The sequence below is a fragment of the Drosophila montana genome, unplaced genomic scaffold (genome assembly GCF_035044405.1).
Source record: "Drosophila montana isolate Dmon_TW-CO22-7 unplaced genomic scaffold, ASM3504440v1 contig_2481_1, whole genome shotgun sequence".
NCBI lineage: Eukaryota > Metazoa > Arthropoda > Insecta > Diptera > Drosophilidae > Drosophila > Drosophila montana.
In genome coordinates, this window is record NW_026997351.1 from 1,020,170 (window position 1) to 1,162,613 (window position 142,444).

A 142,444-nucleotide genomic window follows, 5' to 3' on the forward strand; every position below is an offset into this window, starting at 1 on the left:
GGGCAGCGGCTGAGTGCCAAGTGCGGGTGCTGCTTGATAGCTGATGGGTTCCGGGTGCTTTGCTGCTGGCTGCGCTATCTTAAATCACAACTGGCTCTGCCCGCTGCCCGCTGCCCGCTGCCGGCTGCCACCTCACTTTCATTATCTGCAAAGGGTTTTAAGCTGCCTCTCAACGCGGCAGCCTCTTTAGGTTCTTTTGGTTTTTACCTGTGCCAGTTGTTGCTCAATTTTGCTGACTTATTGTTGGCAATTTGTTTGCGCTGGCCTAAGCCCAGGTCCGCTGTCAGTTTGCGTTCAAATATTCGGCTACAACAATAACAAGCCTACCCATATCCAGAGTGCATGCCATGCCCACATTTTTGTGGTCTCACAACTTTGCTGGGCAATTCATTTCAACCGAAACTGAACTGATTCAAAAAGAAACTATTTCGTATAATGCATATTCCAAATGCAGTCTGTATATATAGAGGTAATAATATATTTATTACAGCTTAGATCTAGCTTACTTTTGAATACATTTATGTATTCCATTAGATCGAATAATCTAATGCCTGGAAAAAAGATTTAAAATAAACAGCAAACACGATATGTATGCAGATTCCAGATTCCGTGCCAAGCTTAAACTTATCCTAGACGATTTTTTCGAAATGTATTTATTTTGGACATGCCAAGCCATTTGCTCAAGTTTTAAACATCCCCTTTCCCCTCATTTTCCGTCCATGGAATGGAACCGCAAGACTCCAATTATTTATTGCATATTAAATATACTTTGAAATACTTCAGATGAAAAACCAAAATTTTCAATTAAAGCCCATTTTACACTCATGTGTTTGACAATAAAAATCGAAATGTGCTTTCATTCTTTTATAATGTCGAGCTCATACTCCTGACCCTTATTTGACGCCCATTTCCAAGCTGAATTTGTTGTTCTGTTTGGGCTAAGTGTGAAACATGTCTCAAATATATTTTCCCATAGATCTTTGATCTAAACAAAAAAGTCTCTTAAAACCGTTTTCCACTTATTTTCACCCGCTGCGGGTGCAAATTTTCAAAACCCCGAGAGAGAGAGAGATGCGCAAGATAATATCCAGTTTCACATTTAATTTCTACTTAGATAGCAAAAATCTAGCTAATTCCCAGTTTATTATTATTATTAAAATAATTATAAATATTATTGTTATTGTTACAATAACAATAATTATTAGTATTAGTGATGTGTGGTCTCTGGAGGCGCTCTGGTTTTTTTCCGCGGTAACCACAGCAGCAACAACTACGAAGGAGCACGCATCAACGCACTTCAAGGCAGGACACAGACGTTGACGAAGAAGAAGAAGAGCTGTGGCTGCGGCTATGGCCCAGGCAATAGTACGGATTCGGGCGGGACGGGTCGGGGCGGGGCGCGTCGTGAGCAGTGGTGCGAGTGTCAGTGTCGTGTGTCAAGTGTCGACGCTGACGACGCAAGTGTCAAGCATCTGAGACGGAGACTTGAACCAGGAGCCAAATCTCTCCCAGGCGCTGACGTTGCAGGTCACCGCCCATTGCTAGGGACACTGTGGGGGAGGTGGTGTGGGGGTCGGTTGTGAGGGGGCATGGCATTTCGGGGACTGGGGACTATGTGCTAGGGCTAGGGCAGCTGCCTGACCATGGCAACCATGGCAAGTGGCACGCACACGAGCGCAAATAATCATAATAAAGAAGCAGAAGAAGGAGAAGAAGAAGAGGCAGAGAAAGGTCCTGGACGACGTCGCTGTGGCCATAGGAAAATCTTATTTCACGCTGTAAACCACAAGGGAACGTGCCAAACACCGCAAGCAATAAATGAGATGATAGCGATGAGCAGAAAAATTGCGAGACTCGGCAGCAGGCAGGACATGCGGACAGGGCCGGACAGGGCCCGACAGGGCGGACAGGCGAAACATGGTGACATTGTAATAATTATGCCAAAGATTATCCTTAGACCCGCACACGCACACGCACACGCCGCAGAAGGAGGCGACACACACTCTGAGCGAGCGAGAAAGAGAGAGAACGAGAGCGAGCGAGCTGGTGTGAGGGCGACGACTGTGCCGCAGGATATGGCAACACGATGAGCGCAGGACACAGCGCTGGCGACGTTGGCAGCCGCGAGCGAGCCGCGTTAAGTAGATGAGCTTCAATTTGTGTGCCTCCTGCCCGGCCTGTTAGTCCTTCCGTCCTTAGTACTGCGACCTTCCGTTCGTGCGTGCGAGTGCTTCTGCATGTGTGCGTGCGTGTGTGTGTGTGTGTGTGTGTGTGTGTGTGTTTTCGCTGTTGCCAAAGGTCCTGTCCTGTCGCCAACGCCTGTTGATGTTGATGGCCTCCGTGCACGGCGGATATCCTGTAACCAGATTTGCTCTATGTGATTAAGTAAGTCATTGAGATGGTCTTGGTGCCGATAAGCCAGCCCAACACAGGCCAGCACAGCCCAAACCCGAACCCAAGCCCACGACCAAGCCCACAGCAGGCATTCGACCCACGCGACCTCCTCTCCTCGCCCAGCTCGTGTTGCTGTCGCGCTCGTTGATTGTTGTTGTTGTTGCGCTTTATGATGCCCTCGGTTTTTATCGCCTTTGCATCTTAAAGTTAACAAACAAATGGCAAACAAAATATATAAATATAAAAATAATAATAATACAAATAAAACAGAAAATGGCTCTAAACAAAAAAAAAAAAAAATTAAAAATAAATAAAAAATTGGAATTTCAAATAAATTTTCAGCCGCTTTTTCTAGTTCAGCTAATTAACGAGCCCGAAAAACGGGTGCTGCACAGTGTGGCAAATTTGCATTTACTTCAACGTAATTTAATTTGTTTCAAATAAATTAAAGTTAACTTTCCTTTTTCAATTTAGACTCCAACGATTTTTATCTATTAAAAACGTAATATTTGAAAGACGAAATATATCTAAAATCGAATCAAATAATGTCTCAATTTTTCAATTTACAGCCTTAATTTACAAAAGATTTAATGTGTTTAAAAATTCAACTCTTTCAACTTTCGAGAGTTCTGACTTTTTCTTTTTAGAGCTAAAGGTTTGAATTGAAACAAAATACCTAAAATATTTCATAAAACTTTCATTTTTTCAAAACTTTGTTTTTCAATTTAAAGCTAAAGATTTGAATCTTAATATTGAAGAAAATATGTCATAAAAAAGTTTAGATTTTGAGTTAAGACTCAATATGTAAAATAATTATAGGTAAAAATGTAATTTTTTAACTTTAAATATTCAACAATTCATTTTTTGATCAATGAACAGTTAAACAAAATCAATGAACAATTTTTGTTCATAGATAAATAAATATTGTTCCACTGTGCGACCTGTGGCCTGACTGCCAAACTAATTTCGCTTCATTGTGGGCGTGGCAGACAGCACTCGTGACAAAAAGATGGACAGCCCCAGTAAACAAATGGCAGGCATCCTGATAGACAGACAGCCAGCCAGATGGCAGCTGCTGGCTGAGAGCTGGCAATAGCGAGAGGCATGGCGTGGGGCGAGGGGCGAGGGGCGACGGAGGACTGGCGACAGTTAGTTAGTTAGTTGGAGTGTCGGCGGTTATGCCATAGGGCGGCCATGGAGCCGCCAGAAAATCGTGCATAGTTTGTTTGTTAGCCTGTGCGGCTATTGTTGGTTTTAGATCCAACCATCTGGCAGCCAAAACTGTTGGCGACTTGACTGACGCGGACACGAAACAAAACTGACACTTCGAGCGACACCCAGAAGCGACACGACGGCCCAAACAGACAATAGATAACAACAAAGCATTCCACATTTATACATATACATACATACATATATTTAATGTGCAGTGCACGGCGTGGAAAAACTTCAACAACAACAACAATTCAAAAGAAAACGGAAAATCTCATCAAAAATCAACGAGCAAGTCGCGTCACAAGTCACACAAAATTGTCATAGAAAATAACAACAACAACAACAACAACAACAACGAACTCCCAGGAAAAATCCAACATATTTTCAATATTGAAATTTCCAAATTGAATTTCTTACTTCAGTTCGAGCGCCTAATTAACTGCAGGCAAAGCAATTTGCCCGAAATTGTAAAAAGAAAGGAAAACAAACAAAATTTAGACACCAAATTCTTAGGGGGGAACAGCATTTCCTAGTGGAACACAGGTGATGGAGCCTAAATTGTATTTACCAGTGTTGGGTAAGTCTGGAGAAACTTTTCTATTAAAGAACTGCGCTTTGAGAAGTTATGAGTAGATCATTTTTTTCTATGTTAAATGCAAATTATTATAAGCAACCTTTCTCCTATCTCAGATGATTGACATTATCTATGTATATAATATATGTATATTTATATACATCTTCTTCTCAGAAGAGTAATTAATCTTAATGAAATATGAAGTCTTCTTGCCTCGACTGTCATTAGAACCTTACTAAAATTTCGTTGTGCAAGGCAACTATCGATAGCAATAGCCAAATATTGATTTATCGATAACCATATGCAATATCGAAATTTCTGTATTTGAAAATCCTTATTTTCTGATAGTTAAAAAGTTAATATTTTATACAGTACTTTTTGTCTCCCGTAGTCCCGAAATGCCTGAACTGCTTAGAATGAATCAGATTTTTTCGATACCAAATTTCATCGTTTGACAATCGATATGTTTGACTGCAAACATTTTGAATACGATAAATGTTCCTTGTTTCTGCTGCATTAGCTACCGATAGCAAGACATATCCTTATTGAAATGTCTGGATTGGCTCAATAGAATTAATCCGATTTTGTAGCTGCAATTAAATATGGGAAAAACACATTATTTGACAATCGAAATGTTTGAGTGCTGACATTTTGAATTCGATAAATGTTTCTTCCCTCTTCCGCATGGAACGCTTCGAGCTGATCTCAGCGATTGGCGTTGCGTAATTTGAGCCGCTTGCTTTTGCCTTATTTCACAGTTCGCTTTGTGTGTTGGCCATGTGACTTAATTACAGAGTACACACCACTTGCCGTTGACTCTGCCAGTGGTTGCGGCTGTGGCAATGGCAATGGCAGTGGCAGTCGCGGTGGCAGTGGCAGTGGCAGTGGCAGTGGCAGTGGCAGTGGCCTTGCTGCTGGCAGTAGCATTTGTAGCTGGTGTTGAGTGCATATGAGCTGCCTGGACTGGCATCGGCAGCGGCAACGACACCGTAATTGGTAGAGGGATCGGGAGAGGGACAGGGACAGGGACCGGGACCGGGACCCGGTAGCTGTTGTACTTGTAGCCACCAACTCAGTTTTGCGACGTTCCCCTCCAGCTTGTGGTGCCCCGTGCTGTCGTTGTCGTCGTGCGCCTCCGATTAGATGTGGCCGTAAGATACGCGCACGTTTATTAGATTCCATTAACTGATTGCGAATGCATATGCTGTGTGCCCGTGTGTGTGTGTGTGTGTGTGTGTGTGTGTGTGCTGCCTTTGTATGCATGCAAAAAGCATGCCACGCCCCTTTGAGCAATCGAGCATGGCACCACCATTGCCATGCCACTGGCCAGCCACAAAACCGGACTATCCGAATCTATTCAATTAAAATGCATAGCTCATAAATCTCATAAAATATTGCATTTTAATACACAATTTATTTGCGCCTTTTTGCAGCCATTTCTTTGTCACACACGTCTAATTTGTCGTACTTAGCCAAGATTTCAATCACAAGCAGCCGCGCGTTGAATACACTCAATAAACATTCGAGCTACTCGTGTGTTGCCAGCTTTCTAAAAATGCAAATTTGCATTTCCATTTAAATATAAATCGTTTATGATGTGCACTAAAAATCAATTGGGAATTAAAGTACTAAGGGAAAAATTAAATAAAATAAAATTCTATATATACATATATGTATGTACATACCTGCATGTATATAAATGTATTAAAACTCTTAATAACTTTAGCAGCATGAATGGTTTTGTTATTAAGTAATAAAGTAATTACACTGTAATCCCATGCAAGCCAATACACACACACACATACATATACATACATATATATATAGCTGTTTATATATATGCTGCCTATACATGCACATAATAGAATATGTATGTATGTATGCACATTTGTGTGTGTGCGTATTAACATCACATGCCACATGTAAATACATTGCAATATGTACAGCGTGCACATAATCCATAACCATATGCAAAGGGGCGTATACTTGTGGTTGATGTTTTATTTTTGAGCCCCTTTTAAGGGCAGTTTTTTTTTTTTTTTTAGCAATATGTATAAATAGCAAAGACTTCTATATATACAACACTTTTTTTCCTTATCGACTGACTGGCTGGTTGAGAGCTAGGTAGCTAAAATTTGTACTGCCACTTTCCTTTGGTTCGAAAGTGAGCACACGACTTTCAGTGTAGAAAACGCTGGTTCAAACTTGAGAATGAGAAACATCAAACATTAATCATATCATAGCCATATAAATGTGCTTTGCGAAGGTGATGTCATAAACCTTTGTGACTTGAGTGTCTAAGCGTCGAACTGTCAAATGGCAGCACGCTGGTTCAAAATCAGCTGCATTTATCATATGCTGTACTTAACGTTCTATGTTTATTAATTAAAAATATTACCATTATAAATACTAAGAAAATTATAAATAAAAAACTAATCTAGGGTAAAAAAAATAAATATACTAAAAACTTAACTGGACACTGAAGATAAAAATAAAAAATCATATAAATTGCATGCAAATTGAACTAAATGCAACGCTTAAATGTAAAAAATGATTTAAGAAAATTCAAATTTTCATCTATTTTCATTTGCGTTGACGTTTATTCGATAAAGGATCCTTGCCTCTTCCGCATCAGCTCTCGCTAGGAAATAATATCGTTATAGACATGTCTGCATTGTCTAGATTTCTGCATAGAATGAATCAGATTTTGTAGCTACAATTGACAATATCCAGATTTCATCATTTGATAATCGATATATTTTGTCTGCAGACATTTTGAATTTGATAAGCGTTCCTAAACTCTTCCGCAATAGTTTTCGATAGCAAGAGTCGTCGTTATCGAAATGTCTGGATTAACTGTATTTCTGCATAGAATTAAGCAGAATCTGTAAAAAATGGTTTAAGAAATTTCTAATATTTTTTCATTTGCATTGGCTAAATGTAAAAATGGTTTGAATAAATTAGAAATTTTTCTTTATTTGCTTTAACTGTAATGGTTTGAATAATATATAATAATAATAATTATAATTTTTGTTTACTTAGATAAACTAATCAAAGAGTTAAGGATTAACTAACTATAGTGAATGCCAGCAATTGCTGCTAGGGCCTTGCGCTGAATAATATTAGGTAAAATGTAGGAAAAATTTAGGAAAAATGTAGGAAGTATTAATACTTAGCCACTTTTAAATTTTGTTCGCTAATGCATAAGCTTATTGTTTCTATTTTTTATTAATTTAACATTTTCTTAACTTATATAATATATTTATATTTACTTTATTATAATTACTGTTATTCAATTTCTATACAAATTTCAGTTTGCTTGCTTAGTTTATTTAAATATTGTTGAGATTTTTTTTTTTTAAGTTTTATAAGTTTTATAAGTTAGCATATCTAGCAAATTATACTTATTGAAGAATCGAATTTGTTGGTTGAGTAAATTAATTATTAATTAGATCTTTTGGATCTATCTATCGGTATATAGATCAGCTTAAATAAATTAAATATTATTATAATAAATCCATACACCAGTAGATCAGATTATATTGACTGGAGCATTCTTTGATAATAAAGGTTTTTATAAATAAAATATTAATTATAACTTTTAGATATCTCTATCTGTATTTATACCAGATTAACTTGATTGAAGAATTCCTTTCTAATGTAGTTTAAATAAATTAAGAATCAGATAGATCTGTATCAGTATATATATATATTAAATTATCTTGATGGGAGCATTCCTTGTTAATGTTCGTTAAATATATTAAATATTAATTATAGCTATTCGATCAGATCTGGTATATAGATCAGATTAACTTGATTGAAGAATTCCTTTTTAATGTAGTTTAAAAAAATCAAGAATCAGATTTAACTATCAGTATATATATATTAAATTATCTTGATGGGAGCATTCCTTGTCAATGTTCGTTAAATATATTAAATATTAATTATAGCTATTCGATCTTTCCATCGGTATATAGATCAGATATACTGGTATATAGATCAGATTATCTTGATTGAAGAATTCCTTTCTAATGTAGGTAAAATCAATTGAATATTAATTTGTATTTATAATTATTTTGCATGCGCTGCAAGCCAGAAATTGATTTAGATACACTTCTTAGTTAATCAATTGCCATTCCATCATGCAGGTTGGTTGTAAATCTATCCTATTTAAACCTTAATCAAATGAGGCAAATGCGAAATGTAGATCTTTATGCTATCATGTGAGAGTAAGCAATTTAAAATTAAATAATATTGACGGCAACTGTTTACATTGACGGCAAGTAAAAAACAAAAACAAAAAAAAAAAACAAACAGAAATGGGGTTAAAAAAAAATGAAAACAAAGAAATATGCCGAATGAAGTTGATGTGCATATGCTTAAAAATTCAAATATTTACAGAAACAGCAGACGCGTAAAATTATTATTATTTTTATTATTATTGTAAATGGGCCAGCGACAGCAGCAATAATATCTACATATAAAAAAAAAATAAGTAGAAAAGACATCAACCAACATCAACTGCAGAAAAAACAAAAATAATTGCCACAACAAAGAGTGTAAGCACATACATATATTAAATATGCAGCAGCAAAAACAAGAATTAAATAATAATAAAAATAAAAGCAGCGCAAATACATGCAACATGCATGTGCAACATGCACATGCAACACAAATACATGCATATATGCGAATATGTGGACAGGAATGCGTGTGTGTGTGCGTGTGTTGTGTGTGTGTTGCCAAAGTTGTTGCCATTGTTATTTTTTTTTTTTTATGTTACTATTGTTGTTGTTGTTGTTGTCATCACCATCAGCGCGTTGCCATTGTCGCCAGCTCTCGTTAATTCAAATATTTATTTATGGCAATAATGACAAAATGCATTTCGCCCATCAGCACGAAGTAATAAAAAACACACAGGCTAACAAAAAACCTACAGTCTAGACTGTTCGAATTGCAGATACCCTGCATAACTGAGCCTAAAAAGAAAACAGAATTTAAATATGAAAACTTAATGACAACAAAAAAATTGATTGATTTTTTTTTATAATAATTTCTTGACCAAAAATGAATTTTAATACAATTACTTATCTCGCTTTTTTAGATTAGTCAAAATAAAAATTTATAAAGTAAAATTTAAAGGGGAATTTGTTATCGATTTTATAGTATGCAGAGTATATGTATAATATATGTATATATATTATTTAAAATTTAACTTCTAATATAATATAATTCTTATATATATCTAATTTAATATTAATAATAATTTAATAATTTAATATACATATTTATTTTTCATTTAAAACGAATTTATATGATTTGCAATTAATTGCACTCCTGGCCAAAATATAGTTTGCCTTATGAAAAAATCAATTTAGATCAAATTATGTTAAACTTTCGGCTGCGCATAGATGAGAGCTGGATGGTTGGCCGCTTTGTTTTTGAGGTCTAATGGGCTGTAATCGGAAGACCAGTGGCCAAAATGTGCGACACGCTCGTCGCGCAGTTCAATGAACGAAACCGGAACGAAACCGGAGCGAAGCGCAGCTCCGACCAACTATTAGAGTGCGGAGAATGAGTACGAGCATAATGCATATTAGTACGAGCCGAATGAATGGGCCAAGTTAAACGCTGAGAGATTGGCAACTGCAGCGGCAGCATTGTTGGCCGTTTGGCTGTGCAGCAGCATCAAGCAACATCAAAGAGGAGGCAACACACGACTGACATAATCGAGACAACAACGATGCCGGACAGGAGTGCTTCGAATTCGAGTTGTTGCCGATTGGAGCTGCCGCCGTTGCCGCCGCCGTTGCCGCTGTTGCAGCACCAATGCAATTTCATTTTAAAAGAAAAATTAACGCGAATTGTTAAAAACAAAAAAAATAACCAGCAAGCAGAAGGAGACAGAGCGATAGATGCGAGACGGGGCGAGCGCGAGCATGCTGCATGTGGCAGGGGCAGGGCTGCAAAACAGGAGTGCGCATAGTGCAGCCAGCAACAACAACAACAACAACAAATAATTGGTAATCTTGCAGATATAATGATAATCACAACAACAACAACTACAACAACAGAAGCAGACTCCGGAGACGGAGTCGGAGCCGCTGCCCCAGCCAGATCGAAATGTTAACGTGCGCTGAATGTCCTCATTGAAGTGAAGGTAAAAATGGCAACGGCAGCCGCTGCAGTCGCGACGTGCCCCGGCCACAGCTTGCAGCTTGGCCATTGGGGATTGGGGATTGGGGTATCTCGGGTATTGGGGACCGGCAACTTTCAACTGGCAACTGGCAACTGGCGACTGGGGTCTTGGCTCTGGTCCGTCCACTCGACCTGCTCTCGACCGCGCCGCTACGTGAGCAGCACGCGGCGTGATTACGGGCGGTTGCGGTTGCAGTTCAGGCTGCGGCCGCCTCGCAATGAAATAACGCAAGCAATTTCAAAGCAACTACAACAACAACAACAACAACAGCAACAGCAACAAAAACAAGACGCAAGAGATACCCTGTATGGCGACACATTCAGTATATCTAACGTCTGTGTCGATCTCCATCTCCAAGTTGAACAGAAAAAGTAATATATATGTATATTATACAAATAATAATAGATATATAATATATTAATAAGATATATACATATAATAATAATAGATATATTATGCAACTATATTTTTTTTTTCTGGACATTTTCAACTATCAAAGATATTTTACCACAGTTGAAGTTCTACACTTATCAAAACAATCATTAAATCTATCGCTTTTTCATTTTATTTAATTTTCTACTATTCATAAAATGTTTATGTAAATATTTATTTTATTATAATTTATATTGACATATGTATATGCGTATATTTATATGTTAACATGAATTTAAAATTGCAAAGCTACTGTCAGACAGACTTCAGGCTGAGAATTTGAATTTCAGAATTTCAGAGCCGTATACCATGTATATATATATATATATTATATATTAACATATAAATATATAATATATATATATATATATATATATATATATATATATATATATATATATATAAAACAAAATCTTATCAATATTTAACCCCTATATCATATAGCTCATAGTGAGAAAATTGGCTGAACAAAAGACTTGCAGAATAATCATTATGTGGCTTAGCAGAGAATTATATACCTATATATATATGTATTGTATGGTATTTATAGGGTATTGAATATTCGGCAATTTCTTTCTTTCTTTTATATAAAGCTGGCTCTTAGCTGGAAAATGTCTTAGCCAAACTTAAAAATTTTGCTAAGCAGTTGTTCTAAATTTTGAGGTTGAACAGATATACCCTATATATATATATATATTTATACATATATATATATATATATATATATATATATATGCTGATTACACTTACACTTCGAGATACATGCATAAGATTCATTTAATATTAGTAGGCATCACTTTATATGTGAAGCATACAAGTGTAATTATTAAGGCGTTGCACAATATACCCCATTTATGGCATGTTACGGGGCATAACAACAACAACAACAGCAGCAATGGCAGCGGCAGCGGCAATTGCAACTTGTGGATAGAAGAAGTGCAATTCAAATGGCAACTGTAGCAGCGGCCTCAGCAGAGACAGGGACAGAGGCGGCAGCAGAGGCAGAGGCAGCGGCAGCGGCAGCGGCAGCCATAAACATAATTTCATATCTGAAAACGCAGCAGCATATAAACTACTATGCTCGGTATACTACACACACACACACACACAAACATACACACAGAGACAGTTGAGTGGGGCTAAGCGGCGGTTGGGCGGGTGGGGGGTCGTTCGCGAAATCAAAATAAAACGATGGGCGTTTATCGTTATGCGAACTGAATAACTTCTGGAAGTTTGTTTTCTCCGCTCTGCTGCCGGCTGCTGCTGGCTGCTGGCTGGACCTCAACCTGTATCTGAACCTGGTTGGCCCTTGCATTGACTATAAGCGATTCACTGCCAGCCTCCACTTGCCTACAACTCCTCCTTCTCTTGCACCTCCTCCCGCAACCCCTCAACCCGCAGCCCACCCCACCCCTCTGGCAGCTGATGCTTTTGGTAGTTTTGCAATTCAAACGTGCCACCGAAACGTAAAGTTTCTTCAATGTTTCGTTGGCTTTAGTTTTGGTCTTGGGTTTTGGTTTAGTTTTCGTGTTTGCTTTGCTTTCTGCTGCTTCTTCTTTCCCTTTTTCCTTTTTAATATAAGTATATATTTGTATACCCTTGCATTGGACAATGCGATAATTTTTCAAGAGATGTGTAACGCGTGGAAGAAGATGTCGCCGACCAGTCGATATAGACAGATATGCCCGTCCGTCTAGAGTTTTAGCTATCTGGGGAAGGGTAGTATATGTATCTTATGACCATCGTACAACTAAATCATATATCTCTATAAAAGGAATCGTGTGAAGAGCCATTTTTGTAGAGAAAACTTTGTTGTTACAAATTTTATTTTTCTTCTAACATAGTATATGCATGACCGTATCAAATGGGTCGACTAAATAAATCGTATCTGCATTTGCAAGGGTATTCAAAGTTCGTCATGCCGCAGATAGACATACATACGTTTTTATATTTTTCTTGTTTGCCTGCCTGGCTCGCTGCTCTTCAAAATTATTTCCTGTGTGCGCGCCTCTTTTCATTCTGGCTGGCTGACTAGCTGGCTGGATGGTTGCCTGTCTGCTGCTTCTTCTGCCCATTCAATACTCTCGCATAGAAGGATCCATCATCCGATGCATAAAGTACACATATATTTAGTAATATACATATGTACATACATATAGTCATGATCAGTATCAACAGTATGAAAGTATGAAGGGCTGCAATATAATAATTTACACAGCCAATGAGTTGATCCCGTTACATTTTTTGACTGAAGCTGCAAAAGTAGTCCAATTGTGCCGTCGCAATTGCTTTTGATCCCGTTAACTTAGCTGCAGGCGAAAGCTCTTCGGCAAGCAGCCGTCAGCGCAGGAGCTTTCGAAAAGTTACATTCTCCGAGTGCAATTGCCGCCCTAGTGTAGGCGAGCGCCTAATGAGGCTGTTTAGTGTGTGCGCGTCTGTCCTACTGATCGTTCGTGTCCTCCGCGCGTGTGTGTGAAAAGTCTTTTAATTAACTCCTTACATTATGTTCAGGTGTTAAATGCAGTTCGCGCTGTGTGAGTCTCTTGCACTTACACCCTTTACCCCCCCTTCACCCTTAATAATCGGTAAAATACGCGTCGTTTAATTTTTGACGCAGAGCTTTTTCACTCTGCACAAATTGGCGCCATTTGAACGGAATACACATGCATAGCGAATGAGAGTGTGAGAGGCCGAATGAAAGAGAGCAAGAGAGCATTATGCAGCAGGTGAGCGTGCTCTCATATTTATGAGCTTACATAAATTACAATACAGCTCGCTATTCATTTCTCCTTTTGTACTCTTATTTGTCATTAATTGTCATTTTATGCGCAGTAAAACGCATAACTGCTTTGTCTCTGCAAGGGTATTTTATCTTCGGCGTGCCATAGATAGCTTGTCTTACTTCTTTATCTCATAAGTTTTCAGCGTGCTCCTGCTACCCATGATAACATATCGATTCGGGCTAGCTTTGAGGGCTTTGTGGCTTGTAAACAGTTGCTGACAAAAGTATTTGGAAGTACTCGGCTGTAAGGCGTACATTCGTATGCTTAAGCTAATGCCATAGCTTGTAATTCTCAAATGGTTTAAGCCTCAAGTTGGGAAAGTTGAAAGCTAAAATACTGCCAAGTGGCGAACATATAATACCCTGAAAGCAAAGTAGATAGTAAAAATGTTAAGTAGTTATTAGTAATCAAAACAAACAAGTCAAAAGAATTAAACGGAAATGATCGACTGCCAGATGCCCTGTAATCTGCTTATAAAACATAAAAAAAAAGACTCTTTATGAAAATTTAATGTAGATTTTAGATAGATTAGATAGAATATGCTGAATTTGACAAGGCTAATAACTATATTATACTTAGAATATAGTATGCGTAGCTCTTCCATTAACTGACTGACTGAAGCTTAAGGCTAAGCTTTAGCATTATCAAAGTATTCTCTTCAGCTATAAATTCCTATCTCGAAGGTAACTATAGGAAACGATTTCTTAAACGCTTGAGAATTGATTGCCGCTGGAAGCTTTCTCTCTGGCCATGGCTCGAGTGCTGCATGTTGCGGCTTTTATACAATGTGTTGACTGTTATTAACGTTGGGGAACAAGACTTTACAGTCTTTAGTTGGAGTTGGGATTTTTATGCAGCAGCAGGCCATTAGGAGAACCTTTTTCATAGCTCTCTGGCCTCTCGTCAGCCGTTAACGTTTTGGCTAATTAGCTTTTGGTCTTTTTGTGCGTGCACCGTTTGGACTGGTTGCAAGTATGTATTGTTGCAGCTTTTCCGTTTGTCGTTTGCCATTTGCCATTTGCTGTTTGCCGTTGACCGTTTTTCACATTTGCTATTTGTCGCCGTCGCCGCTGTCGTCGTCGTCGTCTCTAATGAATTTTCAATTGTTAGTGCCGTTTTATGAGGTGTCCCGCCGCGCACTTTGTTGCGCAACGCCAGCTAGCCGGGAATGCTTCCGAACAGCTTCTGTTTCGCTGTTAATGTCGACTGCAAATCTAATTACAAATCACAAATGGCCAAAACGCTCGAAATGGCTCATAAAAACGGCGACCAGTCGAGCGCATTACGCAAAACGCTGCCCCAAACCCGACCATCCAATATCGTAAGCCACACACAGAACGTGGAACATTAGCGGAAAATTGAAAACCCACAGGCGATCGTCAGCCCCATAAAATCAATCCAAACTAAACTCTCATTTTATTCAGCACCGTACTAAATCATACACTTGCTGACGGCTGACTGTTTTATTTCCCTTAGAAGTGAAATATCGAAAACTATTAAATTACAATAGATATACTCTATTTTTAAAACTTGGCAATTAAATATATATCTGTGTTTCAATATATCAATATATCAATATATCAATATATCAATATATCAATATATCAATATATCAATATATCAATATATCAATATATCAATATAGCAATATATCAATATATCAATATATCAATATATCAATATATCAATATATCAATATATCAATATATCAATATATCAATATATCAATATATCAATATATCAATATATCAATATATCAATATATCAATATATCAATATATCAATATATCAATATATCAATATATCAATATATCAATATATCAATATATCAATATATCAATATATCAATATATCAATATATCAATATATCAATATATCAATATATCAATATATCAATATATGAATATATCAATATATCAATATATCAATATATCAATATATCAATATATCAATATATCAATATATCAATATATCAATATATCAATATATCAATATATCAATATATCAATATATCAATATATCAATATATCAATATTTCGAACATTTCACATTTCCTTATACCTAAAAATGCTAAACATATATTTCACAAATAGTTTTCAAAGAATATTTTTCAAAAGACTTTAAAGCTGTCCATAAAATTGTTGTAGTATTTCAGCTAAACACTGGCATATCGATTTTTTTTAATAAAAACTTATTTAAAAAAATTGTTTCGAAGAAAACTTTAAAAATATGCAACATACGTACCTATTAGAAAGTAGAGAGATTCTCGGTGTACTTTGATAACTTCTTCTTATGAATCTAAGCTGATATAAACAACAATAATAGATTTGCATTCTAACTGATATATTTCTGGCAAAATGTTGAGAAAAGTTTTTGAAAAACTTTTAGTCACTATTTTTCAAGAATTTAAAAGAGAAATTTTATAGGCAAAAGTGTTTCTCAAATTTTGCCTGCACAAGCGCCACTTGCATTAAGAAAGATTAAGTAGATAACAACTTCTTTAAGTATCATATTAATAACTGAAAGCAAGAAAAACAAGCTACCAAATATGTTTTCAATATTTGTTCAACCGGTTTTGAAGTTCCCTTGAAAGCCATCAATACAATTGTCGAGCCTATTGAAATATTTCGAAAACTTTTATGTTGTTTGTTTTATTTTAATTTTATTTGCTTAGTTTATTCGAAATCGTGTGCCCGAGACTGCCAAACTTGCAGCAGATAATTAACATGAAACCTAACTTTTCATATAGATTGTTTAAATGTTGAGTTCTGTTTGTCAATTAAACAATTCTTGAGCACTTTTGATTGGTTGATTTGCAACAATTAAGTTTCAAATATATTTAGAGCGTAGATTTCCCAGTTAAACACAAAGCAAATGTACCTCAAAGCCAGTTTTTTATGGCGTTGCACACATTGTTGGTATTCAGCTGTTGCTGTTGCTGTTGTTGTTGTTGTTGGCAGCGTCTGTTTGTTACGCATACGACGCATTGGTTGCGTCGACAGCATCAAATCAGAGAAATGGCGCCAGCAAAGTCGAGAGTCGAGAGGCGGCGCACGTGACCGTCGCGACGTGCCAGATGTGGTCAAGTTGAAATGCAAATTGGAACTTCCGTTAAATTGATGCAGCTGGCATTCTCATGACGAGTAGCCGTCCACGGCCAATCATTGCATTCGAGTGCAACAAAAAGCTGTCGGCAATGGCTGCCACATCTTCAACCTTTGCAACCGATGCTCGATGCGCTAGCTGTTGCACGCTGAGTGCTGGCAGTCAATCAGACGCTGCAGCCAGCTGGCAGCTGGCTGGCAGCTCGTCAGCTTCCAGACCAGGCCAGGCCAGGCCAGGCCGGGCCAGACCTTAGCTGGCTGATGAATTATGAGACTCGGCTGCGCAGCCTCGCTTTGCCGTTTCGACAAATGAGCTGAAACTGAAACCGCAGCCAATGCCAAAAACTGAGTAAAACTGTCTGCTGGCAGTTTGATTTTCTAAATTGATTTATGTGTCGGCAACGCTCGCTAAGATTTTTAATGGCACGTTACGCTTTTAATGCCTTTTAATGTTAGTTCATTTCGCCTGGTTCGCTTAGTTCTTTTCTGGTTCCTTTTTTTCCTTCATTTTTCGAGTCCTTGCGTTCTCGGCTGTTCTGCAACTTTTTGCATACGCGTTCTTTACTTGATTTATGAAAAAAGTTGCAGCTAATAAATGTCACATAAACGTGTGTGTGTGTGTGTGTGTGTGCGGCTTCTATGTGCCCAACCTATTCAAGCTGCAGCCACACACACCCTCCTCTGCATGCCCCAAATGTTGACAGCTCCTTATCACATTCGTTAGCTGGTTAGAAAATTTTCTAATTACAAAACTAACATTTACAATGTAACTTAGAGACAAGCACAGTAACAACAACGTGTACGTGTGTGTGCGTGTGCGTGTGTGTGTGTGTGTGTGTGTGCAAACAAAGCAGCAGTTGGCAGCACTGTGCATATAAAATGGGCTGCACTGCGTGTGTGTGTGTGTGAGTGTGTGTGTCGAAAGCAGTGGCAGGACTTTGATGCAACAAGTTGCATACACAATTAGCACACACACACACAGACACATGCACGCGCACACGCACACATGAGCAACATGAGCCGAGCTCTCCTGCTCGTGCTCGTCCTTTCGCTTGCTCTGCTTCGCCTTTGCCAGCGCCTGCATCTGCTCCTGCCGTCTCGCTGTGCATCTCTGAGGTTGCTGCTGTGGCAGCGCCAGGAAGCGTCTGTTCAACTTTCAAGTGCTGTTCGACGATACTCATAAAATTCCCTCCAGGTAATTTAAGCGTTTGTGTCTCTCTCTCTCTCTCTCTCTCTCTTTCTCTCTCTGTGTGTGTGTGCATCTCGGTGTGTGTCTATATTGTTATTGTGGCACTGGACCTGAAACTGGGCCTGGCTACGCATAACAGCAGAAAGTTGTGTCCTCCTGTTGTCCCACGCCCACCTGCCTCCTGACCATGTTGCACTTTTGGCAACTTAAAAGCTATGCACTCGCCACAAGCCAGACATAGACGAATTTTCAAGGCATTTGAGAATAAACATAACTTTGGAAATCTTTTATAAATTTAATAAAATGTTTTGATATTTCTTTAATATTTTAACAACATTTTTTTTTCCTCAGCATAATTAAACAGCTCTTAAAATGTATTTAAAATATTCGTTTAATTTTATACAAAATGTGACAGCTGTGTTTGCTTCAGCTTTTAATATTAGTCTTAAACAAACCCAATAAAAAATTGTTGCTGGCTCGGTTCACGGCGTGAACCAGCTCCTCGCCTTTAGTTGCGGTTCTTTAAGCTCGTTCTTTGCGTTCCTTCTGGTTCATTTATATTCTGTTTATTTTTCTCTTTGTACTGTGAATATTGCAATACGTAAATTTTAGAATGATTGAAATATGATTCAAAATGATTTGGAAAAACAACATGTTTATGCACAATTGGGCCAATAATTATGATTGAAGACCATTCTGAAGACGCGTGAGATGGTGCAGTTTTGGAATGCTATCAAGTCCAGCAAATTCTGATCTATGTTTCCAAGTTAGGTTTATGTTTATGAAGTTTCTTAAAAATTGTGATTTTTAGTGCTTAAAATATTTCAAAATATTATTTGCTAACTTAAATGAAATGTAAGATGGAAAGCGTATTCAAAGTACGTTGAGCGGCAGTTGTTGGTAGTTTTAGTGCTTTGGCAAGCGTAGAGTAGATTCTAGTCAAACTCATTGTTGTTGCAGTTGTTGCAGTTGTTGTTGTTGCTGTAGGTAACGTTGACGTTGCTTTGATTTGCTGCATTTAATGAGCGTTGCTTTTGCGCCTGCAAGTATGCAGTTAAATTTTGTCAAATGCATTAAAACGTTATTAAGCTCTGCCCCCGGCACGTGTGCCTGCCTGTGTATGCGTGCGTGTGTGTGGCATGCATGTGTTTTAAATATTTAATTATATTTAGCTGCCTTAAGTACTTACAGTTTTGCGCTCTTAGTGACAAGGGCACAGACAACGTCACTTGAACAAATAAACCACAAATTATAGTCGCAATTGTGTGTGTGCCGGCGTGTGTGCGTGTGTCACAGTGGTTGCAGTCGTATGTACAACGTTGCGTATGATTAACATTTGCGCTTGGACAGTTCGAAACTGGCCGTCGGCAAATGCTTTGGCAATTTGTTGTTGCTCCTCCTGCGCTTATCTAATTTCTTACGCAAGAATACTTTTAATATGCCAAGACAAATTGGAAATTAACCAAACCCATCGAAGCCCAGCCAAATATATTAGACAAGGATGGCTGCCCGTTAACCAGAAAGAGATAGCCAGCTGCCAGGCAGCCAGCCAGTCAGGCAGTTCGCGTCGCAGTTGGTTTCGCATAGTTTCCCAGTCAAGTGCTCAAACAAATATATTTCCATAAATAATTTTCATAAAAACTTGTTAAAGTTCAAGGCAAGTACGAGTAAATAAATAAATGCCAGCACAAACAACAACACGGCAAGCAGATACAAAAAATATATAAAAAAAAAGAAAAGGAAAAAGGGAAAAGGAAAGGAATATACTTAAGCCCGCTCGCAATATTCGCGTGTTATTTGTTGCAGCTACATGTGGTAAAACGCGGATGTGCGTCCATGGCCAACCATGCGACTTTATGCCCTGCAGCACAAAGTAAACACACTTTTTTTTTGCCAGCATCTTCATCGCAATGAGCTACAATCAGAATGGCGGGCACATCGCTTAGCTAAGACGAATATGTTATCATTTTAACTCTAAAAGAGATCCAACAACTGAGAAGATTTTTTCACTAATATTGATAGATTTAATAGACATTCTCTTGGTACTTAAGTATGTGATTACATAAATGTCAACTTAAGCAAGCGCAGCCAGTGAAACGTTTAAGAAAATCACACAAAAGAGAATTGCAGAGAGCTAATGGCAACTCTAATGTTCTAGCGAGAAAGAGAGCGCGCGAGAAGAAAGGTAGCGAGAAAGGGCGCAAGCGGGATAAACAGAATGAGGTATTACGGTATTAAGGTATAAAGGTAGTTCATATTTAGGAAAATACTTTGACATTTTTTGATAGTCTTCAAATAATTCCTATTAAGAAAAATACTTAGCAAAATATTTAAATATTTCCTAAATATTATATTGTTCAGAGATATATTTTTAGGCTCGCCTTGTGTTTTTTTTTTCTATATAGTTTGAATACTTTTTGAAGAATTTTCCTATCTGATTAATCAACATAACCAAGTCTTGCATACATAAATGAAATTTCCACAAAAATAAATCTCTATCGGAACGATTTTGGAATGCTTTACTCAACTTTATTTTAGATGTCTCCTAACTGGGCCTTTTCAAATCTTTCGCAATTTCTGTTCCATTGCAGCGTATGTTTGCTTCGCGCTGTCATTGTTTCCTTTGGGTGCTGTCGACCAGCGGATTGCAATTGCTCTCCCCGCGACATAGTATACCCCTCGCCCCCGCCACCATCTACCCCTTAGCTGAGTGCCCGTATTCATACTCGCACGAGCATTCGTATTTCAGCTTCCTTTCGCATTCCGTTTGCTTCGTTTGGTGCGGTGCGCACATTTTTCTTCTGATTTCAGTTTTTTCTTACTTTTTTTTTACTTTTTCTTACTTTTTTGTACTTTTTTTTTTGCATCGTTCTGTTCGGCAACTTTTCGTGGCCATAAACACGTACGCGTTGCCAGGCAGTACGGGCAGCTGCTTTTATCTCTTCCCTCCCGAACACACACACACACATGTGTGTGTACTCCCAGCAGAGATCGTTGTTGTTGGAAAAACTCAATTTAGCTTTTTGCAACCTTACAAAAAAAAAATAGGGTAGAAAAGAGAGAGAAGCGCAAAGCGAAAGAGCAGCGGAAGATGAAAAAAGTTACTTTTTTTCCTCGTGTCATTTTTCTGAGTTTCTGTGCGCAACGAAAAATCCACTTGGCCAACACACACACAACCCAACACCACACACACAACCACACACGCACACACTCACAGTTATAACAACACAAACTACAAAATGGCTGTCAACGTTGCTAACATAACCAAAAATGCCGAGCAGCGAGAAGCGAACACCGAGCACTGCCAAAATGACTTTCTGGCAACGCTGGACGTGCCTCACTTGCCGCTTATTAGAAATCAAATCCCATAAAAGCCACACTGAGCCCAGGAGCAGACCAACAGCAACAGCAGCAGCCGCAGCCGCAGCCATGGAACGTTTAATGGCACAGAAAAACTAACCCAACCAAAACTGACTGCTCCCAGCGCCACCCCGCCCTTTGGATCAATACCACAAGGATTAGGAGCTGCTGAAATGGGGGCGTGTCATAAATATAAATACTGTTAGTCATACTGTAACATACACTAATATCTGTACATATACGGCTGACTGACTGATCAGCGCACAGCCCAAAACCCGCCAGATTTAGTTTCACTCGTAAATGTGGAAAATAGATGGAACACGTTTGAAGCGACTTTTTTGAATACCATTCAGCTTTGCCCTCATTTTCAAAGTTCCTTTTGAAAACTCATTTGAAATCCACTTTCCCGGTGACCTAGGCTTTATGGTGAAGAGTTTTATTTTCCTCAGATCGGTTTCAAACTCTTTTATTTTGTTAAATGTGCGCATTATATGGGTGGCAAGCTGTTAATTGCAACTATTCGTTTGTCTTTCCATCTCATTTTCAGACATCTATATACAATGTTATATGAAACGTAACTCACTGATTGCGGAAATCAAATCCGATTCGTGCTCGTGCTCAATCGAGCTTCAAAGAAGTTAGGAGCTTCAAGGTTGAGTTTAAAATTTATTGATATGAACTTGGACACGGCTGTGCAAGTTCTCTTATACACAGACCAAGTTAACTGCAAAATGTGTAAATGTATGCATGGATGTATGTTATCTTTTAGTAAATGTTAGACGATCAATTCATCCCACCCACAATTAAATAAATGTGATTCTCGGGTAGGTAATGCCCTATTCTGTGATTCTCATGAATTAAAGTAAACCCACAAATTTCCATGCTCCGATTATAAAAAATTATAATAGGCATGTGTTTGCATAGGCATGTGTTATGAATGCATGTATGTCTGTATGTATGTATGCATACAGGTATATATGTATGTATATATAAGTGTATATAAAAATATATGTACGTATGTATGTGTGTATGTGCGTATGTGCGTGCGTATGTATGAATGTATGTTTGTATGTATATAAATATGTATGTATGTATGTATGTATGTATGTATGTATGTATGTTTGTATATATAGAAATATGTTTGTATGTCTGCATGTTCGTATCATATGTAGACAAAGTTGAATTCCCGCTGCGCTAAACATGTGAAAGCAACGTACTTTTAAATGCTGCCTTACTCCTCGATTCTCATGAAGTCAAGTAAGCCCGGCAGGTTTCTTACTTTTAGTAAGTTTTGTTTTTTTTTTGTTGTGACGAATTGTGTTATATTCATATACAGGAATGCATTTCTGGTTTTGGTAATGTTTGTATGCATGTATGTATGTACATATGTATGTATTTATGTATGTATGTATGTATGTGTGTATGTACATATGTATGTGTGTATATATGTATGAATTCGATTAGACCCACAGATTTCTAGGCGCCGCTTATAAGTGGAATATTTACAAGTTGTGTTGCCTTTCTGTTGTTTCAATGCATATTGAAATGATTGTGTTTAAAACTTGATGTTTAGCTGTTTTTTCAACTGTAATAATACGAATCTCCTTATTCGATGCAGGATATTTGTGTTGCCTATCAAGCCGTAATACAAACTATGAATATTCTCCTGTGTATCAATATAATTGTGAATTTGATCATCAATTAGGTGCAAATTGTGTATTGAAATGATTGTGTTTAAAACTTGATGTTTAGCTGTTTTTTCAACTGTAATAATACGAATCTCCTTATTCGATGCAGGATATTTGTGTTGCCTATCAGGCCGTAATACAAACTATGAATATTCTCCTGTGTATCAATATAATTGTGAATTTGATCATCAATTAGGTGCAAATTGTGAGTTTTGGTTAACCTTTAATGGACTGTCTCAGTCTGTGCCAAGGACAAAACTGAGAAGTATTTATTGTGATTTTATGGGTCGAGTGGGACTGGCGGGCGGAAAGGGCGGGGAAGCTTTGGACTTAACATATTGTCGTTCTTGCACGAATACTATCTATGACGCACACGCAAATTGACGATGGAGAACAAAGTCGAAGGCGCTGCCAGTTGTGGCTCTAGCCTTGCAACGACTTTCGCAATGACTTGCACAATGCCAATGCTTGTAAATCTGAAATATTGTCTTTGGCAGCGTGGCTCGAATCAGTGAGCAAATGGCCACGGCCCGGGGGCAGCTGTTGTGTCAGGGGAAGAGGGGGCCGGGCGGCGCCAATGCGGGGGATGAGCTTGAGTGGACAATGAGCTGACACTGCACAGAGTTGCGATATAAAACCGAAATCGACAGAAGCACACACACTCACACGCACGCACACACACACACAGATAGATAGACAGGCGAAGGGACGAAAGTTGACTCGCCTGTGGTTTGTGTATGTGCGCGTGTGCTTCTGTATGTGTGTGTGTGTGTGTGTGTGTGCCTTTGTGTGCGTGTGTGTGGATTCCAAATCTGCCCCCGGGGCGGCAACCAGAGCAAAGCAGAGGAACAGTTACCATAGCTATAGACATGGGCATAGCCATAGCTGTGGACGCACAGGACATGGGACAAACAGGACAACAGAGGACACGGACACAGCCATTGCCATGGCTGGGCGGCTGATATTTTGTCATTTGTGTCACGTTCGCCATTCATGATGATTTCGTTCGTGCTGTTCGCTTTCCCTCTCTCTCTCTCTTTCTCTATCTCTCTCCCTCTCTCTCGCTCTCTCTCTAGCGAATGCGCCTTCTGCCAGCGCCGCATAGCTTGCGCTCTCGCTCTGCCCTTGTAACTGTATTTGTAGCTGTAGCTGTAGCTGTATCTGTATCTGTATCTGTAGCTGTATCTGTGGCTGGCATTTGTGCGCCATTTTGCCGTTTTTATTTATGGAATGCAGCTACTCTACGCCCGTGTGTCTCCTGTTGCCTGTCTCCGGTCTCCGGTCTCTGGTCTCTGGTCTTCGTTCGCCAGTCGCCAGTCGCCAGTCGTCGCTCCTTGGATCTGATGCCCGTCTCCCGTCAGCCCGCATGCCCGCCTGCCCTTACCCGCTGCGCCGCATCTATGTGTATGTTATCCTTTGCCAGCCTTACATTCATTTTCCCCATTTCGACTGCCACAATAATTCTCACGTAGCCAGTTTCAGCTTCAGCTCCGTCTCCATTTCCATTTCCATCTCTATTCCCAACTCCATGGTCCGCTCCAGACCCATCTTCAGCTCTGTGTAAATGTATCCACTTTCAGCATTTTTTTGTGCAAGCATAAATTTGCAGCATTTTTCCTTGTTCAACAAGAAAAACAACTAAAAGTGCTGTAGTTGACAGTGCCCGACTAGAAGATACCCTAAGCCCCACCCCGAGTTACCTTCACAAACATTCCAGCCTCCGCCTGTGTAAAACAACAAGCTGCAGCTGGGCATATATATAGAATTAAATGTGTGCATATACGTAATCTCAAGGCTCTAGCATTAAGAATAAGTTATTTTTTTTGATTGTTGGTGGGAATGGGGGCAGGTATATATAAATATTCCTAATCTACGTATACGAGAGTCTCTAAATTAAATTTGTTGTATATCGCTCTAAAAGCTTTTGGGTTATGTTTAACAGAACAAGTCCCGAAAGCAATTCAACGTTATGAAAATGTGGCGAAATATCTGAGAAAACGACTAACTCGTTTCAAATTTCAAGTTTTTAGCTTTTGTAGTTCGCGAGTCATGAATCGACTCAGCTTCTCCTCCCGATCAAGAATAGATATATATACTTTATGAGGTCGAAGATACATCCTTTTGTTTGTTACATACAATTGCTCAAAAACATGATACCCTTTCTAGCCATTTTCAATGGGCTCTGGGTATAAAAAAATAGAAATATCAAAGTAAAAAGAATAAAGAATAATAACAAAATCCATGGAACAAAACTTACCTACATTGTGGGGTAGCAGAGGCCTGAGGTGGCAGCGGGAGATAAGCGCAGATAGCGTCAAGCAATTTTCTATGCCGGTTGGCAAGGGTCGCTCAACAAATTTGCGGAGAATTCGCACAAAATTCCATTCAACAAAATAGAGAACCAAATCAAGTAAAGGCTAACACCATTCGAAATACTTATATGCGGCCTGTTATGTATATTTATAGGTAAAGCCCTGGATAACCAAACTGTTAGTCAAACAATTTATTTACCAAAAAGAAACACTTGTTAACCAACACTGGCCAAAAACATTTTCTGCTCATTTTTAATTAAAGGTCAATAGACTGAAGATATTTGGTAGAGCATGTTGGGTGGTATTCAAAATAAGAAATCATTCGAATCTGTGCAAACTACTCAACCTAGAACCTACCTAATCTAGATTGGTTGACATAGCTCCTATAATCGCAGAGAAATATTTGAATAATATTTTCGTAAAATGGATATTTCTGTATGTTGTGTGGAGGAATATGCATATGTTTCAAATGTAAAGTATTTCAGCTTTTAAAGCAACCAAATTTGAGGCGTTGATATAGACGCAGAGATCGCCTCAATTCGCCATTCCGATCAAATATATACATATATGCCTTATGGGGTCAGATATGCCTTCTTCTGTCTGTTTATGTTTCAATCTTTAAAAAAATATATTAAATATTTGACTAAACGACACAGATGTTAAAGAAATGACCTTAAATGTATTTCTTGCCTAATAAAAATAAACAAAACTAAATTAAAAAAAAATAATAGAAATAATTTTAAAAAATAAATAAATAGAGATTAAAACTTAATTAATTGTATGTAAAATTATAGATACAATCCACAAAGGATTTCTATATATTTTTTTTTTAATAATAACATTTATTTTTTAAACAGTCAGACAATATATAATATTACTTGAAACACATTTCATAGCAGCCCCTGATCAAAAATTAATTTCAAGTTTGTTAGACTTAGAATTAGTTAGAATTTGATATCCATTTTCATTTTGATTTTGATTTTCATTTCGATTTTGAATTTTGTTTTCATGTCATTTGAACTTCTTTGGCCGCCCTCTCAATTGGTTGGTTTGCGGTTTCAGGCATCGTTTGGTTTTGCGCTGGAATAGGTAAAGCTCAGTTTTTAACTGGCAACGTTGTCAAGTCCATGAGGGATTTCCATTTTATTAGCACACCAAAAACTCATGAAACAGGCAAAGGACGTGCATAGTTCACAGTTTCCATACCCAAATAGAGAGACACGCCCTCGCCCCCTCCTGCCCGTAACCCCCATCGCACCCGTGGCCATCCCTTCCATATCTAATCCACTTTCCGGTTGGCCGTATTGCGAGCCAATGCAGTGCACGGGAAATGTATTTGACAAAATATTTCAGTTATTTACTTTTGTTCAACATAACGACGGCAGCCAACTTTTAGGCTAACAAGCAGACAGCCGGAAAACCAAACATAAATCTTGTTACATTTATGTGGCTCTAACACCTTTTTTTTTCTCCTTTTTTTTTTGTTTTTTGTTAACATCCTTCTTCATTTTTTATTTAACTTTTATTTTTTGTTTTGTTTTTGGTAATCGCTGCTGTTCTGTTGGCAGTTGTTGTTGCTTTTGTTGCTGTTGCTGTTGCTGTTGTTGTTGTTGTTGTTGTTTGCTGTCGCGCTCAGTGTTTCCGACGAAAAGTGAACAACATGTGGAGGGACGCGCTTCGGGTCCGTCGGGGCTAACAACGGCTCTGCCAAAAACCAAATGAAACTTTATGCATATTCAACTTTTTACATTATTCCTTGTGGTCGACGCAAAGTTGCAACTACAAAGACAACAACAACAACAAACGACGACAACAACAATAACTGTAGCTGGTCAACAAGAAAATGCTTAACGAGAGAGACCTCACTGACAAAATACACATTAGTTATATATGTATGCTTCACTTAACAACATTTTGTTCTTTTTAATTTTATTAAATCAAAATATCAATTATTTATAAATTGCTTAGTTTTTTATAAATGTTTACAAGCGCATTTGAGTCAACTTTTACAAGACTGGAGGACTAGCTCAAAGACAGGTCAGCGGCTAAGTCGGCGAGTGCTTAAAGTTCGACTCACTTCAGATTCGTGATATTCTGACAATGTTTGCTTATTTAAGTCTTGTAGTTGAACTTAAAATGGAGTCTAAAGTTGGTCACGAAATAATTAAATGCATTGAAGTAGACGTTGCCGAAGTTCAATATATGTTCCTGATCAGCAGCACCAGGCTATCCGATATGCTAATATCTGTCAGTCTAGTATCTCAGGTTTGGAGTTATGCTCAAAATAGTTTCATTATGTTGCTGCAGGCAGATCGGATCTGTCTATTATATAGTATTTGCTGCAGGCAGTATATCTATCAGATCGGCCCTGTCTATTATGTAGCTGCCATAGGAACGATCGTTCGTTTATATATATTTTTAGTATGATGATTAGATATGCTACTATATCATATACTTTTATAATCGGTTGAAAATTTAATGTTTGTATAGAAAACTTTGCTCTTTTGCTTCTAATCTTTAAACAAACTCTGCAATTGTGAACTTTGCCATTATTCTTGTCGTATCAAATCCAGCTACTAAACATTATATGGCGCCTATAGGAACTATCAGTCGCAACTAAAGCTGTATTATGAAAGCTCTGCTATTTAACATTCTTAATCTTTGAATCTTTCTTCTTATTGTCAACTTAGTTAAAATGTGGTTTCTAAAACGTTTTTGAGCCTTGCTTGAATTGGGTTTTACATTTATTTCGCATATGCTAGCATATTTGGCTGCTAAATAGTTGAATTATGAATCAATCCAGAACTGCAATGTTCTGATAACAGTTTGTATTAAGCCCCTAACTTGTAACTGGCCAAATCGCTGGTGTGTGGAGCATTGTGACAAATTTAAATCAAAACTGAAGTATCTTTTGCTTATGAAGCAAATCCTAGAGGGGGCGGGCCGATAAGTGTGTCGGCAATAACAATCGCAACATGTGAGCGGGCGATAGAGGGGCTGTAAAATTGTTATAAGGGAGAGGTGAGGGGGGGGGGGCTACAATTGCGCACATGGAGACAATTTATGCGCAAAATGTTCACAGTTTAATTTAACAATGCATTTTGCATGCTTCAGTCAGCAGATGCACAGATACAGACACAGCTACAGACACAGACACAGATGCAGATGCAGATGCTGATACAGATGCAAATGCAGATGCAGATACAAATGGCACTTACTGTTACATTTGCCAAGAAAATGCAAAATGCAGTCGCCGAAGATAACACCGAAAACTGAAGTCTCGAGCTATAAGCCAAAGCTGCAGCTGAAGCTCAAGACGGAGGCACTCAAATCAAAGCCAAAAACTGGACCATAAATAACTGTGTGTGTGTGCGTGCGTGTGCGTGTGTGTGCAGCCATGTCAAAAATATGTGAGAGCCAAGTTGAAAGGACGACCGCACTGCAACTTAGGAAATTTAAATTTGAATTGTTGACGCAACTAAATAAATGCGAAGTCGCCATGATTCACAAATACTCTTTCCTCTCTCCTCACTCTGTATTTCTCCCCGTCCCTCTCTCTCTTTCTCTGTGCCTGTCAAACAATGGAAATTTCGGGAACGCTACGAAACGTAACGAAATCAAAAATCTGAGCTTAAAACTTCCGAAAATTTAAACTGGGAATAAGCCTAGCAAACGAATTGTTAGCGGAAGGGGTATGTGTGTGTGTGTGTGTGTGGGTGGGTCCAAGGGGTGGGACGGGGAGTTGAGGGTGTTTGTGGCAACTAGTTTACTCCATGGATATATGTCGCATGGCGAGGGCAAGGGGGCCCAGGGGCCATGCATGTCACAAAACTTGGAATGAATGACATTACGTGAAGTTGACAACATGTCAAAATGGAGAAAAGATACCGTAAATGGACAGGACAGGATGGGCAAGCAGTGCGGAGGTGGAGCGAGGGGGGCTGGTTAGGAATGGGGGATTGGGTGGGGGAGGGCTGGAAAATGGTTGGAAAAGTTACCTACGGCGACGAACAGCAAGTTGCAAACAAGTGACATTTATGTTGCCAAAACAAATAACAAAGCGTTGCGGAAAGCAAAATGTGTTGGACTGCGGCAGAGGAATGAGGGCGTGCGGGGGGTGGGGGGGGTGCTGCTTGAGGTTGACAGTAGGAGGTTGCGGATGCGGCTGTGTGGGTGTGTGTGTGTGGCCTGGGCGGGGAAGCAGTCTCTCCCTGGTTAAATCAGAAGTCGCAAATATTAGAATAAAGACTGTGCCATGTGCGAGCGAGACGCAAACAGAGACAAGACACATGTGCAGCTGTTGCAGCCAAAGCAATGCAATGCCAGCACACACACACACACACACACACATGCACACACACACTGGCTGAGCTTGTGCAGCTCGCACACGAAGCTAAAGAACGGAGCTCAACTCTCAGGAAAAAGTATTTTTCCGCAACAAACAAGCAAAAGTGACACACAACAGCAGCTTATTGTTGTCGTTGTTGTTGTTGTTGTTGCTCTTGTTGTTGCCCTTCTTTCTGTTGTTGTTGTTGTTGTTGTTGCAACCTTTATGGCGCCAAGCATTCGAAGCAAGGCGTGGCACTTGAGCACCGCCCACACAACGACAACGCTCGCAAATGTTAGCTTGGTTTTGATTTGCTTGCAATACCCCGCAATCACAGCCAGTTAAGCGGGCATATACATTCTTGTGTGTATGAAGTGCACGAGTGCTGCAAGTGCATTCATGACTACGTACAACTTCAAAGATATTCATACATATATACCATATATACCATTATGCATATGTATTTATATATATAAGTATATACTATATATATATGTATATATATACTATATAACACTTATCATCCAGCCCAATGCAAATTGGAGCTCGAAAGCTGTATTTTTTACTGTAGTTAAGATGTTTTGATAAACATAAGCAATTTCCATCCGCACATGTGAAATATGAGTGAAAAACGGTTGCTTAAAACTATTTTGTTAACCACAAGATCGGATTTAGGCCCATTTTTACGGATATATATGAAAATTCGCACACATGTTTCACAAAATTTATGGATAATACTTGCTGATAACATAAAGTATCTGTTTCTGATAGATATGGGATATGGAATCCCAGTTCGTGAAAGCCCATTTCCTATTTCCCAGTTCTCTATATAAATTAAACGTGTAAATGCTTATGTGAACCATTGCCTAGGTTTTAGCACTTTATAGGGTATACCAGAGTCGGTCAGATTTGTTCTGTTACGTGTTCGTTTTCCGTTTGTTGCTGTAGTCGTAGTCGCTTTTGTCTCCGTTGTTGTTGTTGCTCGTTTTGCGTCGCATCGTTAGCCGTTTGCTCCGTTACCTCCCCTTTCAAGGGGGCCATTGTGGGTGGCTGGTGGAGGCGGGGGAGGGGTGTAGAATCTGCATGTCCTCCTGGGGCTGGGCTGGGGGCGGCGCGCGTGTGTTTGCATATCTGAGCGCTGCGATCGCCAAGTGTCGTCGCAGTCGCAGTCGCAGTCGTAGTCGTAGTCCTGCGCCTGCCAAGGGGCGGCCGTTTGCCGTGCTGTTTGCTCGGTCCGTGGCTGCGATATGAGGCGTGGGCCGAGGGGCGGAAGGGCGGAGGGCGGCGCCAGGCACTTGACTCTTGGTCGGTCCTTTGTGTTTGCCTTGTGCTCGCGTCGCCAAAACCAAAAGTTTATGGCACGTCGCGGCTTTTGTTTCTCTGCTCCTCTTCTTCTTCTTCCAGTTGTTGCTGTTGTTGTTGTTGTTGTTGTTGGCATCGATGCCCGGCTCAGAGCCCCCGCAGTGGGCGTGGTGGCTGTGGCCTTATCATGCATTTGGCCAACATTTTCTTGCCACTTGTTTGTTTGCTCCAGCGATTTTTGATAACTGACATTTGTTGGCGTTCGGCTACACGGCCACACGGCGACACTGCTACAAACAACTGTAGCTAAAAGGTGAAGCAGCAGCAGCTAAAGGGGCCAAAAGCTAATTTTCTACTTCTGGCCAAATGATAGGAATGTGCAGCATGCAGATTGCCAGCCCGATATCAGCAATTGGAGCAGCTGCGCTCAACTTTTGCCCAGATTAGACCTTAGGTCACAACAATTTTCTCACAACTTTTGTTTGCGCTGCGTGCAAAGCCAACCAAAAAAAAAAAAAAAGAAAGAATTTAAAAAGCGAAAATGATGAAGCTTATTAGACGGTCTATAGAGTGCTTACTAAGTATATAACTCTCTAAGTTCGATTTATAAAAATTTAAATATAAATTAATTATAATATTTGGTCGTAAGCTTAACTGAACTGGAGCTGCAAACAATTTCAGATTCAACCTTTAAGCAAAAACACATTAATAAGTAAATTCAACAAAATAAAATGTGCATTAAAGTCTTTAATCTGAAGGACTTAACGCTAGTGCTCCTTGGAATTAGTTAGATGCATGTATTGCAGATATTCCAATGATATTAAAAGAAGCTAAAATACGATTTAGCTGCAAGTAATTTGCAACAGCCTTTAAATTGTATAAATCATTTAAATGTTCTTATGCATTTTAAGTCGAAATCCTAAGCTTACTTTAAATATTTCTTGCATACTCTCTTTTGCTTACGATTTGATATGGCTTAAGCTAATTTTTTAAAGATAATGCCCAGAATTCTTTGAAGCATTTTTGACGAGTTCGAAAATGTGCTAAAAGCTTTTGATTGCAATTTCTTGCTTTTTGTTCGATCGACTTCAAACTCATTTTCAAACTTGTATGTAAAAAAAATGTTATATGAAACGGTATTCACTCGATTCCAACAGTTTCAAATGAGGCTTCAACGTAGTTGAGAAAGATTCAAAGCTATCCACTGACAGAAAACGTGGTGGAAAAGTGATGCGTTAAACTTTGGAGCTTGAAACTTGGCACTAAGCATCCGCTATGCATGTTCTTTCTTCCGAAACCAAGCGCAGACCAAGCTTACATAACTTTTCTGCGCCTGAAAATAAGAGAGTTAGGCATAGCCCTACTCTGCGATTCTCATGAATTCAAGTAGGACGGACTTACATGCTTCGACTACAAGTGTGTTGCCATTAAAAACTTTTGTTTGTATGTAATACATGCATATGTTGTGCGAGCGTGTGCGAGTATGTATATTGAATAAAGGCTGGCAGTGCAATCGAAAGTAGAGTGTGATCGCATATCGATAACACTTTCGATGCTCGGCGAATTGTTGACAGCAACAAAAACAACAACAACAACAATTTAGCATTAACAGGTGACAGCTGTCAGGTGCAGAAATCGTGACACGTGCTGCGTGAGACGTGAGCACGCCGCGGCTGGCGGCTGGCGGCTGACGGCGGCGGGACTGGGGGCGCGATTTGGCCAACTGCAACGGGCAAGGACATTGACAACTGAAACTTCAGACAAATGAGAGCGCGCGGTCTAAACACCAATACGGCAGCACACACACACACACACACATTGACAGGCACACAAGCGCACACACATACACAGAGCGGCAGACAGACGTGTTCAATGTGGCGCAGGACCAGGACAGGCAGAGGCAGCCAAGCACTTCACAGCTTAACACCCTAATGTGCAATATTTTTGACTCCCGCACACACACACACACACACACAGACACGAGTAAATGTATAAAAAGGAAATACAAGAGGCTGGCAAGTCGCTCCCGCTTCCGCTCACGTTCCATGACGCCCCCCCTCCCCCGTGCCCCCTTTCCACACTAGTGCTCAACCAGCTGTCGAAGTCGAAGGCGCGACTGCGTTGCCAGCAGCAGCATCCGCATCCGTATCAGCGGCAGCCGCCAAGCGCCACTCAGCAAGCCGCGCTGCCCCTCTCTGGGCCCCGGCAGCAGCAGCACAGCAGCAGCAGCAAACGACAATGGCGCTCACACGTACACACACACACTCGCGCGCACACACACAGCAAGTGGGCGCCACCCACTGCCCAACAACAAAGCTCATTCGTTCGCTCGCTCGCACTCACGCTCTGTCGCGCTATCGCTGGCTCGCTCACACACTCACTCTCGCTCTCGGGAGTGTCAAAGCAGCTGCTGCTGCTTCTTCTTCCCTATTTGAAGTTTGGCATTTTTTTGGTGCACTTTTTCGTGTATTTTTTGCTTGTTAAATTTTTGTTATTTTTTTTTTTGCTCATTTTTTATTGCGCTTGATCTTTGGCTTATTACCATGTCACGTTGAATGCGAAATGCGAACGCTGCCGGAATACCAAATGTACACACACACACACACGCAAATACGTTTGTGTTGGGTTTCCTTTTTTTCAGCTTTTTTGTTTTTTGTTTTTTTTGTTTTGCTCCAATGCGTTAAAACGCCAAAGGGGCGTTGAATTTTTCTGCTTTGCTGCTGCTGCTGCTGCCTTTGACAACGCTAACGACAAGACTTTGGCAGCGGCAGCAATGCCTCTTCTTCATCATGCTGTTGTTGTTGCTGTGCCTAAACTTGCGCTTTAAAAAAAAAGCTACCTTGTCTTCTTGCCAATGCAAAGTTTGCTCAAGTGCAGAGCAAAAATAATAATAAAAAAAAAAAATTAAATAAATAAATGTAAGAAAAGTTGCGACCAACAGTTGACAGTCCAAAAGCATTTGACATTTTACCTTGGCAAGGCAACAACTCGCACACACACAGAGAGACAACCAACACAAACACACACGCACACACACAAATGCAGACATGCACACAGACAGAGAGACAGAGCGGCGAACATGAATGTGACTGTAACAACACGAGCAAAAGCGCCAAATGTCACTTTGAAAAATGCCATTGGTTCGACAAACTTTCTGCCCCAACCAGCAACAACAACAATAACAATCGACTGCTGCTAGTGCCTGCAGAGAGGATGCGCAGCAGCAGCACAGGCAGCAGCGGCAGCAGCAACGATAGCAGCGACTGCGACGATATTCGAACGCTTCTGCCATGAAACCGAAACCGAAACCAGTTGCTTAGCAACGCCCCCTTCTAACCGCAAACGACGACGTCGACAGCAGCAGCGGCAGCGGCAACGGCAACGGCAACGGCAACTGTCGCCGTAGCCGATGACTGCGACAAATGTCAGCAACAGACTCCATTGCTATTTTTGCAGCAGCAATGTGTTACAGCTAGTTGTCTCGCTCTGGCGCATGCAGCTGCATGCGCAGGGGAAATTGTTTGCCATTGAGCAGAGTGCGCGTGTATGCGTGCGTCTGTGTGAGTGAGCGCGCATGCGATTCGTACACGACCATCGCTAAGGGGTAGGGCAGACGCTGGCAGCAGCAGCAGCAGCAGCAGCAACGATAGCAGCAGCAGCAACAGCAGCATCAGGTATCGGACTCGTATACCGGTTCAGTTTGTGTTTGGCTGTGTTTCGCCTTCGCATTGCCATTCGCTCGCGCTCGCTCTGCCGCCGTCGTCGTTGTCGTCACCGTCGCTGTCGACGCAGCGAGTTTTCGGTGTTCGCCTCGTTGCTATTGCTGCCCGTTGCTGCCGTCGCCGTTTTCAGTTTTTGTTTGACGTTCGCGTGGTGCGCTCGCATGTTGCGGCCCGTTATCGTTATCGACATCGATACGTTACCGTTTACCGTTACCGTTGCCGTTGCCGTTCTTTCGTTCGAAAGACGTTGCCAAAAACAAAAGCCGTTAACCGACACACAAAAACAAACAAATTTTTGAAGAACAGCTGTTCTCTCAATTGCTGCTGGTCCCGTCGCGTTCCGCGCGTCCTTATTTTTGGTTTTAACACTTAGCTGCGTCGCGATACGATTCGATGCGATTCGATTTTTTTTCGAGCACACAAGAAGTTGTTGCCAAAGTTTTTTTCAAGTGAGTTACTTGCCAAGGAATACAACAACAACAACATCAACAACAACAACGCCCAGCTCCTTCCCTGAGAAAGAAAGTGCCAAGTGGATTACTAGCAAGAAGAAGAAGAAGAAGAAGCTTAACAACACATACAAATCATAAATAACAACAACAACAACAACAATAACAACAACAACAAAATCAGCTGCCAGCTGTCGCGTGTTTTGCCGCCGGCATAAAACACAACAACACACGTGCTCCACACATCTCGCTCGGTCTCTCTTCATACCGCTCTTGGCCGTTCTCTCGCCCCACCGCCCCGCACTCGCACTTGCACTCACTCTGCCTGAGTGGGTGCGCTTGTGTGCGTGTGTGCGTGTGTGTGCGCACGCGTTCGTCGCGCTTGTGCGTGTGGCATTATCATCGTGACCATTATCATCTCGCCCCCCAGCTTCGATATATTCGATAACAAAATTCTCACCGAGGCATCCAAAGCGCCCCTCAGGGCTGTCGCGCTGGCGTCATTTCTGGGCGACGGTTTTGCCGCCCTCGGTAGCCGAGCACCACCCGTCAAGGATCTAATGGCATTTGGTGCGGTCCTGCACACAAATCAGCACAATATAGGTGAGTCCAACAGTTTGGGGCCAGCGTGGGTTAAGCTGCGCAAAATATCGGCTAAGCCATGGGTTAAAGTCTGACGAAAAGATCAGTATCAAAGTTTTCAGCAAAAAGTTTGTTTCCTTCGCTCAGCTTGGTCAGCATGGGTTAAATTAGCGAGAAATTTGTATTATGTATATTATTTCGTAATATATATAATTTTTCTCTATAAGTGTACTTATTTCAAATCATATGAGAGATCCCTTGTTACGAAATACTCAACCACTGAGAAAGATATTCGATGAATTGCCAGGATCCAAAACATCTGAAATGATCAAGCTTTTGAAGTATAAAGGGCAAAACTGTAGAACTGAGCAGCTTACGAAATATCCTACAGCAAAAGTTATTGCCAAGTAGTTCATTTCAAAATCCTGCACATTACAGATCCTACACTAGACCATCTTTTTGCGATTATCGGAGTATTGTACTGCCAGCGGCAAAAGGCATACGAGGGGCAACTGAGAATGTCTATAGACTTCATCCCAAGAACCAGTTACTTGATCTTACTTTCAGATCAGATTATGCTTAATGAAAGAGAATTAATTTAATCTTATAGATATCTTAAGAGGAAAATTCTCTAACCATATTCCGCATGGCTAAAATATAAATCATTATAGGCTCAAGGAGTTTCGGATGTAACTCTTTAATTCTTTCAATTTCGCGTGCATAAATAGTTGCTTCTGCAAGGGGCCCAGGCAATGGGCGCACATGGGTTAAGAATTGTGATTTGGCCGGACAGAAAAGTTTTGCTCGTCAATTCCTTACTTTTTGCCCCTACTTTTTTTTATTTATTTGCTTTTTTTTTTGGCGCACTGTTTTGGGCCAAGCATGAAGCAAAGTTTTGCACTTTTGAACTTGCTGCAGGGTCGTATCACACACTACCGAGCCGCTAACTCGCAACCCCCAGCCCCAGCCCCCAGCTGGCGCTGCGCTCCTGTTGCTGTCTTCTTCCTGTGCGCCCATTTTGTGCGCCTTGTTGTTGGCCGGGCAAAAAGTTTGCTGCGACTTGTCAAAAGTTTTCTTGTTGTTGCAAGCTGTTGTTGTTGTTCTTGTTGTTGTTGTTGCAAGTTGTTGTTGCCGCTGTAGTTTGTTTGACTGTGTTGCTTTTTGTTTTATTTCATTTGCTCTCATGTCAAATTTTCACTTTTGCTGACTGTTTAATGTCAGCCAAAAACTTTGAATTTTGTTGCCCAGTTGACGGCTGCTTCTGTTCCTTTTGCTTTCGCCCCCAAATGGCCAACAAATTGCGTCAACAAATTTGTAAGCCTGCTGATTTGTGCATGCACACCGCCAAATGGGACTCAAAGCGGCCCATAAAACTGCCGACTTGCAGCTTGGTGCTTGCAACTAGCTGCTGCAGCTTGCAGCTTGCCAACTTGCCAACTTGCCAAGCTGCCAACTGACGACTCATAAATTGTGGGCTCCGCTCGGACAGGCGTTGCAAGTGTGGCGGCAGGGAGATGGGGAGGCGTGCCCCCCTTTCGGAAGGGGCAACAGAAGTCAAAAGTCAAAGCTGTCAACGGGCACAGACGGGGCCACAAGATGGGGCACGGCCATGGGGCATACACATAGAACAAAGCGCAGCCAAAAGTCATAAAACATTTGCAACCTTTTTTCTTTTTTGTTGTTGTTTTGTTGTATCTGCTGGTTGCATCTTTTCAATTTTGTTGTTGCCGTTGCACAGCAGCAGCAGCAGCAGCAGCAGCAACAAAAGCGCAGCAACGCCTTTAACAAAGTTCGCCTGCTGTTCATCAACATTTATGACTGTCCTGAGTTGCAGCTGATGATGATGATGATTCTGATGATGCTGATGATGAAGAATGTTGGGCCTAGCTGTCTGACTGACTAACTGCCTGGAAGCCTCAGGCTGCCACAGGCCGCAGGCAACAATATTTGCAGCCTCATATTGCTGCTGCTGCTGCTGTGCTGCTGCCGCCTCCGCCTGATCTTGCAGTCGACGTCAATGCGGTTCCAAGTACGTCAACATTTTTTATGCGCCATTTTCTTCATCATTTTTACGGTCAACAGTTGCTCAAATCGCTTTACGAGCCACCGGCAACAGCAGCCGCTACGGCAGCAACTGTTGCTGCTAGAATAGACAAAAAGTTGGCAGTCTTGTGTCGATTCTATGGCTTTTTAGCTCAGCTGCATTGATTTATTGAGCAAAAAGCGTAGCGGCAGCAGCTGCCGCGTTTAGCCTGAAGAATTGCGCATTTCGTGTATGTGCCCCCACAGTCGATGTTAGATGTCCAAATGGGCGTGGCACCGACTATAAATTAACCAGCATAATGAGCCGTTGAGATGCAAAAACTGAATGCCAGAAAAGCCCTCAGCCTCAATTTTTGCCACTGGGTGGTCACACAATTTGTGGGCAGTTAGTTGGGCAAACAGAAAGAACAAAGGCAAAAAAAGGTAAATTGTTAACTCTCATCTGGTGCTTAAGGGCCTTTACAGAACATATCTGCAGGTGGATTATGGCTGACTTTTAGGCACATTTGGCAAGCACTTTAAAGTGGCAAAGCCCAAAAGTATAAATTATGTTGCAGGCGGTAAAGTTGTTGAAGAGACACGCGACAATAACTAATACAAACTTCCTGCAATTCTCAAGCACTTTAAGCACTCAGCTGTTTAAATAGTTAGTTGCCTTAATAAAAAACCCACAAATTATAAATTACGATACAGGTTGTTAAGTTGTTCGACGGACAGACGTGACAATAAAGAAAACAGACAACACTTTTTACAATTCTCAAGCAGTTCTAGCACAGAGCTCTCTGAAATAGTTCCGGAAAGCTACTCGCTCATGTTTGGTTTACTAAATGACAGTCACATATTACTAATAATATTCAAAGTAATTGGCTTCGCGTTTGTAGTATGAGAAGTTTAAGATAAATAAGAAGGAATGAACGCCTATTAAGAAGGGAAGTTATGCTATTGACGATATTTTTGAAATTTCGACGAATTATTTCAAGACTTGCAAACTTCATGAGTACTAGAAGATGCAATTGTTGAGAAAAATTACTTTGATTAGGCCTGAACTATTTGCTGTATTCAACATTCAATTGAAAAAGTTGTGAAAGCAAGGAACAAATCTTTGTTATATTCAAAACCAGACTGAAAAGTAGCATATATAGATCTATACAAACGATTGGTAATTTATTTTATTGATGGTTGATCGACTTTTAATATTTTATAAATATATTTCTGATTTATAGATAAACATTTGCTTGCATAGGTCTATAAATATTATTGAATATGAGGCAAACTTTATGAGCACTAGAAGATGCAATTATAGAGAGAAAATACTTTGAATAGGCCAGAAATATTTGCTTTATTAAACATTCAATGTACAATTGTGGGAAAGAAGGAAAGAATATATATTCAACAATTGGAAAAGTTAAAAACCTGAAATCTTTGTTATATGCAAAATGCAACTGAAAGAGTTGTGAAAAGTAGGAAGATTTTCAAAAAATATACATACGTGTTTAAATTGATAGGTAGCTAGTTATTGATGGCTTCTAGTTTCTTTACATTTAGTCTAGGCCTTAGTTAAACGTAATTTGCCTTTTGCATTCATTTAGAAATATATCGAAACTAAGCATTTTATACATATCCTTGGCAACATAAATTGAATCTGATCCAAAAAAAGGTGTCTATTGATTTGGGACTATTTTCTGTTCGTATAGTTTATCTTTGCCTATTCAATTATCCATCCTCACGTCTCTTCTCTTATATATAAGGTATATATTTATCAGCATACGCTTCCAAAAATGGATTGCTTTTCTTTTGCCAAATGTCATAATATGCCAACAAATCGTTTTTCTTAATATCTTTTTAATGATGCGCCAATGAAACTCGTTTGATTTGGCCACAAAATCCAAAGAGAAAACAGTGGCAAAAGGCAGATTGATCGTTCAGTGGGGCATATTGATAGCATGGGCATTATAAATTACAGCTAGCTAATGGCTGCCGAACTGTGGCATATCTTCAGATAAATAAATAAATAAAATAAATAATAAATAAATAAATACGTAATAAAAAGGAAACGCTGCCGAAAGCCTGCGCGAACTTGGAGCTTAGCTGAAATTATTTGACGGCCGTCTCAGGAATTGAATACTTATCTCGCCGGCTGTCTCCCGCTTTTGGTCCATGATATGCAAGTTATGGGGCCCACCAACCGTTGGGAACTTTACCATTTTGTGCCGGCCGCTCCAGCTGTGGAGCGTGTGGGGAGGGGGATTGGGGGGGGAGAGGGTACTATGCCACGACATGGCCACATAGGACGATGCTTTGGGGCCAACGTCGTCGCCTGTCTGACAGTCTATATACATTTTCTTTTGTGGTTCTCGCTCCTTTTTATTTTATTTAGTTTTTTTTGCAGTTTAACTCGAAGCCGAAATAGTAATTCACATTGAATGGCTTCGGTGGTGCGACTGAGGCTGCGGCTGCGACTGCGGCGGCGGCTGTTCTGGTTTCGGTGGTGCGCTCTGTGGCTCTTTTATGATTTCTTGGCCGTTTTACGATTATTTTAAAGCTGTCAATAGTCAACGTGTGAGATAATTTATACGCCATAAATTTCAGTGCAAGCACAACTCGAGCTCCGAGTCCGACTTCGAGTAGACAACAAAAAAAAAAAAAACAAAAAACAGAACTGAAACAAAAAGCGCAGGCAGATTTTTTTTAGTCGTGGACTTTTCACTAGCCAGCGCGGGGTTCGGGGCGCGGAGGCTGGCAACATCATCAACAGGTTCTATTGCGCTTTTTTTGTTTATTTTTATTTTAAAAGTTATTGTTGTTGTCTGTGACCATTTCGGTTGGCCCACAATTCATTTGTGTAGCTTATCGCCTTTTTGGCTTGATTTACTGCCCCGGCAATACCAACAACAACAGCAACAACAACATTAAGTGCACTCAACAGGTTGTTTAACACTTGACACGGGGCATTTGGGAGCCATAAACTGAGCCAACGAAATGAGAACCCACTAAAAAAATCGGAATAAGTATATTAGAAAAAAGAAGCAGAGCTAGCTAAAGTCGCCAGAGTGGTTGTATTTTTCAGACTATAATTAAATACGTACATAAATATATGTATGGCAAATGTTTAAACATTTTTTTGCTGTAACTTTTCTTTATATATTTAAGTTTTTTTTTTTTCTGCTTTCGTCTCAACTCTTCCGCTTTGTTCGGCGTGTAGCTGTAGCTGAAACGGTAGCCAAAGCCTCGGGAATTGATTTATAACCAAAAGACTCGCCAAAGCGGAGAAACAAAATACAAGAGCAACAACAACAACAAGAACAGCAACAACAAAAGCCCATAAACAATAAAAACAACCAATAAAAAATGAACAACAATTTGCAGCGAGTTTCCAATTGAGCCACTTGACGCGCTCTCACGCAGTCGAAGTCGCAGTCGAAGTCGCGGTCGCGGTCGCAGCGTCTGTTGCCGTCGCTTCACGGGGGGAGTGGTAATGACCTTTAACCCGCAAGTCGCAGGTCCAACTCAGGACAGCGTCCGCGCAACTGGGCCCGGCTCTTGCCCTTGCGTTCAGTTCCCCGCCCTCCTTCCCCGCGTCCGTCTAGCGGCCTGTCTTCGGTTTACTCGCGCTGCCCGTTCGGCTGGAACCAACGCGCCCAAGAAAAACGATCGCGCCGCAGATGACCGCAGCTAAATGCGATTAGTTCCGAGTGCTTCGACAGCAGCCGCAGTCGGAGTCGCAGTCGCAGAGGCAGAGGCAGAGGCAGAGGCAGCGACAGCCACCCGACAAATTTGTCGCTGGCCATATATCAAAAGAAAATGTGTGACAAGTTTTCTTAGTTTTTCTTTTTCAAAGCTCAAATTTTACAGAAATAATTGCTAAAAGTCCGTCAACGAATTTTTTTTAATGTTTCAGAAAGTTTCGAAAGTTTCCACAGCCTGAGTAAAATGTTTCACATTGGATGTACATTTTATGGAAGCACCGATTTCTCATGTACATATATTATATATACTCGAATGAATTTTAGAAATTTGTCCATTAACGAAAAATGTTCTTAAGTTTTGCAAATGAAAAATTTTCTTTACTTTTCACAATTTTCTGACTTAAAAAGTGGCTTTTTCATTAGCCAACTTAAAAATAACTCCAAAACTTAGAAATTTTCGAACCTTTTTTCTTTTAAAGGCAAAGAAATTTTTTTGTGTGTATGAGAATGTTGGCAATCTTAAGCACATCTTTGGGGCGATTGTAGAAATATTTATATGTATACATATATATATATTTAACCCGCAAACAACATAATATCTGAAAAAAATAATGAAAACATGAATTTTTGCCTGGTGTATTAAGTTGAGTATTTCCGCTGTTGTTGTTGTTATGTGTGTGTGTGTGTGTGTGTATTTCTCCATCTCTTTCCTCCTGCGCTTGCTGTGTGTGTGTTGTTTGGCCAAGTGAAGCGTTGCAGACGGTGCGGGCGTCCCTGTGAACCGGGTCCATATCATCAATAACCGAAAAACGCTCAACATAATGATGCGTGTAATGTTGCTGCTGTCGCTGGTTGCCGATCGCAACGGCAACTGCAACTGCAACAGCAACAGCAGCGGCAGCGGCAGCGGCAACTGCAACACCTTCGCCCCAGCCCTAGCCGTAGCCCTGTGTGCGTCTCCATCTTTATCTAGCTGCGGCTCTCTTTCCCCATGCTGCCGCTTGTGGCACTTCATTTGGCTGAAAAGATCTCTCAGCGATCTCTCGGCCACTCGCCGCCTTTTGTGCGCCGCTTCGGTCTCAATGAGCGGCAATTTGTTATGCGTTTTTATTGTGCGTTTATTAATTTGATTATGGCTGCATTATAAACTCGGCGGCAAATGGTATGTATAGGCATTGCTGCCTGCACGACATCGTGTTGTCGTTGTTGACACGCCGCACAGCAACATGTTGCAGGCGCCCGCTCATCAGCAGCAGCAGCAGCAACATCAGCGGCAACAACAATCGCAACAACTTAAGGCACGTTTTTACTTTTTAATACTCATATGCAAATTAATTAATCAAAATCGCGCGCATACACGTGTCGCGGTTGTTGTTGTTGTTGCTTTTGTTGGCCAACCATTTGCGGCAAAACTTCAAAACGCAGCGCGAACAACACAACAAAATATATGTATATATAAAGAAGAAGCAGCGGGCGGCAATGCCGACGTCGTTACGTTAAGAGGAGCGTAAACGTCAAATTTGTTTGGCAACGAACCGTAGCCAATCGCACATCGACGCATGCCCCGTTCGCCACGAACCGAACCGAACTGAACCAAACTGAACCGAACCGATCCGATCCGATTCGAACAGAGCCTTCGCGTACCGAACCGCTTACTGAACCCTATTTTGCTGGAAGATAACTTCTTAGTTAAATGTCCTCCATATCCATAAATATATCTAATGACATTTATTTTTGGAACTCAAGTATGTGCAAAAACGGGTTCGACTCCAAAGGCAGTCAATTTTATGTATACAATTTTATATATTTATAAAGAGAAAAGATCATAAGAAATAAGATGAATATATTTTATGATATTAATAGCATATCATAAGATATTTTCCTTACACAAATATATAATAAATATACGCATAAAATTGCAGGCCTTTGGCAGTTGAGTTCAATCCCTGTTTTCGCATATATTTTCCAATTTTTATTGTTAATTTTGATATTTAATTGGCAATAGCGCGTGCGTTTTACTGAAAATATTGAAAGTCGTTTATATTTTCATATACAAAATGAGCGCTAGATTTGATCCTTGCCCAAAATTGGCAGCTGTAAAATATTATTGGGGTTCAAGCTAATATGCTAAATAGTCTAGCCTCTCTGTAAAGGTTTTTTATATTGAACCAAACCACTTTTGAGCAATGTAGGATTTGATGCAGGTTTCGGTTCGGCTGTTCTATTTTTTTGGTTCGCTTCAAAGGTGAACAGAAAATCGCGTTCCGGGTTCGAGCTAGTTTTGGCTTCATAAATTCACTTCTAAGTTTCGATACTTTCTAAAGTTGTTCTATATTTTCAAACGATGTATTCAAGCGATCGTTAAATATAGAAGAAAGCGATGCAAGAAAACTCTTCTTATATTTAGCTTGAGATTCCAGATCCAAAGGCTCAGCCGCATCGACGTAGAGTATGTAAGAGTCTTCATTTTGTATGTATTTCTTCTCAAAAAATGGATAGGTAAAATTATATACGATATATATAAAAATATATATGCAAAAAATCTGTAAACACTGTGCGTATTCCACTTGATAATTGCATATAACCCAAAATTTATCCAAATATATACATTTATTTATTTTTGTATTTATTTTGCATAGGAATCAGTTAGGCAGACCCATTAACACTTTCCCAGTTCAGACACAACAATTAAAAACTTGCGAGTAAATCAAGGAAATTTGAAAAAATATTTCTCCACATCATAAATAGTTTAATTGGCCGCAATTAAAATGGTTTATTTTCCCCCTTGACTTAACTTATAAATGATTGTGATATTATTTAATTGCTGGCCACTTTGCAGAAATGTGAAGATGGACAAAACGTTTCTTTCGTTTTATTTTTTCCCTATTTTTGCGCTCTTCTCTGGATATGAGCCCTGAAATTTGAAACCTCTTCACGGGGAAGCAGTTAACGGGTGCGCTGCACAAGCGGCTGCTGGCTTAATCGTCAGCTGGGCAAGATTTGCAGGGGCTGCTCCTGATGCTGGGTGCCGATAAGCCATGTCCTCGGTTGACTTTGCCACCCCAAAGCCCCCGAAGCGCCGAGGGTTGCTGGCATTACGTGCAGTCGCATTCAAGGTTAATGCTTTGTCACAAAATCGCTCGACTGAACCCCAGATATATATGGCGATAAGAAATTTTTGTATTTTCAGTATTTTCCTATTTTCGAATTTTCCCTTTTTGCGTGCTTTATTTTTTTTCGGATGTTTGGGTGTTTGACTTTGGGCGAAAGTCAGCAAAGCGTATTTCAGAATCGGAGCAGCGCATAAATTGCGCTTATCGCGGACTATGCGGCAGCTTATGAAGCTAATGGCCCAATGGGCGGCATCAGTAGGCGAAGAGGAGGAGGAGAGGGGGGGGGGGTAGCAAGAGTGGGCGAGCTGCAGGGTGGCAAAAAGTTTGGCCAAAGTTTTGCGGTCAGCAGGCTGTATGAAACGCTGTGAGAGTTGATTTCCAATATCATTTGGCTGTCAAAATCATATAACAAATTTCTCACATGTTGTTTATTATTAATTGCATTCCCAAAGGGGAGCAGGCCGTGTTGGGAGTGATGCGAGTGAGGGGAGTGCGGGGTACACATTTAAAAGCAATAAATTTTGCAAAATTAATGTGAAAACCAATTAAAAGACATTTGATAGGCAAAAGAGCACAGACAAAGGCGCAAACTAAATATATACATATATAATACATTGCTATATCCACAGAGAGAGGGAGAGAGAGAGAGAGAGGTTATGGAGCTAGAGCTGGTGTGATAGAGACAGTTGTGTTCATAATTAGAATATCCATAATATAATGCTTTGCTAAGAAAATGGCCAACAAGGCTCATTCTGGCTTTTGTTGTTGTTGTTGTTGTTATTGCTGTTAACCCAGTTAGCAAATCAAAGCGATTTGCAATCGCATCTGGCATCGTGTGCTTTGGGCCAGCCCATTGCCAAAATGCAATTGCAAATTTAGCAAAATGCCCAGTTTGGGAGTTCGGGCTGCAGCTGGGAGCTGCCAGCTCGGGCCATACGCTTTATTTGGCACAAAACTTTAAACCTTTAATCGCATTAAACGCTGCCAAAGTCACTCAGCTAAACGAGGCAGGGCCTGGAGTGCAAGGGGTGTGCATGTGTGTGTGTGTGCATGTGCGTAACTGCAGTGTCTGCCACATTAAATATTGAAAAATGCAAATTTACAAATACATAAATTTTAAATGAATCGCCAACACCAAAAGCATTTAAAATCAATCAATGTGCCCGCTGCAAGCTGCTGCAACACAAAGCGAGCTAAAGCGACGGCTATATAGCTTGTATATAGATATGTATATGTATATGCATATATATGTATATAAATGTATATAGATATATAAACGGTTATACGTATATATCAAGAGCCGATAGGCTATGTCAAAGCGACCCCAGCGACCACATCAAATGTTGGCTGCCATTCAGCAGCTTTGGGTGTGTGTGTGTGTGTGCTTAAAGGGTATTGCCACAACTCCATTGATATTAACCAAATAAACAAGCAACGTCAGCGACATCAGCACCGCACCACAACATACACGACTGATGGCGTGGGGTGAGGTCAGCGGTTGGAGCTAGACGTCTGTGGCTTTTTAGCAGATTCAGTTTTTGGCACAGACATTGCACAAATAATGCAATTGTTGCAGTGGCTGGTCTCTTTTTTATTTTCTTGGGCGGGGTTTTGCTTTTTATATAATGCCAAACTGTTAACGTCTAGAGTTGGAAGCTACAAATAAGTCAGCATTCCACATTAAATAATGTGTTTTGCTTTATCCAAAGAATATTTATTGGATTTGTGCAAGCATTTTATTTATTTATTTCCATTTAATTATAGTACATGCTCTTGCCTGTTAAATCTCTATAACTTATATCATAAATAGCTGTTTGTCGGGTTACGCTTAACTACAAAAGCAAAGCTTAAAGGCTTGAATTGCCTTTTAAATATTATGCTTTTTGTATCTGGTCACACTTCGCTAAATACGTTCACACTATTATGAAAAACTTTTGTCGTTTTCGAAGAACTCTGTGACCAAAATATGCCTATTCCTTAGTTTCATAATTATAAATTATATTTACATATAAAAAATATTGATTTCTCCTTTCCGAAACTATTGAAAATTCTGCGTAACTCCTCGTTAATATATACAGAGAATATTTAAGCGTTTAATTGACAGACTAAACGTTTATTTATTATTATTTTAATTATTCTTTCTGTTACTCAAATGCGTTCAGTGCTGCCATGTGGGCCAATTATCGCACAGTGGCAACCCTGTAACACTTATGGGCAACAGTTGAACTAACCAACAATAAGTTACATTGGCTTTAGCAGCAGGTTAAAGTGCTTGTTAACTTTGAGCGAAGCATTTAAAAAGTGAACACTATTTAGTCGGCTTTAGTAGAGAATTAAATAAATGTCTGAGCTTTGCCTCAGCTACCTTTTGGGCAAAGTTAAGAAACTTTGAAAAGGGGCAAAAAAACAGATTTGAGCTGAAATGCCAACCGGATGGGCTTGAAACGAAAAGAAACACAATCGAATCGTTGGGTGGTTGCGTGGGGTTGGCTACACAACAGGGTGGATGGCACAGGCCGGGGCAGGACAGGACAGGCAGGACGGGAGCACATCACTCATACGCTAAGGCTTATCATTGGCTATCTGTCTGCTGACAAACGCAAACAGCGGCAGGACGAGCGCCAGGACGAGGTGAGGTGCGCGACACGAACTGAAGCGAGGCGAGACAACCAGACACGAGTTCCACGCGATTTGTGAAACGAGTGGGCGCATTCAACTGAACCAACCGAGTTGGAGGTCGCACTCCCCCCAACACGCACACACACACACACACATACACACAGAGAACAAAACTGTCGAGCCTATAAAAAAAATCTGTGCGTCCTGACGACAATGTTGATGACGATGGCAGCCAGACAGATGACTATGAAGATGAGAATGAGAATGAGAATGAGAAAAATTGAAATGAAAATGAAAATGGGCATGGAAATGGCGGATGGCGGATGGCGGTTGGTGGTTGGCGGGTTGGCGGGTTGGCGGGTTGGCGGGTTGGGGGCATGGGTATTGAGTATGGTAATGCGAGTGCAAATGCAAATGGAAATGTTAATGGCTATGTTGACTAACTGATCGAGCAACAATGCCAGCAACAACAACAACAACAACAACAACAACAACAACAACGGCATCAACAATAATAAGCTGCTTTTGACATACAGCAAAAATAAAAATCTTAATCATGCAACCTGCTGAGCACGAACTCTCTAGAGAGCACATTGAGAAAATGATGTCCAACAGCAACAAATGCAAAAAAAAATATGAAAGAAAGAAAATGGTCTTCAATGCCAGGCTAAGACTCTGTGTATGCCGCTCTCCTCCCTCCCTCTCTCCGTCTCTCTCTCTCGCTCTCATTCTCTGGTGCTGCTCCAGCTGCATCTCTTTCTCTGTCTCAGACTCTGTGCTGCGCTGGCCTTTCCCTTGCTGTCTCGCATTCACATTTTGCAACGCAACATGAATTTTAATACAAAGCAACAACAACAACAACAGCAACAGGAAAACAAACTTGTTCGTGTGTTGGTTTGCCATGGACCTACGCGAAAGGGGGGAGTGGTGGTAGGGGGGAGGGGAGGCAGTGACAGTCGCTCGGGCATGGCCAGATATAAGGCAGCTGATAGGCAAAGAGCGATAGCTGCAGATACTTTTATTTTATTTTATTTTACTTTACTTTACTTTTTTTTGTGCCTTGGCACAGGATTCGACGTGGCAGCAGCAGGCGCAGAACGGGGCGGGGTGGGGCCAGCTGACTGTCAGCCGCCTCTGGTTTTGGTTTTGGGAAATATAATGGCAAAGTAAACAGTTTCGCGATGGGGACGACGACGACGACGACGACGACGACGACGACGACGACGCCGCCGACGACGTTGGCAATGGCTCCTGGCTGCCGCCGCCCTCAGCTTTCAGCTCTCAGCTCGCAGCTCTGAGCTCTGAGCTGTATGCCATTAGGAGGAGCTGCTCCTTTGCTGCAGTCACCCTCTGCGCCCCCGGCCCGCCCCTAACCGGCTTATGCTCCCCTACACACAGACTACAACAAGGCAGAGCCACTTTCATGTCGCTTTGTGCGCTTGTGTATCTAGCAGATACTTTATATGCATGAGTTACAGAAAAAGAGGCGTATTTTGTATCTTGAGTGCGCATAAAATAAAAACAGCAACAACAACGCGAACAAACGAACAACAGCAACCACAACAACAACAACCATAACAACAGCAACTCAGTCTGTGTGTGTAGCAAAAAAATATAAATATAAAATTTACATGGCTGAAGCGCATTCAGAGCTGTAGAAAAAAAAAAAACCCCGAGAACAAGCGCGAAAGAGAGAGAACAAGTGGCTAAGACAGGGATAAAAGATAAACCAAACAAAGGAAAGAAAAGAATAAAAAACATGTAGAGCATTTTCATTGCCTTGTAATGACAACTACTTAAAATGTTATATCGATAAACGATTCTTAAAGGGGCTTCATGAAGATTATTTCAAGAATATGGACAGCCCTTCAATTGAACATTAAGAGCGAGTAGCAACAATTTGTTTTAAAGGATGGGTTGAAATAATATACATATATCGATATACTTATCTAACTGAAATATCGATAAATGGCGCGACCCTAATAGTAAGCTATATAGCAAAAGCCTTAAATACAAGCTTAGCACAATCCCAAATTTAACAAACTCAATTTTATAATAAAATACGTTCAGACATCAATGTAAGCTTTTTATAAACTATTTAATGAATATTGATTATTGAAATAAGCAAATATGTGACGGCTTGCAATCATATATATAGATAAACAATTATCGATTTATCTATATCAAAAAATCGATAATTGGTGCGATCAAAATTGTATGCCATAGAACAAAAAACTCACATATGTACATACAATGACGACTTGCACTAATCGATCGATAAATATTCGAAATACAAATTTCAATAAATGATGCATGAATATCGATATAAATGTTTTTCCGTATAACAATAAACTGAAATACAATCCTAAATTGGTTTTACTATCATGAAATTCTTAGATCGATAGTCATAATTTATAATTGAAATCTGTTTCCCATATGTCACAAGTTTCAATTTAAAAGTTGACAAGTTAGCGAACTTTTCAGTGCATAAACTTACATTCACGTTTTGTATGACAAATGCTTCTATTTTTTTGTCGGCAACTCGAGAAATAGCTCGTCTGAGGCAAGTCAAGTCGTTAATACTCGAAATATTTGCGCCAAAATGGCAAATAATTATGTAATTAAAATGTTAACAAGTTGCATGCGAGCCGACGTGAAAAAAGGCCTCAGAAATAGGTGTTAAATTCATATAAATATTTTAAGCGTATTAACAACCAAAACAACTACAAAAACAAGCCGCAAACAACAACAACAACAGCAACAGCAACAACAACAAAAACAATGACGACGGCGACGGCGACGATGACGAACTTTGGTCCCAGCCGCGCGAAACGCAACATTAAATATTCTTTATGTATTTTTCTACATTTATGTACAAATTTACATATTGGCCTATAACGTTGTGTGTGTGTGCGTGTGTGTGTGTGTGTGTATATGTGTGTGCTACTAATTTGCCCATACCCAAGGCGCTGGTGAATGTAATCAAAATGTCAAATCAGGCGCAACGAATCGCATTAAAAATAGCAGCTCGAGAAGCCCGACGGCCCCGCATCACAGATGCTTCAAACGAGGCAAAGGCGCAGTCCGTGGTGAAAGGGAAATGCCCAGCGAGCAATGCTTCGCTTCGGATAGGTGACAACAGTTCCAAAGAGCTGTGAAGAGCTATGAGAGCTCTTTAAGCTAATGCAAATATCTTTATTTGTGGAAGTAGTGTGCATAAATTAAAATTATATTTGGAAGCTTAAAGTTTCTTAGGTGCTTCATAAAGCGATTTAATTTAAGCATAGCTGTTCTTTATTTGCCTTTTATACAAAAGAATGCAATCAAATCAACACTCATGAAAAACAGGCGCGACTCTTCTATACGCTTCTCAGTTTTGCTGCTGGCTCATTGCTGAGCTAAGTACATGCGTAACTGACAAATTTCCTTTTTCACGGCTTATTTTGCTGGCTGCAGAGCTATCTAAATACAAATATTCTACAACAGCATAAGCAGCTCTTCTATGCGCTTCTCAAACTCACTTCACGTTGCTCAAACTGAACGCTTCGCACTTTCAAATTTTTAAGCTTTCCAGCGTTCGCTCTGGTATCTTTTACAATTTTCTATGCTTTGCGTTTGAGTTAATGCAAAGCTTATCAAAGTAACTGCTTGCACTTGCTCTGCTCTTCTATGCGCTTCTCAGCCTGCACAAACTCTCTGATTAAAGTCGCCTGCTAATCCTTCTTTTTTTTCGTTTCGTTGGAGCTGCATTTGCGTTCTTTGTCAAAATGTGTGTTTAGCGTCTTGGGAGTCTCATTAGCATTCGCAAATGGCCAAAAAACTAAACCGAAAAAGAGAAAATGTCACTTTCCAACACTAGCCAAATGTAGTTCGCAGCTGCCTGGCAAATGGCATTACGCATACGCCGCATATAACCAGCAAATGCTACTGGTACTGCCTGCAGCCTCCGCTGCCGCTGCCCGCCACATCTTTCACTTTTCTGCTTTGCTTTCGTTTCTCTGTATTATTTTTTTTATTTTATTTTTTCTTGTTTTTTTTTTGGTGTGCTGCCTGCATTTCCATTTGGATTTTTGCATAAGATTTGCTGTCGAAAAAGGAAAGAAAAAAGAAAACCGAAAAAAAAGAAAGAAAATGATTGCGATTGAGCGACGGCTGCTGGTTTGGATTTTCTTTCTTGTGGCTTTAACATTTTAGTCACGTTTTATAAGTGGGCAAGGAAATGTTGGCCGTGGAGAGCAGGGCAGGGCGGGGGCTTTGGGTGGGTTGCTTGGGTGGAGATTTATACTATAGGCGTAACCAACATGGCGCAGCAGCAGCAGCAGCAGGCAACTGGCAGCACAAGTGCTTTTTGGCCAGAGTTGCAACAAAAGCTGAAGCTGATTTTTTGCGCTGATGTCGAATGAATTTTTCACAGTCCGCAGCGAAGCTGGGCAAAAAGTTGCTGCTGCATGTTGCTGTTGTTGCTATTGTGTATTTATATTGTTTTGGTCAGGCAGCTGCTGCTGCTGTTGTAGCTGCTGCTGCTGCTGCTATCGTCCATCCATGGTTGCCTCTTGCTGTGTTTTGGGGCTGGCCTTTTGGGTGTTGCCCGGCCCGACCCAGCGAGCCATGAAGAAGCTGCTGCTGCCGTTGTTGCTGCTGCTGCTGCTGCATTATAAATGCAGCTAGCTGTGTATGGTTCTGGGAGTCGAGTCTGCTGCCTGGACACACAATTATTGGCCTTTGTTGAGCGCGGAAAATGTTGTGCAAAATGCTTTGTACGTGCTTCGTTCTCCTTGCCAGCGGTCAATGGCTGCACAGTGGCCAAAACAGATCCATGAACTTGCGATTGCGACCGACAGAGAGCGAGAGAGGGAGAGAGGGAGCGTGTGGTTGTGCGAGCAAGATGCCAAATCATTTTGTTGACAGTAAATTTTGGCCGCTCGCTCTGTCGCCTAGAGCTGTGCCCTACACCGCCCGGCGCGCTCTGCAGTAGCGGCAATTTTTCCACATCGTTACATAAATTTCAGCACAAAATAAATGGCCAACGGTAGCCAAAAGTGCACTCAACAATATTTAAATTGCGACACTTAAGCGGCAACAACAACGGCAACGGCAACTTGAGCAACGTCGGCGGCGTCTGCAAACAACAATTTGTCGCGTTTTAAAAACGCGCCAGAAGCAACGAAGGCAGCGACAAAGACGACAACCGACAACCGGCAACCAGCAGGCGAAACATTAACAGCAACAGCAACAACGACAGAAAACAACAACGAATTCTAAATGCTCTGTCAAGCAACTCATTTCTAGAGAGGCTTATCAATATTGCACTAAGCTCAGCAGCTGAGCGTTTTTTACAGCCCTGAAAGTCAGCTGAGCTTTTGCCTACAAATATTACCTTAAACCAATAAAAAAAGCATTGAAATTGTTGAATTTTTAGCTTTTTTTTTTACAGCCCTGAAAGTCAGCTGAGCTTTTGCCTACAAATATTACCTTAAACTAATAAAAAAAGCATTGAAATTGTTGAATTTTTAGCTTCCACCAACTTATTAAAGCTTTACAACAAGTGAAAAGATTGTAAACAAATAGACGATACCTATAAGTTTCTATAATTTACTAACACTTTGCAAATTCATAATCTCTAAATATTCATCTCTAAATATTGCCGCTGTGAGCAAGTAATACAGTTGAGAATCGCAGAGAAGGCCGGCAAGTGCAAAGTTTACAGCAGATTTAACAAAATACTCGAGCCAACCCCCGCACTGCTCGCCCAAAATAAAAAGTTTATTCCAAGAACTTGTCTTATCGAAGCTCGTTGAGAGAAATTTTTTGAAACAGCTGCTGTTCCATTTACGTTTTGCAAACTTTGCCAGCCAGCGTAGACGCCCCACAGAACAACAACAACGACAACATCAACAACAAATACGGCTAAAAGCAGCGCAGGCAGTGAGACGGGACATGATGAAGATGATGATGTAGTGAGGCAGCCGTTTAACCTGTGCTGCCAGAGCCTTTTTGGACTGCAGCAGCAAATGTCGGTCCGATTGTCTGTCTGTCTATAAACGTCTATAACCTTCATTAAAAATTGTCTGCAGCGGCATAAAATGATTGATAACATCCGTCAATTTTGACATATGCGAGGTCTGCTATCCAACAGTCACCGTCCCCATCACCATCCCGCTCCCTGAATCCCGCCTACTCTACCCCGCTCGGCAGCTCCAACTGCACCTTTGCGCTGCTGTCGTTGGCTTTCGGCTTGTGGCTCGCCCGCTCTTTGGCCGCAAAATGAGTCAATTCGTCAATCAATCAGTGTGTCAGTCGCTCATTTATAATGGAGAGCGCAGGCTGTCAGTTTGTCAGCTTGTTCATTCCATCATTTGTCCATACATTCACTCACTCACTCACACACACACACACACACACACACACACACACACACACACACACACACTCGCTCGCTCGATCGCTCAGCGATTCATTCATTCATTCATTTTGGCTACTGACACTCGGGGCGTATGAGCAACGCGAAACTTGTCTTTAATAGCATTATTAATGCGCTCGCTTGAAGCTGCTTCTGGCCAGGCTTAGCCAGGATGTGAGGACATGGACCCGCCCTGCGCTCCCCAGCGCTCCCCTGGCCTTGACAGCCCTTTGCACTCGACTTGACTGGACTCGACTCATTCCGTCTGCTTGAGCATATAAAGTGCAAAACTTTTTGAATGAAAATAAATTTCACACACACAAACACAGACAGACGAGCAGACGAGCGGACCGTCTGGCCGGTCTTTTACCTGAATGTGAAGCTGATGCTGGACCACGCCCCCGCCTATACATATATTAGCTGTGGTCCCAGCTTAAATATGCCCCGCGGGTGCAACAACTTTTTTCTTTGCATTTTTGGCCAAACTCACAGCGTTCGCTGCCTCTGCCTCTGCCACAGTCTCTTGCCTTTTGCCCATTGACTGATTGACTGAGGCAGCAGCAGCAGCAGCAGCAAAAGGAGAGCCAAACAAGCAGCGCAGCAAGAGGCTGGCATTGCGGTTAGGGCAAAGAAGACTGTGAACTATGGTCTCTCGCTCCTCTCCACTTGGCGAGTGGAATCAGCCCCCGGGCCGTGCTTGGCGTCTATCATTATACGGTTGCAGTTATCGGGGTGTGCGCCACGCCCAGCTCAACCAAGGCAGCCCCAACTGGCCGCAGGGTGGAATCGAGCCTCGGCTTCAGATTCAGCTTCACCTTTAGCTTCAGCCCTGCCATTCACAATTCAAAGTTATTCACTTGTGCGCAAATATGCCACTCAGTCGGACACTCAATTTGAAAAAGGTGCAAATGAGTGGGCAGCCCTCGGGTGTTGCCACTGTATGCGTTTGCCAAATTTGTCTAAGTTTTCAGGTGTAAAATAAACCACCACCTGCCCACCTTTCCACCCTCACCCCTTCCCCACTCCCTAACCACCTCTTCTCCCCCTTACACCTTGTGCATTTGTAAATTTGTGCATTTGTAAACTGTGTGTTGCGTGCACAGTGCACGTCAAATGTTTGCGCCCAGGCAAGCATTGCTCATTTGTTCATCCACAGACACACACACACACAAACACGTGTGAAAACTTAATGAGCACCCCGCCTCCCCCGCCTTATGCGTGCCTGCTCCCTACTTGAGGCACCGGCGAGGTGCTAATTTGCGCCTCAAAGGATTTTGGCGCACAACAGTCGAGAGCACATAATAACAAAGGTCAACAAAAGCATTCGAGTTCCGTTTTTCACTTCAAGCTTATTTCGTTGCTGGCATTTAAAAGCAATGGCAACACCTGTTAACAGTTCCTTAATTGACTGGAATACCTTTGCAATTACCTGTTCCAAAAATATGCCACTTTAGCTGGTCATTTCTAAATTTTATTCTACAATTAAGTTAATATTATGAAGTATGAATTTAAAAGCTGAAGTGTGACACGACCATTCCCTGAATACATTCTATTATTTAATTATCAAAGTTTTTTTTTTTTGTAATCAAGCAGAAGATACCATTTTTTTTATTAGTATTATTATTATTATTCATATATATTTTTTGTATAAAAAGATTTACCTGCTTAGTTAGTTTAGTTTTCGGCTAATACGTAGAATTTCTCGAGAAACGTTTTTTTTTCTGCAAAACAGAAACGTGACTTTTTGCTCATACAATGTTTGACATCCATTTTCCACCCCGCGAAGTGAATTCCCCGAAAAGTATGAAACACGTCTTTTATGGATTTTTGTAAAGATGTTCTAAAATAAGTTTGCAGCAATTTTCCACAGTTGCGAGTGGAATTTATAGGTAGTCAAATAGAACTGAGAACGTAAATCTTTATAGTCCTTTCTTATATAACAAATAATTTCTATATAAATTCTAATTTCTTCCGTGTCCTTTCTCCTTGGCATGCAGGTCGCAGCGAGCCGCCGGTCGGCGTTGGCGATCCTTGTGCCGGTTGCAATAAGCCCATATTGGACAAATTTCTGCTGAATGTGCTGGAGCGAGCCTGGCACGCGTCCTGTGTGAGATGCTGCGAATGCCTGCAGCCGCTGACGGACAAATGCTTCAGCCGCGAGTCGAAGCTGTATTGTCGCAACGATTTCTTCAGGTGAGTAATGGGTAAATGTCCGAGTCTGGGGCATGGGCAATGGTAATGGCTTTGCTAATGGCCAGTCAAATCAAAGCTCGAACCAATCAATCAGCAAAGCAAGTGCAGAGCAATTAACCCGAAGAATAAAAGTCAAGTGTTCAATGTTAACTCGACTCTCCGCACTTGGCTCGGGCCCTTTGGCGTTGGCTCGAGAGTCCTTTGTGCGCTTCCATTTGATTTCACTTTGCATAGAAAATTTTCTAATTGAAAATGAAAAAAAAAAAAAAACTAAATAAAAATAAAATAGAAACGAGAAGCGAAATCAATTAACATGCAAAACACCTGCACAAATCAAATGAAATCAAATGCAGCTGCCAACTGCCAACTGCCAACTGGCAATTGGCAACTGGACAACTGGACAACTGACAACTGACAAAGGGCAATGGACAATGGGCCAAATGGGCAAATGGTTAACTCTCGACACTCGGCCAGCCAATCAACAACAAAAATAGCCAAGACTGGCAGCCACAACTCAAGTGTGCCCAACCGCAGACTGAAAGGCCCCAAGCAAAGGCATTCACAATCGAGCCGGGGGGCGATTCCATTTAAATTTATTCTGAGCAGGCTCTTCGACTATAAAACTGATCCAAGTTTAAGCTTGAAGCTGGGTACTACATTTATGTAGTATGAGAATGATCGCAGGTCGGGCTCTACCCAAAGCCTCGCCTGAGAGTTCGTTTCGAGATCTTGACATTCCATAAACGAACAAGCAATTCAATTCAATAGAAATTTAATTAATAATTTGTATATACGTATATTTCGATTGATATATATTTATTTTGTTTAGACGTTACGGCACCAAATGCAGCGGCTGCGGTCAGGGCATCGCCCCCTCGGATCTGGTGCGCAAGCCGAGGGACAAGGTGTTCCATTTGAACTGCTTCACATGCTGCATTTGCCGCAAGCAGCTGAGCACCGGCGAGCAGCTGTACGTGCTGGATGACAATAAGTTTATCTGCAAGGACGACTATCTGCTGGGCAAGGCGCCATCCTGCGGCCACAATTCGCTGAGCGGTAAGTGAAGCACTACCAAAAATCGTAAATCTCTTCCATTCGCTGGGGGCTCATCTAAGCTAATTGCGCCTGCTGGCAGGTTGGGACTCGGTCGGGTCTGCCCCGCAAACCAGCAGCAGTCCTTGGCTATTGTTTATTAGAGGGTCGCACGCCTCGCTCTAATGATATCAGCAATAAATACAAAATTACGCATACGACGCGTTGTACGTATAGAACAAAACACATTTCTGACTAAGCGAACGTACTGGGAGACTGGGCAGGAATGCTGTTAGTTAAAACTGGGCTGCTGTTGACGCTTTGGGTATATTTAGGCTCAATTTGCAAAGCAATAGTTGTTGTTGTTGCCGTTGTTGTTGTTGTTGTTGTTGCTGTTTGGGTTGTTGTTGATGCTTTGGGCAAATATTTTAATTTTTGGCCGCGCTATGCGTTGCATTTGTTTGTACTAATTGTTTACAGTTTGATATAGAAATATTTGGCATTCAAATTATCGTGGGAATAACTTTTAGCTTGTTATTCTAATTCTTGATATTAGTGCGGCAACATTATTATTGTTGTTGTTGTTGTTGTTGTTGCTTGTGCTGCTGTTAATGCGCTTTGTTGCTGTTGAGTTATTTTTATTTTATTTAATATTTTTATTTTTGGCCAATGTTTTGGCGTTTGCGACTTCAGAGCTAAATGCTTGGCAAATATTTACACAACACGCAAAGCACACACACACACAAACACATTCGTATACTCACACATATACGACTTCACGCACAGATACTCACACACACACACATACAATTAAACACTTAAGTTTAAACCGCACCTGTGCGTTGTGACTTAACAGAAATTATATCTAAATTATGTTTTTTTTTATCACGAAATTAATTTTCATTTGGATATATGACACATATTTAAATGGATATAGCAAAGCAATATGCCACAATTAAACAGAGTTAGCCAAACAATATTTAGCTCTTTGACAGTTTTGAAAAAACAAAATAAGCAAATGCTTGACTTATGGTAGCTTTTAACCACACATAAGTAAACTAATTAGTTATTTTGTTGTTGTCCAACACTTACAACAGACACTATTCAAAGCTTAACGTGTCGTTTGTTTGCTTAGCTTATGTGCTTGGGTCGTTTTACAACACTTACAATACAACTTATTTTAATAAACAGTATATATTGTTTGGATTTTTTGCAGCAGATTTTTTGATTTTTTGTGGCCTTGCTGCACTTGAAATTCTATTTTTAGTTGAGTGGACTTTTTTTTGTTGTTAATTAAGAAAAATATAATTAATTAACACTGGCAGCTTAAGCTATATGTTATGTGTGGGAGGAGGAGATGAAATTTATTTATATGTATTATATTAATGAACTTTAGATAAGTTAATGCTGGCATATGAAACCTCCAAACAAACCCTTGAAAGCCAAATTTCACCAAAAGGACTTTGTATACTTTCAGGCTCATTGGGTCGCCTAATTAGCTAGTCGGTTGGCTTAAAACTAGTTGAAAACTGTTGTGACATTGATGCGAAGTTTATTAAGCTTCAGTTTCACACTTTTAAATTAATAAATTTTCCATTTTCCTTTTCCCAATCCTCATATAGGCGCAGCTTCTTTTCGCCCGTTTGTATCCCTTCTCTTTCCCAAGCTGCATGCTCGCTGCTCTCACAGCTTTCCCTTGAACTGTGTGGCAATAATTTTCCACTTTTCTTTGCCTTTAAAAGGGGACGCAACTTGCCCGCTTAACGCCTTCAAATTGTCTGCAAAGTGAACGTGTATCCAAGCATGGCTCAAAGCAGCAGCTCAAGTGTCGCGGCTGTCGTGAAAAGGTTGCGCTTTAATGCGTGCTGTTGTTTTTGTTCTTGCTGCTGCAGAGCGACATAATTATGGGGGCCAATTAAAGCTTTAAATGCTGCACACACACACGTATACGTTCTCCCACACACACACACACACACATACAGGCAGAGCCGGTGACTGCTGTCACACGCAGCAACGCCTCGCATTTCCTTCGCTGTCGCAAAATATTTTCATTTTCATCATCTTTGTTTTTCGTGTTGTTGCAATAATTTTAAATTTTACAGCAATTGTTGTTGTCTGCGTGTTGTTGTTGTTGTTGGCGGTGGCTTTTGGGATATATTTTCGTAGCATACTTAGCGGCGTTAAATATTTCAACGCGACCATTTTTGCTGCCGCTGCTCGCTATTGCGAGGGGAAAGCAGCGACTGCGACTGAGAGCATTCCTCCACAACAAGACAAAGAGACAGCCAGAGCGTAAGCTAGAGAGAGAGAGAGAGAGAGAGAGAGAGTGTGAAAGACGTGTAAGCTTTCTCCTGGCAGCTGCGCACTTGCACACGTTGCAGGGGCGCAGCGTTCTGGCGTCTGCGCAGCGGCGTCGCTGCCGACGCTGGCAGCGCAAAAATATTTGCCCTGTGCTCAGCCACAAAATGGCTGCGTTTGTGTGTGGCCTTTTTGTTTTGTTGTCGTTTTATAAATTTTGCCCCTGCTGCCCCAAAAAGTAGGCATGCTTTATTGTACTTTACACACATACACACATACACACATACACACACACACTCTCGCACACACGCACAGCGCAATTAAACAACATTAAGCAGCTGTGCGAGAATATTTTGGCTTGACTTTATTTGAAATTTCTTTTTTTGGCCAAATTGTTTACAGCGTCAACGTCGCTGTCGTTGCCGCTGCCGCTGCTGCTACGGCTGTGTGTATGCGTGTGTTGTGGCGGCGCCTTAGCGTCAACGTAGCGGTCGCCGTCACCGTCACCGTTCCCGTTGACGCCAACGCTTACGGCTGCGCCGACGCCAGCGTCGACGTTCTGGAGCCGAGCGCAGGTCATTAATGTTTTGATTTTAATTGCGTTAATTACGTGCAACGGATTTTTCACTTAACGCGGTAAATGCAACTCGCAAAAACACAAACGCCGTCGGAAAATGCGTGTGGACACGGCCAAAAATGGTTAAACTTTGCAAATTGCGTATACGCCGCACAGCCAAATGAGGCAAAATGAGAAACTTTAACGTAAATTCAAGCGTGATTCATATAAAAGGCAAGAAAACAAAAGAAGAAGAAAAACATATGATGAAATGAAAAACTGACGCAGTTCCGAGCGTGAATTTATGGCTAGTCGTATAAATTAAACTGTATGCTGGGTGATAAACAATAAAAAGACGTAGAAGAAGAGCAGCAACAAAAACTACATAATTTATATGACAACAATTTTGCTGCAGTCGGAGACGGAGAAACAGGCTATGAACGAAAGAAAGCGAGTATGATAGGAAGAGCGTGAGACTGAGAGAGAATGAGAGCGACAGCAAGAGAGAGAGAGATTTAGAGTTAGAAAAGCCAAGTGAACTAGAGAGAGCAAGTGATAAGCCACGATGATAAGAAATCACAAAGGCGCAAAAATGAAGAGGAATTAAACTTTAGGAATAAATTGTGTTGCATATATAAGTAAATCGTTGTTGTTATAAGTACAAAACCAAATACTATGTCAAACTCTATTAAAGTTAGAGGGAAAGTAACAGAGAGACAGAGAGAGAGAGAGAGAGAGAGAGAAGAGAGAGAAAGAGAGAAAGAGAGTTTGAGGGAGAATGGGTAAGAAAGAACGTAAGAGTTAAAGAACTAGACAAAAAGGATAGCAATTAAAATTGATTATGCTTATATTGACAAGAAAGCACATTAAAGCTATAAGTGATACGCAATATGTAAAGCTAATAATAACCACTTAAAACTTAATAGTAAATCATTTGTCAGATCTAACACTGACGATAGTAGGCTAAATCTTATTTTCTTTGCACAAAATGGCGTGAAGAGAGCTTTTGTAAGCACATTGAAGCTTAAAGCAATGTGTAAAGAAAATTACAATAAGTTCAGTTGGCACTAAAGGCTTGAAAGTGATTCCTTTCTTAGACACGACATTACCTAAAAGAGCTTTTGAAAGCACATTTAAGCTTTACGTGCTATGCGGTGTGTAAGGCTAATTATAATATGCTCGGCTACTACTAAAAGTTAAACGTTTTCCCTCTCTCGGAAATATATCACGCACGCAAGTAAGCTAAAACTTCATTTTGACGCTGAAACGCATAAAAGAGCTTAATCTTTAAGGCAATTCATAATAAGCTCAGTTACTGCTGCAAGCTTTAAAATTATTCTTCCATATGGCTATAGCGCACACTTTAATTAATTTATGTGCTAAAAGCTCTTCTTTTAGTATTATTTTTTTTATATTTGCGTCACATCATAACATATCACTTTTACAAATGAAATAAGCTTGCAATAGGCCTCGCTCTAAACAGCTTACAGCTTTAAGCCAATGTCCTTCAGCGATTTTATGTTGGCAGGCACATAAACATAATATGAAACACTTTCTCGGGCAGTTCTCGGCTACTTGACTGTAAAAATGATAAGACCCCATTTATCTGGTATTTTACACACGAAACTATTGTCGCCTAAATTTTTGGCAAGAAAATGCGTTGTTGGCCATTTGTCTATTGTTCTCGTTGGGGCACATTTAAATGCTATGCACACACACACATACTCACACATCGACATGCGTGTGTGTGTGTGTGTGTGTGTTATGGCCAATTGTGATTGCACTTAAATAAACTTCGCTCCGAGGCCCAGGCCCAGCAAATTAATATAAATATAAGAATACAAATAAATAAAAAACCAAAATGTTCGGCCCCTTTGCTGTTGTTGTTGCTGTTGTCATTTGTTTGTTGTTGGCCCTAACGCCCACTTGGCCAGAAGGTTCAAACACGCATGTGACCAGCTTCAATTGCGACTCTCAGCTCCAATCTAACCAACAGAAAAGGCTGCCAAAGATATCTTCTTGGCCAGCAGTTGCTGTTGTTGTTGTTGTTGTTGCTGCTGCTGCTGTGTCTCTTTAAGGCCGTGTCCTGCCCACATTAAAGAGTCCGCAAAGGCACTGCCAAAGTTCAAGCCGACCCTTTCGGCCAGCTTACAGTTTACAGCTTTCAGCTTCCAGCTTACCAACTTGGCCCAGAGGCGGCTGCCACTGACCATTGTGGTTGTTGTTGCTGTTGTTGTTGCCTGCCCCATGGCCACATGAAAAATACCGCAGATTTACGGTTGTCGTTTGGCGGTGCACATAATATATAGTATGTGGCTTATGTGTGGTTCTGTGGCTCTCACACTCTCTCTCGCTCTAGCTGTCTCCCGCTCTCTCTGTCTCTCTCTTCCTTCCCGGACCACCTTGCTTGGGCTGTGGCTGTTGTTGTTGCTGTTGACCGTTGGGGGACTATTTTTATTTGCAGTTTCAGTTTTTGCAACTGTGGCAGCAACTGTTTGTTGTTGTTGCTGCTGCTGCTCGTTTCGGTCAGTTTGTTGTATTTTATGTGGCGGTTTTTATACCCTGAACCCATTGAAAATGGTTGAATGGGGTATTATGGTTATGTGCGAATGTATGTAACAGGCCGATGAAAGCATCTCCGAAACGATTCTGTCTCTTCATCAGATTGTGCGTCGATCTCGAAGACGTAGATCCGGCTATTGCCCGCTTGAATAAGGTTTTGATTTTAAATGATCGATAGTTCAACCCATTTCAAATCGAAATCGATATATATCGATTTGTAGTTTACGTTTGTTGGCCTCATATCGGGGCTTATAAGAGCTAGAGATGCTACATTTAGAGTGTAGTTTCTGGAAGAGTGTACATAGATCTGGAATATTTCACTTATCGTATGCCTTTCCTCCTTATCAGGTATTTTTAAAGGTATAGCACTGGGCCTTGGTACTTACACACATTAGGGTGTCTCTCTAAAGCCCTGAAAATTTCATAAAGATCGGACAATAAACGCCCGAGTTATCAAAGCACATTTTGCAAAATGTGAGGCTTAGGGTAGAAGAAGCACAGCAGCATGGGGCATGGGGCATGGTGCGTATATGTATATGAAAAGCAGCCAGAATGTTTGCAATGGCAGCTTGGCACTGGGCTCAGGGTATCTCCTAGTCGCGCCTACCCGACTGGAGCGCTGTTCGTTGTTTTCTTTTTTTGGTCATTGCTTCAAAAAAGTTTATGGGCACCTTGCGTGTGCCCACCCTTTGACCAGTCGCCTCCAGTCATGTGTTGGTTACGGCAACACACATGAGCAACAACAACAACAACAACGGAAAAAAAGAGAAGTAAAATAAGAAAAACCGTTAAAGTTTATTTGACATTTACTTCGGCTATTTTTTATTTTTATGACTCTTTGGGTTACTTTATATATGAGAGAGTCAAGAGCATCGCAGGCCCAAAACCGAAAACCGAAAACCCAACCGAACCCAACCGAACCCAACTCAGCAGCCGGCGGGCCAGCTGAAACCTCTTTTCTCGCATATATCTACTATTTTTTTAATATTTTTATTTCATTTAATTTTTTTTGCTGTACTTTTTTCGGTATATTTTTTGTGCCTTTTCGACAGTAAATTTGCGGCTATTTTTTGAGGCAAAGAAAATACGAAAAAAAAAAATTAAATGCTTGCGAGCGATGCTGCTAGAGCGATAAGTTCACACACAGCCCCGCCCCCTTTTGGGCAACGGCTGCCCACTTGTCATATCTAATGCCAGACGCATTCGTAAATCATTTGGTTAAACACGCGTTGCCAACTATTTTACATAAAAGGGCGCTTTGATTTGTGAGCAGCGGCAACCGGAAGTGTCGCCATTTTCTTCTTTTTTTTCTGCTGCCAGTCGTAAATCAAGTGAGTACTCGTCGACTATTCGAATGAATGAATAAATAATATAGTGAATAAGTGCGTGAAATTCAGTTTGAAATCTACTATTTGAATGTTGAGTACATTTGAATTCATTCGCATGCAGAAGATGAGCTTTGAGTGTACTTAAAGTAATTAAAAGCGCATTAACTCATTCGCATTTGTGTGTTGTTGATTACACAATTGATTCATAGTTGTTCAGTTGTGATCAATCGACACCTGAATGCATATTCACAAAGATTAAAAACATGTTCTCCTCTATTTTGAATGCATTTGTAAATGTTTGAGAGTTTGTTGAATAATCGGAGTACTTGTTTTGTGCAATTGAATTAGTTTGTATTCAAGTATTGAAAATACATGCACTTGTTTTGTCTGTTCAAAATGTGTTCAAATGAACGACTAAAGAAATGCGCGAGTGCACTGGAGTGAATCTTTAGAAGATTTGTCTGACAATGAATACACTTGCTTACTTGCTGAGGCCTGAGGCATTTCATGGTAAATGTGAAGTAACATTATTTTATACACTTGAATGCAATGCGAGTGAATCCATGAATGTATGAGCATTTAGGCATTTTATTAATTCGATTTCTGCCTTCGGCTAATTATCTGAACACATTGCTGCACATATCTACAGTCATTTAGATGTGAGCTTCTTTTATCTGCAATTAACTTTTGTTAACGATATGTGTCTGCTGCACTCTCGCCCGACTCATCCATTAATAACTGAATGCGCTGGCCCGCCCCTAGACTGCAATTCGACACCTGTCCTTATGTTACGGGCACTCATTTTATATGACTCGTGCGACACGACAGTTCAGCTCAGTTCAGTTCAGCTCAGCTCAGCTCCGTTCAGTTCAATTCGAGTTGAGTTTGGCTTGGTTTAGTGCTGTGTGTTATTGTTTATGGGAGTTTGTCAACGACTTGCGCTTAATGACAGCTTGTAAGCATTCAAAGGGTCACCACACATCAACAACAACAAGAAGAAAAGCAACAACATTTTAGTGTCTAAACATTGCGAGTGGCCCATCAAAGTGTTTGTTGATGATGTGCCAGGGCAAATTACGAGGCCATTGTCGAGCCCGTTGCCGTTGCCGTTGCCGTTGCCTTTGCTGAGGCGTTAAAACTAGAGCGACTTTTCGACCCACAAAGCGACTTAAACGACTCTCGAGACTTTATAGATTGGGACTGACTGACTGACTGAACTTTACAGCCAACCGGCCCATACTCATTAGACTCATGAACAACATGAAGCAGAGCGAGATCTTATTATCTGTTTGTTTGTTTGTTTGTTTGTTTGTTGTCGCTTCTTGTCCCATTTATCTTCAATCAAAATTTGAGTGGCAATTAACTGCAAGGCACAGCCAATAAAGGGTTGCAGTAAGTGGAGCTTATTTAGCATATGTATTTGTTGCATTGTCTTCGGCGCGCATTAAAAATGCCGCAGATTTGGCTGCAACAACGAAAAATGAAGCTTAAAGTTCGCTTTCGGACACATTTCCCTTGCTTTAAGCCAAGTTGAGAGACATGACTGTGAGATTTACGAGCATGCGAGGCGTGTAAACTGCCCAGGCTATCATTTTGTTTTTTTTTTATTTTGGTTCCTTTGCTTTGCTAGTCAGGCAAGCCCAAGGCCTTACCCCAGCACAACCAGCCCATCGACCCGCCCCCCTTGCCTGGCCAGGCGCCAACGGGCAACGTGTAATCGTGTCATATTTCAAGCATGGGCAACCATTTTGTAAAGCACAACAGAGGGCAAAAAAAAAAAAAAAAAAGAAATGGCACGAGACGCCAGAGGGCGCCACTGGTGCGTGGACTGTCGCTGAAAACATGGCGCAGCCCCCTACCCCTGCCGCTCCCCAACCCACAACAACAACAACAACAATAGCAACAACCCTGAGGCTCCAGCGCAGAGATAAACGCTGACGTTGACTGCGACGTTGACTGCGACAACAACAACAAGAACAACAACAATAAAAAAAAGGCGGGCCGGCGGCTAAGGCCAGAGCGAGACAGCGTCAACAAGCGCGAGAAATGCGCCAAAAAAAGAGTAAGCCAAAGAGAGAGCGAAAGAGCGAGGGAGAGCGCGCGAGCCAGAGAAATCGTGTTAGACACTGCGCTGGGGTAGCTGCCAAAAGGGAATGGGGCAACAGGGCGTCAAGTGGGCCCACTTCGGGTCGGGGAAGGGGGCTGCAACGGGCTAGCACTAAGCCCCACAGGGTGGTTTGGCGGATTTGGTGTTGGCGGCTGGCTAAGAAAACAACACGGGAACAACAACAAAAACAACGAGAACAGCAACAACAATAGAAGCAGCAAAAAATAGAAACTCAACCAAACGAAACAAAAGAATTGTGTGGCCATGGATGCTGCGAGCGGAGTATAAAGTAAGCGTCCCTGTGTGCGTGTGTGTGTGCGTGTGTGTATGGATTGGGGGTTGCTCTGAGGTCGCAGCACAAATCCAACTGTCGAAACCAAAAGCACGCAAAGCGCCAGAGCTGCAGGTGGCGTTCGTAAGGCTGTTGTCGGTGGGTGGGTGGGTGGTCGGTTAGATGCGGGGATTGGGCGTAGGGCGTTGGGCGTTGGGCTTTGTGGGCTGGCTTGACAGAGAGTTCAAATCGAGAGCAGAGCATTGGTCGCATGCGGCAGGGGTGCGGCGGGGCGCTGGTGAAGACGTGCGCTTCGTGCTGGCTATGCCAAAATGCTGAATTGAGGTTATGTATACAAAACGGAAACGGAAATGTGCAGAGCTTTGTGCACAAAATGTCTGTGTGGAAGGCGGTGAGGCGATGAGGTGGACAGCACGTTGTATGTGTGTCTGTGTGTGTGTGTGTGTGTGTGTGTATGAGTGTGTGTGTGTGTGGGGTTTGCGCTGCAGGATTGTAGCATGAAGCTGGCTTAAGGCCGCACAAAGCTGGCTAAAAGCTTAGAATTGCGAAAAATACGAAATCGATTTTGAAAATTCTTTCATTTCTTCCCCCCCCCCCCCCCATCGTTTTGCGTTTGCTTTTCCAGCTCTGCTGCTGCTGCGGCTGCTGCTGCTCGTTACCATAAATAAAATACAACAATCCTTGGCGCAGGGACGGGAAGGGGGCCAACATTCTTGTGCTGGTTTAAGGCTTTAAGGCTTTAAGTCTAAAGACCAAAGCAAAGTTCACAGCACATCTTATCGGTATTTCGTTTTTTGTTCGATGTAAGAAACGGAGGCTGAACTATATCCATCATATACATGTATGCATATGTGTATGTGTATGTGTATATAACAAAAGTTTTAGCTTTGTTTCTTTGGCTCATGTTAGTTTGCTAGTTTTGACTGACAGGCAGTTGACAAGCACAACGCACAACGCTGTGTGTGTGTGTATGTGTATATGATGTATGTGTGTGTGATGTGTGTGTGTTAAGTGTGTGTTATGTGTGTGTTATGTGTGTGTGTGTGCAGTCACTGACATTCGCAGAGGCTTCAGTTGAGGGCTTTTACACGCTGCGGCTGCTTTTTGCGGTTGCCTGCATCGCTGACTGAATGACAAGCTGTAGCTGTGTACGAGTGTGTGTATGTGTGTATTGCTGTTTTTGTTGATATTATAATTGTTGTTGTTCGTCACACACACACACACACACACACACACACACACACACTCGTATGCCTGTGCTGCTGTCATTTGTGGATATTCGCTTTTCTTGTTGTCCTTGTTTTATTTCATTTTTTTCCCAGTCACAAACAGCAAATATTCAGAGCACTTGTTTTTTTCCTTTATTGTCGTTTTTCTCATCTTCTCATAGTTTTTTTTACTAGCTATGCAAAACGGCCTGTCTGGCATTTGGATTTTGGCATTGTTCTAGCTTCTCTCGCTGTTTATTTATATAGTTTTATTTTTTATAGCTGCAACTAATCTTCATGACAAACCCGACAAATCATATGGATAAATATGCGATTATTTGTGAAGAGAGTCGCTTTTACTGTTGATTTCGTGCAGTCAGTGCAACGTTTGCGAATGCGCTGCAAAGCGGAACGCAAGAAATTGACCCTCTTGAGAGCCTAAGCAGGCTTCAACATGATCTTGTGGCATAAATATGTATAGATAGTTTAGCTGCAATGTGTGCTTTGTTCATTCCTGAACCGTTCTGGCACATTTTAGTCGCTCGCACATACAAATGCACTCTGGCATATACATACATATATTCGTTATAGTTGCGCCTCTACAAAGCGCTCACCTGTCCCTGCTCGGGCGCACTTTCATACAGTCTGGCTGCGGCTGCGTCTTTTGGCTTTGGAGTTGGGCTTGGGGCTGGGGCTGTTGAGGCCCGCACTTGGTGCGCATTTTATGTTTATTTTATTTGTAGTTTGCCTTTATTTTTACAGCCACTTTAAAGCTATTTTTAATGGGCTTTTACCACAGTGAGTAAGAGAGACACAGAGACCTGGGGAAACCTTTATTTTATTTTACTTCATTTTGTTTTGTTTTGGACTCTTTATTTTTTTTAGGTTAACTTTTTCAGACTTGACTTCGACTTTGAGGTGCTTGTAATGCGCGTGAAAATAAAGTTTTTCGCTTGAAAAAACGTTAAATAGCGGCTATAAATGAAACAGCAATAACAACTACTTACGATTATAGGTAACCGGAGGGTGAGATGACCAGTTTGTTGTTTTTTTTTTTTCAACTATTCTTAACTCATTCTATTTGGCATGAGTCATTTGCCTAAATGAAAATCTAGCGACTGGCAACTGGCAACTGGCAACTGTCGCAACTGCAGCCGTTCCCCAAATTGTGACTCAGTTTTATTTTTCTTGACGTGTGACTCGATCCAGCGATCCGCCCGCCAGTCGATCTCTGAGTCAGTTTACAACACTAGAAAAATCGAAATACTCACATTTTGCTGATAAGCCTCAAACACGAATACAAATTCAACAACAACAACAGCAACAAGCAAAATAGTTAACGACAACTGTCAGCAGTCAGCAGTCAGTCAGGGCGTCTGGGAGCCAGGGAGTAGGGAGCAGGGAGCAGGGAACAGGGAACAGGGAGTCAGCGAGCCAGTCAGCCATTTGAGTGGGTCGTTTTGCCCGCAAAGTGGGTCAAATGCATTTTCATGGCTCTTGCAGTTTGCGCCCGAACGCAATTTTCGATTTGAGTTTCAGACTGGTAACTGGAGATCGAAACGTTAATTATTATGATTATGACCAGATATGATGACTTCCAATTTGGGCACGAAAACGAATGTGGGGCACAGCATTTGCTTGGGCTAGCCAAAAAGTAAGACGCAAATAGTGTTGCAAAGGTGTAGAATATATGCACCATAATGTTCTCGATAACTGCAAAAGCTGTCGTTAAACTTCTGAATCGGTTTACTGCTTCATAAAGCGGCAATAGAATCAAATGCTTCAAAATTTGTTCATTTTTAACAATTTTTAAACAAACTGAGCTGAGGATTTGCATAAGAACTAATCAAATGAATGCATTAAATGATATATCGATTATGTCCTTTAAATGTTCAGCGACATTAATGAACAATTTACGAGATGTTTGAAAGTATTTCTGAAAAAATTGTATGTTGTACAGATTATTCGAAATAACATAAATTTGTTTTTAAAAACAAAAACTCCTGATATTAAAAATATTTTTCATTTTATGGAAATTGCTTTCAAATATAAAATTTAACGTTTTGTTGATTGAACAATGTTTGAAGTTTTCTTTTTAATTTCAAAATAAATAGAGAAACAGGTTGCTCAAGAGAAAGAATTACGTATCGCACCAAGTAGCTAAAGAGAAAGAAAACTATATTGGCAATAACTAAATTGTTGATTTTCTGTTAGTTCTTATGACTTTTTTAGTTAGCCTGTTCTTATATTCTCGCCTAAATATATGAAAAACCCATTGGTTGCCCTTTTCCACACCAAGCACACAACTGGCCGCTGGCTTGCACAAATCTCAGCTGCACGACTCTGCGGCAACCTTTGCCACCTGCCGGACGCATTTGGTGGCAAGGCTTACAGGCAGAGTCGTGATGCTGCCACTGCTACTTGCCACTGCTACCAAGTGGGCTGCTGCTCGCTGCTCGCTGCCCGCTCTCCGCTCTCCCCTCTCTGCCCCTTCTCGCACTCGCACTCGCACTCGCATCAGCAGCTGCCATCAAATGCACAATTCATTTGCGCATAAATTTGCGCAGATTTTTACAGTCACATAAAGCTCGAGACGCTGCAGTTTTTAAAAGCGGGCAACTGTGGGTGAGGGGAGTGGCGGGAGTGAGGGGTTACTGTGGAGAGGCTGTCGAGCTGCGGCCCAACTGGGCGGGCAGGAGCCGAGCTCGGCAGCCATAAAAATCAGCAGGCTGTGACAATTTCACGGGCGTTTCTTTTGCCGTTCCGGGAGCGGCCCACGCGCCGCCGCCGGCGCTATGCAAATGTCACAAATGATAAACGCAATGAGCATAAATAAACAAATAAATAAATAAAGAGCAACAAAGCACGAATACTCGATATACGCTATGCGAATACTCGAAATACTCGCGCCCGAGAGTTATGGGCCTGCGTATCGGGCGACTTATTTATTAGTGTCGCAAATCGTTTAAGAAACATTTTTTGAATATAATCTCTTAGTCTTTGCCTTGCAATATTTTTGCATATTATACATATTCGTTTATGTGTTAATCGATTTGTTGCTGCTGTTGTTGTTGTTCGCGTTTACTTATAGCACACATAAATTTGCAATACAAAACGAGCAGCAGTCTGTCCAACAAATTTGACTGTGATTTATATTTTAGAAGCTTTGTTTCGATTGTTTTCCTCCTGCATGGCCTCTAACGGAGAGGGGGGCATGGGCTAGCTGGCGGGTTGGCGACGGGACGCAGGTGTTGCAATCCATCACAGAAATATGTCAAAAATCTATGTAGGCAAAAACGCTGACAGACAATTTATGCATAAACAACAACAAAAACAACCGCAACAAAAACAACAATGGGCCAAAAGAAAAAAAAACGAGCAATACGAATATCAGCTCCTGCGAGTGTGAGTGTGTTTTAGTGTGTGTGTGAGTGTGAGTGTGTGCAGGAAAATTTGTTGTTCCCTTTGAAATTGATATGTTTGACAGGCATCAGACTACTAACAACAACAACAACAACAACAACAACAACAACAGCAGCAGCAACAGCAAAGAAAGCAAAAACAATAACAACGCAATGTGAAAATATTGCCTGAAGGCCGCTGGGAAAATTGGAAAATGCAGGGCACACAGCAAATGTCAGACAAGTCAATGAAATTAGATACAAAATGGCGTAAAAACTGGAACTAGTTCAACACAGTTTTTACAAGAGTTCTAAGCGCTGCTATCCTTAGTAAAATACTAAGATATCATCGCTTGAGCAAGTATAAAGCATATATTAATATAATCTGAAATATTTATAAATATAAAATATTGGTTTAATTAATTTTATTAAATTATTAATATATATTTATTGCAAATTATTTTGATTATTATTATTATAAACATATTTTAGTTTAATTATAATTATCATAAATATTACTTTTGGGATAATATCCTATCTATCTGAGATTCCAACCCGAATCTTTGTGGCCATTTACTTCCCTCCATAACTGGGACACATCTATCGTGGACTGCGCCTAAGAATCTGATTAAGTTTATAATATCGCATGCCTCACGCAAACTACTTGTACTAGCTTGAGACACATTTTTCTTGGCGACTCTATAAATTGCGACTTGGTTATGCCACGACTCTCAGCTGGCTATTGCTATTGAATGCCGCCCACAGGCACGCCCAGAGCACAGCTCGATGCTCACATGACAAATTGTTGACAACACAGGCTCCAGGACCACACAGACACACAGCAGGCAGGAAACAAGGCCAACAACAGCAGCAGCAGCAGCAGCAGCAGCAACAACATATCCCATCTCCATCTGCATGAATTGCAAATGAATTGATGCGCTTTGTTGACTTTTGTCAATTGGGATTATGGCCATGGGCATGCCCATGGTCTGGGCCTTCGGTCCGCGGCCTGCTACCCCTTGCGCTGGGCCCGTTCGGGTTCCCGGCAGGCGATTAACAATTGGCTTAAACCGTGCCAAACAAAGTGTCGAAAAGCGGAGCCTAAGCCAGACCGGATCGGTATCGGTATCGGGAACGAAATTGGGAACTTGAACGGGAACGGCAACGGGAACGGGCCACAGTCAATTGTTGTGGCTGCTGCTGCTGTTGCCATTATTATTGTCGTCGTTGTTGTCGTTTTTGTTGTTGTTGTCGCTGTTGTCGTCTACCTGCCCACGCGATCATAGATCAGAGATCAGCGCGCCTAGATTATGGTACAGCGAACTGAACCCGGTTCGCTCAGCCCGCCAGGGATTTGTAAAACAGATCTTTTTACGGATTAAATAAACGGAGCGAGCTGCGGTGCGACTCTGTGGCCATATGACAGCCCAACTGACTGACAAAGTGACAGACGAATGTTATTCAGTTTGGTTTTTAACGTTGTTGTTGGCTTTCGATCTTAAGCCGCATGACAACAACTTTTCGAACACACACGCGAGCCACCAAATCGCCTACTCTGATCGGAGGAAGGGGCCACAGAGACTTTTGCATAAGCAAATGATATAAAGAATTGCGTTGAAGCGAATTGCAAGATATTCTTAGGTAAAAATATGCCTGGCGTCTCATAAGTCAATAATGTACCTACCAAGCATATTTATCTCCCTCTCGCCCTCTTGCTTCCGCTTTCTCTGTCTCTCGCTCTCTCTCTCTCTCTCTCATGGAAGTTTCCCCTCTCTATCTATCTTAATTAACGTCTAATATGTATATAGTGTAGAAGCTTTTTTACCGTTATCTTGATATTTTGCAAATTCCTCGTTGTTCAACATCCTTAAACGTTTCATGTACACAATGGTGACCCACTGAATCACACAACTTTTAATTTCTCATAAAGGCGAAGTTTATGTACATCTTCTCTCTAATTCTCTCATTTACAATTTTATCAATACTTTGCTTTCTCTCAAATTTTATCAAATTCTTCTTAGAGCGATATCCTTAAACGTTTTACTGGCTGCTAAGCATGCACAAATGACAATTATTCCCGGTCTTAGCTCAGATTTCACGTGTGTGGTGCCACACAAAGTCTTGCTATCTATTTATAAATGGGCAACACTTTTTATGCAAAAGTTTTCATATCTCTTATGGGACGCCATTTTGCTTTATTTAATTTTTTTGTTTTTGTTTTTTGCATGTCTTTGAGACACCTTTAGCGACCCTTTTGAGGGCGCGTTGAAATGAAAGAATAACATAAAACACACACACACACAAAAACAACAACAACAACAATAGAGACACGAAAACAATGGTTATGGGGCTAGGGAGAGAGAGAGAGCGAGAGAGAGAGAAAGAGCCAGGGGCAGGGAAGTGAACAGGAGCAAGGGCTGTTGGGTAAAGGCGCAACTTAGTATCAATTTCAGCAACAACAGCAATAAAGAAAACAAAAATAAGAGCAGAGCGCATTTAAAATATTGTACAATACACACACACACATGCACATACATACGAGTCGCAGGCCTTGTTGTGCTCTATGTAAATCCTTTTTGGCACAGCTCAACGCGTTTGCCAGGGCGCGTTGGCTGAAAATCCTGTTGCTTTAGGCAACGGTGACGTCGACAGGCACAACAATAACAACAATAACAACAACAGCAGCAACAACAACTGCGACGGCGGCAGCGGCAGCTTGAAGCAGAAAAAAGGTCCTGCCTGTTAAACCAACATGGCAAAAAGGATCACTTTACAAATGCCCACAAATGCGGCCGGTTTTGATGCGACTTGCGAGCATTTCTGTTGCCCCTGTTATATTGTTGCTGCCAGGCCAAGCGGCATTTGCCACAAGCGACAAGCCACAGCAGCAGCAGCAGCAGCGGCAGCAACAACAACAATAACAACAAAGTTGCCCAAAAGGTAACAGAGCGCGTTGAGGCCAAGCCAAAAACAGAAAAGAATAAAAATAAATACACAGCACAGCACAGCACAGCACAGCAAAAAGCAAAACCCAAACCCTAAACGAACCCAGGGCAAACCCCAACCCCTTAAAACTCCACGCCCATATACCTTTATCATTTGAGGCGCTTTTGTTACCGTAATGCCAATCAAAACAAAGTCTTTCTCTGTTCAGAAGGTTGGGCGAGGGGGGGGGGGGGGGCATCAACATCTTCAGACCCGGCATTCTGGATGTGCCCAATTGTAATTGGTCATAAATATGAGAAGAGCATTTACCCCTAGATGAAGCGAGGCGCAGACTTTCAATAACTACTCAGTTCTAGTCCAAGGCAAAGCCGCCTGCTGCGAGTCCTGGCTCGAAGACAATTCACGAATGTCCCTTTACGCTGTTTCAAATAAATGCTAACATTTCTTTCAAATTTATTTAATTTCTTCAACATTTTTCAAAATAATCTTCGCTATTAATTGTTTTTTGTTTTTCCGATGTGGTGGTCCAAGGTTTAGCTTGTCTGCCTGCCTTTCTTTATATATTAAATGTGCTATTAAATGTGCTATATAGCCCCCCTTTATGCTAGGACCTTTTCCAAAACGTTAAGAACTAATAACAGCCAGGAATATATAAGTAAGCCATGTGCTTTAGGCATTGTTATTACACTAAAAATATGAAACCAATCACATTATTGCCCGAAATATGTCCACGATGGCAGCCCACGCCACAATGGAGCTTTCCAGGTATTGCCCAGTAGTTGTTTCTTCGTAATTCCCGGTAAGCATTTTACCAAAAAAAAAAAAAAATTATTACCCAAAATGTCAGTCGGCATCGTTTTTTGGTCGTCTGTTGGCATTTAGTGCCAGTTGAGCGACAATTGGCGGACGTCACGTCAAGGTCAGACTTCGGCTGGGGTCATCGAGTGTCCGGTGCCGAGTGACAGCTACCACCACCCAACCACCCAACCACCCCACCAGACTACAACCGAGCAGTTTTTGTTTCTTCTACTTCCATTTACTGCTGAGTTAACTGTTCCAATTTCATGTGTCTTGTCCCAAGTCTCGTCTATCGTTCTTTGCACTTGTGTCTTTTGTGTTAGTTTGCACTTATTTTCGATGTGACTTGCGTGCAACATTTAAAATTTATAGACAAATACCCAAGCTGCTGCCCAGCCCCGCCCCTTCTCCACAGCCCAGCCACTTGGCATGCCCAGTGATGTGTAAAGTGTGGCATGCACGCACAGTAGCCCAAACCCATACCCAAACCCAAACCCAAAGCCAGGCCCAAGCCCGAATGCCCCCCCACACCCATGGGCAGCCCCCTGTAGTGTTAGTTGTGCAACCCTCTGGGCAAATGAAGTTGCTCTCACTCCCCCCCTACTTCCCACCGCCCTAACAGCACCCACCTCAGCGCATTTTCGTTGGCATTTTCATGTTTCCCTTTTTGCTGGTTGCTTTGCGCGCTTTTCATGCTTTGATGCGGCGTCACAAATTGTTGTGGTATTTGTTATTGTTGCTGCTGCTGCTGCTGCTGCTGCACCCTCGCAAATAGTCAACAACAGGAGCAACACAAATTCGTTTGTTTAATTCATTGGGCACTTGCCGTTTGCCGTCGCCGTCGCCGTTGCCGTTGCCTTGGCTTTAACTTTGTTGCTGTTGGCCGCCGTATCTGTCGACAGCATTTCCTTGGCCCGTCAAACAAATTCCGCTCCAAGTGTCAAAAACAGTTTTCAGTTTTTGGTTCTTCAGTTTTCAGTCTTTCACTTTGACTTTTGCGCTGTGCCTGCCTCAAGGGGGGACCGGTATGGGCTTGAAGGGGCGGGTTGGCGGCAAAACAATTGCAAAACTTGACGCTGCACTTTGCACACAATTCTCCAGCAGCAACAACAGGAACTACAACAACAACAACATGGAGCAGCAGGCGTTGAAGCATAAATTGCATGACAAATAAACTGGCAGCTACTCTGTTTCACAAAACCCGCCCCAACCCATCCCCATTTGCCGCACACTTCAATGACAATGAAACTGGCAACAACAAAGGCCAACCAAATTTGTTGGCCAAGATGCGTGGCTGCTGCTGCTGTTGCTGATGTTGCTTGCTGCTTGCAGATTTGTTCAGCTCCCTCTTGGCATCCATCGAGTGCATTCAAAAGTAGCTACACACACACCCACACACACACACACACACAAACATATCAACACACACGTAGACAAGAAAACAAACACATGATTTGTCAGAGAGAATTCACACATTTTGGCCAGGTCGACACTTACAACTAATTGGCAAGTCGCTTTAGAGAATTTGCAGGCTTTGTGCATTATATTTGTCCCAAAGAGTTTTTAAGTTTTTTTCTGGAAACTTTCGATTGGATACATGCTCTTACTTCTTAGCATGGCAAATAAATAGATTATTCATGCCTCCATCAATTGGGTTTTAATACAAATAATGTGCATTTAATATTTATAGATATTTATATAAATTCATGGCTATTCATAGATATTTATGGCTATTTATGGGTATTTGTAGGTATTTATATATACAAATGGCCACATAGATATTTCCCTACATCTTCAACAAGCAAATCGAAATATGTTTTGATTGATCCCAAAACAAAATTGTTTAGTTTAAAAAAATGCCACAGTTCTGTTAGAATTTTATATCTTCTTTCACAGTTCTGTTATAATTTCATATCTTTGGCATTTTATTTTACATATATTTATAGTAAAAGTCTTAGCAATCTTTGAATAGTTTTTTTTTGCATATATATCTGTTCATGCGGCTATGTTTTAGCTAATGTTAAGATTTTTGCTTTTTATCCGAACTAAGTTCGATTACACAATTCCACTCCCCATCCCCTCAATACGCCATAAACATGACCAAAGCTGTCGCATTGCCATTTCTTGCGTAACTCCCAGCCAAAATGCTTTGAAGCGTTTCGGTAACAGACAGCAGCAAGAACAACAAGCAGCAGAAAAGAAAAAAACATATTAAAGAGCAAGAAGAAGACTGAACCCAAAGTACACATATCACATCTCATACGGGGAGTCAGGCATGCGGATTAGAGCCGCCGCACTAAGCCGAGCGACAGCGGGCAAGAGTTCGAGCTACAAGGAACTGCGAACTGAGAACTGGGAGCTGGGAGCTGGAGGAACGAGGAGCGATACGCTGGCAAAGGTAACAACGTCAACGGCCGTCAATGAGGTTGGCAAAAGTAAATCCCATGCCCAAAGATGTTCCAGCAGCGGATTGGAGTCAGGCTGAGGCGCACTCAAGTTCAAGTTGGAGCTGTTGCAGAACCAGGTGCGCTGCCACCAAGTGTTGCACTGTGCCCAGCTCTGCATGTGCGTGTGTGTGTGTGTGTGTGACAATTCAAATCAGCAACGCACTGACAGGAATTAACCTAATTTTACAGCCAACAAACTTGAGCCGCAGCCACACTGCGCCGCCTCTCTCCATGCCTTGCATGAATGAAGATGACGACGACGACGACGACGACGACGACGACGACGACGACGACGACGACGACGACGACGACGACGACGACGACGACGACGACGACGACGACGACGATGACGATGACGACGACGACTCACGGATACTTTCAGTATGCGCTCATGTAGAAAATCCAGCGATCTGTTCCACGTCCATGCCGCATTTTTCATGCCGCGTACGTTGTGTGCACTTAATAGTTGCCCATAAACACGCTTCCCCCGTCGCAAACCCCCAGCCCGGTTTCAGTTTCAGTCCCAGCTGAGCCAACGCAATTCATCGACTCGATGCTGCCGCTGCTGCTGCTGCTGTTGCTGCTGCTGCTGGTGGGGAGCATCACCATTTCGTCCCCCTAAAAGAAAGTCATTGAGGGTTGCCGGCAGCAGCGGCAGAGTCGATTTTTCTGCATCGTGAACCACATGATGCAAAACTAATTCGAAATTAATGTGTGTGCGCTTTGTCTATGCCCTTTTGCTGCCTGAGCGGGAGAGGGGAGGGGGTGTGCTGGGGCTTTGGCTATGTTCCCCTTGGTGCTGAGGGTGGGTTTGGCCACCCACCCCACTTCCAGCTGCCCAACTGCCCAGCTGCCCATTCCACTTGTGCACTTGTCACAAAATAACCCACAAACAAATCCGCATTATTCACATAGGTGGCAACCCTGACCAATAATTGAGCTATAAAAAAGAGAGTTGTATTGGAATTCTTGAATTGACAAAAAAAAAACTTGAGAAAACTTTATATTTGACCATTTCATATTTCTAGAAATCCATTCGTTGGCACGTTGTTGCTGCTATATCTATAAGACCGAACTATTTATAAGGCCTCTCTCTCTCTCATTTTTTCTATATATGATTTTTGCACGATATTTTTTTGAATCCGGTTCAGTCGAAAACTTGTTTGCAGTCTCTGCTCGATTATGTTCAAACTCTCAAAATTTCACGCTCAATTTCTCAAACTTTGCCTGATAAATTTGATTTATAATCAAGTAATATTTGATCATATTCAACTGATTTCTATATATAGAGCAGAGGTCTCTAGAAATAAATGTAATTATAGTATGACAGCAGACAAGTTTACCGGCAAAGTTATCATAACAGTCGAGTTAAGAATATCCTAAAATAAATACCGAGCGTTTGTCAAGCATTTGCCTAGGGGTTGGGAACGGGCTATTCGGAATGAGAGTTTGGCATTGAAATGGGTTTTTGGTTTCTCGTAGAGGGATGTGGAGAGGGGGGTGGCTGCTGACAACGGCGCGACTGTTGCAAGATGCGTTGCCAAACATCGCACTTGACTGTGCAAACAAGCAAGTGGGCGTTCAATTGGGGGCACGGCCGGGCAACATGCGTCACTGTTTACTTATTTGCCTGTCCCCCCTGTCTGTCCTTTTGTCTGTTTGTGTGTTTGCTCGGCTGTCAGTCAAACGGATGGGCTGAAGGCTCAAGGATGCTGTCGTAGCCGCCGCTGCACTTGTGCGACTTCCTCGAGGACGCCGCTGGCTGCTGTTTGCCTTGGCCAAACAGAGGCGTTAACGAGAGCAGGGCCACGGGGGGGCGGAGGGGGCCCCAGTAAAGGGGGGGTCATGGATGCGACACACAAAACGCGAAATAAGAAAAAAAAATAGTATATATATATATACTATATACATATTCCTAAGCGAAAAATGAGTGTTTGAACTTTTATGGCTGTCGGGCAGGCGATGCCAGACGTTGTCAGGGGGTGGCAGCACAGAGGGTTGCTCTCAATGGCATAATTGCTATTGCTACAACAACAATTACAAACAACAGCAGCAGCAACAGCAGCAGCAACAGCAGCAGCAGCAAACGTTGCTGCAAAGGTTTTTGTGGCAATCAAATGAAGTGTTCCTGAATGGTTTTCAAAGTTAATTTGAGTGATGCTTGAAGCAAGTTGTTGTTATTGTTGTTGCTGCTGTTGTTGTTGCTTCTGCTGTTGCTGGTATTGACAACCCTCCTCGTGCTGCACACAACTCTCCGCTGCCCCCGTTTCGATCCAACCACCGTCTTCAATCGACCATCGGTCGCGTGTTTATTAACATGTGTTAACAACAACTTAAAGCGCCCATATGGAACGCTATGGAACGCCTGGGCATGCTCGTCTGGACCCGGGTTCTATGCCATATTGGGTGGTTCCGCTTGTGGTCCAAGGGTTTCCGTTTGGCTCTCGATTCCTTTGTCAACTGGCGACATGTAAGCGATGCTGGTAAACACTTCAAGTTTCCGTTTCGCTTCATTTTTGCTGTTGCCGTTTGGTGGTTGGGTGGTTGGGCAGTTAGGCAGTTTAGCCGGTTGGGTGGTTTAGCTGGTTGGCTGGTGCTGCGGGTCAATTGAAAAAGATTATAAAGGAACGCTTGATCTGAAAAGCAACTACAAAGCAAGCTTCCAGTTACTTGAAGGGTGCGCACCTGACGCAACTTGAAGCAACGATTCAATTGGAAGCTTGCGCCTCAACGTATAAAACACTGTGGGAAATTCTAAAGTGTGGAAGGGGTGACAACCACTTGAAGCTGTGATCAGATTGAAAACTTTTCTTAAAAAGATAAGAGTCGTAAGCGCTGTAGCTTTTAAACAGCCGCTGCTGGGAGGCTTAAATTACAGAGGGTAAATGAGGATTTGCTTAGTTAAGTGGGTTAGTCTCTCCAACAAACCGAGCTTGTGATAGCAATCAGTTCAAGCATGTATATGGTTATATTTCGCAGCTGAGCTTTTCTTGTTTGGACTAATTTTAAGATCTCAAGATGCTCATCTGTCTTAATAGAAAGTAAGGAACTTAAGAGGGAACTAAGGTAACTCTTCCCATATCGACCAAGCTCCCCTAGTGCTCAGAGCTACTTCCTAGAGGATTGAGTTAGTATTGGACTTAAGCTTAGTATTCGATGACTTGTATATGAAAGTATTGCCATACCAGGCTTCCACCTTGATTATAGCTGACTGAAGAGTTTCAGCTCTGGTGCTGTCGAACTAGTTGGTCTTATGCGCCTTAGGGGAATAATAACTTTTCTTATGATCATCAAGTGAGAGTGGCAGTAAGTCAATTTTTATATAGACGTAGATCTTCGTAGAGTTTCTGCCTCTACAGAGCCTGTCAGTCGTATCTTCTTTGCAAACTTTGCGCCTAACGCCTAAGCAGCCGTCAGCTCGTGCACATTTCACAGAGTTTTGGCATTTCCGACTGCAGCTACGCAGCAAAATTTGCGCAATTTTTGCAATTTTTTCCGCTGTCCGAAGCGCTCAGCAGTTCTATCAACTGATTGCAATTAACCTTCACTCGCTCGCATTCATAGTCGTTGGCGCATTTCGTGTTTGAATCAAGGCGAGTTCTCTTCCTGCTCGTCACTTGCTATTTGGCAAGCTGCGATACGCAGCTGCATTATGGTCATCATCTGGGCTGGGATTTGCATATGCTGATGCAAGAGACAGCGACTCGTAATGCGTTAAGCTCCAGAGCTCTGGCAAATGGCTATGGCTCGGTCTTCGTCGGGCTACCCGGCCTTCCTTAGCCAGCTGACTGTCTGACAGGTGGATGACTCGCCTGGGACTTTGACTTTAACTGCGACTGCTGCCGATGCTGGTGCTGGAACAGGGGCTAATGACTCTGAGTCAGGCGCCAAATTCGAGGCATATTGCGCGACAAGCAGCACAAATCAAAGCCACAGCCGCAGCCACAGCCACAGCCATAGCCAGAGCCAACCCCCTTTTCGAGTGTGGTCTAAAGGGGGCGGCTGCTTGTTGTGCCGCATCTGCTGCGGATTAGATTATGCATAATAAAGTGTAATTTATTTTTCGGCAAGTCTCGAATGCTGCCAACTGGCTGAGAGGCAAAAAAAGAAAAAAAAAACCGAGTAGAAGAAGCAGAATGAAAAACAAGAAAGACTTGCAACGCACCCAAGGGAAAGCCACGAGCGGCAACCCTTAGTCAGGTGGATGCGTTGTCTGCAAACTGTCCCCAGAGGCGCAAGCACAGATTTGCAAGAGCGGGTGGCCCAGGAGGTGGGGGACGACGGACGGCGGGCGGCGGGCGGTTAGAAGACAATCGAATCGAGCCATTTGAGTGACACGTTTCAACGCTCTTCGAATGGCCATGGACGACTCTTTGGCCTCGTGCGGCGCTTATCTAGAGCGCTGCAGGATGACGAGATGATGTGAATGGGTACGTGAATGGGAATGTGAATGGGAATGTGAATGTGAACGTGAACGTGAACGTGCCAGGAGAGAACGACGCGTGTCAGCATTTTATATGGCATACAGCTCAGCGATAAGAGCTGCGTACCAGGCATACCAGAGACGGGTTCAGTTAGCCGTCGGGCCATTGGGAAAGGGCCTTAATCAACTTATTTGGGCATCAGCGGAGCGGCAAACACCAGAGCGCTACGGAACTGCATTTGACACGTGACTCAAAGCTAGAGTTGCGGGGTTCGAGTTCCTCGTTGGGCGGGGTTTTTGGGGTCGGGCGCTGGGGGTTGTGGGTTGGGGGTTGGGCTACTTAGTGCATGAAATGGCGACACGTGACCAAAACGAACGTTCGGGGCGTCGTTTTTGGCTTAGCCCAGCACAAATATTATTTATTGCAATTGTATTTTAAGTGGCTCTCGGCTTTTGGGTCTTTGCATACGTATTGTTGAGCAATTTGTTAGAGATTTCGTTACCAATTCGTCGTAGAGCTGCTTCCATTTGCATTCTACAACATATATATATACATATATATTTTTATATAGATATATGTATATATTAACTATATGGCGGTGAAGAGAAACTCATAATCTTTCATCTCTCGCACAGATTCATTAATGGGCTCGGCGAGCGAAGACGAAGACGACGATGATCCGCCACATTTGCGTGGACCGGCGCTGGGATTGGGCGTGCTTGGACCGAATGGGCCAGACTCAGCGGGTGGACCGCTGGGCACCTCGGATATATCAGTACAAAGCATGAGCACCGATAGTAAAAATACGCATGACGATTCTGACCAGGTAAGTTTGCTCGATAAACACCGACTCAGCGATTGTGGGGAGAGGGAAGTCAAGTGTGTGTGGAGTGGAGTGGAGTGGAATGGAGTCTGTGAAGTGGATTGGCTTGCATCATTAACAGGTTTCCGTTTCGATCCAATACATGTGCATGTATACAAAGTAATGAATGGAATTGAATGGCATGGAGTGGGAAAGCGGGCCGCACTTTGTAGACCCGACGTCAGCCCCTTTTGATTAATGATTGGCAAATGATTATGAGCTGCTCACTCCATATACAAAATATATATAAATATCTATATATGCTTATATATATATATATATATATATGTATATCTCTTTCTCTACGCAGGGCTCCTTGGATGGCGATCCCGATGGACGCGGCGATTCTCAGGCGGAGAACAAAAGTCCCGACGATGCCAACGGCTCAAAGCGACGCGGACCCCGCACCACCATCAAGGCCAAACAGCTGGAGGTACTGAAAACGGCATTCAATCAGACACCGAAACCGACACGCCATATTAGGGAGCAACTGGCCAAGGAAACGGGACTGCCTATGCGCGTGATACAGGTGAGTTTTTCCACTGTTCCAATGTTCCATGGTGCTCTGCAAGGCCCCCATCGCAACGAACATACTTGAACATACTGGCTACACACTATGACCAAAGTGTGCTCAGGCGTGACCAACAACTGGACAGCCGAACAACCCGAACAACCCAACAACCCAACATACGAACAACCTAACAACCTGACAGCTGCAGCTCGTAAACAGCTTGCTCTACCCGAAAGGAATACTCCTATTCGTATTCCTAAATAGAGGAGGCAATTGGAAAGAAACTAAAAACAAAATGAGTTTAGTTAGCTGATAAAAAGGCATTCGAAAGAGACTTAAAATAATGTGGGTTATTAGTTAGTTTGGAGGGAGACAACATTAAACTAACGAGAAGATCTGTTAGTCTAGACTGAAATAATCAATTGCTTGCATCATATACTTTATACTGAAAAAAAAACACATCTGAAACTAACAACCTACTGCCTGGTGGTTCGGTTTATGAGCCTGTTTTCCACATTCATTAGCCCAGTTTTTGTTTCAAGCCCTGGTTTTTTATATATTTTCAAAACTTTATGAACTGATAATTGCCCGTTGTACGGAAAATATTGCGAGCCATAAATATTTTCCTATACGCATTGCGGGCTAAATTTGATTTCTAGCCAGAACATTTTGTTAGATTGCCGCACAAAATATATATATTTTCAACCAAACCATTTTCAAAGAAAGTAAAGTTAGTTATGGATTTCGTTTGTATGTTTTTTGCCCAAGGTTCGACTCATAGTAAAAAGTAAACTGCAAATCCGAGTTTCAACCAGGTTTAACTTTCATATGGCGCAGTTCTGAAAAAAAATGTATAATATTATTAATCTTCCACTGGAATAAAAAATTATTACAAATCCAGTCAGAATTAAAATAAACTTCGTTTCCAACTTTTTCGGAACATAAATATTTAAGAACTGAAACTTTCTGATACATGCATAGAGTACAACAGGTTCAGTTCTTAAAAGAATTGACATATTATTTAATACAAACAGATCAAATTATTGTGTCAGCTCAGGAGATATTATATCAAACCGAACTCATTTTTTTTTTTAAATATGGGTCTCCACTCTCTACTTTTCGAGTTACATGAGGTGCAGGTGGGTTTTTGCTTACGCTAAATGTAAACGTTGGATTTTTGCGCTTTAGCGATTCCATTTTTGCGGCAGAGTTTTGCAACGTCTTTGGGCTTGAGCTTGGGCATAGGGTTCGAGCTGGCCCTCAAAGTGACCAACAACTGACTTTGGTTTTGGTTTTGGTTTGGGTTTTGGTTTGACTTGGTTAGCTTTGCCCTGTTCCTGTCTGCGTTTCATCAGCATAAAAAACGCATAAATTAAGCGCGTTTCGAGTGGCAAATGTTTAAACTAAAGCAAAGTCGCGGCTCTTGAGCCAGTTATTGTTGTTGTTTCTGTTGCTGCTGCTGCTGCTGCTGTTTTTTTTAAACTTTTTTAAAACCAAATCATAAAAAATAGTCGGCCGCGATATTTCAACGTCGTGGTTGCCGCCTTGCAACGCTTCATTGCGCTGCTCTCTCGCATTCTTTGCTGTGGTTTTACGAACAACAGCAACAACAGCAACAACAACAACAACCACAATGGAAAAATGCCAGTAAAAAACAACAAACCAAATACAATAAAAATAAAATTAATGCCGGCCCAGCAAAAGCCTCGAAGGCGGGGGCGCGCATAAAACCGGAAGTTCATTGCGCCGACCCCACTGCAAAAAATAAATACTGGAAAAAAAGCACACAAAACCCCGAAAAGCAACTAAGACCTACACATACATATACATATACTCTTTATACTCGTATATAGGCATTTGTGTAAATTTAAATAAGAAATTCTTTGGCTCCATCGAACCGCCCACCGAAATTAAAAAGTCGTCTGCAAGGCATTAAGACAAGGGCAAGTGGGCTACGAAACCGTTTAAGATTTTAACGAGCGTATTCCTTGTTGCAGTGAGAAGCGCTGAGAGCGGCACTGCGTCTAACAGTCATATTAAATGCAAATGCTAGCTAACATGCGATGCAACTGTTGCTAATTAACGTGCAACACCTAGAACAAATTATGGGAAACTCACATGAAAATGCTAAAATAGGAAAAACAGGCGTGCCGATTAGCCAAAGTTCTTGGATGAGCCATTGTCATATGGAGCTTAAGGCTTTATAAATTGCCAACGAGCATGTTGAAATGTTAAAGCACTTAGCAAAATAAATGAATGAGTCTCAGATAGCGTGTCTTGAGCATAACAAAATGGCCGACAGCATAAAATAAACATAATCCATAAATAAAGTTGATTAACAGCAGCAGATGCCTCGAGTTGAAAAAATTAAAGTTTATTATGAATTTCTATTCGTTTTTTGAACAAAATGAGGTTGCTGGTTCAAATTGCTTTTCGTTATTCGATAGGAATGATAAGTAAAGGACTGCTGGTTCAAATTCCTTTTCTTTTCGTACCTTTGGTTGTTCCAACTAAATATTTGAAGTCAACGAAATTGACTGTGATTACATGCAAAGCATGATATAGTAAAGACAACATTATAGTATATCAAATTATCAAATACAATGCGAGAGCAAAAGACGCACAAAACACACAAAGATGTGAAGAGCGAGTAAGGTTGCTGGTTTAAATTCCAGTTTAGATGCAAACTTAAATCTTCTAAAGACGACATTATGGTATGATAGTTATCACAAATACAATGCGAGAACAAACGATAGACGTGGAGAAGGAGTGAAGTTGCTGGTTCAAATTCCAGTTTGGATTAAATATGTACTTTTCTTCGTGCTTCTGTTGAGTCAAACTAAATATTCCAGTCCAACGGAATCGACTTAGCTCCCAACCAACACGTGATAAGTATATTCAACCTAAAATTATGGTATGATAATTATCAAATACAATATGAGAAAGAGAAAAGGAAGAGGGCAGGGAGAACGAGTGAGAACTATAATTTCTCAACTGTTGCATAACGATGAAAGCATCAAGCACTTGGAATTGATACCCAGTCAGGCCGCTGTCAGGATCAATGTGAAGACGTGATGGCGCATCTGTTGGGATCTGTCAAGGATATCCGCAGCATATGCCGGCTGGGCCCAGTGAGTGCAACAACATCATTAGCGCAGGGGCAACATTGTGATATGCACCTTGCTTTCGATTTTCAACAGGTTTGACTTACAAATTTTCAATGCCGCGCCCCCCACACGCACACTCAGCTAGAACTCCTACACAGATGTTTAACGAGCCCAATTCTCAGCGTTTTCCCACAAGAACAGAACAGAACAGAACAGAAAAACGAAGAAAAGCGAAACATTTAACGGGGATTACGCATGCGCAGCCGTTGCACATGGGGCACATGGCCAACATGATGGCAAGCGGCGGTGCGGGTCATGCGAGGGTATGCCGCCTTTGATGTGTCATTGGTTACAGTTAAAGGATATTTAGGCGGCGTGTCGCGTCTTTTTTAGTTGAGTCTTTAAATGCGACAAGTGTGACACAATCAACACCTCTTTATGGGCAACAGCTCTTGTTGTTGTTGTCACATCGGTTGTTCATGTTGTTGTTGTTGTTGTTGTTGTTGTTGTTGTTGTTGTTGCTGCTGTTGCCCTCTTCAATTCTAAACGAAAGTGACAAATGCCAACAAGTTGAAGAGGAGGCGATGCTGCTGACGATGTCGCTGACGTTGACTTAATCGCCTTGCTTGGAGCAGCTTACACACACACACACGCACACACACACGCACACACGCACGCAATACACACACAGCTGTGCGCTGTCAACTTTTGCATCTTCATTAATGTTGCATTTGTTGTTGTTGTTATTTTTTAGTTTTGTATTTTTTATGTTCCTTTTTTGTTGTTTTCTCTCACTTTTTGCGCGGTTTTAAAACTTTGCGCCCGTGACAAGCGGCTGACAGCTGAAGCACTTGTTATTGTTGTTGCTGTTGTTGCTGCTGTTGCTGTTGTTGCAATCAACAATATCCAATAACAAGTTGTCAGTCAGTCGGTTGCAACTACCAGGAAAATACGCAAGCAGCAGTTGCCATCTGCCTAGAACGCCCTCAACAAATGCTCAGCTGCAGATACAGATACAAAAATGTGAGGTACAAATGTGAGATACAGCTGGATGTGTGTATGCACTGGCGACTGAGTGCGACCCCTTTGTGTAACTTGATCTGTGGCTGTGGCATCAAAGAGTTGCCACACTTGCCACAAAAGTTGAGAATTTGGTTGTCAGCTTTTGTGCTATGCGCACATCTAACAAAAATGTCAACGCCAAGCGATCGGGCTGAACTGAGGCCAACTCCAAAAGCAAATACCAATTTCTGGGCCAGCGGCGTGCTGTGAGTTTTATAATAAATTTAACAACAGCAACAACAGCAAAAATAACAACAACAAGAAAAGCAGCAGCAACAAAAGCAGCAGCAGCAACAGCAGACAGAAGCAGCGTGACACAAAAACTTCTTTACAACTTTGCCGACAGCGCGCAGCGGGGCAGCTCCGCCACGCCCCCGCTGGCCCCAACCCACCCCCTGGCAAAAGGGCATATTTAACAGCAAGCTTTTGTTAAGGGAGGCGGGGGTGCGACATCAATGGATGGGGACGGGGGTTGGACTGTGGCTTGAAACATTTGCATAACTCGAGGCGCTGCTGCGATTGGCAGGCTGAACTTTGACATGACAGGTGAGCTGGGGCTCCAGCTGGAGATTAAGACACAAATGGTTGCGAGAGAGAGCGAGAGAGAAACAGGGAGAGAAAGAAAACAGAGGCAATGGCCAAAAACAGCAGCAGCCGCAAAAGCCGCAAGACAAATAAATCATTGGCATGTTTTCAACATTAAAGCCAAATGGCTATCACAATATAATCATGCCCAAAACAATGCCCATAACAATGGCCCATAACAATAACAGTCACAAACACCAACAACAACAACAACAACAATTATAACAACAACAGCAGCAGCGGGGAAAAAAGTTTTTGATTTCATTTTATAGGCCGGCAATTTGTTAAGCGCCTTCAATCGACTTTAAGCCAAAGCAAAGCTATAAACGCATATGTAAATTATAGAGTATTTATATAGGGTGCTTCAGATCAAATGCTTTGACTACCAGTTGCCAAAATGTAAAAGCCAAATTGACATTATACGTTTAACAGTTGGCTTTACAAGTTTATATGACCATATCGTGCATAAAGTAAACGCCTTTTAATGGACTCGTCCGATTGTTCAAAACGAGCTGCAAATTGACAATAGGTCTAATTTGACATGAGGCTTTTTATTGTTTGCCTGGGTATAGTTTATGTCTTGGCTCAAGAGGATTTTATGTATAGAAATTTTAATTCGATTAAATATTTCAATCATAATAACTTGCTTGCTGTACTATTTCATCGTGACCTTTTTTTAAATTACAAAGAAAGTCTGCTTCAGTGTTGTAAAACTGTTAGGGATTTGGCAAACCGACAAAAGTGTGACCACATTTACCAAAAAATTACATTTTTCAAAGAGGTCTGGCAACGCGAAATAGCGCAAATTTGTTTACATGACTTTCAATGTCTGTTAAAATACATTTTTTAAATAACTATTTATAAATATTATTAAACAATATTTTCAGTACAGTATTAAAAAACAAATATAAAAAAATTTAAAAATTTAAAAATTAAAAAAAAAACAAATATTAAAAATTTGTTTATATTTATTTTATTTATTCTACCAAGAATCGGTCAGACACATTGCCATAGGATTACTGCTAGGATATACATATATATAGAGGCCAGTATATGATCAAGCCAAACTTCAAGGAGAGGCATTGGCTTCAAGCCTGAACTGTGGGTTCAGCTCATTTGTTGGCAAACACTTTTTAGGCAGCCTAGTTTTTTTCCCATTGGCTTTTAGATAAGCCTGCTCGTAAATAATATCCACATGTAAGCTCCAAATAGTTACTGTCGCAACAGTCACGACTTTGTCGTTTCCTTTGGTTATCAAATCAACCTGTTGCAGTGAAAAACTCAGCCTAAAGATTGAGCGGGCTCACAAGCTGGTCCAAACGGATCACCCATTAGGCATTGGCCTTTTAAGCTGAACTCTTGCCGCCGTGCTCTAGCTTTATGGGCGAAGCTCGTGTGACTTTCAGCGGTTTTCGGTTCGGTTTCGGTTTTGGGATTTTGAATTTGTAGCTTTTGTTTTAATGCGTGCGCTCCATTTACGCCAACGTTAAACGTCGGCGACGGCGACTGCGGCGGCGGCGACTGCGGCGGCGGCGTCAAATAAACTAAGCTTTGAAAAATTATAAACAAATAAAACGGGGCAGCGGATCGGTGGGGCGGGGCGGGCGGCCGACCAGCGGGACGGCGGAAGGCAAATCACACGGACGACCGCCGTTTCGGTCGAGCCGGGTAGCCCAGTTAATGTGGCGTGCGTTCGGCTGGCGCCACTCGGCGACGACGATCACCAGATACAGATACAGAAACAGAAACAGAAACAGATACGAGAGCGCGCCCAGATACACAGATGCGGATGTGAGAGAGACGGACGCAATCGCCGCGAGACATTTGTCAAGTGTCTCCCGGCCAAGTGTCTCCGGCTCGGACCACTCGCATGCAGAGGCGTTTATTTGTCAACATACGAATTTCGAGCGCATTTCAAGTTGATTTACATTTGGTTTTATCGCAGCGGCGATTTATAATAATTTTTGTTGTCTTTTTATTTTGTATTTATTTTATTTGACTATGGTTTATGTGTGCTTTTTGTCGGTCTCTTTTTTTTTTTGTTGTTGTCAACACGATTTGCATTTTGGGCCACGGAAGTTGACAAACTTTTCTTCTCTCTGTCGAAAAGAACTTGTGTTTTCTTCTTTTTGCTTGCGGCAAGTTGATGGAGTGTGGGTCGAACAGTGGGGGAAACAGTGGGGGGGGGGGGGCAGTGCGGGGCTCTCTAAAGTGGCGTTAAAATTGCTGCACTAATTAGTCGAAGATTCGGTGAACGACGCGTTTATTAATTGAGCGGAAATTGTTTGATTGCATTTGCCGTTTTATGGCTTCAAAAGCAAAAAAAAAAAAAGGCTAAAAACGGTCAAGCAACTGTTGATCAAGGCTAATTATGTTATCTGTGAGCGGTAACCGCAAGAGCTCAGTTTTGGCTATTTGAAAGCAACAATTAGACTCGTTGCGGCCAAAACAAACTACAACAGCAACAAATCCCATTGAAAAGAGGCACAAAAGCGGCTAATTTAACGCATTTACCCATGGAACAAGATGTGAAGAGCTTGCCGCTCAAAACAAAACCTGAACTTGGGCATGGGCTATGGGCTATGGGCTATGGGCCATGCGAATGTAGTTGGAGTTGGAGTTGGAGTTGGAGTCGGAGGTGGAGGTGGAGGCTGTAGCTGAGGCGGCGCCTGCGCGAAACATGACATGGCAATACGCGCACAGTTAAATTATTTGTTATAGGGGAGCGAATCTTGAAATTATAATTTCAACAACTCATCAGCTTGCCATTAATTCTCGTAGGGAAGTCGCTGTGAGGCGCCGGCTACCAGCAAATAGAAAAAGAAATGAAAATAGAACTGAAATTCACATTGAAATCGAAACCAACATTGAGACCAATTCATCGAGGGCCAAGGCGAACAAAAAATTGCCTTGTCACGCGGCTCAAGGAGCCATGTTAGCCCTTCAGCGACTGCGACAGCGACAGCGACTGCGACGGCGACTGCGACGGCGACTTGAGCTGACTGATGAGCGGCAGCAACACCTACTAAACTATGGGAAAAACAACAACAGCTACCAAAGGGCCCAGAGGCCAATGAGAAGAACAAGACAGCAGCAGCAGCAGCAGCAGCCAAAGTTAATTATCTGTTAACTCTTACTCAGAGCCAGTTCACGCCTTGCCAGTTGTATCTATGTATGTATCTTGTAGATACAAGTATATAAGTATAACGCAGACAGCAGCTGTAGTTGGTAGTCGTTAGTTTTTTGGGTAGCTGGTAGCCGATTCATCAGTGCTCAATATACAACGATGGGGGCGTGACAGGCGTTTCAATAAATGCCCCGTCACGGCCCCTCAGCGAGCTGTGCGGCCAACTTTCAAGTGAGCCCAACAATAACCCAAAAAAAAAAAAAACTAGCTAATGAAGCACACAAGTGCACAGTTCTACACAGAAACTTAGGGGGGCACTAAATAAAATATCATTGGCATTAAATCAATGTAGCTGAAGAAACTTAGCAGCAAATCTATAAGCTATCTAATACATATTAGCTGCATATATATCAGAGGGAAATTCCTTTGCATATCTACATTAACCAACTCTCGCCAGGCTGCGATATTAATAATTTCTATTCAGCAAAAGAAAATATAAGAAACACATTCGTATCAAATAAGGAACGCAAAATTTGCTGCATCATAGCAAAGTAATTTAAGGATCAAGCAAAAACTGACTGAGGGCTTGGGGCAGCAATTGGTGGCAGCGGCAACAAGGGGTTAATGCTGATGGGCATCTTAATCTTAATGCCGAATGCCGAATGTTGAATGTTGAATGCCGAATGCTCATATATCGCATTGCAAATGGAGCCACAAGCAAATCATGTCAATCAGCGCGCCAATACGTGACACACATTTGCAACATGCCCCATGCCGCATGCCGCATGCCGCATGCCCCAAATGTGCTGATGATTAGGAGCGCGAGATGGCGAGGTAAAGGAACTGAGCTGAAGCTGAAACCGAAACCGAAACTGAAGCTGAAACCCAATACTCAATCGGGTCACAATGAAGCAACTTTGACTTTTGACTGGCGGTTCCACAAATTATATGTTAAGCTCTTTAATGGGCCCACAAAAACCGTGGTAAGCGCGGGGGTAAACGTTCGCCCAAAACGGGGCGAATGGGGCGAACCCGAGCCCCACCCGCGCCGAGGAGCTGCCGTTTAACATAATTTGCTATAATTTTCAACACAACGCCGAGCCGAAGAGCTGCCAAGTGGCAGCCGCCAGCCGCCAGCCGCCAGCCACCAGGGCCACCTTAACCACATACAGACATCCCCTACCGCTCCACATCCATATACCCTCACTTACCCCGCTTCGGATCGTTCAGCGAGTCAAAAGCGCAATAATCATTTTGTTATGTTTCGCTTGTCGAATCGAGGGAATCGAGGGCTGGACGGGGGAGTAGCGGAGTTCTGGGTTCTGGGCCTGATTGCTACCACGGCCATTATGTTACGTTGTTTGCCCTTTTATGTCAGGGCCTAACCTATAATTTAACTAAATGTTCAAATGTTTTGCGAGCAGTGCCGCACCTGCCCCGCCCCACCGTTTGCCGCCTGCGCCACAAACGGCGAAATTTGTTGAAAGCTACACGAAATTGAAAACAAATTTCTCATCTCTTGTTGCGCCTCGTTCCCGATGTCCGATGGTCGGTCTCAAGTGCGGAAATAAAATATTATAAGCGCTGCCCAAATTACACCATCAGCCAACAATTTGGCTGGCAACGCATTATATCATATTATATCATAACATATCGGAACAGAACATAACTCAAGCTCTTCTGAGGCGCAAGTCCAAAGTCAGGATAAACAACCAGAACTAAAATTAAAACTCGCTCACATACACACACACATACGAGCGCAATTTGAAATTGGGCGAAAAACAGGGAAATATTAAAGAATGAAAAATTGGACGCAATTGAAAGAGCTTACAATTATCTAAAGAGTCCTCTTTAAAGTTGGGCTACTCTGCTGAAAGATTTGCTTACGTATCGGTGATAGAATAGATCTAAAAAATTTGTTAAAAGGTCAAGCATAATGCATATGCATATAGCACCAAGACACTCACAACGAACAAACCCAAAATACGCTTAAAATTCGCAAGTTGTTCTAGCTTGAGCTGCTTAATATGACAGCTGTGTTAGTGAGTAAGAAAACTCCCCTTAAATTTCCTTAGATTGTTGAGATTGAAAATAACCGACTGCAAAATATATCAAGGGATTTTAGGATCAAGGAATCATATATACATATATAGTCTAGACGAACATTGCACTGTCTTGCGAAAGTTTCAAGAAATATCTATTTGCAATTAATACAACATTTTAAACCAAACCCAATTGAATTTGAAAATATTGCAATATGATTTTCTATTTATGGCAAGGGTTATAGAAAAGTACATTTAAATAATAGAAGTCAGAGCAACTCTGGTCTGAAGCTGGCCTCAAGCTGGGACTGATATATAGCTATATGCAAATGGTCTTTATTGGATATTTGAGGCCTTCAGCTTAATCTATATTTTATTTAGCCATATTTCAAAGGTGCTTGTTAGATATTTAAGTCCTCATTATGGAAATGTAGGACATTCTGTTGCTTTTATATAAATTGTCGTTACTTTTGGTATATTCTGTCTAATATTCTGTGGATAGTGCTCAAACTATTCCGATAGATCGCCAACTCTGTTTAGTGTGAAAAAGCAAGTGTTTCTATTCAATTTCCATGCGAGTACAATTGTGTATAAACACATTTGCTGGCACTGTGCATAATGGATTTCTGGCCAACAGACTGTGCTGAACGTATTACAAACTTGTCGCAGTTAACCGCACTCAACGCACCTGCAGCTCTCCGACCTCCCCCGGCAGCCAGCGACCAGGGCTCCAGCTAGTTTCCACTGTGCTGTACGCCCACATCCAATTGCCATTTTTTTTTTTCCTTGCACCCATTTTCTTTGGCATTTGTTGCTGTTTTTCTTTGTCGAGAAAACAATACAACAGCGCTAGAGTGAAAAAAAATATTTCAACAGAAAATACTGAAACTACAGCTGAATTGCAAAAAAAGAATGAAAAACAAGAAAACCCAAAGTAACAACAACAACAACAACAACAACAACTGAACTTGCTGCAACAATGCTGGGAAAACAAATGGCAAATAACAAACTATTGTAAATGCATTTTTTAGAGAAGTTGTTGCTCTCGTTTTTTTGTCCGGCTTCCCTCTTTTATTTTGTATTCCGCTCGATTTTTTCCTTTCTGAAATTTTCTTTTTGCTTTTCGCTGTTTTGTTGTTGCGCATATGAAAATGAAAAATTGTGTGACCGCAGGGGCCAAAAGGGGCAAATTGCAAAAAAATAAATATAAAAAAAAACAAACAAACAAACACACACTTTTGCATGCATGTGTGTGTGTGTGTGCGTGTGTGTGTGCGTGTATGTGCGCGTGTGTTAGCCATGGGCAATAGCTAGCGCAGGGGTAGGGGCTGCGGCTATGTGGTCTTATTTATTATGTTGCGGGCTACAAGTAATTGAAATGTGGCGACAGCTAACCAGAATTATAGAAACTGAAATAGTTGCTATTCATCCAGCTCTTCTTCTTCTCCTAAGCAGAACTAATGTAACTGAACTAGTTTAGATTCATCCAGCTATTCTTCCTATACGCAGAACCTAAGTAATCGAACTAGTTCTTGTTCATCAATCCTTATTTTTTTTCTATGCAGAACTAAAGAAACTGAGTTAGTTCCTGTTAACCTTCCTCTTCAGCCCCTTAAGCAGAACTAAAGTAACTGAACTAGTTCCAGCTCACCAAGCTATTCCTTTCTTTAGCAGGAGTAAAGAAGCTGAACTAGTTCCAGTTTATCTAGCTGTGCGCCTACTCAGCAGAACTTTAGTAACTCAACTAGTTCCAGTTCGTCTTAGGCTTCTTCTCCCTCGGCTTGTTACGCTTTTATCCTAAATTCTAGCATTTGATAGCTGCGCTCTCTCCCCTTCAAAGGGAGAGGGAAAGAGAAAGACTCTTCCTCTCTATCACACACAATTTCGTAACTACTTCATAACGTTTGCTCTAGTACCAGTTGCGAATTATAAATGAGAATTGATTTAGCTCTAAACTTGCCATTAACTTATTCTTTTCAACCAGAAATGTTGCGCGTGCTTACGTAGGCAACGTAAGCGGCTTACGTATTGCTCACTCAAACTCATATTCAGATTCAGATTCAGATTCAAATTCAAATTCGTGGGGTCGCTGTCAGAAGTCACACGCTTGGCCAACTGTTCGACACGGACGCAGACTTAATGTCAAAAGCTGACCTGAGCTTTTGGCCAAGTTGGGTGTAACCTCCATGCACAGCATGTTACTTCCTTTTGTGTGCATCCTGTGCGCCGACAGCAACGCTCCAAGTCGCACTCAATTCTCAAATCTGAGTTCTCACAGCCTGAAGGCTTTTTCTAGCGAAATATTCGCTCTGCCACAAAATGTCAGTTTCTTTAGTGTTGAGTGCGGGGCATGGCAGGGCAGGGCAGGGCAGGGCATGGCAGGGCAGGGCACCCCAACTCATATGCATGTCTATGTTGCGGTTAGTAGGATTCGCCGGTTGGCCGAATGGAGTTCATAAAAATGCGCAGAAATTCAAATGAACTGCAGACGGCGACGACGACGACGACGACGACGGCGACGGCGCTCATCATTAAAATTCACGCTTAAATTGCCTCTAAGAACGGCAAAAAAGGCATGGGGAAGGGGGACGGGTACGGGTATGAGCGGGAACAGCTGCTGATGAGGCTGCCGCTGCTGCTGGCATAGCCCAGGCCCACAGACGTTCACGAAATCTAAGCCAAATTCATTGGAAACTATTTGCCAAAAACAGACAGAAAGGACACAAACTACAGCAAAAGTGAAAAAGGAAGAAAAACAACAACAAAACCAAACACATAAATCACATAATTTCATTGAGAAAACTTTGCCAAAACGAAAAGCAAAAAAAAACCAAAAAAAAAGCAGTTCAAGTCCAAGTTGAAAACAGTTTCGTTGACCGCCAGCAAAAGATCATTAAAAAACGCGTCCAAGATATGAATATTAAAATGCCAAAAAACAAAAAAAAAACAACAACAAAAGATGAACCAAAAACCAAACAAAAAGAAAAAAAAAAGGGAGACAAAGCGCGGCCCAGGCGAAAAGCCAAAAAGGTGCCACTAAAAATTTTGAAATATGTTTTTATTTTATTACTCTGCATGCTGTGCACGGTGCTTCTGGAGCACCCGAAACGATGCAGAACCTCGTAAAATGTTTTACCCGGTTCCACATACACGATCCTCGCTCCGTTGCCGTTCCCCACGGGGCCGGGGCCGGGGCTAATTTTGCAACGGCCGCCCGGTGTGGTGGCGGTAGCTTCAATGCAACAACTACAGCCACAACAGGCAGTTCAGGGAGCGAGAGCAAGAGAGGGAGACTGAGATTTCGACTGACATACATGACATACAGCCCATATACATATGCATATAACATATATGTATATATATATATGTATATAGAACATTCACTAAACGTTCGCCTGCATCCATCCACAGGTCTGGTTCCAGAACAAACGCTCCAAGGAGCGTCGCATGAAGCAAATCACCAGCATGGGCCGTCCGCCGTTCTTTGGCGGCGCGCGCAAAATGCGCGGCTTTCCCATGAATCTCTCGCCGGGCGGGCTAGACGATGGACCCGGCTTTCCCTACTTTGCTGCAGATGCTAAATTCGAGTTCGGCTACGGTGGGCCCTTCCATCCGCACGATGGCCCCTTCTTTCCCGGCCATCCCGGCGGTCCGATGCCCTTCAATGCGCCAGGTAAATAAACACATATATAGTATATATTGCAAAACAATTTCCAATTACAACACCTTGAGCAAGTATTTGTCCCTTAAGATTGCACCTGAAAGCCTGAAACAGTAAACCATGCATGATATCACTTTTTAGACAGCACTTATCAGACATGTGTGGAGCTATATTTAAACAAATATCTTGCATAGGAGAACTACCTGTAGGAATTTCGAATCGTTCCTTAGATAAATGTTAATCGTTTTCAATTTAGTTCTTGTATCAGCACATTTTTAAACCAATTGAAAATGATTCAAGCAAAGTATTCTTTATTATTTTCAAAATTAAAAAATATTTGCCGCAAAATAGAAAAATGGGAAAATAAAATAAAAAAAATAATAGAATAGTGCAAAGGAACAATTATCTTCGAAAATAATACATATTGTGCCCTTCAAGAATTTTAAATAGAATACATTCTATGGAAATATACATATTTAAATAAAAACCAGGTAATGCCTGACAAGCATTTTTAAAACTTTCAAGTATGAACAAGTAAATTTCATCATTAGAAATGCAACATAATCCTCTCCGACTTTTATATCTTATTTATCTGACGAGTAGCTCCAGCGAGTCGCTTGGGGAACCTAGAGCTGATCTAGTTCCGTTCCTGTTCACGACTTAGCCCTATTTTATCAATTATAGATGATCAAGTCGATGAGGCTGCCAGAATCTAAAGCTATTTATTTGTATTTATGGAATAGAATAGGTAACACCAATCTGAACTATATTTTAGCTTCCACTCCACAAAATATATTAGCTAAGATATATCCAAGTGCTCAATTTGTCCTCCCAACTGTTATAAATTGAATCACACTAACTCTCTCTCTCTCTCTCTCTATTTCACTCTCGCTCGCTTGCCTCCATTGACAGGTGGACCAATGGATCACAGCGGACCCATACCAATGGTCAATGAGTTTGGCCTAACGCCCGAGTCAACATTTCTGAGTCAGGCGGGCGCACCGCCAATGCAGCTGCAAACGGCTGTGGGGCCGCCGCCGCCGCCGCCACCAAATGCCGCTGAGCACTTGCTGCAACAGGCGGCCGCGCAGCAGCAGCAACAGCAGCAGCAGCAGGCGGCACAAAATGCGCAACAAGCAAGCCAAACGCAGCAGCAGCAACAACAAAATGGCCCGCGCACCGCATCTCCCGAGTTCATGAGCTCGGCGAACTTCAGCGAACCGCAGAATATGCAAAATGAAGGTCTTGTTTGGTAATATACAAAACAGTTGGCAACGCGCCTGCTGTTTCTCAAGACCTACACGCAGCGGCAGCAGCAACAGCAGCAGCAGCAACACCAACAACACGAGGCGGAGTAGCAGCAGCAAACAGAACAACAACAACAATAACAGCAGCAACAACAACAACAACAACATAAATAGCAGCGGCAGTGACAAAGCTTCGTCGCTGCCGTCGCGTCAACGTCGTCGTCGTCGTCGTCGTCGTCGCCGTCGACGTCGTTGTCGTCGCTGCCGCCGCCCACTGCGCGCACACTGTTGCCATCTCGCTTTGACGCACGTGCGAGCCGCATTAGCACGCGTCGTTTTAGAGCGAGACAGCTGCCGAATTGTGCGCTCGCTCGCTCTCAATTCAAATGAGGAGAAATTTCGTCGTTGGCTGGCCCTGCCTCGCACCCCCGCCGCTACGCCACCCACAAACCAAAATGCGCTGCCTTCGGCCAAAAAACAGCTGCTCAGCTTGGTTTTGTTGTTTTTATTATTATTCTGTTTATTGTTTTTGTCTTCTTTTTTTTATGACTGCGCCAAAATATTTGTAAATTATTTTTAAAAATTCATAGCAAAGAAAAAGAACAACAACAACAACATAAACAAAACAAAAATCTCTAAATGTACATTAAACTGGGCGCTGCACATAAAAAGCTAAATATATATTTATGCATACATATATATAAATAAATATATGTATATGTTTTTTTTTTTGTTTTTAAATCTAACTAATGAAAATTAAGAAAAAGAAAACAGTGTAAAACTTAAAAAAAATTACATTAACTAAACGTCTTGTCTGTAATAATCAGTTTATGGGTATGTGTGTAAAAAAAAAAAACAAAACAAATCAAATGAAAAAACAACAAAAACAAATTACAAATACGTAGCCTAAAAATCGTGTTAGCAAGCAACAAAAACTAAAAAAAAAAACAAAAATTGGTAAACACAATATTATTTTTTTGTATATTAGCACATTTTTTATAATTCGAAAAACCAATTTGTTTGCCTAATCAATTTTTTTTTTATGAAACTTTTTTTTCTTATTATATAAATATATAAATAAACATATTTTATAATCGTTGTCTAACAACATAAACGTAACTAGGCATGTACTTGTGTAGTTTTTTAGCTGCTAAGTTTATATATATACATATATATATAAATATATATAAAAAATATATAAAAAATATATAAAGAACGGCGTATGCATATATAATGTAAAGCTATATACAACAGCACACATAGTAAACTATTTTTTTTTTTTTGTGGTCCTAGCTATTAAGCAACATAATTTATTATAAAAAAAATCTATGAATGATAAACAAAACGAAATATTTAAAAATGCTAACTAAATGTAATATCAAAATGTAAAACTAGCAAAAAAAGTATATATATATATATATATTAAAACGAAAATAAAAAGTAAAAAGTAAAATTAATGCAAAATCCAAGAAGTAAAGGCACCAGCAAGAACAGCTATAAAACAAATATAAATTTCTATATATCTCTAACAAAAACATATATATATATATATATATATATATATATAGAGAGAGAGAGAGAGAGAGAGAAAACATAAACGATGTCACAGCTAACGATATGAGTTTTCGATTGATATTATTATGGATTGGCCCCGGGAACTGAAGCTGCGACTGTGGCCGCATCACCCTATTACACTTATTATTATTATAATTATTATTATTATTGTAAAAAGTATTTAGTGTTAGCTTAATGCGTAAGTTTATTAATTGATGATGCAAACACAACAGCAACAACAACAACAACAACAACAACAAGAACAACAGTAACAGCAACAACAACCGCTGAAGGAAGCATAAGGACATCCACATATTTATCATGCGAAATTTTTAGATGATAAATCGTGGAGCAAAGCAAATCAATAATAAATAAACAAAAATTGTTAACAAAACAAAAGGCAAAAAAAAACACAAAACAAAACAAAAACACAAAAACGACAAACGATAAAAGGAAATCTTTGATGAGAAAAAAAATATAAAAATAAAAAATTATATAAAAATATGTGGAGTGTGTTTCATATGTTTAATAATTATCGCAATTTCTTTTCTTTCCGACTTTACAGAAGAAGTGTGAGATAATTTCTTGGGCAAGTTAAAGATAAAGAATTTCAATTATTATATTTAATAATTATATTTTATTTATATATTATAAATATATAGCTATATCTCATACCCATACCTCAGCCAAACGCACCCTTTAGATACTTTTGTATATTTTATATCTATTAGTATCTAATGGATACGTTTAGTAACAATCGCAAATGTATCTTAAAGCACAAAACTCATTTGGATGATAGATACTTGCATATCTAGTCGATATCTTAGGCCTTTTAAATTACTATAGTTTTCTTTTTTGTGCTATTTAGATACTCTTGTAGTTTGTTTATATTTTCGTACCTTGAAAATCAATTTCAATGGATACGATTCAAACGCGTCGTAGAGTACCAATTGTATCCCATGTATTATAGAAACTTTTGTATCTTCTAGATACATGCATTTGGATGCATCATTTCATTCATTTGTATTCCAAGGATCATGAATAATATTGTATCTTTTGGATATATACATATCAATGCATAAGTATTTGCATTTGTATCTTAAAGAATTAACGCTTTTTAAATTTGCCCATGGTTAGCTTTAATTGTATTCCAAAGAGCATAGATACTTTTGTATTTCCTGGATATTTACATATCGATACATAAGCTCTTACATTGTTATCTTATAGATACCTTTTTTGAAATATTGCGCACAATTTGCATAGTTAACCATAGATCGTGTCAGCTGTATCGCATGGATCAAAGATACTTTTGTATACACACAATTTAATATACATCTTTCATTTGTATCTTAAAGATACATACTAATAATATTTTGCACAATTTGCATATTTAGCCATGTTTAGTTTCAGTTGCATCCCATAGATCATAGATACATATGTATCTTTTAGATACATACATTTTAATATAAGCCATAGATCATAGATTTTATTATTATATCGAATCTAAGTTCTTTCATTTGTATCTTAAAGATACATACTAATAATTTTGCACAATTTGCATATTTAGCCATGTTTAGTTTCAGTTGCATCCCATAGATCATAGATACATTCGTATCTTTTAGACACATACATTTTAATGTAACCCATAGGTCACAGATTTTATTATTATATCGAATCTAAGCTCTTACATTTGTATCTTAAAGATACTTTTAATGAATATTTTGCACAATTTGCTTATTTAGCCAGGGCCAAGCAATAGCTCAAGCTGCAGCTATTATGAAGTGTGCACATTACATCATAAATCGTTACACACATGAACTTTATACACTCACACACACACACACACAAACACGCACACGCACAATAATAGGCGACTCTACACACAGATACATGCGAAAGTTAATATGCGTGGCTAATATCGGGGCAACATTATTAATGTTGTGGACATGCACATGCGTGTCCGTTGTTGCGACCAGAGCCCAAACTCAAACTCCAAACTCGAACTGGAACTTAAGCCCAACCTCCAGCACCGAGCATTAAGCGGCTCCGCACTTGAAATGGGTGACTGCGTGGGCTGGGGGCTGCTGGCTGGCGGGCAGGCAGGAGTTACCTGTGCCTTTGTTCGACACATGTGCGCGCATTCACACCTACGACTAGCCTCAAGAAACGAGCAACCAACTAAGGGGGAGTGGGAGAGTGGGCGGGGCTGAACACAAACTATGAACAATATGCGAGGTATGTTGGATGGACGCTGAGCGTTGAGTGTTGGATGTGGCCTGGACACGGCAGCATGATAGCATTTAATACAAAACAATGCCATAGAACTCGTATTGTTGTTGCTGTTGTTGTTGCTGCTGTTGTTGCTGTTGTTGTTGTTGCAGCTGACCAACATCTCTGGCCATGACGAATTCGGTGCTCGACAGAAGACGCCCGAACACATTTGCAGGCGTTGCAAAACGAGCCACGCACTGGCCAGGCTAGATGGGTTGGCAAATGGCTGGCTGGATAGCTGAGTAGTTGGCTGGCCATGCTGGAATCGTAGATGAAGGCCATGCAACGAGGCATGCAGGCAAAAGCGTTGCACATCACCAACACGCACACGCACACACATTCGCATGCCCATCCATATACTGCTGAAGGGAGAGGCATATCCTTGTCTAAAACGCATATTAAACGTCCATCAGGCGCTTTCTGGGCCTAGCAACAACAACAACAGCAACAACAACGTGCTATGTTCAATCTGTCCAGCCATCAATCCACAAAGGCAAAAGGACTCGGGACTACCCTGAGCTGACGTGTGACGTGCGTTTATCAGTGGCAGGACAGGCAGGACAAGCCAGGATAGCCCAAAATGCTGGCTGTCCAGTGGCTGTGAGTGTACGAGCGGGCGGGCGGGCGGTTGGACGGTTGGGCGGCCGGCTGGGCAATGCCTACCGTTTGACTGATGGACATCCATGGCCAACATGGCCAAAGGGCAGCGGCGCGATGGCCACGGTTGGCTGTGGACGCATATGGGAATGCCAACTACGCACTGCCCCCTGTTCAGAGCTGCAATGTTTCCGTTTCCGTTTTGTCGCCAAAAATGAATTTGTTAACATTAAATGGCATTTAGACTGCGCTGGCACACACACACACCCAGCCCACCCCACCCCACCCCACCCCACGATCTGTGCCAATCATCATTCATAGCACATGTCATGAGGAGGAAGCCTGCCAGCCTCTCATGATAAATGCTTCCGAACTTGCAACTTAGTCACGCGCTCTGCTAAGCCCGATCATCATTTAGATGATATACATATACATATATATATATACATACTTATATATATATATGTATATGTGGAGTGTGTAGTTATGTGTGTCTGTATGTTAACCGCAAAATTGGCACTTAAAGATGCCTTGATCGGCTAATGGAGGGGGATTTGCCGTTGATTGCTGATTGCCGCTCTGCTGACCACTGCTGACTACGCCTAATGACTCAATTTTTCTCAAACCAAGTCAATTATGTGGCAAACAACATGGCAAACATTCACAATTATCAACATGACTCAACTCTCGCTGAATGCAGCAGGCAGCGCCTGCAGGAACTAACAACTCACAACTTGCAACACACAACCGGCAACTGGATTTGTTGTGTGCGTGCCACGCAATGACAGCAAATGGCAAACTATGTTTGATTTGAAGCTGTCGAAAGCCAGCTAAAAGCTACAACAACAACGACAACAATCGCAGCATGATTATAAAAAACGGCCAACGGCCAGCGAATTTCTGATATCCTTACACAAAGCAAACGAGCTGCGCAAAAAATAACTTTCGATTTGAAGTTGACTAAATTTGTACTCGACAGAAGAAGCGCATGATTAGCTCCAAAAGCAAACGAATCAAAGGCCGCACGGAAGCATTGAAAAAGGTACGTCATGAAATAGGTAAACAGGTAAACAGGTACACAATATGAAATAGGTTAATTGGCCTCAGATCTTGGCCTTACTTAAAGCTAAAAATATTTATATTATAACACGATTATAACATAATTAGATTCTCTTTTGCGAATTTTTAGTTTCATTTAGCAAACAAATGCTGAAAAGCAAGGTTCACAAACTGAACCTTCCGATGAGACATTGTTTAGAAACATAAACTGACCCATCCGCAATATTCTATCTAAGGTTGATGCCTTATTTAGAAAACGGACATATATTATACATTGCAAGAGTACATTTTTAACATTCAGTCAAAGAATATGATAAAGCTAAAATTTAGGGGTACTCGGTTTGTTTTTTTTTTATTTATTTATTTTTTTTAATTTCAGCGGCAGAAATATATCTCCATAAAAAAATCCTTTTGTCAGATGCAGGCCATAAGCCTGGCTTTAGACATGCATGAACCGATTTGGCTCAAACTCGGCTTACAGGCAAGTATTATTGTCAAAAATTAAAAGTAAAACTTAAGACCTATTAGTAAGAAAGATTATCAAGAAAACAACAAACATTATCATTATAAGAATTGCTAAAGGTACAAAGTGCAAGGTAAACGAGTAAAGCTCAATAATAGCCTGTTTAGAAAGCATTCAGCCTTTAGCCACTATAATTCTGTCAAAGACAATGACATAGTCGTAATGCCATCCACAAGGGTAGGAAACGCGGACAGAGCCAAGCTAGAGGGACTGCTGGACAGACAAGCCAGTGCAGGGTTAGCAAATTGAAAAGTTCAAATTGTAAAAACAGACACGAAGTGACAGCAGAAAGGAATCTAAACAATACAAAACGAATCGAATCGAACCCAATCGAACCGAACCGAGTCGAGCTGAACCGAACTGAACTGAACTGGACTGAATTGAGGCAAACGGAACTAAACGGAACCAAAGTAAAGCGAGCTGGGGCTGGGGGTCTGCTACTGTTGCTGCTGACACGCAAACCTACTCCAATTTCCAGGGCGACGTGTCTGCCAAGTGTCAGGCGAGCCAACAGGATTTCACTTTGGGACATCGCTGACACTTTGCCGTCTGCCCCAACGGGAGCCATCCACGGCACGGATGGGCAACGCCGCACAACGTCTGCCGCCCCAGCACCAGCACCAGACCCATCCCTATCCCCAGCCACAGCCACAGCCACAGCCACAGCGACAGTGTGCACGTTGCACGATGCACGTCGCCGAGCTCAGGTTGCCGCCCGATGTTTTGTCATTAAAACGATACAACTGCAAATGCCAAGCAAAAGCAACAGCAGCAATTGTTGCGGCGCTTATTAGTTCAGTTAAGTGGTCGATTGTTCAGGTGGTTGGCCAGAAAAGTTTCCAACTAAATGTTAGATGATAATTCGCTCTGGTTAAAGCGAGCAGATACAACAGAACAATTATGCGACTCGGCTTAACAAATAATAATAAGAATATAACAATTTTTTCATATAATAATAATCACAATAATATTAAATATTAATCAATTAGTCATTTCTTGATCTCTGTCTTTAGCTTATCTCATCAAATTTGGGATTCACATTTTACATCTAATCCTATCTTACGTTTCCCCTATTCAATATCAATATATATATATATATATCTCAATATATTTCTATATGTCAAGACATCTGATCAAAGTATTGCTATTCGTGATGGTACTCAACAAAAGTTTGCTCAAGTTTTTGTCTCTCTCTTCCTATGTATCTCTCTCTCTCTCTCTCTCTCTCTCACTATGTCTCCCCCTATAACTCTATCGGTTTTTGTCTCTCTCTCTCACTATTTCTTGACTGAGTTATCTGTCTTACTTCTCCTAGCTCGCATCTGAGCTTTTTTCTATCTATATATAAAAGGAGATCTGGCATATCTATTTACAGATAAAATAATTATGTTTGACTTTTAGATAAAAGCGTGAGTTTCAAGGGCTATCCTCACATATACTTTCTGTTCACCAAATAACGCATAAGATCAAATATGTATCTTATAAGGATGATAGAAGAAGACTTTCTAGTTACCTTCTTCCGTTTTCTTCCTTTTACTACTTTCAAATCGAATTCTTATGATTTTAGTTATATATTATCAACCGAATCGCTTATAGATATTATTTATTTATTTCTCGCTTACCTATTTTACTTTCGATATTGTCTATTTTCCATCAATTATGGTACATTATTACATTAGAAAGTCTTTGTTGAATATGCTCTGGTGCATTGCTTGTCTTTTGGATTTTTGGATTCTTTGCTTGCACACCTCGTAGACGAGTCGCATATGGGCTCTCCGGGTCAGGCCAGGTCTGGATGATATATGAGCCACTGCTGGGCCGTCAGTTAACCGTTTGTTTGGGCCCTCGTCTCCATTGGTGTCCACACATGCAATGCTACTGTTCAGTGCTCAGTGTTCAGCATTCGTTATTCGTTATTCGGTGTTGGGTATTCGTTATTCACTATTCAGTAGTCGGCTTTTTATATTCAGTGTTTGGTTTTTGGCCGCGTTTTCATTGTGAACACGCAATGTCATTTCACGCTAAGCTCCCGACATGGACATGGACATGGACATGGGCATGTCCAAGTGTGGCTAGGCAGCGATTGCGACAGCAAACGAGACATGCCCTGGGACTGGCTGATGAGCAGAGGGCTGGCTCTCCGGCACGTAACAGCGGAAGCCGACGCCAGCGGCAGCCGGCGCATGCGTAACAGGGGCCAGCGGGAGATGCGGTGGGAGGAAGTACCCGCATATGTCAGCGCTCGCAAATGTGTTAATATTTGATAAGCTCAATATGTGGTCGAGCCAAGAGCTGCCACCTGGGGAATCGACCAACTGCGTAACTGCGACTGCAGCCAAGCTGGGAGTGGGAGAGTTGCGTGTCGCATGCACATGCACATGCTCCAGCTCCAGTTCCAGCTACTGCTTCTGCTCCCGCTCCATCAGCAGCGCCTGATTACGGCCACGAACCCGAATGACACCGAAAACCCGTAACGTTGGAAAACTGTTACGAAAAAGTATTAAAGCCTGTCAGTTTGACACCTTGCAACGCCAGTGATGCCACAGAGGACAACGCTTCGCCGGCAAACCGAGCCCCCCGCCCATCCTGCTGCCCGAGAGCTCAGCAATTGGACATGCGACGCTCAAATATCAGCTCCAGCTGGCCGACAACAACAGCGAGGGCTGCTCCCCGAGTTCCTAAAACAATCTCCCATATGTGAAAACAAACATAAGGCTGAATAGGCAGAATTGTTCTCATATAGAACATTGTTGATTGTTGAGATCAATTTTTGTTTTCTTTACTTTTTCGAAAGCTCTCTGCATATACATAAAAATTATAAAATGTGCCCAATATTGTGAGTGACAAAAAGAAAAAGATTCAGTTACATATATATCAGCAGGCATATTAATAGGGATAGGAATAGGAAGGGCCTCAAAAAGAGCTCGTGAGTTTTTTTTATTTCAATTAATACACACACATTTCTCTTGAAGACCAGTTTGATAGCGCGTCAATGAGGAACCTGTATAAAACCCCATTAATATGATATGCTGGTAATATCAGAAACACTTTAAATTCAATATGTCGTAGTATAGGATTCCTTTGTAAGAAAGAATAATGATGTCATACAATTAGTTTTAAAGATTTTCGTTTTGAGAATCACTGAGAAGAGCGCTTGACCTTTAAGTTCTTTAGCATTTAAATGGAGCGCAACGGCGCCAACAGGGACAACAACAATTTATACAAATCTTTCGACTCGACGCACTTGAGAGGAACAAAACGAAATGGCATCTTGATGCGAAATGGTTCACGTGCTCATTCCCATTCCCATTCCCATTCCCATTCCCATTGCCAAGCCAAAGCCCAAGCGCATTGCTTCATTCTCTTATCCGTTGGCAGTTCGGTTTCGGTTCCGGTTCGCAATTCTCAATGCTCTCAGTTGCCATTCAGATGGAGCGCTTAGCGCTACGGTTAATTAAACGATAATTTCGAATGATTTTAGTGCAGCATTCGGTCTTGGTCACCAGCTCCACTGGCTGCACGGGCTCCACTTGTTCCAGGGAAATCACAAACGGGCCACAGGACGATTCTGATTGCTCGACTGAAGCGCTGAGCATAAAGCGTTTAAATGGACCGTGCCGCTGCTGAATTTCAGCTTATTTAATGCAAATGAAGCGGCCATCGCTCAACCACAGCCACAACCGGCAGAGCCCAAGCACTTGCCCCTGCCGCCGAGAGATTCGCCTTCATGGCGCAGACCATTTCACAGTCAAGACAAACATGCGTGCTCTTCTCCGCATTCGCACCCGTATGCACATATTGACAGGCACTGTTGACGGTTGCGCCTCGATCCGAACGTCTCTTTTCGCTCTCCCCCCCCCCCCCCCCCCTTGCCCCGTTGCCCCGTTGGCCCTTGTCAACCTTGCCCAACCCTCTGTCCACTGTCTTTGTCTCTGTCTGTGTCTTTGTGTCTGCAATCTAGTTCAATCTATCTAGACATCTAGGTGGGGCTCCGGCTCCGGCCCCGGCCCCGGCCCGGCCCCAATTCCGGTCCACACACAGGGCCACACACTTTTTACGTAGGCAGCTCTTCATGTTGCGGTTGCTGTTGTTCGATATGTGTCGCTGACACGTGTTCGTTTCGGGCGACAACAGACAGCTTTATTACACGAGTTATGAACACACAGATACAAACGCAGATACATTGCACGCACACACTGGGAAGAGGCGGCAAATTTACATGCATCACATAGCCAAGGTGTGTTCCGATTGTTGTTGTTGCTGTTGCACGTACGAAATATGATGAAATTTTGCACCACATCAATATTGAAATTAATGCCAATTACGAATATCTAATTGATGACCAGCTTGCCGCATGAGATACCCTCTGTCGCAGCATGGGGCTAAGAAGAGGCGACTGCAGATGTCAGAGATTTCAACTAAGCACAAGATATATCACATTTAATACGTTCTAAACTGCAAGTAGAGAAATTAGAGCGAATATTGTACAAAAATTCGTGCTATTCGCTCGAAGTTAGGAGGGAGAATTCAATGCTGCTCTTTAAAAGAAGTTCCTACTTAATCATAACCTTATCAGCATTAAAAAGAAAACTACTTCTATATTCAAGTTAAATTTCAGGTTCAGGATAAGGTTCATCTGTTTGCTGGACAATTATTTCGTTTCATGGCATAAATTTGTGTGTCGGGTTTGAACTGGCTTGGTTCAAACACGGCTTGCAGTTTTCTTGATTTAGCTCTCTCTCTCTCTCTCTCTCTCTCTCTCTTGATTAAGCTAATAATTCTTAAATCAAATTCTTGAATATATTTTTAAGAATTCTTAAGCTCACTTCTTGCCGCTCGAATCATCTAAATTCAAGTGGGCTGGCTTTAATTTTCACGTTAGAAACAGCTGTCGAGTCATTAAAACTAATTTGCAAAATGTGGGACATTAATAAAACTCTTTTTTATGATCTCCACGAAGAGGCAGACACACAAATACACACACACGCACACACACACACACACACGCACAATTACACAGCTTGTATAAATGCGTGCGTATTTTGATTTTTATTGCTTTTTTTTCTTTGTATTTGGGGGAACTGAGGAGCTGTTACTTAATTTTAATGTCTCTTGTCTGGGGCTTGCTTTTGTTTAGTCTTATATTTTGTGTTGATCTAAGCGCATTTTGTGAGGTTTTCTGATTTTTGCTGAACTTGTGCAAAACGAATGTGTATCAACAGCAGCAACAACAACAACAACAACAACAAATTTTTCACATTGAATTGCAATAAAAGCAAAATCAACACAAAAATCGTAATAAAATCAAAGCAAACAATGCGAAAAAACCGACAGACACAAACCAAAAGCAAACACAGACGACCAAAGAAGCCATAGAGTGAGTGCGAGAGGGATAGGGAGAGAGAGAGAGAGAGAGAGAGTAAGAGAGGAAGAGAGAGGAAGTGTTGGAAGGGGCACAGCGCCAGGGTTGCCATTTCAATGTGCGAGTGTTTGAGTATTTGAGGGCATATCTCCTGCTGTATATCTTTATAAGCTATATGCATAAATGTCTCTCTGTGTGTGTGTGTATGCGTGTGTGTGTGTGTGTGTGTGTGGGTGTTTGCCAATGCGACGCCATATTTAATAACATATCAATGACTATTTTATTTTGTTGTGTATTCGGTTGGGCAATTTAGATGACAGTCACAAAAACTATGTTGGCATACACCCGATTTATACACTCTTATCATGGCCAAGCCGCCCACGCCCCACCCCCCACCCCCACATGCATGTATTGTGGCATGTGCCACAGCAGAGGCAAAAAATATTTGTTATCACAATAGTCATATGTTATTTGGGGCTTGCTGCTCTCCAATTTTGCCAAATTCACCAACTCAAATATTGCAATGTTTCCAATAATTGCACTCACTTTTGCTTTTGTTAGCAAAATAATTATAAAAGAGTTTAAAGCGTCCTTTTAGCCAGCTTTAACATGCATTATACTCAACATTTAAATACTTGTTGTTATTGCAATGCAAATCTCTCATTGCTCCAAAGCTGCCTCAAAAAGGTGATTTATGTTAAATCATGTGAATTGAACAACAAGAACAAGAAAATTATTAATAAATGCAAAAGAAACTTATTTATAAAATTCCACATGAGATGTTCGCTATTGACAGGCAAAATTAACAGACCATAACTTCGGGCTATACAAAACGGCTCCAACTTTGTGCTCCTGCCCGATACCCTCCGCCCTCTGCCCGCCCCCTCTATTGTCGCCCTCTGCCCTGTGTCTCTGCGGGGTCCATCGCGTCTGCTTTGGTTCGGTTTTTGGTTCGAGATTTGTTGGCGCTTTGTGTTTGTTTTGTGTTTAGCAGACAAACAGCAAAAATGAAAATCAACAACAGATTTGCAAAAGCGCTGAAGCCTCGTTTACCCATCACATACCCTACCTACCTCCCACACACCTCCCCTCCCCCCCCCCCTCACCGCCCCTCGCTTCAGCAGCTTCCTCTGTCGCCGCTACAGCCATAGTGTGTGTGCCCGCCCGATGCCAGCGTTTTTGTCTCTCTAAAAATATCATAAATTCTTATTACAATTTTTCATTTATTTATTTTTGCAGTGCTTTATTATTTGTTTTGCCATTTGCCCCACACATACACACACATACACAAGCACACTCAGACAAGGCAGAAGCAGCAAAAAATGTTTAACTGTATGCAAAAAGGAAACGGAAAGCAAAAATTTATGTGTGTGAAGCATTTAAAAGCTTTACAAACATTAAAATGTCTGTCTAAATGTAACTGTGTGTGTGTGTCTGTGCTTATCGGCATCAAAAATTGTGCACGTATGTGTCTGCCTGAGTGTATGCTTGTGTGTTTGTGTGTGTGTGTGTGTCTCATGTTTGCGCAAATCGTTAGAGCGAAGAGTTGTGTAAATATTTGTGTGAAAAATTTTTCCGAACGTGGATTAAAAACTTTTGCCATGTTGCTTGGTTACAGTTTTCCTGTGACAGACAAACAGACAGACAGAGAGAGAAAGAGAGAGCGAAAGAGCGAGAGAGAGAGAGAGAGTTCGACGCTTGTTATTTTGTAGCTCTATCTGTTCTATCTATTACAGATTTATTTTGAAAAATTTATTAGCATATTTATTTACTTTTTGCAGCGTGCGCGTGTGTGTGTGTGTGTATGTGTGTATGTGTGTGCGTGTTGGTGTATTGGTGTGTGTGAGTTTTGAGGTTTTATGCCGCTCTGTTTGGGTTTTGTGTTTTGGTTATTTTTGGCATTACGCATACGCCGTGTGTTGTCTGAACAATTTTGCGAATGGCTGCAGGGAGCTGCTTTTGTATCTGCTGCCAATGATAAAGCTTAAATATTCATTCCGTTTAATGCAAATAACTGAGCCGAACAAGATAGCTCTTTAAACTGAGCAAATAAAAACTAAATACAATTTTGTTACAGCTGCATCTGCAGGCCATTTACCCATCCATAAGAACTAAAAGTTGATAATCCAGGGTTCAAATATGCTGTACAGCTCTTTTATTAGCTTATTTATTATTTGCTCTGCCGGAGCATCCTCAGCTAGCTTTGTACGATAAGGGCCTTAAGGATAAAGTCTTGCAGATTGTTGTTTATACAATAAAAGCTAGGATATATTGTGTTCGATCTAGCCAAATACACAATTGAACTTTTCGTGGGGGTTAATTCCGCGAATTGTACATCGCTTTCTTCAAGACAGCTTCAGACTCAGAGCAGAAGGACTTGTCTGGTAACTGGACTGATGATGTCTAGCCTGTCGCCAATGTCATATGTAAAAAAAAAGATACAGTATATATGCGGCATATACAACCTGATCAATTCAAACTCTGGTCAAATCGGTCCACACAGCCATATAATATAATACACATAATCTAATATATACTCTGTAAATGTATATATGGTGTATTTTTGCCTGAAAGAATCAAGAAAATTGAGTGGTCCTTGTGATATATTGCGCAAAAGTGGCTTAAAACTCTGAGCATTCAGCGAGTGTGTCTCTTTTTCTAAAAGAAATGGATTTTTTTTTTAAATTTATTAGCAATCAAGATTCTGACACTCTTTGGCTTTCAAGTTAACTCAAATTTATCGACCAATCTAATTTGTAGAAGTTATTATTTAAATGCTTTCCTGTTTAAAACAAACGCACTCTCAAGTTTCTGGTTGTAGACGCATCTAGGCTAGAAGCCAGCTAAATGGGCGAATGTTTTGTCATTATTTAAGGCTTATTACACGTTCCATTTCGCAGCATCGAGTAACTTATAATTTGAGCAACTTTTTAAACTTTGCCAGCACAGTTTAGAGCCGGCTACGCCTCGTATGCCGAGTGTGCTGCCCAATCAAAGTTAGCCTATTTCCATTTTAGCCATTCAGCGCAGAGTTTCATCTACGCAGCAGCGCTCAACTTTAAATTGAGGCAACAACTTTTTCACTTTAAGCAATAACAGCAACAACAACAACAACAACAACAACAACGACAACAACAACAAAAAGTGTGAAATTTTAAGTACTTGAAGCGCCGCTGGCGCATCCACAGCCACCACAAAATGTGGGCGAGACGAGGCAAGGCGAGGCGAAGCATTCATGCTGCCACCTGGGTGGGCATAAATACAAACACAAGCACACACACACACATACACAGACATACATAAAGCGATATACACACCAATATTCATAAATACGTATTTATAAACAAGCAATACGTATTCATAACGCGTATACGCCATGTTGTTGTTGACAGCCATTTTGTAGATATGCGCGCCGTCGCCCCACTTAACAACCACTCGAGCCAGCACCATCCCAGGCACCAAGACCAGCTCCCGCTCCTGCTCCCGCTCCTGCTCCGACTTCTGCTCCGACTCCTACTCAGAACTCTAGTTCCATCTGTAGCTCTCTCCCTTGTCTGCTGCAAATTCAACGAGGCGTTCGTTTATTTGAGCAACGGCACCTTTGCGTGGCAAAAGCTCATTTGAGGCCGCCTCCACGACACAGCACCACGGCGTGGCGCAGGGTGGGAGGGAGGTGGTTGGGGCACGTAAATAAACACAGCTCAAGCGCAATATATTGACGATGTTGAAGCGGAAGAGCATCATCATAGCGGTAATCATGTTACCTCAATTCGAAATGAATTCATAACTGAATTTTCGCATTTTCCACCCCAAATACCCAACTAACAAGCCAAACCCAGCCAGACCCAGTCTCAGATCCTGGCCAGACCCTTGAGCGCTGGCAACGTCAACCGGCTAACCCTGTCCCCGCCCCATCCACAGCATCAGTCAGCCGTGGCAGGAGCGTGGGGAGCAGAAGTCGCAGCAACAGCCAACACCGACAGACAGCAGGATATATGTAGGACGTGTCGCTGATGGGCTCTCCTGCCTGTCCTGGCGTTTGTCAAACCAAACGAAATGCTGTTTTAAAGTGTTCTTCGCGCACTCGCAACAAAACATAAAAATACACAAAACAAACAACATTTCGACCCAAGCTCCTCTCTGAACTTTAAATACTCTCTCAACTATAATATCTAATATGATTTCTCAGTGATTAACTGACTGATACAGTTATTGACTGACTGACTGACTGACTGACTGACTAACTGACTAATTTTTTACTGTATTATTTGGATTTTTTGTTGGAAAATTCCACCAGCGAATGTGAAAAATTGATGGGAAATAGTTGTATGCAACTTCTTTGTCAGTTTGAAGCTAATTTTCACAGATTTTTGTAAAACTTGATTTAAGACGTGTTTCATACTTTTCGGAAAGCTTACGTCTTCTGGTGAATTACCCGCTCAATTGTTGATTAGATGAAATTAAAATTTATAAATAAAAACAACTTGAATTCGTTTTTTGCTAATTCCACCTGTAAGCATGTAATCGGTTTCAAGCTAATGTTGAAATATTTATGTCATTTAAACGGATTCACCCTTGTAGGAAATCCACTGCGCTGGGTGGAAATGGCAGTCAAATTCAATCCTTTCGCTACGGCCAAAAAATGGTTAACTGCAACTTTTTGATTCGCATCCAGTTATTTCTCAAATACAAAAGTAAAACGTTACTTGAAATGAATTCACAGACTGGCGAGTAAAAATGTGGGTACGAGTAAATTTAACGCCAGACTCTGGGAATTTGAAGAAATAAGAATAAGAGTAAACTAATATACGAATATATAAATTCGGTGTTATATAGAATTTAAGGCTTGGGGCTTGGCAATTCAGTTGAGCTGCAATGACAAGCTGACCAAGAAATGTGCTGTATGCCAGGCGAGTGTATAAAAATGGCAAAACTCGTTAACTGGGATTCCATTGCGCTAGATTGGCAGCCTGGCAGCGGGACTATGGCCAGGTCCTGGCCTCGTCATCAACACGCCGTCACCGTCACCGTCGCCGTCGGATTTGCAACTGGCTGCATGTGTTGGCTGGGAGGTGGTGCCAGTGTGGGTGGGTGTAGTTGGTTGGTTGGTTGCTTTAGTTGGTGGGTGTGTGGTGGTGCTTTCTATTTGCTACCGTTTCATGCTGGCTGCTTGGACTGCTGCATGTCCGCCAGCTTGTCCTTGTCGCCAGCTAACGTATAATGTATTTTGTCGTCCTGGAACTGGTTCTAGGCATGCAGTTTATCTTGTTGTCGTCATCCTTGTTGCCGTTGCCGTTGCCGTTGCCGTTGCCGCCTCCCATGCCCGTGCACAGGATGTTGCTCGTTAAATTTTCTTTATGAAGTTAACTGTAAATGCTGCCACGTTGCCTACCATTTGAGCCACACCCCCCACCCCCTACTTCCCCCAAACCCCTTGGCCCAGCGAGACTGCCACTTCAATTTCATTGGAAAAACGAGAAAACTGCGCAAAATAAAATGTAGGAAAAGCAAAAAGCAAAAACATACCAAAGTAAAGAAAATGCTAAAGAATTACCATGTAATGCAATTTCCCAGCTGGCGCACTGGCAAATGTTTAAAGCTTTAAGGCCACGCCTCCATTCGCCGCGAGACTTGCGCCCCTCCAAAAGATCAGAAGCGAAGCAGCAACAACAACAATAGCAACAGCAACAGCAATGCATTACACGTGCCATGAATTTCCATTTTGAAAACAAATGCAAATATTTAAATTGCATTCGCGACAGTCACCGCCATTCGCCAAAATCTCAGTTGCCTCTGACACGCCCTCAGTGCTCTGTACTCCCAGTCCAACGCCCACCCAGCCCTCCGCAAACACTTCGTTTAACATTGGCCCACGAAGTACCGAGAACATGCACCTTAAATCATTCGTTCTACAAACAGATAAATTATGTTCTACAAGAAAATTCACAAAACGCCAAAAAAAAAATAAATAAAAGGAAAGAAATTTATACAAAAAAACTCTCTCAAAAAATTATAAAAATAAAAGCAAGAGTGCGCGTTGGGGGGAGTGAGAGAAACAAGTAAAGCGAGTCATAAAAGAAAGTCGAAAAGACGATAAACGTTAGGCTGCATAGACCAGATTAAGGCCTTGCAATAGCTTTTCGAAAGTACGTATATCTAGATGTACCATACTCTTCTGCTCTATGTGACATATAAAGCCTGTTCCGTAAATCTTCAGGCAACTCAAGACTAGTTAGTGCAAAGTGACGACTAACATAATAACGACTTTATATAAAATATGTAGAATACAATGTACAACATATTTACTATACAGATAGGGTAGCTTAATTATAGAAAATATGTTCCAAAAGTCTTTAAGCAGCGCAGGCCCAGTTACTGCAAACTAACGAGTAACGAAAGTAATATTCATTATATATTTACCAGATAGAAAGAGTAGTTTATATATGTAAAACCTGTTTCAAAAGTCTTTAAGCAGCCCAGATGCTGCAAACTAACGAGTGCCTAAAGTAACGAGTATAAAAGTAACGAGAAGTGCGCAATCTCCAAACGCATCTAAGTGTATAAGCGATGTGAATAGTTAACTTATTAATATGCGAATCCGCAATAGGCTTATCAAGCTGAAACTTCAGTTTATTTTATATTAGTTACTCGCTTTAATTACTTACATACTCGCTGTAATTTGTGCTAACATCTCCACAATTATCGATTTACTCGCTATTCAAACTCGTTACTTTCATCATTTCGTTGTTGATGCTCCATACTTTGTGTTAAGTCTTTAGTTAGGAACTGAATATAAACGTCTAGTCCATAAACTATATCTTCTAATTGGATTACTAAAGTATTCCTAATACTAGCCCCAATGCTACTGAATCGGACTGAACTCATATTCATGCTGGCCTCGTATTGAAGTTTTTCCTTTATAACAAACCAATGAGCTCCAATCGAAGCGTATTAAGCTCCAAACGAAAGTAGCCAAACAAAACGCAGAGATGAAAATATGTGCATGTAGTTGTACATGTGTACACAATTCCGAGTAGAAGGAAAATCATGAAAAATTTCCCCAAGTAGTCAAAGTACTACAACAACAACAGCCACAACTGCCAGCACAGTGGCACAAGAATAATGTGCACAAAGGCGTGCTGCCAAAGCACGGAAAGGGGCGCAAAGCCGGGGGGACAACAAGGCGGCCAGTAAGCAAACAGACCAACGACCAAAAGAGGCAGCCAGGACGCAAGGAGCTTCGCCATGTTGGAAGCAAGGCGCAAGATGTTAAGTGGCAAGAAGGCGGGCAGCACTAGGATCAAGAAATGCGCACAGTGGTGGCCAGTTTAATGTGCACGTGTCCAATATTTTGTAAGCCAATGTGAAAAAGCCAAAACAAATTTCAAGCTTAAAAATAAAATAAATATTATCCATGTTTAGTTTGGGCACATATATTGCAGAGTGACCGTATTCTATTTGGACATTTTTAGCAGCCATTCTTAAAATATCGTGATTATTGTACTTGCCTAAAATTCGTACCACTGTGCACTGAAGCACTCGCAATTCACCAGAAGAGGCGAAAGGAAAATGAAACGAAACGAAACTGGCAAAGGAAATGAACCAAGAAAAATTACAATTCTCAACTTGTTGTTGTTGCTGGAACTGTGAGTGGGGTTGGAATTGAGTTTTGGTACGCGGCGCCGGCGACGGCGACTGCGACGTCGACGCCATTTTGTGTGCAGGTGATTTGGCAAACGACGCAGCTGTGCTTGTGTGTGTGTAATTTTTATCTGGCAACTTTTATCATTTTTTATTTTTACACACATTTCGTTTGCCTTTGCACCAGCAAAATCTCATAAAGCGCGTCAAGGTAAACTGAACAAGGACTGTGGCAGCGGGGGCAGCGGGGGCAGCCACACACATGCACACACGCGCACACACACATGCACGCAGAAAAGTGAAAGAAAAATTGCGTTCAACTTTGAATGAGTTTTCACGCAGCAGCCAAAGAAATGAACCAAAGACGCGGCACACAAACGAAACGAGTCCCTCAAGGCTGAAAAGCAGACCCCAAGCCTAGCCCCCAACATGGAGCCCCATCAACGCAAGCAACAACAAAACTGCTATTGTCATCGTCCTTGTTGTTCTCGTTGTCGTTGTTTTCCTCAACACAATTACACAATGCTTGAAGGTGATATGTATATAAATACGAATACATATGTTTCTATAGAACATACAAACGCGCACCCTAAACTTCTGACGTTTTGAGATCTTCAGCGAATTAAAAAACGTTTAAACTTTAAGAAATCATGTGTAAACAGTTCTCAAAAGTTCTTCAATTGATAGTCTCTTTCGATTCCTTTCAATTACTGTTGGGCTCAGAAACTTAAGCTGATCAGGCTAAAATCCTTTCTAAGAATAGTTGTTCTCCTATTTTGCGTTTGTTTTATACTCTTTAAGTTACATTATATCTTCGGGTTTCTTTGATAACTATCCATATTAAGTTCTAGCCTTAAAATCTATAAAATTCAAAGTAAATCCTCTAAACATATGTATTTCCTGCAAAGACTTGGGGTGCAGTGTTGCAAAACGCCTGACAAAAGTTAAGATTCAAAGTAGATTATAATAAATAATTTAAAACTATTATGTCATATTAATAATTATAAGCTAGGTAAACATATAAGTCGGGTATACATAAGTACTAAGTATCCTTTGTGGCGCAGAAAGCTTTACAAGTTTTACAACACTGTTAAAATTGGATGTTATTAATGGTCCTCGCACAGCTTACTCAATTCAATTGAATTGAATTGTAAATGCTTCTGGCTCATTCGAGGCAAAGACTATTGCACAATATGGCAGATAAAAGGGAAAAAGCCACGGCAAAGAGTTCCCCTCGACGGTTCCTGTAACTGGCTTTATACACCAATGCGCCAATAGTTTATCATAGCCTGTTTTTCTATTCTTATTATTCTTTTTTTTTGTTGCCAACCCCCAATGTCTCTGGTCTAGCAGCCCCAAGGCTTAGCGAACTGGGCGTGGGGGTTGGTCTATCTGCGGCCTTTAGGAGCCACATCAAGTGGCAGGCAGGACATGCTGTAAGCAGTCAAAGCAAATTTAGCTGCGTTGCCAGTAGCTATGGCCAGGACCAGCACAAGCCCCTATTCCGACTCGAAACGCTCGCTCCCTTTATCCACAGCTGCCACTCTCTCTCTCCCTCTCTCTCTCTTTCTCTCTCACACCCTCCTTGCAAGCCCAGCTAGAAATTGTCATTGAGCTTTGACTCAGGTAGCTGCCATAGCAACGGCAATGGCAACACCGCCCCATCAAACGTCTTCAAAGACTTTTGCTTCATTGGGGCGCAAGTGGCACAACAACAAAAACAAGAACAACAACAACAACAATCGACCTGGCAGCCATTTTGACTGACTGTTAGCTCGTCCTGACGGCTTTCCGTTGTCCTCTGTTCAACTTCTACCATTCCTCCTGCAGCTTTCCGTCCATCCGTCCGCCTGTTTATGCCTGAATCACTTTTGTAACTTTTGGCTGAGCGAAAAAGATAGAGAATGGGTGGGGGGGAAAGCGAGAAAACTCATTCCGAAATCATTTTTGGAAAATCGCCTGCGGCTGTGTTTTGTTAAAAACTGAGAAACGAACTGAAATACAACAGGCGGGCGCTGTCGAGGGGCGTGGCTGGCAGCAGCTTCCCTTTCGACTTGTTTAACTTTAACTCAAGTGGATTTCTCTTTTCATGCTTTTTTTTCGCCACTAAAAACTCGACAAAATTGTCCAATGCCGCACTCGATATGCCCTAGTCAAGGAGTTAAGAGCTTTATATGTGGGTCAATCGATTGGGTCTGGGCTGAAAGAAGTCGCAGAGTTGGCAGGCCCAAGTCAAGATTGGCAGCATTATAAGCCAAATATTTCATTATTCTAAATACATGCTACTTTTAAGTTGAATGTGAATTAACTCAAAGCGAACTGGAAAACCCCTAATCTGATTAAGCGCTAGAATTGGCAGTCCATAGTCAAGTCGGATGGACAGCCGACAACCTTCTCAACTGAATACGAACTGTACAGCTCAAATCTGGCTTAGCTCTTAAACTTGCAGTTCCAAGCATTCCATAGCAAAGTACGCATGATATAAATCGAACTGAAAAGCCTTAATTTGCATTAGATGAGCAGCTTTAGCGCAAGCACCTTGACAAGTTGGCAGCGGCATTGAACTCGAAAAGTTGGCAGTCCCAACTTATAAATCACATTAACTAATTGTGCTTAACTGTGTATAATTTATTAACAAGCTCAATATAAGTTCAAAGCCTCAACTTTGCATCAGATGGACAGCTCTGGCAGCGAGCCAATTGACAAGTTGGCAGCCCCGTTCACCTGCTGCCAGTCGAGCTACTCGTTTCGGCATAGAGTAGATATGAGAATAAGACGGAAAACGTTGAAAATTTGAACAATTTGCCGCGGTCTTGCCAAAAGTTTTGACTGCCGCTTCACATTTTTTGTTTATACAAAATTTGCATGATGATGACTATGATGATGATTATTAGGATATTGTTAACGCTGTTGAAGTTTTGGTTTAGTGGTGGCACAAAAAAAGAAAAAATAGAAGTCGTCGTCGTGGAATTGTTAAAGCAATCGCCGCAGCAGGCTAATCGAAAACGATACAGATGCATTTCGTCGGTCACATATGGCTCATGCTGTGAAAAGATGGGAGAGGTAGAGAGAGGAAAGGAAAGAAATCAAAGTAATGTGATATATGGGCGATTGTCTCTGTAATTAGATGATCCCCAAATCAGCCGCTAATTTTTCCGCAATTTGCTTAGTAATGCAATCTAAATACAAACAAAATATGCGCCGCCGAGGGTTGCACAGGGGGGTTGAAATAGCTGCGAGATCGACGGGCCGTGAAATACACACTCCAAACTCAATGGCATATGTACACATACATGCCCCGGAGTGTTGCACATGTCCCTCTGCGGCAAAACAAACACGAGCCATGTCAAAGCCATCCAAGCGATGTCAGCGGCGCATCTCTCAGATCCCAGCGGGAATTCTGCCCGAAAATCACAGCGTGTACCAATGTCGACAAGGGGTTGGCGGAAGGGGGGTTACCCACCCGCCCGCTGCCCCCGGCCACCGGCCCGCCCGTCATTGTCGTATATCTGGTGTTTGCCCGTACCGGAGACCCTTTGCAGTTCCATCTGGCCCACATGCCGTGCACGCCGGTTCTTGTCTTTAATTTTCAGCGCATTTGGCTTTTATAACGTGATTATCAGACGATTTGATTTGGCGCTAAATGCAATTGCCAAATGCCAAAGTCAACGCAGGCAACCAATAGAGACGGCCACGGAGACGGGTAGACACACACACACACACACACACACACACACACACACGCATACGTAGACGGACACTCAACTGTCCAACAGACAAGTGCCAATGGGGCAACGGACAGAGGGAATGGGGCAGGGGGCTGTTGTTCCATCTAAGATACGCCCGTACATCCTGCACCACATCCAAACGGGAAATTGATTCACAGATATCGCATCTCTGACATTTGTAATTGATAAAGTTTTGCCTAAAAATTGATAACAGTTTTTTATGCTAGCAAGTTCTTCGGTTTCCCCATATTACAATAATCACAAATAATTAAATGTGAACGTCAAATGGTTAAATTTTCAAATTAAACGCCACAAAAAATTTAACAAGTGAGAATACGTTTAATAATACTAATTATAATAATAATAAAAATAATAATAATAGTAATAATAAATTGTAAATAATAAAATTAATAAATACATTATAAAAATTTAATAATAAACAATATTACAAAATAATAAAATATTTATAAGAAACAGATTTTTCATTGTTTAGAAATATTAATATAATTATTTAAGTGCTGCGAATCTGAAGAAAACCCACATCGAGTATCCCCGGATTTGTGTATATATATACATATATATTGTTTTTCTAATTGCCGAATAAGAAAATATAATTTTTTGCTATTTTTGTTGTTAAGCTTTAACTCTTTCACCTTTAATATTCCATTTGCATCTTAGAAAATTTGACTCAAGTCCAACCAATATGAACTTCTACTATCTACATATACTGATCACATTTTCGTAAATTCTAAAATTAATATATTTCTATTATTCACATTCATTTAAGCCAGGGCTACAAACCCAAAGAAAAAATATGTTTTCTTGGCTCCAGCTCACATTTTAAAACCAATTAAAAAAAAAAAGCAGAAAACATTGCCAAAGCCCAACTAGATATGAAAAATGTATATAAAAATGATATCATCGAAGAATATTTTTGATTAGGTTAATATTATTACTAGTTCAAAAATATTAAAAAAGTTTTCTTTTCAATTGTTTTTGCTATTAATCATTATTTTTTTAACTTTAATTTACAAATTTGTTTTCAATATTTCATTATGCTTTTACATACATATATGATGGATATGTTGAGGTATATGATGGACATGCTTAGATAAATGCAATAGTTGGGTTGATGGCAAAAACAATCTAGTTAGTTATCAAATGGCAACCATTTATAAAATTCAAATGTATTGACACACACACACACACACACACACACTCACACACACACACACCCAGCTGGTACATCACAATTAATGTCGATAGAGCAATTTGTCCGCTGGATAGCAGCAGCCTGTTGCCAATAGGGCCCTTAACTATCTGCCCCGCTGCCCCTCCCGTTGACACCATTAACACAGCTGCTGTGCCAACACGCACTTCAGAGGCAGGCCCAATCCCAGGCACAGGCCCAGGCCCAGGGCCAGGCCCATGGTCCGCGACCCGTGGCCCACTCCACTCCACAGCACGCGGCGCAGGGACGAGCGAATCTGCAAATAAACGCAGAGAGAATGCAGATGCGAATGCGAATGCGAATGTGAATGTGGGTATGGGAATGAGTAGAGGAGGGAGTGTGTAAATGTGAATGTGAATGCGAATACGAATGCACCCGTCGAGACCTTCGGGTCAGTTGTTTAGTGGCTGCTGTTGCCACGACGGATTGAAACAGAAACAAGTGGGCTCGACGGGGTTGTTGTTGTTGCTGTGGAAGTTGACAGGCGGCAAACAGCGAGAGCGAAGGCCGCAAGGGAAAGGGTACGGACACATGTTGCAATCTCTCTGTACGAGTGCGAGTACGAGTACGAGTACGAGTACGAATGTGAATGGGTGTCTATCAGGCTAGACATGGACCACAGCCGCCGTAGACAGGCAATATCATGTTGTGGCGCGCGGCGACCCGGCTCGACTTTGGCCCAATCAAAAACTCATCATTGCCATTGTTTGCCGCTGAAAGGCAATTTGATTGATCTTTTCAGCGCAAGACGGCCAAAGAGCCGCCAAGACGTAAGCCCCGTCGCGCCATTGATCGAGAGCGCCGCATGGGGGCGCGACAGCAGCAGCAGCAGCAGCGCCAGCAACAATATCTACAACAGCAGCGGCAGCAACTGCAGCCATCATCATCAGCAACAGCAACAGCAACAGCAACTCTTGATGATCTGGCAACTAATTTTCTTTACCCCCGCAACGCTTTGCGTAACGTTTTTCATAACAGATGCTAACTGGTCGTCCGCAGGTCTTTTGGGCACGGCTCCCGGGGGAGTTTAGCTTTAGCTGTAACAGTTGCAGTAGCCACGCCAGCAACAACAGCGGCAGCAACAACAACAACACCTTGCTGCCACACAGGTCATCTATATGTATCTATATCTTTGCCACTCAATCTCCAAGGCGCACATAAATATATAAAGAAGACAACAACGGAGAACTGCCAAAACATAAAAATACAAAAAAATGCAAATCACTGAACCTCAAAAGCCCAACGAGACACCAGAAACCCAACGCTGAGCTGGGAGCGAAGGGTGTTAGGCGAGAGATTGGACTGGCTTGGATCGGATTGGCTCGGCTTGGCTTGGCTTGGCTTGGCCTGGGCTCCGTTTCGTTGGGTTGGGTTGGAGTTTTAGTGGCAGGCAGCCGATGCTTTGCCGGGTGGTTGGCAGCAAAGTCAAGCCAGGCAAAAGTATTACAATAATTATGATAATCTATGCCATAAAAAAAAGCACCACCCAAAAACTCAAATCGACACCAACAGCAACAACAACAACAACGCCCATTTGTAGCTCACACCCACACTCCACCCACACACACACACACACAGACACAGAGGACTTGAGCTGTGGCAGGGGCAGGATATGCAGGGAATTACCATACTTTAAGCTACCGCAAGGCAAACGTAACACGGTGAAGAAAACCTGCAACGCAATCCACAAAAATTGCCCAAGTTTAGATATCTTCATATTACGTATGCTAAGTACCTACGTTCTAAGAGGAAGAAAAACTCTGAAAAGCAAATGGACATCAAATATATAGAATGGAGGGAGAGAGAGAGAGAGAAAAAAATGCCTTTAGTTTGGCATGAAGAACTACGAGTAGAAGGCATTAAAAATGGAAGGCATTAATAATGATGAAAAAGAGAAAATATCGATATTTTAGCAAAGCAAGCCTGTAAGCGAAACGTTTAAGGACAGCACAAAGAGGAAGCGCAAAAATGTACGTGTCTCTTATTAAAGTCTTAAGAAAGCAAAATTCTTTCCCAAAGCAACTAACTGTCTTGTAATTTATTCACTATTAGGTAGCAAAATTTTGAAAGGATTTTCTCGTTATGCGCCTCTAATCCTTGTTTCACATGTGATGAAACTTCCACCGGGCAACTGGCTGAACATCTATCTGCATTAAAAGCAGGTGTCTGTTAAAGGTAACTGTTACTTTTAATGTGGCTGTTAAACTTGTTGTTGTTGTTGTTTTTGTTGTTGAGTGCTACTGACGACTATTGACCGACCGTTGGCCGTGGGCTATTGGATGTGGGTGGCAAGAGGAAAGGGGTGGGGGGGGGGGGTTAAGGGCGATCTGTAGCTTCAGCTGCAGTTTTTGAACATTGTGTGTTTGATTTTTATCTGTGTACGTGGCGTCGCATGGCGTGGCCATTCCGTAACGTCACATAGACGCGACCAGTTACTTTGACCGCCCACTGGGCCACTCGCACTGCGGCAATGGGCAACGGCAATGGCAGCCATGGCCACGACCCTGGCCCTTGGTGCGCTCCACTGATCCAACTGGCCACATCGACATATCGACAACAACATTGTCCCCGGAGTGCGAATGCGAGTTGGCAACGTTGGCAGTTTCCAGTGCGATGACGCCTACATATCCTTGTGGCCTGCCAGTGTTGTTGTCAACATTGTTGTTGTTGTTCTTGTTCTTGTTCTTGTTGTTGCTGTTGTTGTCGACAGCCCATCAAAATCAGGCAACTGCTGCAAATGCTGCCAATGCTAGCGATGAGGCAGCCGCTCCCCCAGCGCTCGTATTTCGTTTACAATTTGACCCTTGAAAGGCACACAGACAACAACAAACAGCATGAACACCCACACGCATCGGGCGAGGGTTGCCACACGAGTTTCAACTTCAGGTAAACCAAACCTACCGCATCGAAAGTTAAACAAACTCTGTTCATTTCTAATTAAGTTCCTTCACTCCAATCATAAGTATCTAGGACTGCGCGAATCTTATTCATCTTATATCTTATATCAAAAAATCAAAATGCTTATCAAAAAAATAATCAAATATATTGCTAATAATAACGATATTAATAATAGTAATAATGATAGTAATAGTCTAGTGAGCAGCAGTGTTGCCAACCAACACATATTTTTTTATTTTCTTCTTGTTAAGTTAAGGAAAAGGATCTACTTTTCAAATATATTCTTGCTATTATCATATTATGTTTATTATTTCATTATATTATTTATATTTTCCTTTAAATCGTCTGGTTTTTAATTGGGCCAAATAGTTATGGAGTAATAATATGAAAAGGTATATATCCTACAATCAGCTTAGCCAAAAATAATATATCATGGACAATTCAATTAAAAATCTGGTGATACTTATTGCTAAGAAATCCTTACGTTCATTTAACCATTCAGCCTTTAAGAAAATGTCAATCCATAGCTAAATTCTTAGTTAATATTTATTATAACAAAAGTAAATAAAATAAGATACATGATTCTTCAGCTAGACAGCTGATTATATATTATAAGGCTTACTTAAATGAAATGAACTTTACTAACGAGACATCCCCGATGAACTTTGGTCACAATTTACGTAGTGTTCAGCCGCTGCCAACTTAACACATACAAATTATATGCGCGCTGCCAGATCGTTTAGCTAATTTTTAAATAGAGGGAACTGCAATTTTCGGCATGTCGAGTATAGAGTATAGAGTATAGAGTATAGAATATAGAGTATAGAGTATAGAGTATAGAGTATAGAGTATAGAGTATAGAGTATAGAGTATAGAGTATAGAGTATAGAGTATAGATTATAGAGTATAGAGTATAGAGTATAGAGTATAGAGTATAGAGTATAGAGTATAGAGTATAGAGTATAGAGTATAGAGTATAGAGTATAGAGTATAGAGTATAGAGTATAGAGTATAGAGTATAGAGTATAGAGTATAGAGTATAGAGTATAGAGTATAGAGTATAGAGTATAGAGTATAGAGTATAGAGTATAGAGTATAGAGTATAGAGTATAGAGTATAGAGTATAGAGTATAGAGTATAGAGTATAGAGTATAGAGTATAGAGTATAGAGTATAGAGTATAGAGTATAGAGTATAGAGTATAGAGTATAGATTATAGAGTATAGAGTATAGAGTATAGAGTATAGAGTATAGAGTATAGAGTATAGAGTATAGAGTATAGAGTATAGAGTATAGAGTATAGAGTATAGAGTATAGAGTATAGAGTATAGAGTATAGAGTATAGAGTATAGAGTATAGAGTATAGAGTATAGAGTATAGAGTATAGAGTATAGATTATAGAGTATAGAGCATAGAGCATAGAGTATAGAGAGTATAGAGAGTATAGAGAGTATAGAGAGTATAGAGAGTATAGAGAGTATAGAGAGTATAGAGAGTATAGAGAGTATAGAGAGTATAGAGAGTATAGAGAGTATAGAGAGTATAGAGAGTATAGAGAGTATAGAGAGTATAGAGAGTATAGAGAGTACAGAGAGTATAGAGAGTATAGAGAGTATAGAGAGTATAGAGAGTATAGAGAGTATAGAGAGTATAGAGAGTATAGAGAGTATAGAGAGTATAGAGAGTATAGAGAGTATAGAGAGTATAGAGAGTATAGAGAGTATAGAGAGTATAGAGAGTATAGAGAGTATAGAGAGTATAGAGAGTATAGAGAGTATAGAGAGTATAGAGAGTATAGAGAGTATAGAGAGTATAGAGAGTATAGAGAGTATAGAGAGTATAGAGAGTATAGAGAGTATAGAGAGTATAGAGAGTATAGAGTATAGAGTATAGAGTTTAGAGTATAGAGTATAGAGTATAGAGTATAGAGTATAGAGTATAGAGAGTATAGAGTATAGAGTATAGAGAGAATATAGAGAATACATATGTATAGAAGCTTATCAAAAACTTGCTAAGAGCACCTCGCGCACAGATCCTGGGACCCGGCAATGGCAATGGCAATGGGTGGAAGCAGAACGGGCAGCACGGGAGAGGGGGTGGCCGATTTTGATTGCAAAGTGTGAGTTGGACGACAGGTTGTTTTCTGTATGGGTTTTGGCAGCAAAGCCATTGCTATCCAATGGCTCCAGCAAGGGGCTCCAATTCTCCATTTGCTGCCGTGGGTAGTTTTGATAAAACGTTTCAATGGCTGAGCACATAACAGTTGACTGGCTGCCTGGCCGTGTCTCTCACTCGGCTGCGAGTGTGTGCGTGTGTGCGAGTGTGCGAGTGTGCGAGTGTGTGTGTGTGTCTGTGTGTGTGTGTGACAAAGACCATAAACTCCAAAAAAGCTCGACATACAACCAGGACAAACGTTGCTGCTGCTGCTGTTGGTGCCTGCCCCGCTCTTGGCCCGATTCGCCTGCTGCTGCTGCTGCTGTTGACGATGCGACGCTGACTGGCATTTTGAGGGTGGCAGCGGTGATAAAAAGTTGTGCTTGTTGTAATAACAACAGCTCTCGATGCTCTGGCAACGACAACAGCGACAGCAACGGCAATGCCAACTCCCAAGCCGCATATACAAACATGCTCAAGTTTTTTGCTTGTGTGTGGGCGCGCTGGGCTGGCTGGCATTTGGGGCGTGGCATTGATAGAGCGAAACAAGGGGTAGGGCTCTGGGGCGTTCGGGGGAGGCTCGAGCAAGATTGGGAGCTGTACGAGCCGGCTCAATGAGGCTATTTGGAACACAACGATTTCGCGTCGTTGTTGCTGCTGCTGCTGCTGCTGCTGCTGCTGATGTTGATGACGATGATGATTACACGTTCGTGTGTATGTGTGTGTGTGTGTGTGTGTGTGTGTGTGTGTGCGCGCGTGTGTATGTGTAGTTGTTGGGCTGCAGATATTCATCGAAAGCAAAATGACAGCCTAGAGACACATTCAACAGCAACAGCAACAGCAGCAGCAGCAGCAACAGCTCCAGAGCCAAAGATAAGAAATGAATGACAGGCTAAAGAAGAAGAAGAAGCATAAGCAGCACAAAACCAGGAGCCACAAATGGCGACAGCCAGACAGACACACTCCAGCTGGAGCAATGGAGACGCACTCCCTCGCCCCTGTCCCCTGTCCCCTGTCCCGTGGCCCGTGGCCCGTGGCCCTGCCAGGCAGTTCCATTATGGAGGTGGCATATCAGTCAGTGTCAGTGTGAATGCGGAATTGCTTTGCTTTTACGATGGCTCGTCGAGGACTCGTTGGGTCGTTCGCATTGCTTCTTCTTCTTGTTCTTCATCTTGCTGTTGCTGTTGTTGTTGTTATCATTTGGTGGCACGGCAAAGGTACATAAAAGTAATGGCTAATGGATATTATGTACCCAGAAAGAACGTTACGTTCTGTAAGGTAAGCAAAACTCGACCCTCTCTCTGCATCTAGTATAAATCACATGTATATAGCTCAGGGCCCCATTGGGATACGTGCAATGATGAAAATCTCGCCGAAATAGTTACACTAATAAAAAAAAAAAAACTAAATAGAACATAAGCCAAATGTGCGCTCAGTTGGCCGCGTGGCATAAAAATGCAAATAAATAAAAGGCTCTTGAGTTTCATTTAAATTTTATGATTACCCAAATACTTCAGATTTCTCTAAATTTTAGCATATCAATTTGCTCGAGCTATAAACTATTTTAAACAGGGTATGACAAGGCCTGTGTTGCTCATGCTCCTGTCAAAGTTAACTAGCACTTTAATATAACTTCAAACTTCATATCGCTCATTGCGAAAAGAAACTGACCACCAACATTCAGTAATTAGCCAGTTTTGAACAGCAAGTTTAAATTTCCATGCTGCCACCTTTTGATACACTGAACATCAGTTTAACTGGCAGTTAAATGCTCGTTGATGTTAACTTATCGACGTGGCGTTGCCAGATTTAAACTACAATTTTTGCTTAAGTAAAATTTGACTATAATTTATTTGCTTGTAGGAAAAGCAGGATAGTGAGCATATGAACCGAAATTTATGTGCATTTTGTTTGTGTTAAGTACGTAGTAAGTAACTGTCAGCGTTGCCACATCATTGACTAATATCCAATATAATTGACAATTCGCTTAAAATCATGAATGAGACTACCATCGAGATCAACTTAAGTCAGAGATAAGGACAACATTATGTATATTTTCTTAGTATAATTATAGTTCAAACATCATTTAACAATAGTAATTTCTATTGTCAGCGTTGCTATATCATTGACTAACACCCCATAGTACTGCCAGCTTGCTGGGAGAACTCTTAAAAATCAAATTTAGGCCAAGAAAAAGACAACAATATTTCAATTTTATTTGTATAATTATAATATAAACAACATATAACAATTCTAAGTTATACTGTCGACGTTGCCACATCTTTGACTAATACCTCCTAGAACAGCCAGCTTGCTTTTGAATGAGACTCTTACCATAATCAACTTTAGGCCAAGAAAAAGACAACTTTATATGCAGTTTCTTTGTATTAATATTGTGTTGACAACATTTGACAATATCAACTGCAACTGGCAGCGTTGCCACATTATTGACTAATACCCCATAGAACTGCCAGCCTGCTTTATATTAGGGCTGCAAAACCACGTTAATTCAGTTCATTCAAAAAAACCTTTGAGTGTGCGTACATATATATACATATAACTATTCTTATCAATCATATCATTTTTATTAATTATATAATTAATAAAAATCAGATAAATAAATAAATAATCTAAAATACTTTTGAATGAAAGGATATGAAGTTAAACCAAACAAATTGAAAAAATAAATATAATTCAGCCTGGGCTTACATTAAGCTGTTCTTTATCCAGCTAATTCGCTTTTAAGGTTCTGTTCATGGCATAAAACACTGCAGTTTTACAGCCTGGTATGCAGCCTGGTTTCAATTGCAGCTAAGCACAAAACTTATCTAGCTATTCAATATTTTAGCCAAACTGATTTGATTTGTAACTCTTAAGGAAATGTATTCTAGTTATATGCTTATATAAGGGCTAAGCACATGAATCAAGCTACACGAGAATAAGAACAACAAAAGCTGCACAATAAATACGTGCATCGGCGTTTCAGTCACGTAGCAGAAAAAATAACTCAAACAACGATAAGGCAACCCCAAAGCAACAACAACAACAACAACAAACAACAAAATTTCTTATTGTTACGGGAAAAATGTCGGCCGGATATCAACAAAATATAGTTACACCCCGCCTAACATATAGTATATTCTGTATAGTAAATATGTGGTGTGCGTGTGTGTGTGTGTGTGTGTGTGTGTGTGTGTGTGTGTATTTTTGGGGCGTTGCATGTCAAGAGTGTGTGGCACTGAGAGAATTGGCCGTATTGGTGGTTGCCACGCTTGGCGGCCGTAAACCCAGCCCCAGCAGCCCCTCACACAGTCAGCAACTGCGAGGCAATGGGCCTATCTGTCTATCTTTATATCTGCCTCACACACACGCACACACACACACACGTGCACACATTCACAAGCCTCAAAGTCCATATATCAGTGCTCCATCTATGGCTCAGACCTTGAGTCCTTGGCACCGTGGTCAGAAACGGGCATAAACTGAATAAAACTGAGCTCTTGCTTTAATTTCCAATTGAGAAAGAAACCTCGTCAATAATACTCTTTAAATGTTTGTAAATACTTAAATCAATTTATATATAAAATAATATATTATTGATTGATGATTGACAGACTGATCCCCATCAACGCACAGACCAAGTTGGGGCTTTGCAAAGTTCCACCCACAAGTGTGGAAATATCGCCATTTCAATCGGGCTGAAACTCATTTTTAGAAAATCTCTGTTTAAACTCATTCAGAAGGTAGTTCACACCTTTCGACAAGTCTTCCTGGCGGAAATGAGATTTAAAGTTTTGATGGGTGAAGTTGCCGGTTCAAAGGTTGTACATATATGCGACGTTTAAGCTCTACATCTACGCTTTCCGCGATTTTTGAAAATTCACCTACAACTGTGGAAAATTGGCGGAAAACGGTTTCAAGTTTTTTGTTGTCATTATCCCTTAACCGCCGATAAGAAAAACTAAGCTGTAAAACATTTGTTTAAATTTAAATAAATTATTGTTTTTGGTATTTTAAATTGTGTTTGGATCCACTGTGACATTTCGGTGGCAGGCCAAGCTCGATAAGACGCCCATCGACAACGGCGACACCCAAAGCTCATTTGTTACGCTCCCCGAGAGATGGCTCTGGCTGTGGCGCTGGCTCTGGGTTCGTGTTCGAGTTCGATTTCAGTTTCGGGTCTGGGACAACGCCTTACACAGCAGCAACAACAGCAGCAACAACAGCAGCAGCAGCAGCAAATATTTTTGCTTCTATTTGTAATCCTCAGGGCTGAGTCCGGGGCGCAGAATATTGTTACCTTTGGCGCTGGGTCTTGTGGAGTAATAACTTTATGCTAAAGTCGGCAACCAAAATCAGGCTCAAACAAGCATAAAACTTTTCCAAACGCCAGTTCTCTGTGTCCATGTGTGTGTGTGTGTGTGTGTGTGTATGTGTGTGAGAGCCAACCCTCAAGATTGCCCGGCCGGATAGTCAGCCAGCCAGCCAAGCGACGTTTCATGTCTGGCTCTGTCTGTAGTTATATCAGCGCCGTCATCATCGATATATAAACTCTCGACTGACTGTATGACTGACGAACGGACCAACTGACAGACAGAAGCAGACGGAGCCGATGGCTGGTTAGATAGTCGCCCATTTCCAGCGTCCCAGGCAGCGCCTTGGCTTGGCCTCTGCGCTCATTCATCCATTCATTCATGCCAGTCCAGGCAGTCCCGGCAGTCCCGGCAGTCCCGGCAGCCCCGTCAGCTGAGGCAGCCCAGTCAGCCAGCAAACCGATACACCGCAGTAATCGGCGTTGGGCAGGGGGCGGTGTGTGTCTGTGTGCGTGTGCGTGTGTGTGTGTGCACAACAACACTCAGAATCGAAAGCAAAAGCGTAGCTCAGTTGCCTCTCGTAGGCAGTGGAACAACAACACGGGGTGGATTGTGGGCGGGGTGCAATACAGGAACTCACCATGCGTATACGTAATCTGGCATTAGATTACTGATCCATGTCAAATCTTTGGCTTAGGTCCCGTCCAAGCGCACGTCTCTGCAAGCGCGTTGTTTTGATTGATACGAACCAAACGCAACTCCAATTCAAATTCAGCTCGGCTGCCAGTTGGCAGTTGGGAGTTGGGAGTTGGGAGTCGCCTCCGATTTGGTGTCGACACAGCTCTGGACACATTTAGCAGACCAACCGCCCGCCCGCCTCGACTTCCACTCACTCCCTGGCTCTGTTTCATCCTGTTCCTTACGCGCCGCTGATTTTATGCGCATCGCTTCCACATCAACAGGCAGCCGTCCGAATTCCAGGCTGATGCGGACAGCCGCTTACCTCCCACCAGCCTCCTCTCCAGCCGCCTCTCCAACCTCTCCAAAAAGAAAAATGTCGAAGCTGAATGCATTACTTATAAAATTAAGCAGTGGCAAACGTACAAAACAGACAGAAGCCCAAAATCAAATCGAAGGTAACACAAGCTCGTCGAAAGGGTGTGCGTGGTGTGTGTGTGTGTGGTGTGTGTGGGGTGTTGTTGTGTGGCGTGGAAACTGTGGCTGAACAGGTGAATTATTAGACAGCGGGAGGACGGCGGCAACTGGAAGCAAAACTGCCAACTGGCAACTGGCAACTGGCAACTGGAAATGCCAGTTGATTGAACTTTTTGTGGAGCAGCATGGAAGGGCCAGGTGTGCGGCGACGACGGTGGGGCAAGTTCAGGTGTTCGGTTGGGATTTAGTGAAATGCCAAAGAAAAGTAGAAAACCAATCTCGCACTCTCTGCTGCCTCTCACATTCGACTGCACGCCGCAGTTGCGCCATGCAAATGGCGCTCGAGGACAGCGCAGTCAAAGATTGGCAGCTCGATAATCGAACCGTTTGTTCACATCAAATGTTCTGGAAGATCAACATGAATGTAGTACTTGGTACTTAGTACTTAGTCCGCAGCTGCTTTAAGCTGTCGCTTCCAAATTGTCAGCCGCTGTCAATTGCTTGCGCCGGATTTGACGATAAATGCATCCGCAGATATTCAACCGAATTCAGTTTCGACTTCAAATCAAAGCAAATAAATAACAAATTATATATTATTATTATTAATTCCTTTTCCAGCTAACTTTAAGCGTTCATTGAGATTCACATAGTTCGCATTTCTTGCAAAAAAGACTTTTCTCTGCATTCAACCAATCAAGGAATTTAATGATTAAATTTATTATTAATTGAGTTAATTGAGTTCTTTTTTATAAATATATTAAATCATAAATATAATTTCTATTTTTTTGTTTAGTATTTAATTAATATTTTTTAATATTTATTTATATTATTATAATCTTTTATTTTTATTTGTTTTTATTTTATTTATTTTTAAGAACTCATATTAGTTAATAGTTAATAATTATAATTATCATCATTGTAATTATAAGTTTTTTTCTTTTTTTGCTACCATTTTTTTTTTATTTTATTTTTATCATTCTCGTTCAGTATTTATTTTATTTCATTATTATTATTTTTATTTCTTAATATGATTTCTTTATTTGAATTAGGTTTTTTTTTATTCCTGAGAGCTCACATAATTTAATTAATTCTACCAACATTATTATTTTATTACTATTATAAATATAATTATTTTTTTATTATTATTATTCTTATTATTATATTTATTAACCATAATTAATATTGTTTTCTGCTTATTATAATTTTTAATTTTTTGCTAATAATTATTTAACTTGGATTATTTCTTCATTTAATTTTTATAAGCATTATTTTTTGTATTATATATTTTAATAGCAATAAATAAAGTATAGATAATATACAAATAGTGAGCTTTAACGTACGAAACTATATAATAATACATGTATTTTGTACGAAGTATTATGTATTATGAATGTGTGTGTGTGTGGGCGTGTGTGTGATAGTGTATGCATGCATGAATGTTGTATGCATTTATGAATATATGTATGCATGCATGTTTGTTTTCTAATACCAAACGCAGACCAAGCTGCAAATTTAAATAAAACGAATTTCTACCAAGCGCTCTACTCCTCGATTCTCAAGAATTCAAGTAGGCTCTGCAGTTTTTCGTGCTTGTAGTGTAGTGCTTGTTTTTTTTTTGAGAATATTTTGTTTGCTTAGTTTTGTTGTTGTGTTTTTTGTATGTATGTATGTATGTATGTATGTATGTATGTGTGTATGTATGTATGTATGTATGTATGTATGTATGTATGTATGTATGTATGTATGTATGCATGCATGTATGTATGTATGTATGTATGTATGTATGTATGTATGTATGTATGTATGTATGTATGTATGTATGTATGTATGTATGTATGTATGTATGTATGTATGTATGTATGTATGTATGTATGTATGTATGTATGTATGTATGTATGTATGTATGTATGTATGTATGCATGTATGCATGTATGCATGTATGCATGTATGCATGTATGCATGTATGCATGTATGTATGTATGTATGTATGTATGTATGTATGTATGTATGTATGTATGTATGTATGTATTTATGTATGTATGTATGTTTGCATAAATACAAACATGCATGCATGTGTGTAAAAACAGGCATACATATATTTGCAGACTTGCACACAAACTTATATGTACGCATGCAAATTTTTATATATGCAAAAATTCATACATCTATACATGCATGTATATATGTGTATGTATGTACATATATATATATATATATATATACATACATGTTTGCATATATACAAAACAAACATACATGCATGTATGTATGCCTGTTTGGCATACATATGTATATATGCAAACTTAATACTTCGCCCGAAAAATCTTTGAATCGCATTTCTACTGAGGAAGGAATGCATTTTTCGAGAAGTGTGAAACACCCCTCAAATGAATTTTAATAAAGATCTTTGAAAATGAGTTAGAGGCCGATCGGATGGTAAACAAAAAAAAGTTGCATGCAACGTTTTTCGCGTTTTTTCCAGACATTCCAGACAGTGAAAATTGCAGCTTCCTAGCTCTTACGTTATGGGCGTAATCAGTCAATCAGAAAAAAACAATTTTATATTTAGAGATTTCCTTTTTATTTTTATTATTATTATGCATCATAATTTTATATCAAATAACTTTTAAGTTTTTCTTTGAAAATATTGGAAAATAGCAACTTAAAAAAAAGTTTATCTCCGGAACCGAAGCGTGCTAATTTAATAATTAAAATGATAAGTTCCAAGGCACCCAAGAATTAAATAATTAAATAAACTGAAAGAGAACACCAGCTTTGGCAAATATGCCCCACTTAGAGGTGAGAAACACATGAGAAAAGTAATCAGTCGTGCAACAAGTTCGGTTGAGGCATTTGGCTAAAAAGCTAGGCACAACAGATCGAACAGGTGGCACCAGGCGTATTATGAAAAGAACGGGCACATGTCGCATCCATATATAGTAGTATAGTTGATATATAAACAAACATAGCCTGAACCTAGGGCTTCCACATGAGTATCTCGGTTAGTTCAATAGACTCGTTTGGGAGTTGCGCCCGCCCCAAGTGGAAAACACAGCCGGCACAGCGGGACGCCATCATTAATAATGCACAGTTTACCTTAAGAGGATTTTCAACGCCTCCCCAGGATAATAGGTAAGGACACAAGAGCGCACCACGCCCCCATCCCCGTGCCCCATCCCGCTAAGCAGCCCCAAAATTTGCCCAAATCCCCCTCGCCGCCACGCATTGTAAGCAAATATGAAAGTAGACGTGGGAATATAATGTGTGTCGGTGTGAGAGAGTGTGTGTGTGTGTGTGTGTGTGTGTGCTGTTGTTGTTGTTGTTGTTGTATCGGTGAGTCCACAGCACGCCCTAATTTTGGGCTTATTATTAACCAGCTCGCTTGGCTCTGTGCTCCGCGCTTTGTGTGCTTGTGCTCGTTTTTGTTGCTTTTGTGTGTCGCCGCCTTTGACGGGGGCGTGAGTCGGCAGGCCGGCGGGTGGGCGGACGCACGGGAGGCGTGGCCACAGTTAACGGCAACAACATCTGTGAAGATGCTGCCAAACGCCGAAACGCCAGCATAATTATTATAATCATTTCATAATCATATTTTATTTTAGTTGTATGGCCCGCCCGCTGCTCGCCACCCCTCCGCGCGCCCCCTCCCACCGCCCCTGGCCCAAGCACGCCCCTGGCCTGTCCCAGCAGGTTTTGCTCTGTTCGCTTGCCTCGACATTTCTTTTAGTTTATTTCATATTTTTTGCCATCCTCGTTTATATATATATATATTTTTTTTGAAACAGTTGCCAGCTACGCAGCAAAGGAGTATGGGGTGGGGCAGGGGTGGGCACGGACTGGAGTGCGACAGATGTGTTTCTCATTCGATTTTTAATATGCGGCCAATCTAACTGTAATTGGTTTGTTATTGTCTCCCGGCTACGTAGCATGCGGAGCAGCAAAAACCTCAGGAGACTTTTTCTGCATCGCTTCCCGAGGGGTCGCTTCCCCGTCTTTCGCATTTCGACTCTAGTTTACTCTTCCCCTTCTCTCTCCATCGCTCGCTCGCCTGCTGTGGTAAATATCTATCGTTTATTGTTATTGCTCTTGTTCGCTCTATTGTTTTCATTGTTAGTCCTTCGTCCTTCGTCCTTCGTCCTTCGTCCTGCCGACCTGTCGCCCCATCCAGGGCCCGCGCTCTCAATGCGACTGTTGCCGGTTAAATTTATGAAAAATGTTGTTCACACTTTCCTTTCGCAACATTCGAGCGCCTGGGGTTAGAGCCAACCTCAAGGGTGTCTGTTGGCCCGGCCCGCCTTTGTTGTTGTTGCTGTTGTTGTTGCTGTTGCAAGTTGGTGTACCAAATGGGTTACATGCTTGCACATGTTGTACTCCACCTGCCACCTGCCACCTTTCCCTGGCCGAAAAACGAACATTGGCCATGGGCCTGGACTATGGCTGAGCAGATTTTATTAGGATCAAAGATTGTGCTCGACATCGAAATGGATGCTGCTTAAGCCGATGAGCTGAGCTAAAGGACTCCAACAAGTTGATTCTGTGAAGAGTGCTGCCCATTGTGGCAAAACAGTGTGACCAGCTGTGTGTGTGTGTCTTGGATAGAAATCGTTGGACTGACATTGCTTACAGTGTGACCCTTCAATTATTTTATATTTTGCTAATTCTTAAAAGTAAATATTCGTTTCTAATTAATCTGTAGGTAAAACAAATCAAAATGTATTCAATCATCAATATAGCTTAAGTTTTGGTCCCGAATTTTCAGGATTTTTAGTAAAAATAAATTAAAACTTTTTGATGGATACCATAAATATTATAACTGAAAACCCTCTCAAATGGGATTCCCATAATATTCTACTTCCCTTAACTGTAAACTAAATAACTTTGGTATCATAAGCAATATAAAGGCAATAAAAGAGTGTGACCAGTCGTGAGTTAACAAGAAATCCTTCACAGATTTACCTAGCACAGACTCTACATATGAGATGCGATGAGAATAATGATCCAGTAATGCTCCTGAGCACGTAGCTCAAAACAGTGTGACCCTATTGGGTTACGAGGGTTAACCTAACAAGAGCTCTAGAAATTGAAGTGTACTTAATTTCTTGGCCCAACTGCGTGCAAAACGAAATGCAATGAAAGGCACTTTTCCACGCTCTTCTCTTCTTCTTTTCAAATTCGCTCTGCCATCTGGCTTAAGCTCTACAAAATTTCAGTCAATTCAATTCCTTTTTTTGGTCACATCGACTTATTATTATTATTTCTTGGCCGGGACCACAACGAGAAACTTATAAAGCATAACGAATGCCGAAATGCCACAGAAAAGGGTCAAATTCTGGTTCATGTGTGGGTTAAGGGTCGACAAGAGAGTGGCTTTTGCTGGCGCGGGAGGGGAGGGGAGGGGATTTCGTCGTCGTCGTCGTCGTGTAGCGGGTTTTTTGTGGGTGTGCGCTTTATGTGCGCTTAAGCCTCGTCTCGGGACGCATCTGATATCAGATTTGTCGCCGTGTCACTGTGCCTATCGCTATCGCTATCGCCAAATGTGTGTGCTCCTGCTGCACACACACCACCCCCCCCCCCCCTCCATCGGGCCACCACCCCACAGAGCCTGTGCCCAGGGTCTCTTCATTCTAAACGATTGATGGCAGCAGGCAGCAGCTCCTGTCAGAATCCAGATCCGAGCACACATGCACACGCAGCAGCAGCAGCCCATCAACCCATCATTTCCGCTGACCACCCCCCCCCCCCCTTCACCATCGTGCCTACCCCTACCCATGCCCCTGCCGGTTCTTGCCACGGTTTCGGTGAGGAAATGATAAATTGCGCATTTGGGAGTTTTAAAGGTCAATTTAGGGGTTAGTCTGTGCGCCTGTCGTGGTTACAAACTGCCTGACAGACAGCCCGCCGAACGGGTAAGACATGGGCAGGGGGCAGGGGGCAGGGGGAGGGGGAGGAAACGGGGCACAGACGGGCAGTTGCGCAGCCCATAAACAGCGACACTTCAAAGTTAACTCGCACAATAAAAAATACTTGTACGATTTCTCACACACACACACACACACACACATGTATGTATATATATATATATATGTATATGTAGCACATTCGTAACCATTTGAAAAAGGTATGAAAAAAAGAAACAAAAGTGCGCTCAAGTTTTGGCTTTTTTATTCGTGTCGCAAAGGGGTTGCACTCGAGCACCGCTGCACCACTGTGCCTAGCAGAGGCAGAGGCAGAGGCAGAGGCGGAGGCGGAGGCAGAGGCATTTGCTTACAGCTTTGCCCGGCGCGCCTGTTGACTTCTAGTTGCCGTTTATATTAATGGCCCAGGCAACTCGTGTGTGTGTGTGTGTGTTTTTTTTGCCGGGTTCGGGTTCGAGTTCGGGTTCCCTGCTGCTGCGGCCAGTTAGAGCGGCGCGTGCTTTGGCCACGGGGGTGGGCGAGGCGCGACCAGGTGCCCAACAAGCCGAAACAATTGTCGAATGGAGTGTCAAATTATGAATATCCAAATGGATTGCAAACTGACAATCGCAAATAAATAATGTAAAAGCAGGCCGAGCTAGTTGAGTCGTCCAAGTGACCAGAGGCCGAGGATCGGGGATCAGCAGGTTACAAATAACAGCAGCAAATTAATAACAGTAATAACTATAACAACTATAACGATAATGTAAGGGTATCTTCGGTACGCCGCAGATTTAATACCCTTTCAGACATTTCCTTTTGCAGATCTGTAATGGCTTAGCTTGACGCAGAATATCTTGCCAAATAAGAGCCTTCCTTTAGACCGATCTCTCCCAAGGCAGCTATATAATAAAGTGTTCCGATGTGCAAAAGGGTTTGCATAATATAGAGGGAGCATAGTTAAACTAAGGAATGCCGAGTTTAGTTGATATATCTTGACATACAAAAAAGTGTTTCATACCCAAATCTATTTTACGACCGATAGTTCCTATCGCACCTATATGATATAGTAGCTCGATCCGGACGTTTCCCACATATTTACTGCCTGCAACAGACTTTCAAGAAGACAGCTTTTAAACTGAGAGACAAGTTCGCATAGAAACAGACGGACAGACAGACAAAGGGACATGGCTAAATCAAATCGGCTGTTGATGCTGATCAAGAATATATATACGATATGGGGTCGGAGGTGTCTTCTTCTGTGCATTATATGACAAAACAAGAATAGAAAAAGTTCAAAATATTAAAAGTCATAATTATAATAATAATAATAATAATAATAATAATAATAATAATAATAATAATAATAATAATAATAATAATAATAATAATAATAATAATAATAATAATAATAATAGTAATAATAATAATAATAATAATAATAAAAATAATAATAATAATAATAATAATAATAATAATAATAATAATAATAATAATAATAATAATAATAATAATAATAATAATAATAATAGTAATTATTATAATAATAATGATAATAATAATAGTAATTATAATAATAATAGAAATGAAGCTGAGTTTAAGTTTCTGGTTCAAACCTGGCTTGTCATCAATTTTTAAAATTTATTTCTATTTAATAAGTTACTTGTATTAACATAAATAATTAATTATATTAACTTAATTACCCGTTGCCCTGAAAATATTGCAGTCCTCAAATATTTGCATATGCAAAATGCGGGCTAAATTTGATATGCACCCAAAATTCGCATTCATCAAAGAGATGTTTCGATGAATGCAATGATGGGACTTTAAGTTATTTGTGTCTTGAAGCTGAATCTGTCTACAAAATTCTTTAAATTTAACTAAAATATGTTTCTGACAAAATATGAGTAAAGAAATAATTGGCATGCCGGGTTAGAACCAGCGCTTTTCCAAAGAGGTTTTCAAGCGTGCTTCTAATATTGATATTAATAATAAAAATTATAAAAATAATAGGAATTGTGATGAAAACTAAAATAAAAAAAAATTATTATTATTATGATTATTATTATTATTATTATTATTATTATTATTATTATTAGTATTATTATTATTATTATTATTATTATTATTATTAATATTATTATTATTATTATGATTATTATTATTATTATTAATATTATTATTATTATTAATATCCATATCATTATTATTAATAACAATATTATTATTAATATTATCAGCGCTTTTCCAAAGAGGTTTGCAGCTTGCTTCTAATAATGGTAATAATAACGAAAATTATAAAAATAATTGAAAAAAAATCAGAACCAACAATGTTTCTATTTTAATTAATACTATTATTATTATCATTATTCTTAATAACATTATTATTATCATTATAATTATTATAAACTAGTCTTGTCTTCAAAGTTTTTTAAGGCATATCCCATAACTGAATCATTCCGCCAGTTCCCCCCCCCTCACACACCACCTCACACACCACCTCACACACACACCCCGCACACCTCGCACACCCCGCACACGTAAGCTATTCATATATTTAGATCGTATAAACCAGTTGATGTGCTCGATGTCTTGTATTATCCGAATGCCCAAATGTGTTTGGGTGTGAGAAATTGTTGGGTTTTTGGTTGCTTTGTTCTCAGCTTTGGGCTGTCGCATTTCATTTAAAAATTCTCATGTCAAAAGCACACGATTAACGCGTGTCGAGGGCGGTGAAGCGGCGAATTAAGATATTTACGCTAACAAAGCCATCGATTCAGAGGCTGTTCCTGTTGCTGTTCCCGTTGCTGTTGCCGTTGCTGTTGCTGTTGCTGTCACCGAAGCCGGAGTCTGCAGCCGGAGTCTGCAGCTGACGCCGCGACATCAACCGCCCCGCTGTCCCATCCAGCCAGGAGGCTGAGGCTGAGGCTGAGGCTAAATCAAGATAGCGTCAGAGCGTCAGAGCGTCGAGCTGCTGAAACCCAATCCAATGCCTGGCGCTGCCCTGTGCCCAGGTTACCTTCCTGCTCTTTGACATCTCTGGCAGCGGCACGCGATTGCCACAAGTTGCGCTTATCGCAGCAGCCAGGCAGCCGGGCGGACGGGCGGACGGGCAGCCGGGCGGACGGGCAGCCGGGCAACCGGATGGCAAACGGATCGCGGCTGGTGGCACGTGCGGTCACGTGACCGACGTGTTACACGTGCAACAACAGCGCTGTCGTGTCACGGATGCGGAAGTGGGCGTGGGCGTGGCTGCCAACCAGACACTGACACACACACACACACACACACACACGCACACGCGCACACACGCACACCCAAAGACAAGTGGCCAAGTTGGCAACGTGAAAATCTCATTTGCAAGCTAATTGCAGGCTGACTAACAAATGGCAGACAAAAATTTGCAATTGCACGCACTGCGAGTAAATCAAAGCAGAGAGAGAGAGGGCGAGAGAGAGGGCGAGAGAAAGAGAGAGAGAGGGAGGGAGAGAGAGTTGCAGAAACCATAAAAACATATGACACCATTTTGATGGAACTCGTTTCGGCACAACAAATTATGCATAAAATAGATTGCTGTGCGTGTGTGTGAGTGTGTGTGTGTGTGTTGACACTTTAGCTGCGAGGGGTAGAGTCTACACCTAATCGGACTTGTCATGTGGTCATCACAACACGAAGCGGCGCGCTCGGAGGGTTGCGCCCCGCGCACACAAAGGCCAATTGTCAGAACCAGCATCGAAATCAGCCTCAACAAAAAATAACAACAGAAATGAAAATAAAATTACGGCAAACCCCAAAAAAATAAATCTCTTTTAACTAGCTGCAATTGGGTTTGTAATTCGAAACTGGGCTCAGCCGGGCTCAACCCGGGGCGCCTGCCAGGGGCGGCTGTCAGGGGCGGCTGTCAGGGGCTGGGCCCGGGCTCGGGCTTGGGCTCCGCTCCGGCTACAGCCAAGGCCACGGATCAAGTCTGTCGCACGGATAATACAGTTATAGCCACGCCCTGAAGAAATATCTTCCAAAGCAAGTGTTCAGCCAGCCAATTCGCCCGTGCTTTGAACCAGCGACTTGCCTTAAAGTTCAACTCGTAAACCTAGCTGTAAATGCAGATTCTGGCTTAAATCTTAGTTTCTCATAGAATCCCCTTTAAAATTGTTAACCAAAACATTTCTGAATACAAATGTGCCTTGGTTCGGTTTCTCGTTCTTTTTCCGGTTCGGTTTTAGGTTCGCTTTCGTTTTCGGTTTCAGGTTCGGTTTCTTGTTCGGTTTCCGGTTCGGTTTATGGCTCGTCATCTGGTTCATTTTCAGGTTCGGTTTCATGTACGGTTTATGGTCTGTCTTCTGGTTCGGTTTCAGGTTTGGTTTTTGGTTTGTTTTCTGTTTCGGTTTCTTTTTCGGTTTCATGTTCGGTTTGTAGTTTCCTTTTTCATTTTCTGGCTTGTTTTCTGGTTTATGGTTCGGTTTATGGTTTCTGGTTAGTTTTCTGCTTCTTTTTTTGCTTCGATTTCTGGATTCTTTTCTGGTTTGTTCTCTGGTTGGTTTCTGACTCGGTTTCTTATTTTGTTTCTGGTTCGGTTCATTTTTAGTTTCAGGCTCGTTTTCTGTATCGATTTATGGTTCGGTTTCCGGTTCGATTACTGGTTCGGCTCGGTTTTAATGAACTGGTTTGATTTAACTTTCGTTTTATATTCAAAAATTAAATTGGAGCTCCAAGCTATGAACCAGCCGTATTATTTAGTTATCAAAAAGTCGAGCCTTATCAAAGTTCTTCATAAAATGC

General features: G+C 41.3%; 1 protein-coding gene across 1 annotated transcript; it reads left to right on the forward strand.

Annotated features, from left to right (window-relative positions):
• The first annotated feature begins 34,599 nt into the window (after positions 1-34,599).
• Positions 34,600-97,944, forward strand: Lim1 (LIM homeobox 1). Its single transcript, XM_064682447.1, has 7 exons — positions 34,600-35,653; positions 55,491-55,686; positions 56,516-56,742; positions 81,721-81,911; positions 82,258-82,476; positions 95,793-96,054; positions 96,955-97,944. Exons 1-7 carry the CDS (start codon positions 35,611-35,613, stop codon positions 97,296-97,298), a joined length of 1,482 nt encoding a protein of 493 aa, XP_064538517.1. The 5' UTR covers positions 34,600-35,610; the 3' UTR covers positions 97,299-97,944.
• Positions 97,945-142,444: the final 44,500 nt, after the last annotated feature.

What these genes read in the sequence shown, in the direction of transcription:
- Lim1 (XM_064682447.1), top strand. Translation starts at nt 35,611, where the DNA reads ATGGCATTTGGTGCGGTCCTGCACACAAATCAGCACAATATAG. An exon ending in TGTCGCAACGATTTCTTCAG is followed by an intron (nt 55,687 to 56,515) that starts GTGAGTAATGGG and finishes TATTTTGTTTAG; the next exon opens with ACGTTACGGCACCAAATGCA. An exon ending in CGCATGACGATTCTGACCAG is followed by an intron (nt 81,912 to 82,257) that starts GTAAGTTTGCTC and finishes TTCTCTACGCAG; the next exon opens with GGCTCCTTGGATGGCGATCC.